General features: G+C 42.0%; 6 protein-coding genes and 7 long non-coding RNA genes across 15 annotated transcripts in view; 5 read left to right on the top strand and 8 right to left on the bottom strand.

Moving 5' to 3' along the window:
- Positions 1–500, top strand: part of tamalin (trafficking regulator and scaffold protein tamalin) — a 10,129-nt gene extending 9,629 nt beyond the window's left edge. The window contains exon 8 of the mRNA XM_077018720.1: positions 1–500. This exon is cut by the window's left edge and continues 678 nt beyond it. The gene's annotated coding sequence lies outside the window, so the exon portion shown is untranslated.
- Positions 501–16,302: 15,802 nt separating this feature from the next.
- On the top strand, positions 16,303–23,735 carry nr4a1 (nuclear receptor subfamily 4, group A, member 1). Its single transcript, XM_077018717.1, is given in 8 exon segments — positions 16,303–16,958; positions 19,173–19,389; positions 19,391–19,955; positions 20,202–20,331; positions 20,527–20,684; positions 20,974–21,176; positions 21,650–21,828; positions 22,060–23,735. Coding segments are annotated over 8 exon segments (1,713 nt in total). The 5' UTR covers positions 16,303–16,954; the 3' UTR covers positions 22,317–23,735.
- A 5,872-nt stretch (positions 23,736–29,607) lies between these two features.
- Positions 29,608–30,427, top strand: rprm3 (reprimo, TP53 dependent G2 arrest mediator homolog 3). The gene has a single exon (XM_077020881.1). It carries the CDS (start codon positions 29,863–29,865, stop codon positions 30,148–30,150), a length of 288 nt encoding a protein of 95 aa, XP_076876996.1. The 5' UTR covers positions 29,608–29,862; the 3' UTR covers positions 30,151–30,427.
- Positions 30,428–34,969: 4,542 nt separating this feature from the next.
- Positions 34,970–37,212, bottom strand: gtsf1 (gametocyte specific factor 1). Its single transcript, XM_077018715.1, has 8 exons — positions 37,067–37,212; positions 36,673–36,810; positions 36,411–36,520; positions 36,154–36,283; positions 35,933–36,013; positions 35,787–35,850; positions 35,554–35,663; positions 34,970–35,374 (listed from the first exon to the last, which is right to left on the bottom strand). The coding sequence occupies exons 2-7, from the start codon at positions 36,758–36,760 to the stop codon at positions 35,591–35,593; spliced, it is 546 nt and encodes a 181-aa protein (XP_076874830.1). The 5' UTR covers positions 36,761–36,810; positions 37,067–37,212; the 3' UTR covers positions 34,970–35,374; positions 35,554–35,590.
- On the top strand, positions 37,154–37,687 carry LOC143525142 (uncharacterized). Its single transcript, XR_013133579.1, has 2 exons — positions 37,154–37,438; positions 37,574–37,687. It is a non-coding gene; the product is annotated as an uncharacterized LOC143525142 (long non-coding RNA).
- Positions 37,688–38,347: 660 nt separating this feature from the next.
- Positions 38,348–40,278, bottom strand: LOC143525141 (uncharacterized). Its single transcript, XR_013133578.1, has 3 exons — positions 40,041–40,278; positions 39,741–39,866; positions 38,348–39,647 (listed from the first exon to the last, which is right to left on the bottom strand). It is a non-coding gene; the product is annotated as an uncharacterized LOC143525141 (long non-coding RNA).
- A 4,195-nt stretch (positions 40,279–44,473) lies between these two features.
- Positions 44,474–50,309, bottom strand: letmd1 (LETM1 domain containing 1). Its single transcript, XM_077018714.1, has 9 exons — positions 50,155–50,309; positions 49,455–49,609; positions 49,185–49,300; positions 46,958–47,040; positions 46,570–46,756; positions 46,349–46,450; positions 46,068–46,220; positions 45,689–45,785; positions 44,474–45,558 (listed from the first exon to the last, which is right to left on the bottom strand). The coding sequence occupies exons 1-9, from the start codon at positions 50,232–50,234 to the stop codon at positions 45,485–45,487; spliced, it is 1,047 nt and encodes a 348-aa protein (XP_076874829.1). The 5' UTR covers positions 50,235–50,309; the 3' UTR covers positions 44,474–45,484.
- Positions 50,310–76,427: 26,118 nt separating this feature from the next.
- Positions 76,428–83,093, bottom strand: LOC143525138 (uncharacterized). Of its 2 annotated transcripts, none has more exons than XR_013133576.1 (5): positions 82,008–83,093; positions 81,657–81,800; positions 80,395–80,532; positions 77,768–77,869; positions 76,428–76,940 (listed from the first exon to the last, which is right to left on the bottom strand). It is a non-coding gene; the product is annotated as an uncharacterized LOC143525138 (long non-coding RNA). The 2 variants fall into 2 exon arrangements; XR_013133577.1 differs by having other exon boundaries at positions 81,657–81,770.
- A 4,880-nt stretch (positions 83,094–87,973) lies between these two features.
- Positions 87,974–97,161, bottom strand: LOC143525136 (uncharacterized). 2 transcript variants are annotated; one of them, XR_013133573.1, is made up of 3 exons: positions 96,714–97,161; positions 89,933–90,052; positions 87,974–89,609 (listed from the first exon to the last, which is right to left on the bottom strand). It is a non-coding gene; the product is annotated as an uncharacterized LOC143525136 (long non-coding RNA). The 2 variants fall into 2 exon arrangements; XR_013133574.1 differs by having other exon boundaries at positions 87,974–89,606.
- On the top strand, positions 95,556–96,707 carry LOC143525137 (uncharacterized). Its single transcript, XR_013133575.1, has 2 exons — positions 95,556–95,702; positions 95,787–96,707. It is a non-coding gene; the product is annotated as an uncharacterized LOC143525137 (long non-coding RNA).
- A 5,954-nt stretch (positions 97,162–103,115) lies between the features above and the next one.
- LOC143526234 (urokinase plasminogen activator surface receptor-like) lies at positions 103,116–108,717 on the bottom strand. Its single transcript, XM_077020880.1, has 4 exons — positions 108,290–108,717; positions 106,829–106,975; positions 106,405–106,512; positions 103,116–103,367 (listed from the first exon to the last, which is right to left on the bottom strand). Exons 1-4 carry the CDS (start codon positions 108,348–108,350, stop codon positions 103,171–103,173), a joined length of 513 nt encoding a protein of 170 aa, XP_076876995.1. The 5' UTR covers positions 108,351–108,717; the 3' UTR covers positions 103,116–103,170.
- Positions 108,718–118,148: 9,431 nt separating this feature from the next.
- LOC143525135 (uncharacterized) lies at positions 118,149–121,042 on the bottom strand. The gene is made up of 3 exons (XR_013133572.1): positions 120,750–121,042; positions 119,273–119,419; positions 118,149–118,702 (listed from the first exon to the last, which is right to left on the bottom strand). It is a non-coding gene; the product is annotated as an uncharacterized LOC143525135 (long non-coding RNA).
- A 7,998-nt stretch (positions 121,043–129,040) lies between these two features.
- Positions 129,041–136,780, bottom strand: LOC143525134 (uncharacterized). The gene is made up of 5 exons (XR_013133571.1): positions 136,629–136,780; positions 136,246–136,350; positions 130,814–130,960; positions 130,388–130,498; positions 129,041–129,443 (listed from the first exon to the last, which is right to left on the bottom strand). It is a non-coding gene; the product is annotated as an uncharacterized LOC143525134 (long non-coding RNA).
- Between the last annotated feature and the right edge of the window lie 7,399 nt (positions 136,781–144,179).

Below are 144,179 nucleotides of genomic sequence, written 5' to 3'. Positions count from 1 at the left end.
GACCTGTTGAGGTTTTTACAATAGATTTTAAATTTGTGTTCAACATTTTCATTAGATTTTATTTAACTTTGCATCTCAATCTATTAACAAACTGTAAAAATATACTTATATTTTTTGGAAGTGTTTAAATATAATTCACTGCATTATCAAGTGCCCTCAAACTTCCATCTCTGGCTCCCTTGTGTTCCCGTGTTCTTGGTAAATAAGTGAACATTTTTGTATATATTTTTTGTTTCTACAATGTCATTTTTTAAGTTATTTATTTATTTTTGCTTTCTTTGTTTAAGATGTAAAAATGAAGGATATATTTTTTTCTCTTTTTTATCTTTTGTCTTACAAATGGAAGAATTCCAGGGACCATTTAGTGACCCGAGAACATTATACAACGGCCTCTTTGGACATGTGTTAGTCTTCATTAGTGTCTTTTCTACTTTGCAAATGGAGAGCTAAAACATCTGAAAATAAACATGTGGAATTGTCTGTTCCATCTGCTGACCTCACGTCACACTTCACTACTTCACACTCGCGTGTGTTCGCATGTATGCAAAAAACTTTAACCTTCTTTGGCTGATGCAAAAAAATACTTTTGTTATGCACATATTTCACAGGCATTCTCACCACAGTAGCTGTCCGTCTGCAACAGTGCATTTTTTGTGCTTTTATAATCTATTTATGTTCTCACAGTCAACTTGTATGTTCTCACTGTCTTGTATGTGTGTGTGAGGGAGAGAGACCTAAGGTAGCTGATTGTGATCCTTTGTTTTGGAGGTCAGGACTCAGAAGGCCTGTGGGTAGAGAGAGATGAGGTTGTTGAGGCAGACACTGCCCATTCTCCCTGTCTTATTGACAATCTGCTTGGTTGGAATGTGTGATCAACAGAGTGACCCCCAGATTCCAGGCCCTGACTCTGCTATTCTCTTGCTCCGGACCAGAGCTGAACCCCACTGGACTTGGTGCACACACAATGCTACATTTCCATGACACTTTGAGAGGATTCAGAAGGACTTTCACCTCAGTGTTGTGCCTGACACGGGAGGGCATCCACCCCCGACAACCACCCCCCCTTCTCAGGCTGCATGTCATTATGTCATTCCCATATTATGTTCACCCGTGGTGGGCTGTGCTTGCCCCAGAGGCTCTTGGGATGTCTACCGGAGGCCTTTCTTTGGCTATGGTGTGGAGGATCCCTTGTTTAACTGCTCCATTGTTTGTGCTAAGTGGCGGGGGGGACTGATGTGGGTGAGGACGATTATGCTGAGGTCTTTAGTAGAGCTCAGAATTCCACAGGTGCCAATGCATGACGAGCACTGTGCAGGCCTAAAGGAGGAGCGTCAATGGGACCTTTAAAAAGACGTCGATTAACAATGGGCAGGCAGTTGACGTAGGGTAATTAGCACTGTGTGTGTGTGTGTGTGTGTGTGTGTGTGGGGGGTGTTAAGAGTACACTGAGGGTGGGACCATTAATGATTCATATTTATAATTATAGTGTGGGTAGTTGTGTGTGTATACACACACACACTATTTTTACATCATGGTTGGCTCTAATTCTAGGTTCAGTATTGACATTTGTGGCATACTCGGCTAAGGGTATTTTTAATACTCCTAGTTAATGCTGTAAAATATATAAATATATACATATAAATTTACAGCATTTATATGCTCATGTGGTAAGTGGATAGTGCAGCTGGACAAATCGGAAGCATAATCAGAAGTCCATGGTGCGAGTGACGCTTTCTGGCTGAGCTGGTATAGGGTGGGGACGGGTGGAGAAGCCGGGGGCTGCAGTGAGCTTCCTGCTCCATCCACCCACTGACTCTGCAACGGCACATCCCTAGACACACACCTCCGCACCTGTTTCCACCATGGCTGCACCTCACCACCGTCACCATGACGCGTCCTGCGTCCTGCGTCCTGCTCGTTTTCGGCGCAGGCTGCGCAGTACGTTTGACGCTTATGGCCGTAGTGCTGTGGTTGTGGAGGAGAGATGCGTGCTGTGTGCTCGCACTACTTCCACCGGAAAACACTGCTGCCTGTGTGACACGCCAACGACAACGTTGGGCTCAGACCTGCACAATGTTTTGCATTTTGTCTTTGCCCAGGACACGTTTGTTCTGTGTACAAACGTTGAGAATTAAGTACACTTTCGTTTCTGCGTCACTGCTGCCGCTTTGTCGTGAAAACTCTCACTTCTCTAAACAGTGACGTGCTTGAAACCAGCACGGCTCAGCTGTGTCACGTCATCCTGATATCCTGATGTCACCGTGGTTCAACGGCTTTCTTCCTCTCGGACCTTGAAGGAGTAAATGTGTTATCCAGCCGCGGTGAGATGCCCGTGTCGGATTCCAAAGCAAGTGATGAGGTCTCCCCAGACCACCACGAGCAAGTCTGTGACTGAGGACAGATCACCAGTCACTAGTTAGACATGTCATTCTGTACAGTCCTTTAGATTAGTTATCTCTTGTATAGTAAAACCAATGCTCTGTCTAGACATAGAGAAGCCACCAGAACACACATATTGCTCCATTCCTCTGAACATTGCAACAGACCTTCATGTGCACTTCTTCTTTAGTACTGATCTGAGATCAGCTTTTTGGTGTCTTTTGTCTTGGGGCAGAGGGGTTTTCTTAATCCCAGACCTTTGTGAATGGGACACACACCCTCAGATGTCTGGGGCAGCTCTATGGTGCTTTTGTGCTGAATAAAACCCAGTTCATTCAAAAGTATCAATCTAACATACAAGAAGTCTCATACATACTAATACGCATGTCTTCACATAGGACTTCTGTTTTGTTAGAAGCGGGTGGTGTCTTGGTGGGTGCAGTTTGAGCATGTGTGTTGTAGGGAAAGAGAAAACGGTTAGAGATATGTGGGCCACATCTACTGACAGGATGTGGTGGAGAGATTGAACAGGAAATGCATCACAATGGCAATTTCTATGAGTTAAAAAAAGACAAAGCATGCAAACAGATCTTTCCAGAACCACAAACATGGCATGGTGATCCTGAAGAGGGTATACCCAGGGACAGCCAAGACTAAGCATGGGCTAAATTTGGACTTTTAGGCTAAAATAAGTCACAAATAGCGATTTTCTGTAAATAAGGCCATATTGATCTAGAGTTTTGCTGTTGTTGTAATCCATACAGGTAGAACCCCACAGATTGAGAAGAAGCATGTTTGTGGTTTGTAATCACTTGTGCATTATGAGGCCACTACTGATCACACAGCCCATCAGACATCTGCTAAAAAAGGGCCTTGTGACCCTCAAACCACCAGCTGGGTGAATCAGTGCTTCCTGAGGCAGGGCGGTGGTAGTCTAGGGGACAGGTCTTTGAGCTATCAATCGGAAGGTTGCGGGGTTTGAATCCTGGCTTTACAATACAGCCACTGCTGGGTCCTTGATCGGTCTACTCAGCTCCAGGGGTCCTGTACAATGACTGTGCCTGTGTGCCCTGACCCCAGCGCTCACAGAAGCTGGGTTATACAAAGAGAAGCTTTTCAGTGTACTGCATATGGTTATTTGACACAGTAAGGTCATTCCATCTGACCTCTGTCTCCTTCCTGAATTGCTCTGCCTGTTCCATGCCCTGTTAAAACAGGTATAACTAAGAGCGTAGCTTAGCAGTGGAAACAAACACTGATTTTTCTTACTTACCAGCACTCTTAGTTTAAATTCCCCCTAAACCCACCCTTCAGAACTCCACGTCTGCAGTAATTCCCCAATAATTCGGAGATTGACTTCTGGGGGTTTTGATGAGTACCTCCACATGCTTCAGGCCCAGTCCTGACATTACCAGGCGAGCTGCAGTGGTTCCTGCAGAAGCCGTGGACCATCTGCTGATGGTAATTAGTCCCGGTGCCTACTGTGGGAAACAAAGAGAAACTCAAAGCTAATAGAACCACAAGATACATTAAGAGACCGTGCTAGACACATAACAGACATGTTGTTTCAGCACCAGGGGTGGTCTTTGTAGAAGCACATGGAGCATTCAGCTGGCACTAGAAGTTCTGCTCCAGCAGGTTGGAGATCTAATGCTTTAAGGGATTTTAGTAATAATTTGCCATTCAAACACTGACTGAATTTGAAGCCTTAGTATACTGCCCAGTTACATGAAAATTTGGAATCAGTCAGTATTTATTGCTAAACAAACCAAAACTCAGGATATTGGGTGTGTCTGCCCAAATGCTGTCCACAAAGCTGTCTATCTCAAATGACCTGATATTTTGAAACAAACAAACAAAGACACTAAATGTTCTAAATAATTTAAACAGACAAATTTAACAAGATTTGACCATTTGCCCACTGAAAAAACACAGGGTCAGACTTTCTCAGTTAAACAGGTGTTCACAATTCAGAGTCAATGTTAGACGTCTCTGTTTTACTAGGCAAGATGTGAGATCCCAGCCAGCCAAAGAAACTACAGTTACCACTGTAAATAGATGAGAACAGGTAAGGGTGAACATCAGCATGATAAAGCAAACACACTAAACCCCATCTGTGTGAGCTCGTACACAGTTGCATGCCTCTTTCTCTCTCTTACACACACACACAAACACACACACACACAATGGAACAATATTGATTTTGTGTAAGCACAGTTTCAGTTTTTAATCCATCATGCAGCAGGTGAGCAAACAGTGATTTCTAAACAGCAGCGTGTATGTACATCCCCTCTCTGTGGTCAGCCCTTCCTTCAGGGGCATTAGAGCTGGGGTATTAGAGCTGGGGTATTAGAGCTGGGGTATTAGAGCTGGGGCATTAGAGCTGGGGTATTAGAGCTGGGGCATTAAAGCTGGGGCATTAGAGCTGGGGCATTAGAGCTGGGGCATTAGAGCTGGGGTATTAGAGCTGGGGCATTAGAGCTGGGGTATTAGAGCTGGGGTATTAGAGCTGGGGCATTAGAGCTGGGGTATTAGAGCTGGGCATTAGAGCTGGGGTATTAGAGCTGGGGCATTAGAGCTGGGGCATTAGAGCTGGGGTATTAGAGCTGGGGTATTAGAGCTGGGGTATTAGAGCACACTTGCCCCAGCGACCCCTCCCCAAAGTGCTGCAGCACCAGGACTTCCACCTCTGCTCACGTAGCTCACCAGGACACCAGCTTTCACATCACATCCTCGTTTCTGGGCGGGTTTCTGAGCATCCATTGAAGGATCATCAGTAGGTTGCTCAATCCACTCATTCAGTGTTCAGAAAAAAAAAAACTTAATTGAAAATCCCAAACAGCCTGTGAGCAAAGCTGGGTTTGTTTAAGCAAAACACGAACCATTTTCACCACAGCAGACTGGACATTGGTCCCAGTCTCCCCATGAGACTGCTGGCTGCATATCAAAGTGCTTCTGTGCGAAACAGGTTCAGTCTGGATTTAGCCCAGGGATGGCCACCTGACGTGAGCACTACCACTCTGGCCGCGTGAGACTGAGTCCAAACAGAAGCAGCTGCGTGTGCTGCGTTGTTAGGGAGACATGAAACGTGAGGAGCGGACACCTCTTCACGTTTACTCTAGTGCGGATATGTTTAGACTTGAGCTCTTAAAGTTTCTATTTATAAATAGAATAGAATACAATAAAGATTCAATGTAATAAATAGACATTTAATGAAACTTCTTTTGTGCTTTGTTTGCCCCTTGTTGAACTCTTTGCATTTATAGTTACTGTTTATATGCCGCAACTTTAATGTGATACTGATAATAAACCATCAGCCATCACAGATGAAAAAGATCAAATTTATTGTTTTTTTTTTCTCTGGCCAAAACATAGAACTAAAAATGTAGCAGCAGTTGTTACAAACTATAATTCCCACACACACACACACACACACACACACACACACACACACACACACATTTCCGTGCGTCAGTGTGAAACAGGTGCTGTGCAGTGGTGCTGGGTTCAGTGTGTGTGGAGGTTGGGATCAGGCATCCAGAGGACAGTTGGTCAACTCAGGCCTGGTTTTAAGGAAAAGCCTCAGGCACGCCTCCACCTGCTGACCAAATGAGCAGAACAGGCCTTAAGGGGGGGGGAAGCAAGGCCAAGGCGTTGTGGCTTCACATGGACTCGGCACACACGTCCCCCAGCCAGCACACTTCCACATGCGCACAGTGGATCGCAGTGTCGGGAACCGCGTCGGGCAGCTGCGGGTCATGTGAACAGCAGGCTATCGAAGTGGCCTTCCGCCCTAAAGTTTCGGTTAGAGCTTGTTCCTCTTTCTCTGTGGTTTATGATGTTTGCTACCAGATATGTACTCTGATAAAGTGTCTCTGCAGACGTCACCCGTTACATGGACACCATCTGCCTACCCTTCTAGTCTTTGTGTGTGCTTCCCATCCTAGGACTAATACTCTTTAATTTCTCATTTTTAAGTTACAGGGCATCTGCCTAAAAGATTGCAGTGATTACTAATAACCATTCAAAAATTAGGTTCCACGGTATAAATCCATTATTACCACCACTGTGAGTTACATAAGCTCTCTGGCCTGTGGTCAGGAAAATGTGACAGTGTGTGCAAGAGTGATGTTTGTGTATGAGTTATGTTACCATGTAGTCTTACACAAGAAGAAGGACAAGATGAAACCAGAGTAAGACCTCCCTCAGACTACCTCGATCACACTACCTCCAAGACCAGAACATTCACACTAATGTAGACATGTGGCTGAATAAAGAGCTGGTGGGAGAGAGAGAGAGAGAGAGAGAGAGAGAGAGAGAGAGAGAGAGAGAGAGAGAGAGAGAGAGAGAGAGAGAGAGAGAGAGAGAGAGACACCTTGACTCATTGCAAAGAAACCATTTACAAGTGGTGTACAGAAAAACCTCAAGTCAGTGTGCTCTGCTACCCTTGAGCTACTGTGGTGTTGTATCTTTCAGACTGAGATCATGTTTTGGTGTTATATTTGATATGCACACTATGTCAAGCCAAGGGAAATGTGTTACTTTATGGTATGTCACTGCATCTACATTTAAAGTAAAACATAACCTCATGAATTTCCACAGCCCAGCTTGAATGACAACTTTGAACTTTTATGGTTATGGCTTGTGTCAGGTTTCACATTCATACCTATTCTCACAACTTCATTTTAGAGAATTAAATAACACTCCAAACACTTGAGATCACACCAAACATTCAAGAACACACTAAGCATTCAATATCACACCAATCGTTCAAGATCATACCAAACACTCGAGATCACACCAAGAATTCAACATCACTCCAAAAATCCATTTCATAGTCTAAATACCCTAAATCTGCCCATGTACTGGATGCAAATGGGCCCTATAGAGAACTAACTGAGAATTGAGAACACACACACATTTATTTTATGTGTACTACTTTTGTTACTGGTTTGAGTGGTATTTTCCAAAAACATCAGAGACCAGGTAGAACACACTGTTCTGCCAGGATTGGCTGTGTGCGTGTGTGTGTGTGTGTGTGTGTGCGTGTGTGTGTGTGTGTGTGTGTGTGTGTTTAAACAGCTTGGCACTCCAAGTCTGCAAGTCCATGCTCCTTGATGTGTTTTTCAGCAGAGGTCAGGATGTTGACTCATCAGATTTTCCAGGACTCCTATCACAGCGTTCCAAGACTGCGAAGACAGCGTCACAGGATGGAGCTCCAAGATACTGTACAGTGTTCTCGCATTTTTCCTGTGCCTGGAATGCTATGGCATCCAGCTGTGAAAATTCCTGCCACTGGCAGGTCATATTTCCCTGCTCGGGCTGCATGGGAGTACCTGACACTCCTTCACTAAGCACAAACCCCGTCAATTACCACACCATTACTACACCCCTGCCTGGTGACCGACCTTTAAACAGGAGTGAGTTTACCAAGGTATTTCTAGTGCATATGATAAGCAACATATTCCCCTGACAAAATCAGTCATTCCTCTGGAAAGAACGATGATGCTTCTCCAAAAAACATTCAGTCATGTGTACTGGGAACCAACAGTGACAAATGTGCTTAAATAAATTGAATACATCAGTCATATTTGTGAGGGGAGCAGCCCCACTCATCTATGAATGGATATTCTGAGTAGGTTTTTCCCAAGTGCAAACTGTATGTTGTTAGATATCTGTGAAGATGCTGAAAGGTCTGTAGTGAAGGAACAGTGTTGCACTGATGCAATCGCTCTGGTGTCTTGGCTCTGGGGCGGTGGGTACTGTGGGGAGAAGGAGGAAGCTGCGTGGTTAACAGTCTCTCTCCTGCCAGTTTTTCCGTTAGCTTCAGACTCTCGTGATTGTCTGAAGCACTGAGTGACACGCATGTGTGTACGCACTTCAACATGCACACTTGTGCAAGCACCACACCCACAATTCCTTTAGTAGATCGCTGAGCTTACCATTGTCTCTGTAGACCACTGGGTCGTGTGGAGCATGTAGCATCCAGGTTTACTGTCCTGGTGCAGCCCATGGTTGTGTTCCAGGTTCAGTGTTTAACACTTACTAATAGTGTGTTACTGGAATCTTAACACACTATGGTGTGGTGCCACAGGCATCATGTATTCTTGTGCTTTTCATTCTGAAATTGGGAGAAAAAAAAAAGGTTTTATGAAACGAGTACAATCACATTCAGAATGATTGTGGTTTACCTAGGTGGTGATTTCTATTCCTGCTTTCACCACAGTCCTTGAGCCATCAAACACATCACTACTGATTCTTTACCAATGTTTGTGTTTGTGAAAGAAATCTAGAGACAGATGATCTAGATGATAACATACCTAGGAGTCTAGAGACAATCTAGACTATTATATGTTTAAGAGCCTAGAGGTGATCTAGACTTTCTTATGCTTAAGAGTCTTTAGGTGATCTAGATTGTTAGATGCCCCAGGTTATACACTTTCACGTAGTTTGTTCACACTTATACATTGACCTCAAGATCATTTAAGTTACAGTTAAGAAGTCTACGTTCATATGAGAAGTTTCATATGAAAATTCATATGAAAGTGAAATGGACTAGCCAAATACAAAATCAAAGATTTTCATTACCAAATATATATATAATCTCCAAATAAATCTGTATTTAAACTCACTGGCTGCTTCAGCGCACCGTGGACAAACTAGCACAAACCTTTGCAACTTTTGCATACAATGCTGAAAATTTTGGATATTTCAAATGTGGTCGCTTATGCGTTGTGAGGCCTGAATTTAATGAGGTCTAGCATACTTCCAGTCCGTTCTGCAGGGATTTCAAAAATCCTTCAACAATACTGCGGTTTCAGCATCAACTCCACCGTGTGTCAAATACGAGATCTATATTATGCGCCGCTCTGCACCACAACGCCACTTGATCTAAAGTAAGCAATAAAACAGTATGTTTGTGAGCGGTATTTTGTTGCGTTCAGGGTGGGCACGTGTTCCAACAAATGTGCAGAATGAGGGAAATGCCTTGCTCAGGCCAGCGTGCTCAAGAGCGAGACTGCATTATCAGACTGCAAGGCCTCGCGTGCGTCCGGGCCCGTGTGGAACGCGGAGCTGCGCCTCTTTTCCTGACTGGGCCCGGAGCTGCGTGTTTCCTGCCCGCTTTCCTGTGCAGTTCGGGGAAAGCAGACAACAGCTCCCCACCCAGCCCTGCCGAATACGGCCTCACGTGCTGGGCACGCGGGGCTTCGGTGCATTACACTTATAAAGCCCAAGCACAAACTTAATTAGATGAATCATAGATGAAGTCATACGTGGCAGTGGACTCATTAATGCATACATACAGCCGACAAAGTGGATCGTGCTTCTGGAAAAACGTCTTACATAAGACCAAACGCAATGAAGCACATTTTATGTGTTTTATGTGGTGGAAAACAGTCTGCCAAAGTGGAACACGAGCAAAAAGGGGGGGGGGGGGCGCACAATGAGAAACAGTGCATCTGCGCATTTGTGTGTGTGTGTGTGTGTGTGTGTGTTGGGGGGGGGTATGAGTGGGTAATTTACTAGGCAAGAGAATGCGAGTGTGGGCACACTCAATAAGGTCTTCTCAGAGCAGAGCAACGAGACAAGGCTCTCTGTGCTCTAACACAGCATTGTCCTACTGTATGAAATTGTACTAATTTGTGCAAACAACATAACTGATTGTTTAATAATTAGTGGAAAATTAGCACTGATATGCACTATAGAATATGAATATAATTCCGATTTGAAATGGAGGGTAGCCTATATGAACGGCTATGAATTTGGGTTTGTTATACAAGAGTCTTGTGCATATAGGCTGTAGGCCTATCACATGGTCGAAGAGCGCCCTCTTGTGGGGGGAAATTGTAGTCATTAAAGTTGACGAGTGGCAATTTAGGACCAAGACATCCACGCGAGGATGTTCATCGCCACTGTGCGTATTCCAGAAAGTTATACTTCGGCCACGACTAGTGAATAAACGCACGTGTCCAATTACAAAGTAAAATATATTTACGCTGACGTATGTTAGTGTAGTTTAAAACATGAATCCAAAATCACTTTAGGAAGGTTAGGCGTAAATTGCGTGTAAATTTACACCTTTATCACAAGTGAAATACAGCTCACAACTGAAATTCAGCATGCTAACGTTTTGGCGTTTAATAAGTAACCTTGGGATTACCCGAATGTGTATCATGAACCACACGAAACTGGGCATTCTGCAGTACTTTTATCGCAACACGTGCATTGCACGTGTAGCAAAATGTCTGGCTACAAATGGTCATTGTTAGTTTCCAGTTCATGCTTCATGAATGTGTTTAATAATGAAGGTTTTCTTCCCCGCACGTCTTGTTTGTTTTTAACTGAGTTCTGCTGTGAATTTAGCTTTATGTTCGACGCGCTCAACGCAATGTTTCGCAACATGAGCAGGGTTGACGCTGATGCTGAAGTCATAGGGTCTGTTTAATCAAACTAGACATACATCCTGCCAGTGTACGTTTTAAAGGTTTCGGCAAAACAGGTGAATCTTAACTTGTTTCTATATTCAAGAAGGGCTCTTTTTGGCATATACAATAGACCAAAACGGTAGGCTACATTGCAAAACAGTTTGAATTACTGGTTTAACTCAGCCTATTTCACGAGTCACCAGTAGGTGGGATATGTGAGTATAAATTGCGTACATTCCTAACGTTTACTGGCTTGGCACCATGCCGCTAATTCAACGGTGGACTGTCGAATGAATGTAACATTAACAACACAAAATAATCTTCATTACAGTACAAGTTTCTTAAGCATGTATTTCCACAGATTAGAATGGGTCACAATGTACCTGTGCTGCAGTTAATTTCATTACAAACCAATATCTACATGTACGAACAATCCTTTTACAACTAATATCAGTATGTTCTAACGGACAGCTGCATTCATACAACACAAATGTGAATAACAAAATTATCCATTTCAGGCGGCATAAAAAATTGCCAGTGGGTTTATATAAACACTCATCTAGTAGCACGTTAGACCTCCTTTAGCCTTCAGAACCACAGCACTTCATCGTGGCATAGATTCCAGTAGGTGTTGAAATCGTTTGGCAGGAATCTTGGCCCATGCGGACAGGATATCTTCTCGCAGTTACAGCAAACTAGATGAAGGCACCGATATGCACTGAACAGCCCGTTCAACCTCGTCTCAGAGATGACCTATATGATTAAGATTTGGGGACTGTGAAGTCCAGCAAAGCAAGGAAACTCAGTCTTATTCCTAGAACCAATCCATGACTATACGACCGCATTGTGCATTGTCTTGTTGAAGGTGTTCTTCTTCTATAGTGTAAAAAACTGTGATGAAGTGACGAACTTGGTCAGCTAAGGTGAGCCCTACCAGACATGGACCAGACATCCATTCTCAGATATCCAAGGACCCACGGTGTGCCAAGAACACATTCCCCACACCATTACTTCATCTGCACCAGTCTGAACTGTTGACACCTGACACGAATAGCTCATTGATTCATGCTTCTTCCGCCAGATTGTCACCCTCCTGTGAGCATGGCACACCACAAATCGGAACTGTTAGATTTTAAAATTCTTATTTGGCACCAGCTTGAACATGTCTTGTTCCAAGATCAACCAAATCTGCCATTGTAATTTGGAATTGCACTGAAACTGATCACCTGATGTTTTGCTTCAGGGATCAGGGAAGCTCCATCATGCACCACCCTCTCCCCGCCCCCGTCCCCGTCCCCGCCCTCCTGCCCTCCTGCCCCCCTGCAAACCCTCCCCCTGCCCCACCAACTGCTCCACGTGGCACTGCCCGTGTTGTGCTTCTGGGTCAACACACCCACATGTTATGTTTCATTTTGTAACCACACCCCTCTTGGTTAGTCACTGACAAGTGACACCTGCACCCTGTTATCTCATCGTATTTTATGTAGGTATTTAAACACTAGTGTTTGCAGCATGTCTTTATCGGTTATTGTATTCATGGTGTCATGGTTTGTTTTGTAATAGATGTCTTCTATGTGCGCTATGCTCACTGGCTGGGCCACCTCCCCTGTGATGCGCTCTGAATGGCATAAAGAACTTGCAGTATAATCCTAACATAATCCCTGTTGTCATACCAGATGTACGCTAGCTCTGGGTTTAGAACGCTATGCAACAGATTCAGTGAAAATACGACCACTCACCCCTTAAACTGCAGACATCTGAATGACGGTGCAAGTTACTGCCATGCCCAATGGGTCGGGGGGTGGGGGGGGCAGAAATTCCTGCACGCTGCTCACCACAATTAACCCTGTAAAGCCTAACCATCCAAGAAATTGCCAGAAAATTCTAAATTTTTGAAACTGGAGTGTTTATTTGACCATTTATCAAATACATATAAAAAAAAAGTAAATAACCCATTGCATATATGAGTTTTGTTTTGTATCATATTTGATACATCCGGACCTTTCTTGCTAATTATTGCTCACAGCGTTATGAACAAAAACAAACATAACATCATTCTGTTTTACCCTTTACACTCTGAGTTTCCTTTAAAGTTTTACTCAGCTAATTTCAAACTTAGAAAATAACAATTAGTATCTCCAAAAGACCCTAAAAAACATTGGGATCGCCACAAAATCCTGAAATAACTTGTGGGTTTGAGCCAAGTTCAGCAAAGACAAAAACATAAATGGAACTGGTAGGCTGGAGGAGTAATCTTTCAGTTAGTTTGGTTCACAGCATCTTTATTTTGCATTGTGGTAAGCGAGAAAACAGTTTCTGTCCTTGTTCAAGCAAAGATGGACCATACATTTACAACAGTAGACATGGGAGAAGTGATTGCCTGTGCAGTGCTTGCATCTCTGTCGGGTTTCCCATGTTGGGAAATGGCCAATGCCATCCTTTCTCACATCAGGGGGCACACTTGAGGTTGGCCTTTTGCGAGGTGGTGGTGTTCCTCCAATCACCATCATACAGCAGGTTGCATATATATATATATATTATATATCAATATATATATATTATATATAAATACAGCAGGTTGCATATATATATATATATATATATATATATATATATATATATATATATATATATATATATATATATATATATATATATATATATATATATATATTTCATTGGTTATATTTAGAGTAGAAACTGAAATATTTACAGCCTATAATATATATATATATATATATATATATATATATATATATATATATATATATATATATATATAATAGGCTGTAAATATTTCAGTTTCTACTCTAAATATAACCAATGAAATCATTTAAACCCTTAGTTAGTTTACTAAAATAATCAAGAATGTATGCTGCTTTATTCAATGCATAATGCATGAAATGCAATAAAATAATGATTTACAGATAAATTACCTTTTATAACGGATGTATCTAATTTGATACACACAATTTCAACACGATTTTACAATAAAATAAATTATGAAATATTAAATAATTATAAGTTGTATAAATCCACTAAATATTCATATTGAAGTAAAAGCAACTGTTTGAATGTTTTTCTTACCTTAACCTTTCCAAAATTGGTAAAAATGTCGAGTCAAAATCACAGGTGAGTCAGTTTTTGAAAACGGCCATTTTGGATGTCGGAAATTAAGGTCCGCCGGTGCTTGCAGTACACAGATTAGCCACCAGAGGGCAAAAGACAAGTATCAAATTATATACATCAGGTTTTAAAGGAAAAAAGTTATCACGCTAATGATATAGGGCTCTCAAAAACTCATGTATCAAATATGATACGTATGGCGTTATAGGGTTAATGTCGGCTATATTTAAATATGGCATCCTGTCTATTTACTGTCTATTTACTCTGCAGTAAGAAGTGAAACAGGATAAGGTGAACTGGCCCATAAGGCTTTTGAAGCCCTAGAATCTACTGCAACACTGCCTCACAGGCCTGTGACAGGTCAGTCAATGCTTAGTGACACTACACACACACACACACACACACACACACACACACACACACACACACACACACACACACACACACACACACTACACACACAGACACTACACACACACACACACACACACACACACACACAAAAGTGTATAGTAGGCTCTAAATTAGTCTCAGCTATTCTCTGTATGTGCCAATGTGCAGGCTAAAGTGGCTACAGGTATCTTTACAGTAGATGTGTTCAGTATTAGAAAATTCACAATACCCATTTGTGTGCACGATCCATGTCACATGCATGTACCAGCGCTGTAGTGGGGGGAGGGGGTGACAGCGATGGATCTTTTTCAACATGTGTGATGTCTTGAACGAGAGGTCATCAGCAGTGTGCACTCTGAGGAGTCTGAAGCTGGTCACTCTTGAAGCAGGGGTCTCCTCTGTCTTCAGTGAGGTGAGATTCAGTATCTCTGTGCTAAGGGGAAAATGTCCAGTTTGGTCACGTAGTCAGTGACCTAAAAGCAGCAGTGAAAGTTAAACCTGATCCCATTTCTCCCAGTGTACAGATACTGACTCGGGTCTTTTTGAAACTTTGGAATGAAAATGAAAACTGCACACCAGAACACATTTCTATGTGGCCTTCTAACAAAGTATCTGAAAATCTCATGCTTTGCACCTTGGCTGAGAAGATTTCAGTTTCACAAAAATGAGATGTTGACTCAGAGGCCACATCCTCCTCCTGTGATACCATAACATGATCTGTGGAAGTGAATCTAGTCCTTCTGAAGAGACATGTGCCTTCAGACCAGACTTTGAACAATGAAACTTTAGCTGGGTAGAAGACAGACATCAATCTTAACCCTGGCCTGATCTAAAATCATAATCTTTAACTACAGTTATCTTGTGTTTTCTCTAGAAGTACCATAAAATGATTTCATGATTGTGCTTTTTACAAGTCTGCTTATGCCAAACTGATGCTCAGCAATTCAACCATAGCAACAGACAGCATGCATGGCAGTGCCGAGCGCAGGAGCATGCTTGATGCACAGACTCAGGGCTGGTCCAGGGTCTGCCAACATGCTGCAGGTCAGCAGAACCGGGCAGAAAGAGCATGAGATGCAAAAGAAACCAGCACACTAGTGCTGTTGGGACACCAGACAGGTGCCAAATTATTCTGTCTCAGTTACAGGTGACTAGCAGACTTGGCCTAGCTACTCTCTCTCTCTCTCTCTCTGTGTGTGTGTGTGTGTGTGTGTGTTTGAAAGAGATAACTAGTGCACAGTGAATGTTCATCCTGCTCACGTGCTTGCAGAGGAACAGTCCTTTGAGACCACACTCATCTAGTCTTATTTTAACTGTGATTATCTGTGCTGAGTTTATAAAGTAACACTGACCTTAAACACTATACTTAAACAGTGTGCCAAAGATAATGTTGCATAGCCTATATGTAGGCTACATGCAGAATACTTAAGTAACCATAAACGTTTGGGAAAATCGGTATAACACCGTTAGCGTTTGTATAACCTCAGAGTTAAGCTCAAAATTCATTATTCAGAGACTACAACTGTACGTTAGTATAGGCATCTCACGTGACTTTCTTTACATCAATTGACGGGATTGTTCGCTGTCAATAAAAAAAACGATCGTTGTACAAACACCATTAAGTGACAAATAACACAAACGTCAAACCTAAAGCCTGCAAGATGATGGTCTTATTTTAGTGGTATAAAATACGTCTTGAATGTAACGTTTGGGTATTATAGCTTACTAGTAACTATAAGTAACTAATGCCCTGAGTGCTTAAACATTCAAAGTTAATTTGTAGCATTTACCGACATCGTTAGATATGTAACCAACGAAGACTAGCGCGTCATTTACCAGCGACAGACCTCTAGTAAGGAGAGTCTTCTTTTCACCGTAATCTGCTGGGCTTCCCCATTTGAAGGATTCCTTCTACGTCACCCAGAACCCTGGTCGACGTCATCGGGTAAACAACCGCTTGTTGATCGGTCGGAGAAAGCTTCCTTTCATCTTTCAAACCGCACCACTTTTAAAGAGGAACAGGATGCTGGAGCGACTTAGGGGGCTGGCATCGTAAATGGAACGAACAAGGGAAACTCGTGAAAATTCGTGACCACAGCGAAGATGAAGGACTCAAAGATGTGTAGGAGTAAGGTCCACGAGGACAGAAATCAGTTTACTATTGGCGCAACGGAGAAATGTCGAAGGGGTGTTTTTGTTAAGTGTCTGGGATATCTACCATCTCAACCATTCAACCAAGACGATTGTTGACAAAAAAAATCTACGTATATACTCTGCTTTTTTCAACAAAGGACACAAAAGTTGTAACGGCAGTTAAACTACATTTAACTGCTGACAAAATGATTTACAAACACTTCTCGGACTAAAAAGATAACATGCAACGTCAGCCAAAGTTTAACATTGAAGTCTACAGGCGCGTGGAGCGACATGCGACATCGGACACTTATTTGGCTTCCTTTGACTGGAACTCTGACCTTGTTTTAAGTCAAATCCCCAGTAAGGTCATGAAGCAGCGATTTATAAAACTAAAATCGAAGGACTGATTTTGACAGCATTAAGTACATTATTTGCTATGATGTGGAAACCCAAACTACGGTCCGACTGAGCTATCCGGTGCAGAAGAGACGCCTATGTGTAGGTTTAAACAAGGGGTGGGGGGCTTTTCATCATCTGACAGGTTGTCTGTTGAGCACTTCCATTCTTGTAATATTAAAATATTAATTTAAATGGATGAATCACTGTTGAGGGAGGGGCGTGATGCTGTGAATTGATATTGGTTTGTTGGTAATAATTAGTGTCTCACGGTTATGTTGGCTCGATGGAATACCATTGTCCAGTGTGTTTAAAGTGTCCTTAGGTAGTGAGAGGCGCTAGGTGTAACTTTATATTATAACAGATATAGCCTATTCTTACTTTAGTTTAGCAGCACCTCACAGCAGATTAGCAGAACGAAACGTCTTAGATCTCTGTTAAGTATTTAATGTTTTTCATAGCACTGATAATTTTCTTTAAGTATCTTGAAAAGATGTGACGCCAGTTACAGTAACAGCCCTAAAATATGTTAATATGTTTAATAAAATTAAGTGGTCATTAAATTTAAATATGTTCTGGATAATGTTGGAAATGAATTATCCTGATCTATTTTAATTGGTCACTTGGTCAAGTTACATCGCCAAAGTAAACGCTTTACATGGTCCATAAAGGGATTTTACGCTATTCTTTCCTTATCACTTAGTTATTTGTATCTTCCCCTTAACTATTTTTAACCAAATTCAGTGAGTTACCCAGTGGTTGCGCGACTATATTTAGAACAATAAACGTGCGGATTGTTTGCGTCAATGGAATCCCGCGTGTGCGTCACACAGTGTGACTTAAAGTTGTCTGATTGGTTAGCGTCCGGAAATATTCGCAAAAGTTCTCCGCCCCTGCATGGCCATATTTGCGAGTGGAACGCCTTGAGAGGATGCACCTCTTACGTCACGGCAAAACTGCGCTAGTAATATAAAGTGCCTGGAGAAATTTGAGAAAACGTCTTGTTGCGACTGAAGAGAGTATAGATGGTGTGATCTACTATTTGGAATACGGGCATTCCAAAAAAAAAAACCCCACAGAAGAATTAATAATCAGGTAGGTTGATATTTAATTTGACTGTAGGTTTAACTTTTCTGTTTACTTCTTGCGTACATTTCTATCGCTTAAGACAGAAATCAGTTCGAATCAGTGAACAACACTAGTTACTTGAGAGTAAATCACAGTATGACTCAATGTAATGAACCATATGTGGTTTTGATAGTTGTCTAAGTTGTATTTTAGTGCTATACTATAGTGAAGAAAACGAAGTCGATCCGTATTTTTAACACGATTGCAGACAGACATATAAGCTGCTCAATCGCTTCAGTCGTGATAAAACGAAGGGTTGCATTTATAAAGGATAAACTAGTATTTTATTAGCTGAGGCAACTGCGAAAAGGAAATTGACATATTCTGTGTCTCTTAGCGGTTCGTAGTCCAGTAGTAGCCGTAAGGCTGGTGAAGCGCTAGGCTGCAACAGGTGCCGCACGCTCAGAATTGGTCACTGGTTCCTTCAACCTGCAGGCCGTCGGCGACCACAACCCGCCGTCTGTGTGAATTCGGGAAATGGCTTGGGCAGTGTTATGTGATTTGTTCGTCCGTGCATATTTGTAGCTCGTCGCGCTGGTAACTTGAGTTTAACGGAGCGCGTTACGTCCGTTACGTAGTTTTTACGTCGTTTAGGTTGGGATACTTGGTGTCTTCCATTTGTAGTTTTCGCTAAAGTAAGTGATTGTAAAAACCCGAGGTAAGGAACAGAAGTCGGATGGATGTCGATGATTCTAACTCGATCATTCCTTAACCCAAATAAAACATCCTAATAATAAACGTTCTTTATTATAACCTTCTTAATCTTAATTCAAAATTTAAAACATTTAAAATGTGAGAGATGGGATTAGCCAACTTGAGAGTGATACATTTTCTTTTGCTTTTCATCATCTCTTAGGTGGTATTAGTCCATTTTGTCTACGTTATGCCTCTTTAGCGCAGGCACACATGTGAAAGCCTGGAGTCTAGAGTCTTAACCCTGAGTTATGCTGACCCATATGGGGAGTATAAATAAGTATTGCTCGGCAAAACTGCTCTTCAGGCTTTCAGAGAATGTGCTCTGCTCTAGCCAGAAGTACACAAGGAATAAGTATTGAAGGTGTTTGAGGGTCACAAAACCTCCTGTATGCTGTACGTTGCCCTAGCTCTGAGATGGGGTTTCCTGACCAACCAGGCATAAGTCTCAGCTTCGGGTTACTGAGAAACAGCTGCTGTGCTTGTGTTCCACAGATATGACCTGTGTTCAAAGTCAACATGGAATCCAGTCCTATGAGAGCGCCCTCTTCAGCCCTGAGTTTCTGAACCCCGACTTCACCTCCAGGTTGGATATGGACGTGACCGATCAGCGAGAGCAGTTCTCCACCCCCTCCCTTCCAAGCATCACCTCACTGGTCGAAGGTTATGGGGGAGAGTTTGATACCTACACCTGTCAGATCTCCACCGCCACCCGCCTCCCCCGGCGCAGGTGTCCACCAAGAAAGTTCAGCCTTCAGTCCAGAAGACCTACACGGTTATGGGTACTACCCTGGTACATTCACCCTGAGCTACGTGGATGAGGCTCAGGCCAGCTCGGGCGGCCCCGACTGCTACAGCAGCCCTCACTCCGCACCGTCGCCCTCAACGCCCAGCTTCCAGCCCATGCCCACCTGGGACGGGACCTTCGGGTCCTGTTCACCAGAGCCCAGCTGCTGGGCAGCAGAGAAAACGCCCCTCGCCCAGTCCTCTTCCTTCTTCACATTCGGCCCAGTGACTGGGGAGGAGTTGTCCCAACTGCGACACCCGCCGGCCCCAATCCCAGACCAGGACCCTTTCTCTCTGAATCACTCGGGCAGCTTCGCGCCGCTCTGCTTGGAGCACAGTGGCGCGGACGCCTCGGTCCAGGGGGACGCTCAGGCGTCTCCCAAAGCCAGGAGCCCCACAGGAAGTGAAGGCTGTTGTGCGGTGTGTGGTGACAGCGCCTCCTGCCAACACTATGGTGTGCGCACATGCGAGGGTTGCAAGGGCTTCTTTAAGGTGAGTGTAGAATCTTCTCTCTATTGTACTCAATACTGTCACCCCCCCCCCCCCCCCCCCCAAAAAAAAGGAGAAAGTTCTAGAAAGTTCTTCATTTCATAGTTGAAGCACCTTTGCAGTATGGCATAGTGTAGCGTGGAGTGTATGAGAAGGTCTCATTATTAACATTTGGTCTGCTTAGTTCAAGGATTCATTTGGGGTACCCATTGTAGCCCAAGGTTTAAATCTCCTATTTGCATTTTTCAGAGAACGGTACAGAAGAATGCCAAGTACGTGTGCCTGGCCAACAGAGACTGTCCGGTGGACAAGCGGCGGAGGAACAGGTGTCAGTTCTGTCGCTTTCAGAAGTGCCTGGCAGTGGGGATGGTGAAAGAGGGTGAGCAATTATCTCACGCACACATCACACGCCTGTTGCATTGTTACAAATACATTTGAGAAAAACATGGACTACTTCAATAATAAGACACTTGCATACCTTAACATGCGATTCTAAAACTCATAAAAACATGATCAGTGTGTATTACTGTAGACAGTTAATATTTTATTTACGTTGTTTCCTTTTGTGTTCCAGTTGTCCGAACTGACAGTTTGAAGGGCCGAAGGGGCCGTCTCCCTTCCAAACCCAAACCGGTTCAAGAGTCTGGATCCTCTCCCACAAACATAATTGGTTCTCTTATCACAGCACATATTGACTCAAACCCATCTACTGGAAGCCTTGACTATTCAAAGGTGAGTCCAGCACTTTTGATTGGCTCAAACAGACTCATGGAGCCTACAGCATGCTAGCACAGCTGATCCTAATTCCTTAATTTTATTTTATTGTATTTTGTTCGGCTGCTCGAATTATTGTTGTTGTTCTCTTGTGTAAAGCCTTTGTGATTGCTGTCTAGGATAAGCGCTATATAAATAAATTTTACGTACTTAATGCTTTGCTTCGTTATTTTCGTGACTGCCTATTTTCATGTTAAAGTTCCACATCTCAAATGCCTTGTTTTCTTCCGCCTCTGTCCTCTCTCAGTATCAGGAAACGGTGGCTAGCTTGTCTGAAAAAGAGGATGCCAGTGACATCCAGCAATTTTATGACTTGCTGACAGGATCAATGAGTGTGATCAGAAAGTGGGCGGAGAACATCCCAGGATTCACGGCCTTCTGTAAGGAGGATCAAGACCTACTATTCGAGTCGGCCTTTGTCGAGCTCTTTATTCTGCGTCTAGCACACAGGTAGGCTGCAGCAGACATATTCCTCATCTCACTCACCAACCCTCGGCCCCTCGGGTTAGGAACACCTTACAGCATTCTGCAGGTGTACTGTTGCAGACTGTAGCCCATCTAATAGCATCTGCTATTCACTAGCCATCCTGTGCTCTACTCAGCACTGGCCACACATCCTCTGCTGACTTGCCGATAAAGGGCTAGAACATGGCTAACATACTCTTTAGGCCTGCAGGTGGGCTACAGTGTACACTGTATAACAATAGCATATGGGCTACAGTCTTCAAATGTACAGCAGTAGCAGGTGGGCTACAGTGTCCAACTGTACTGCTTGCAAGGTGTTCCTAGTCAAGTGGCTGGTGGGATAAATGTATTGCAGATATCATTGCCTTCCACTTCAAAGCTGGTGAATCAAGCATAGTGTCTAATGTATCTCTGCCTTAAGAGTTTTTAGCAAACGTATTTCTTCATGTTTAATTAAGATCAAACCCAGAGACGGGCAAACTCATCTTCTGCAACGGGACGGTCCTGCACCATAAGCAGTGTGCGCGGGGCTTCGGTGACTGGATTGACTCCATCATGCAGTTCTCCCAGAATTTGCATCGCCTGAACCTTGATGTGGCGTCTTTCTGCTGCCTGGCCAGTCTCGTCATCATAACAGGTACTTCATAGTGGAAGCATGTGGGGGGGGGGGGGGGGATTTATTTTTAAATCCTATAGTCATTGCAAGTTAAGAAAAAGAAGCATCTGGTATCAGACTTAAAACTACATTTCTACTAAGATTGAATTTGTCTGATAACATAATATCTATTGACGTCCGCATACAGTATACTTCATGGTATGCGATAAGAGTCCTAAAATTCAGATTCAGACTGACTTGTGTTTCCTGCAGATCGGCACGGCCTGAAGGAGCCCAAACGAGTGGAGGAGTTCCAGAGCTGCCTGATCTCCTGCCTGAAGGAGCACGTGTCAGCCGGCGCCCTGGAGGGCGTACGTCCCAGCTGCCTGTCACGTCTGCTGGGAAAGCTCCCCGAACTCAGGACACTGTGCACCCAGGGGCTGCAGCGCATCTTCTACCTGAAGCTGGAGGACCTGGTCCCGCCTCCACCGATCGTGGACAAGATCTTCATGGACACGCTGCCTTTCTGAAGGGTGGGAGGAGAGGGGAGGGGGGGGGACACCCAGGGGTTTGGGTGGTGTGGGTGTTGTGTGGGGGCAGCATGTCACATGCGCTAAAGACGTCTGATTATGTGAGCTTGACTAAAGACTCTGAGTAGATGTGTACAAACACGGAGCACCTGAGGCTTCCTGTTAAAGGATTCTAACGTCTACTCCTCTCCACTTTCTTGGAATGACTTTAATGAATGATAATGGTGTACCACTACCATCTTCCTGCCAGAAGGCCCAGATCTCTTTCTCACAACGTTACACACTTGGAAGAAGTTAAATGGTCTTGCTGGAACAGTCTGGAAGATCCTACAGGATTGCCAATATTTGTCCCTGTGCTTTGGCAACTGTACTTTCTCTGCCTTTTTTATGGAGTTGAGACATTTTGCTTCCTGACTTCTCTACCATACTCATCACGATACGTGGGTGACCACACTCACAGCACGTGGTGTCAGGACAGCTTAAACAGAGCAAACATACACAGATCCTATTTAAACAGTATTACAACTTTGTATATTCCAGGCATACGTGTCGATGACATCGACAGAACTCAATGGTGCTTAAAACACACACCGGTGGTTTATTAGAAGCTCAAGAGGCCATGGACCAAACCAATAATGTTTACTAATGATTTACAAATCCAGCCTTAACCATCCTTAACTTAAAACAATGCCTGAGTGGGAAAAAAAGCTACGATCACTTCAATAATTCACATTTATTGGCAATAACGCATTAGGCTGCAGATTGAAAGCTGAATGCGATTGAGTACTGTATTCCACATCGCCGTGGGAGACAGATTTACAGGTGAGATATGCTACCTGGAGAGGACAGTAGGAGCCCTTTGACCTTTCGTTGCTTAGCAATACTCCAGCTGTACAGGCTTTAATACCAGGAGCATAAGGAGGTACACGGAATGGGGCCTCCAGGTGTTTCCCCATAAACGTTGTGCTTACATCACATAAATAAGTGGCTTTGGTACACAGGCTCACATCTCCATGATGAAGCGGTACATGTTGAGAGGGCAGGAATGGAGCAGGTTACATTAGTGACTATACATTTCCTTCTAGTAGTTGTGAGTTAAATGTTTGATATACTTTTTGAAAGCCAGTGCAGGTACTTTACAGACGACCTCTGTATTCAAGCATTCGTTTCTCTGAGTATTAGCACTGATTCATTTATTTAGTGTGACAGATTTTGGGGTATGCACTTTTGTATGTACTGTATTATGGAGATGGCTGCATATTTTGTCCGCATATTGGAATAGCGAGAAAGTTTGGGCATTATAGATTTCTTTTTTTTTTTTTCCTTTTTTGATATAATATTTTTGATATTCTTAGATATTGTTTATCTTTCATTACTATTGTTGTCAAGCACTATATATAAAAGATGATGAAGAATCAGTGTGATGCATTTCATCATCTTTACTCCACCCACAAATAACCCCACGATGCCCTTCACACTTCCAGACTCACTTCTAGAACAGTCTAGAACACTTTCTGGCCATCAGGTGCAGATGAGAGGAGAAGCAAGCGTTCTACCAGGCTCTCCAGAACCAAACGCATGTCCCGATCTAGCTTGTGTGGTGAATATTCAGCTAGTTTCATGCGGTGCCTTCCAGTGTGTGCGTAGCTGCCACACTGGCTGCATGCAGGTGGTTTTTCTGGAGGAGTCTTGTCTGTCTCCCTCACGAAAGAAACCAGCTTGAAGCTGGATTCATCTGAGTCAAGGCTGGCAGTATTACACTCAACACACTCCAAACCCCAGATGTGTTCGGGGAAAAACCAGTGCCCTCTTGTTGCTTACACGAATACGTGTTAGGATGATTGAGCATCTTACAGTCCCTGTGTGCATGTTACATTTTATTCACATGATATAATGTATCTTTTTGCCCACTGGAATCATGATTAGCAGTGAATATCAAAGAGACATGGGTGATAATATATGCCTTGACAAGCCTTACTCATTTGACATGTTTTAGCAATTCACACAAAAATGAGCTCTCTTCATGTCATAAGAAGTGACTCAGTGAGAGAAGTGAGTTTGCTGCAGTTGCTGGGAAGAGGCTGAGCAACCCCCCTCCACACACACACACACCCCACACACACACACACACACCCCACATGGCTGTAAGGGAAGGACGTTCCTCTTCTCAGGTTTCATCCACAGCATTTCGTCACCGTGTCACAGGCATCGATTTTGGGCAGGGAGGGCTGGTCCATGGGACCCAACTAAGACAGAGAAACATACAGATCTGGAGTGACGGGCCCCCATACTCACAGGCCGGGTGTCACCTTACACAAGCCTGTTGCTGTGTTTGTGCATTAGAAAAAAAAAACAAAACTTCAAAACTCACACAGGTGATTTCAATCCAGACCCCTCTGGTGTCTGACCTAGTCACGCTATGCAGCATAAGCTGACTGGTGTCACATATCCCCTCTGGAACACAAAATTCTGTGGCCTAATTTTGGGCCACTGTAATTTGCACCCATGACACCACACCTGATGAGGGGGGTGTGCCTGTCCTTGTATGCCGTGAATGTCATCTATAAAGGAACTACAGCAGAGTCTCGGGGGTATGGGTGGGGGGTGTGGATCCACATGGCAGGGGCATTTAAAGGACCCCTCGGTGTTACAGGGGATGCTGGGAGGTGTATGAGCTTATGTAAATCACGATGCCGGCCTGGGTTTCATTTTCTGCAAAAGTGTTGGTTAAAAGTACACGGAGGAAACAAATACAGTCTTAGGCCACTTAAATTTGTTGTTGTACAAAGTTTCCAGAGAAGCATGACGTTTCAGACTTTCATCAGCTGTTCAAGCAAAGTGTGTTATATATTTATACACACACACACATACTGAATGGCCACTTTATTAACAAGACCCAGTAGGACGTTAGACCTCCTTTAGCCTTCAGAACCACAGCACTTCATCGTGGCATAGATTCCAGTAGGTGTTGAAATCATTTGGCAGGAATCTTGGCCCATGCGGACAGGATATCTTCTCGCAGTTACAGCAAACTAGATGAAGGCACCGATATGCACTGAACAGCCCGTTCAACCTCGTCTCAGAGATGCTCTATATGATTAAGATCTGGGGACTGTGAAGTCCAGCAAAGCAAGAATAACTGGTGTGGTATATGGTCTAATTCAAAATAGATGTTTGATACATATACAATAATTAATTTACATGAATTGCAACTGAAGTTTATCTACGGAGTTCACGAACAATATGTGTATAAACATATTTTTCCTTCCTGTCCGGTTCATGGGTTTTAAATGCTTGTGTCAATTGGCGTTTTGTTGTTTTCAGTTCATGAATACGGTGTTTAAGGTGTGGGATCAATATTCACATCAGCGTACTTCCGCTCTTGCTGAAATCTCCTCTCACTTCTCTTTGCATTACTTTTCCTCGTTCAGAAGCTGTTCCCATCCAAAGCAACTCACATATTTGTCAGTATATTAGTGTGTGTGTGTCCTGGGAACCAAACCCATGATGGTGGTGTTGAAGACGTCACACTCCACCAGCTACACCGGCTGAACTGCAGGTCAGAATTGTTCACACTGGAAGCTTCTGAGATAAAGTACAGAATCAAACGACAAAACAAAACAAACCATCCTATAACACACTCTGGCTTTATATCCACCAAAAATACTCCACCATCTGAGAATGTATGTCTATTATAACTATAAACACAAGAATTGGAACTGCCTCTGTACCCCCCCTAACACAGACCATATTGTTTATATTGAAATTGTATGATAAAATCGCATTTAGAAAAATAAAAAAATCATTATTGGTATTTGTCACTGCAACTGCTTGAGCCTATTTTACAGTATAAGTGGATATAATTATGTAAGAGGCAAAAGCATCCAGGCTCACAGAAACGCTGTCGTTTGGCTCAGAGCTGTTGTCCTTTTGTGAATAAGAATCAGTGAGAGTTGTACCCTCTGCTCCAAGACAGGGGCGTGACGGAGGAAGTCCTGTGGTGTGTATTTATAGCTCATCTTTGTGATTCAGTAACTCGATCAGCTGTTCTTTCAAAGCAGCGGAGAGCAACTTTGACAACGAAAGGTGTTCATGGCCATACTGAAAGCTGTGGTTCCAAGAAGCACAATTCCTCTCAAATGATCATCAAAACTTGTACTTGCTCAAAATCCAGAAAGCTACTCTTCAAGAAGTCATGCAGCAGTAGTGATTCCTCAGCAAAATAAAATCGCTTCAAGACTCAGATGTTTGCAAAGACAAAGAGTAAAGCCGATAATAAACGAATAAATAAATTTGCTCCTTACGGTTTTGCTATTAAATGCAAACCAAGAAAACAGCACACAATAGATTCACTGTATGTCTATGCAAATTTTATACTTGAAGGAAACACAAAGGCTCACAGTTCTTATGTTCTATGTCGTTGATCTATATTTGCACGCTAAACTTGCAGATTGCTGAACATTGCAGCGACCTAATAAGAACGTCTGAAGAACATCTGAAGGTCACGACTGCATTCATTTAAAAAAAAAATACTACAGCTCTTCCAGAAGGATGTAACTGGATAAAGTCACTATCACTCCAAGAATAAACCTGTGGCTTGCACGTCTGGTTCGCACTGTGCCGGGCAGGCGTGTTGAAAGTAAAAGCACACACGTTGCATGCGGGCCACAAACAGGACTTGTCCTCTGAAAAGGGATGAAATTACAGTGGAAGCCTCTTCTCACACACACCCAGGGGAACTTCCCGCACACCCTCTGGGGACATGGGGGGTGGGCATGGAGGGATCAAATCTGAGCGCTCTGAGATGGGCCTGGAGTTTTGCCCTGGGCCTGAAATGAGCTCAGGGCTTAAACCCCATGGGTCATTCAAGGCGCCATGAGCCGAAGCCAGACATCTCGCCAGTCACACTCAAGCAGGATCTACCTACACACCAGGTGCCGCCCATGTGATTATCTTTATAGCTGAGCGACTGCACCAAAGCAAAATTGACTTTCTACATTTCAGTTTAGTTGCTTCATCTGAGATTTATTACGTGACAATTATCACACACACACAAAGAGAAAACCTATTCAGGTTGACCCCATACAAAGCTACATTATCTAATCTTTAGATAATATTAAATACATTTAAACCTATTTGAATCTCATTAATGCAAAGCCATTTATGCAAATAGCTGAGGATTTCCATCTCGGTGGCAAAGACTGCAGGGCAAAGACATAAAAGCAATCAATCATTTTTTTCTTGACACAAACACCTGGTCATATTTCGTGCACTGACCTGTAAGATTATGTATAGGCAGCTAATGCAGTATATACATGGAGAGTGACAGGGGGAAATGATAGTAGAAAGACAATAGGAACAGATGATGGTTGTCTTGCTACAGAGCTGAAAGGAGGTGTTCCTCTCTGAGGAGAGCCTCTCCAGCTAGGAGGGTTATGACTGCTCCCTGTTCCCCCCATCAGTTCCCTCTCAAACAATTACACCATTCACACTAGAGCAGATGATAAAGAATCATAGTGCAGCTTCTGGGCATGAGAACACCACAAGACAGAAGCAGCCTTCAGCTCAGCTACAGTCACAAGAATGAGAAAAGTCTTGATGCATGGCTACAGAATCTGGCAGTGACGTTTGCAATTACGCAGAGAAGTGGCTCAATACCCCCCCACATACCCTCCTCAAACACACAAACTACAGACAAAACACACCCCCTTCCTTTAGCTAAGAAGGGACCTCTTAACATTTGGGAAATTATCCAGCCATTTCTGGGAAAACACCTTTTGAAACACTGGAATCATGGAGACCAGTGGCAGAGCAGCTTGTACCCGATGTGATTTCACCTAAGAACCATGCATCCTATGAAGGGACTAAAGCTTTGAACCAAGGTTAAAAGTGACTGTTCCTATGTGGAGACATGTTGATGTCCAACATGCTATCAAATCTACAAGACAAATCTGCATCTGAGAAACCAGCTCTGTATCAGTCCCTCACTCTAAATGTGTCCTGAAGGAAACACAATCACCACATTTAAAGTGTAGTTGCTTAAAAATAAGGATGAAAATATGACCATAGCTTTCAGTGATCCCAATGCCAGAAATTGATCATTTTCTGTTTTGTGAACTGATGGTGAAGGACACAGAACAAACTATTGTAAAACAAATTCACTTTTATTTCAGTTTTAAGGAAGTTGACAGACCATAGAACAGGTCATTGATAAACCCACAAGAATGGCACACAAATAATGGTCTTTGAATTTAATGACAAAAATATATTAATTTTTAATATATTAATATAGCTATTAATATGATACTCCTGCTATTTCGACAAAACCCCTACTCCTAAATTAAAATGCTATGTAAATATATAGGATGTTCTATATAGTGTAGTTATTCTAAAAGTTCAAAACAATAATACCAGTCATCTCATATCTTGCTGTTACTGTGGAAACAGTCAAATGAGTCACACACACACACACACACACACACACACACACACACTTATAGTATAGCACCAAGGAAGCCGTTGTAGACTGTGTTGTGGGACTTGTCACTTTAGGCTATAAAACTGCAGAAATGGGCGGTGCTTGCAGCCCGGCCCTAAATGCCACGCCTTCCACATCAGCTTCTGGCTTTAAAAATTGGCCCCGCCGAACGAATTCACTAATGCCACTTAGACATGATGGAGAGCGCGCTGGCAAACTCAGTGTTCGCTGGGATTATCACTCATGGCGACTGCAGCTGACACAGTGTTTCTCGCCTTGCCGTGGTAATTCACAGTGACACTCAGAACAAGCCAGGCAGAGACACAGCGCCACCCCCTGAGGCAAAATACAGAATGATGAATTCGGAATGTAAATGTTAAATCTTTTTAGCTGTGTAAAGTGTGTAAAGTGTAATCTTACACTCCAACACTCTTTAAATCTAAAAAGATGAAAAATCAAGGCATAGCCTAAATATTAAGACTATTAATTATTAAAGCAAAATCCAAGTTATTGTCAAAAGCTTTCTGAATTACAAAATTAACCCCCCCCCCCCCCCCCCCCCCACACACACACACACACACACACACACTATACATTATATATATATATAATAGCAGTTGTAAAATCAAGTGGACCTTAACTAAAATAATTATGGCTCATTTGGTCAGACAAATTCAAGCATCAGTTGTGTAATGCACATACTTCCATAAATAGCACCACAGCGCCATCGGGCGGTCATAAGCAGGATCACACCCGCCCCAAATACGGCTCCAGATTTTTTCTTCCTCTGGCTGTCAGTGGTCCATCATTTGCCTCAATCTCTCTGTGCTGTTCAAGACGCGCTGAAACCCCGGCGACCGCGTTTCTCAGCATCCATTCATTATATACTATGGACTCACCGACTGCTGAAGAGATATCTGAACATCAAAACTTATGAAAGGACAAATGTTAGAAGATTTTTACTGACCGTTATAAGTAAATGGCCCGTTTCGTTTAAAAGGTGCTGCGGCCACTTTGGCAAACTAACAATCTTCACCGGCTTGTTTGGTCGCAAGGAGCCGAGCCGGAATGAACGCCTCTCACGGACTCCTTAACCGGACTCTGACTTGGCCAGGATGCTGCAACGTCTCTGCTGCGCCTTCCACAAACGACGCGTTTGGAGCGCCTTTTATGGACGACCGACAACAATTTATCATGTGCGTGGTACAAATTGCCGTGCTTTGTGTCTTGTCGCTGACTGTTGTGTTTGGCATTTTTTTCCTTGCTTGTAATCTTCTAATTAAGTCGCAAAGTATGATACATTTATTAGTGGAGGACCGCAGACCGTCGAAAGAAGCGGAAATCATGACCGCGTAACATTGCTGAGCAGTCCGTATCTTGCAATCAAATCATACATGATTTTTATTCGGATTAGTAGCAAGTTGTAGACTATTCTTGAATGTTAATTATTATACTCGGAGGAGGAAACTTGTATATTTTCTTCCAAAATCTAAAGAGAACATGTACACGTCTCCCAACAAGCACGTTGAAGTAAGAATGTCATTGAAACCGTTTTTACACCCTATATTGTTTTATTTCAAATGTGAGCAGATGTGAGCAAAGTGGTTTTTAGGTTAGTCACCGCAAACGAAACAGCGCCGTCGAAAAGTTTTCTAAACGCTTAAACATTTAAACAATTTTTCCACTAAAATATTTTGTTTATTGTAAAATAAACAAACCCTTTCCAATTAAAATAGTTATTCAGTATCATTATTAAGATGAGTCTTGACCATTAGTCCTAAGCCTGCTTTGTGTCCGTAGATTAACTGCATTGTAAAATACTAAACAAGCGTCGACGATGTCATTTCCGTTATGTCGCTTCCAATCGCATAATAAACGTTCTGTTCACCTTGCACATCGTTTGCTGAATCTAATCTAAATTAGCTTTAATTTCATCAGCTCTTCCGATCCTGACAGAGTAGAGAATGTAGACGCTGACCAGAGAAGTTATGCCAGGATGCTGAGATTTTTTCATTTTCCAGTCATTCATTTTTACACACAGTTCAGAAAGAAAAACTTTGCAGGTTTTTAAATTTGATGTAACATTCTAATATGAAAGTTGATCATCTAGATTTTTTTAATTAATATAACATTTATAGTAAAATAAACAAAAACTGTGTGAAAAAAGTATATGTAAAATATATTTATATTTGTGTGAGACTTTTCCATCCTCCCAAAACAAACAAAAACAAAATCATACAAATACCAAAATGTAATGTAAATGATTGGTGGTGTCCACAGCTCAGTCATACTTCAAACATACAGTGGATGAACTGACCAGGGTGTGAAGGAGGTGAAGATAAAGGCAGCAGATCCCACGCTCTCATAACCCAGTGAAGTGAACTTCAACAACATAGCTAATCTAGCAAAGGAATCTCCCAATCCTAATCCCAGTAGGGGGTATAGACCTGCGGTCCCCAACCTTTTTTGCGCCACGGACCGGTTACATGTCAGACAATATTTTCACGGACCGGCCTTTAAAGTGTGAGGGGTAAATATGACAAAATAAAACTATAAGGTCCACTAAGGTCTGGCATAAAAACAAATATAAATAAAAACAAGTCACCAGGTGCACCGACGGATGTCGGGAAGAGAATCCCAAATATTTTCATTTTTCAAAATAAAACATCACTCGGACTCTGATCGCCGATAAAATGTATATTTTTTCTGTGTGGCCTGGTACCAAATGACCAAATGCCTGGTGTTTGGTGACCGCTGGTATAGATCACTACAGTACTTCTCTGTATTTCACGTACACTCCATTTTTGTTGCAGAAGCCACAGGTTTTGCGACCCTGTGCAATATCTTCCTGTGTATGTCCTTACATAACTCTCCCTGCACTTATTTTGAATTATCAGCATCAGTATATACTGTTATCAGTATTTTCTCATTGCTGTCTCAAATATGCATTAAATGATTTTATGCAGTAGCTGGTAATATTTCACAAACATTTTCACTAGCACCAGCCAGATGACATGTATGACTTGGTAAGCAACTAATGGAAAGTGTCAGAGGTCTTACTTTTAAGCAGACTAAAACAGATGGTAGTGGAGATATATGTAACAGACACCAAAGGGCAATAATCCAAATTAGGGATTACAGCCCTATTCAAAATTACTGACCTCAATCCAGGGACAACCACACTGTAGTAGCCCCAGAAGCATGTGCATATGAATATCCCCAACATTATCATGATTACAATATAGCGGCTTAGTTTCAGAAACACTGTAAACTTCACACTGTACATTCATATGTCCTCAAGATTGTAGTACATCACACTATTGTAGTCACCTTTGATTACAATCACCTTAAATGACATGACTCCCATGTAAATTAGATGGTCTCACCATATCAATATCTAATGTCAACCGAGATAAAAAATTATGCCTTGGAATCAGGAAGAAGGGATAATTTTGAGTGGGAACAACAGATGTGGGCTTCAGAGTGCACCTGCGTGGCCACTCCCCCAGAGTGCACCTGCACCTGTGTGGCCACCCCCCCAGAGTGCACCTGCACCTGTGTGGCCACCACCCCAGAGTGCACCTGCACCTGTGTGGACACTACCCCAGAGTGCACCTGCACCTGTGTGGACACTCCCCCAGAGAAAGAGAGAAAATGTTGAACGTAGGAATAGGTCCTTCCCGACGGCAGAGGCTGTCATGGAGCAGAGCAGCCTGAGCGGTGAAGGGTTTGGAGCGGACAGAACCACTGCTCCACCAGGACAAGGGGAATGTTAGGCCAGGAGATCATTGGCAACAACAAACCTGAAAGGAGTTCAGATAGTAATTAGTATGTAGTTCACCATAAACATTATGGTCTATTGTCCTTATTGTGTTGAGAAAACAATCAGATCCTATTTTTACAGCTTTTCTCTAGGCCTGTGAAGGCCTAATGGATCCCAAATAACAAGGCTCACCACTGCAGCTACGGGCCAGCACTAAGCCACTACCTACAGCAGCCATTTCTCCTGAAATCAGCCTCTTCTGTCAACATCACCCTCTATGTCAACAGCAGCCTCTTCTGTATACATCAGCTTGCCCACCCTGGGCCAGCAACCACCTGCCTAACAAGCTCTGAATTGGCCAGAGGAGGATGGGTTCCCCCTTGAGTCTTGGTTCCTCTCAAGGTTTCTTCCTCATGCTCTTATAGAGTTTTTCCTTACCACTCTCGCCATTGGCTTGCTCACTGGGGGCTTGGACTCGGACACTTGTAAAGCTGCTTTGTGACAACAACTGTTGTAAAAAGCGCTATATAAATAAATTTGTATTAAATTGTTCAAGTTTCAGAATGATTCAATGACATTCACTTGACCAACAGCAGTCACTAGTGTTTTGCCTTCAGAGATAGGTTCATACAGATTCACGCTTTGCCCACAAGTTAGTCAAAATGTTCAGAGACGGCAAGACCACCGCCCATTCAGGCCAGCAGCTGCTCATGTTCCATTATTCTTGCCCCAGTTAACTCACGTGTGTGTGTGTGTGTGTGTGTGTTACTTACGCTCCCCTCCTCCCTCCTCTTGGGCTTTTCCCAAGAGCCTCCATCTTAAGCTCTGTGTTCGGGAGCAACAGCTGCAAATGCCCCATTAGAAATTACCCTCCATGTCTGTCTGTGCAGCGGTTTGAAAGAAACAGGAAGTGACAGGCCACTTTTCCCGCCATCTCCCCCCTTTTTTTACACTGTCCAGCAATTCTAAAACGTGATTGACAGTAAAAGACATTCTAAGTGCAGCCAACCACACTAGACTTCAGTGGGACTGGACAACCTGAGCTGAGGGCTCACTACTGCAATAACACATCACTTCCCCCCATGGGCAGGGGCAATAGGTTAGTGGCTACAGAGTGAATGTTATTGGTGATTAAAGCTGTCTTTTTTTGGCACAAAGCCAAAATATGCACGTACAATGCTTATAGACATAAGACCTCCTCAGGTTTATGCTGGCAAATGTGAATGTGACTTCTTTTTAAGCTTAAAAATACCAAAACAAAAACTGACCAGCATACCAAAACCCAAACATAAGGTATTCCTTACCCCTCCCAGTCTGAGCCATAAACAGAACATGGAGAGCAGAGAGCAGGACATACTTGGAATCAAATAACTCATTAACCTTGACTAACTTTTAATGAGTCTTGAATAAGCATTTTAGGACTGTCAGCGACTGTCATTTTTTTAAGTGGACCTGGAAGAGCCTGAGGGTTGTATCATTGAATACACCCATCTTACTTGCTTAAGCCCTAAACCTTAAGGCTTGTTTCTGCTCAAAACCCCATCACATGGCTGCATGCTGTAAAACATCAATGTGCTCTTTTAAACAGGTATCACTGCATGAGAGCTTACTAAAATGCAGTCTCTGACTGGGAAGACCCGTGTAATTAAGACCTTTTGCATTCAAATTTGGAAATCCACATATGGAATCTACACAGGACCAGCATTACAAGAGCGATTTAGAATACTGCATTTGTTTTTAACTATTATTTTGACTTTGTTGTTGTATTGTATTATGTTTTATAGATACTGTTAAATTTTTCATTCAGAGATAAAATTCAGTAAGGCACTTATGTGCTGAATGCCTTAAACCTATGTTTAATATATGCTAAAGCGGTGTACCAATTCTTAATGCTTTGAAACCTTATATACTTGCACATCATTTAAACCTTGTACACAATGTGGAATTCAAGTGTACATAATCAGCGAGCATGCTGAGGTCATTGCACAACAGCACAACCTAGAAATCATTATGCAACTACGAGTGCAGCATAAACTCTCCTACCAAAACGTCAGTAGAAGTGCATGTAGAGATGGTAGGCACCAATGCTTAAGCATTTACACCTTCTACACAAGTGGCCTAATTCCCAAAGAAGGGATGTGTGAGGATTTAATAATGGCAGCAGTGACCGGAAGGAACGTACAACAGCAGAGCAGCCAGCTGTCCACACGGGTCACACCAAGCGCAGGAAATAAGGTGAAGGGGGGGGGGCGGGCGCTGGCAGCACCGTCGTGCCTACACACCCTCACAAACCGTGATGAGCGCAGTACAAGGACCACAGGGGCTGGAATGCAGCATGGACGAGTCCAGCAGAGAAAGTGCCCCCATGATGACCACGGCAGCAGAAAGACTGAACTGAACACAGCACCCCAGGCAGGAACCACACAATGTGTTTTATTGAAATAAAAAGGATTCCAGCTCATTCAAACAAAAGACTTGCACATTTGTCCATAAGCATGTTACACTAGAGCTTAACTGTTGGGATTAGACATTTTAGAGAACCATGATGCTCCAATACAAAATGCAGGCAGTGCAATAAAGTCTCTAGAAGAATGTTTCAGAGGACGTTTCAGAGCTTACAAAACATACCCATAATGTTAAGAACGTTAAGAAATTTGTTATCAAGACAAAAATGGTCACACTTTTAAAAGAAATTTCAAACTCAAGTGGCTAGAAAGCATGCAATATTAAAACTTAACTTTAAGAATAAGAATGTGTCACATCGAAGAGCAGTAAAGATGCAGTCCACTAATGCAAATGAGCATTTTCCCCCTTTTCCTGTCAAAACACCCAAATTAAAATACTTATCACTTCAGACATTTACCTAAAATTAAAATCAACAAATAGTTCATCAGCCCATTGCTGCCACCTAGTGGAACAGGACAGTAGTTCTTAAATTCAAAACAAGCTAAAGGTGGAAGCTTCAAAAAAGCAAAACCAAACACTTAAAGCCTCACCTCCATTAACCAGACTGGGAATGCTTGACTTCAGAACTCAGAGTTTCCAAGGGAGTGTTTGAGGTGCACGGAGTCCAGGTGTCAAATGGTTAATAGTGGAAGGCACAGGCCTAAGGAAAAGGAAACAAACATTACTGCAATTCTGCAATTACAAATCTTTGAACTGTGAAGAACATTAAAAATGAAAATTTTCAAATCCAAAGTATACCCACACAACACTTCTGCCAACTCACTTATTTTGGGAAAGCTTATTGGTAGACACGCCCCACACAAACGTATCGGCCTGGTCATCAACCTCTGAAACAACAAAATGAGCATTCAGCACCTGCAAATGGGTTTGGCAGCGACACAGAGGCCAATGGGTAGTGGAATTACTAACCTTTATCCCAGTCCTCACTTACGGGTTGCCTCCATGTGCTGACAGGGACTTGAAACTTCCGGAGCATCTCTTTGCTGGGCTCTATAACCCAACATTGTACACGCAGACGTAATCAACAGGACGAAGAGACAGGACCACATACACGTTCGTAGTCCCAGTTTATCAAGACAAACAAAACAGAACAGAAACAGGGGAGAGGTGCATTAGGATCTAAACCTTACCCTCCTCAGCACTGACGGGTCGTGGTTTGTCCTCACAGTTTTCAACGTGATGAGACAGCTCGTGCTTTGGCATTAGGTGCTTGGCATTGAATGGGCAGGTCTTAAGTTCACTTGCTAGCTTGGGATGATTCTGAAAGCAGGAAAAAAAGGTCAACCAATTACACTCGCTTACAAAATACATTCAGAAGTCTTAACGCGTAGTAATTTGACTTGTTACCAATTACTCAACTCAGGTACGCTGGCAAACTAGTACTAACCTTCCGGCATTTTAGAAGATGAAATGGGAAACGACAGGCTCGAATCTGATGATTTTTGTCGTAAGGGCATTGCAGCAATTTGTTAGGGTCAATGGCATCATCGGATTTTCCTGCAAGTGTTTGAGGACACGTGCAGCAAATCTTTCATGCAACTTGCTCATAACATCACTACTGAGCGCACATTGGCTCGCAACTCACGAAAAAAGAGGAAAACTCTACAAATACGTTGTTACATGTTTAATATAGTTGAATATTCACGTACCTGCGTCGTCCTCCCAGCCCGACTGATGATTACCTGTAGAGTTGATATTTGAAGCGCCAAGGCTAGATCCAAATTTTATTGTAGACATTTTTTATGGACTACAGCGTGGAGGGCCTCCTGAACTACCCTTGATGAAACCTACAACACAAGATTAAATAGTGACACCAAAATGTTAAATCCCCCTTTTAAAAAATATTAAATATGTGTGCGAAAAACTAATTTAACTACTGCCAAGCACTTAGCTACTTTAGCCAGCTAGCGTAAACATACACCAGTTAACTTTATAATCAAGTGTAAGATCCTTATAATTGTTAGACTTTTTTCTTAATTCTAAAAATATTTTTTACATTCCGTTTTGCGCACGAAATGAAACCGTTGGTACGCGAATACTTACAACTTGGCTTCGTTCAAATACGTAAAGACGCCGACCAGCTTTCAGTGTGATTTATTAAACGGCTGGTGTGTCACGTGATCACCGAAACCTAAGCGGGTTCGTTGAGTGGCAGGAAATTTTCGCAAAAAGGTCGTAAAAGAAAAAGTATGGCGGAAGTCGATTTTGCTAGGTTAGTTAGCTTTAACAAATTCTACAAAACGGTCTCGACGCTATCCAGGGGGGTGGTTTTTTTTTATGGTGATTATTATGTGCCGAAATGTTTGAGATGAGATAAAAAGGAATTTCGAGAGTAGTTTTAAAAAGTAATATTGAAACGGTGCTCTGAGCGTACAGCTAACAAACTTGAAATCGCGTGTCAGCAATAAATCACAGGTAAATTCATCAGGTGTTACACAGAATTCAATGACCGTCGAGTTTTGTGACCACAAAAGATGACAGATGCTTGCATTTACATTTAATCTTCTCTTAATTACATAAATGTACTTAAAGAAGAATGTTTCGTTACAGCATTTTACACGTACCAACATTTGACTAAAGGCTTACCATCCCTTCACTTTTGCAAAAAAAAAAAAAAAAAACATGAATGGGATGGACATGTGTGCTTTTTGGGTCACAACTCGATGTTCTTCAACTGGGAGGAAACCCAGAAACCCACGCACACACGGGGTGAACACGGAAACTCCAACCAGACTTGAATCCAAGACCCTTGGGTGACACTGAAGAGTGTTTTACTACCCCGTGATGAACCTGTTGCTGCCCAGTTGCCTTCTACAAAAGTCATAATTAGCCGACAGGACATGGAGCTGGCTGAAGAACGGCGTTGACGTGAAGATGTTCATCCATCACTGGACGGCAGGGAGCAAAGCCAAGCAGGACGTGCTTCACTGATAGATTAACTTTAGCTTCAGGAAAGCCAGAATGTTTAGCATAAAATAATAAATAAAAAATAATAATACTGAGATTATGTTTACGATTGTGACAAGCATTCATACACACAGAGGGACACGTGCAGAAACAGGGACAGAGAGGGGCTCAAATTAAAATAAAGAGGTCAGCTGGTCAGGTAACTGGAAGAGCGGTTGACACACATGGGAAACACTTGTCACCCTACTGACCGGATGAGAAGGCGTATCCAACGGGGCTGAGATTTGGGACTGGAACAGCTTGATTTAACCTCTTGGGTTTGCTGCTCATCTCCGTGTAGGACTGGGGCTCTGGGGGTTTCACCATGGCCACGATCTTCTTGGCTGAGCGGAAGCCTGAAATGAGCCAGCACTGACCTTTGCTCCTAAGCAGGGTCGGTGAACTCTGGATGAAGTCACCGATCTTCTGTAGGGTTCCGTCCTCCCTTGTCTTAGACTGACAAATCAAAAATATTTTCATAATACCCTGCAGTTTTATTATTTTCATAATACCCTGTCTAACTGCAGTTGTAATTACAGCCCTGGTAGAAGCGATCAGCATTCATTACTGCCGTGATCACGACCTTGGAGCCACAGGTATAAGAGCAGCTCTGCCGTGCAGACACACACCTCCACAGGTGTCACATTGACTCTGGAGGTCCTCGGCAGCCGCAGGTTCTTCCCGTTCTTGGACGGCACAGAGTTCTAGACAACACCTCGACAGGTTCAGGCCAGGTTACGAGAATACTATTCAACCAGCTAATTGTGAGTGACTTCTAAAAAAAATTCAAACATTTATTATTATTTTTAAAAGGCAGGTTCTGTCGGGAGCCCTCTGGGAGCCACACACCTCCCCCTCAGTGCTTTTACTCTTCTGAGCTGTTTTGGACTTTGACCTTGATGGACTTTTTGCCTCCGGTCCTGCGGACATTGATGTGGTTGGGCTTGAGGCTGATCTCCACCTCCCGTTTGGGGAAGCGGTTATCCTTCTCATTCTCAGTGGAGGAGACTAAGGAGTCCTGCCAAGGGCAACCAGAGAGAGGGCTGGTGATGACAAGACGACGCGAGCTTGCATGTGCTGGAAAGCCCTGAGCCTGTAGTGTTGATCTGGGATCAGGTCTGTATGTTGATTAGGAGATGACTTACGGACACTGACTGCTGTCTGAATTTCTCTTAACTGTTGTGTCTGCATCCCTCTTAAATGTTTTATATGTTTATATAAAAACATGGCTTATATAAAAATTATGGCTTTGTGACCATAAGCAGTGAGACTAAAATAATGCTGCTAGATTTTAATAGCCAAAACAAGCAAGTGTGTCTGTGTGTGTGAGACAGAGAACATTGAGAACCACATTGAGCTGCACTCTGCCACAGGTCTCTTGCTGTGGTTGCTTAGTCTTCTGGTTTTTCTCCTCTGGTCTCTCGGGACACAAACCTTCCTCCCGACATTCCCTCCAACTTTTTGTCTCTCTGGAACATCAGAAGGACTCACTTCCACCCACTCTGAAAACGTTCATCTGTTTCCTCTGAGAACAGCAGCAGGATGAGAAATGCGTATGAAGCAACGCTTACTGTCCAGTGTCCTGAGGTGTCCCGCTGGTTATCCCCCCTGGGATGTGCGGGATCAGGACCACAGGTAGTCCCACTCTCTCTGGTCCCCCTGTCCAACTTCCCCAGCTCTGTGAGAAATGGTTGCATAGCGTTACCAACATCAGCTACTATCAAAGACGAGTTCCTTAACAATCCGTGTGTTCAAGAAATGGAATTGTTACCTTCACTTAGGGAGCCGATCTCCTTTAGCCGAGTGTCCAGACATCGCTCCTGCTCCGTGCGGGCCCTCTCTTTGTCTGCTAGGGTGAGCCGCAACTCCTGAATCAACTTGTCCTTGATCAGAAGCACTACAGGCAAAAGATCCAGCTGAGGTTTTCTCCCCATATTTCACACACAAGAGCACAGCATGACAGCACCGGTTTAAGTCTGAAGCAGAAGGCGTCACCGCAACCGTCGACTCCTTCTCACGGTCTCAGCACTAGTACTGCGGCACTGTGGGATGTTTGTGTTAAAGTACTTACACTGGCATGTCTCCTGGCATGAACGGCGCTCACAGTCCTCAGCTGCGCAACGGTCTGCTCTTGACTCCACAGGGCGCTGAAAGCTCTGTTCTTCTCCTCCTCATGTAACTTCCCTCTCAGCTCTCCGACGGCTTCAGTCAGGGCCGTGACCTTAAGGGGGACGACACGGTGATCCTCTGCCTGCCGCATTGATTTTTTTTACCCTGTGGTTTGGTTACTAACCTCTATCTGCAGCTGGTCAGCTTGGATGCTGCCCTGAAACATCTCTGCGTGGAGATATGAGATATGGTTCTCCTTCTACAGCAGATCAGTACGCAAGCTCTTCATTTTATCCCGGTCTTCAGACAACTGCGTCTTAAGCCTGTAACCATACAATACAAACTGCTGTGTTGATACTGTGTACAGCCAACTGTTAGCATGTTTTCAGTTAGGATCAGACCTATGTATTATCAGATATATAAGGCGAACTGCATTTTATTAACAGACAAGGGAACCGTCTGAGCATTGCTAAGTAAGATTGAATAATAAGGGTCTTACCTTAAAACCTCCTGAGCTTTGGTTTTGAGTATAAGATCTTTACATGCCAGCTTCTCCTCCATGTCTCTCTGTCTCCTCTGTGCCTCCTGCACGCTCCTCCTCTTCACCTTTTTTGTGGCAACACGCTCCTCCACCCGGGCCTGTTCACTCTGGCACTGCGGCTCAGCTCTGTCTCCAGGGCCTCGATCCTCCGGCTCTTCTCCTGCAAAGTTGACACAATCACCTCGCAATCTTTCTGCGTTGCAATTTTTCTGTCCCTTACACATCACTTCAGAATGAGGTAACAAAGGTTCTACAAGATCTTAAGCACTTCAACCAACAACAGAGATGCTTATCTGCTATTCTGCAGCCACTCAGTATGGAGGTGGTGGGAGATGATGTGAGTGAGATGACCCGAGTGTGGAGTGGTGGAGGATGCTGTAGCCGGACTGACCTGTTGAGACACTGCATAAAATCTGAGGAGGCTTAGGGTTTCATTGTACATAGAAGCACACTGGTTGATGTTAACCATCATGTAGGCTCTTCCATGGCCACAGAAACACCTCTGAAAATAGTGAGTAGAATCCCCCCATCAGCTTCTAGGCCTTAAAAATCAAGAGGGTAAAACATGTAATAATTGCAAATATAATTATATATTATATATATTTCCCGCCAAGGGGAAAATGTAATATATAGTTTTATATAAATATGTTAGAAAGCAACTGCACACTTGTATTGCTCAGTTTTAAAATGAGAAAATCCACTAACTGACAGCCAGCTAATAATCTGTGAAACATTTGATTAATAAAAAGTGTTTTCTTAGTGTTTTACAGTAATCTGACAATTGCTTATTGGTAGGGACAGACCATATTACAGAGGCACATAGTCTGGCGAGCCTCTATTGATACTGGGAGTTAGTTTAAGCTTGAGAAAACATTATTAGTTTGCTAGATTAAAAGGTCAGATAGCCACACTCCTACCTCCCAATAACAACATAACGAGTGATCAGAGGTTCAGTGCAACAAAAAGAGGACTGCTGTTAAAAGTAATATGTTGGTGCACAACAATAAACAAATCGTCTGCGTTTCCATTACTTTGAACTGGACTGAATTAGTAAAGCTCGATAACAATAACTATGGCTTAAAAACTTTTGAGGCTTAATTACCTTAATTAATTAATAAGGGAATTTGTGATTTACTGTCTGTGACCCTCAGACAGAACACTCTGACATTCAGTTCACTCCCTTACCTGTGTGTCTGCTCCTCAGTTAGAACCTCTCTCTCTCTGTACTTTTCCATTACTCCTAGATCCAGTCTACTGTGCCTCCTCTCCTGATAAAGAGAACACCAATCATACATGTTTTATTATTCTTACCCAATTGTGTTGACACATCATCTTCATTCTGTATTTAACTACATGTATTATCATTAAACTTTGGAACTCTTTCCTGACGCCTGTGTGTTGTGTATCTGCTGTCCTGGTACCAGCTACAGAACTCTGAGGGCTGTACAAATGTATAATCTAAACTATGAACCCTGATGGTTTTGGTCTATGACTGAAAGATGACTCCAAGAGAAATAATCATAACACTTACTTCATTACTTGCTTCATTACTTACTTCATTACTTGCTTCATTACTTACTTCATTACTAGCTTCATTACTTACTTCATTACTTGCTTAATTACCCACACACTGAATGTGGTACTTGTGCCTTCACATGATTTTATGAGATTAATAACTGAATAACTGATACATCTGCAAAACTTCCCCCTTATTACACCCATATATAATCATATAAACAAACTTGAAACTGTCACTTGATCAGATTTAAAAATGCAACATAATGGACACTTTGCGTTTGACTGAACAAGGAAGGAAAACAGTGAGTAAACAAAGTACTTTTGCAAGATCTTGTCATGGAAATTCTCCATCACATCTAGGGTCTCTCTGTAAGAAGAGTTACGAGCTCAGAGAGCGTCAGTCAGTGAAAGCAACACATGCACACAGAATGGTTACTTCACCAAAATCACTGTAGTTTATTGCTCACAATGCCAGTTCCTATATACCTTGAGCGCTGGTCATGTGTTGCAAAGTTATACGATTTACAGACATAGATGAGATATATGTTAGTACCAGTAAAGTCTTTAGGCACATAAATTCTGCACTCCTAGGGAAACTTGCTCTTGCTGGGCACAGGTCTTCTGTCTGGAACAGGTCTTCTGTCTGGAACAGGCCTCCAATCCCGTCTTCTCCCTGTCTAGTTCCTTGACATCAAGGGTGACCTTAAACTTCCTCATTTGGTTGCACGCTATGTTTAAAAATACAGTCTGAGAAAGTAGAAATTCAGCATTTTCTATAACAACTAGATCATTGAACTTCTGGGTTTGATAACAAACTACACCAATAGAACACACCTGTGAAAGGGGTTCATAAAGTTGACAATTAGACTAAAGCTGTGATGTTTAAGCAGTAAAATATGGCAAGGAGTGTGTTATCGTGAATAACGTCATGACAAAAAAAAAAAAAGTTCAAGTGTTATGTTTTAAAGTTGGCAATTCCTACCACCAGATAGTAGTTCCACAACAAATTCATAGAAATTATCAGATTCATACAGTCCAAATGGAGAACGTTTGGAACAGTAATCAGTATTCTCACAAGTGAATGCCCTAACAGATGTAATATGATCCAGGAACCAGTCAATCAAAATTCATACAGAATTGAATGTTATAAGAACTACATGACAGTCGGAGAGCAAATGTGGAAAAATAATGCATGATATGAAATTAACTATAAGCAGGTATGTTTTAAGTCTATATTTAAAGCTGAAACTAAGGCCAGTACTATATTCCAGAGAAGGATTTCCTTATTTAAATTGTTAGGTGCAGGAATTCTTCGCTAAGGTTGGGTGTGTGTGGTGTGTGACCAGCTGTTAAAAGGAAGAGGGCAATACTTTTCAAACGTGAAAAGTTAATATTTACATTAATAAAATGTAAATTATAATTCATTTGCATATTTTATAGAGATCTTAGATCTCTATAAAACCATTTTGATTCATTATTAGGTTCTGGTACCAGATGTAATATTCACTTTATGTTTGTTTATGTGTCACTGAAATGTGCAAAAATTCAACTCTTTCACAGCACTGTATACCCATGAAGTATCTACAATGTTTACAACACATACCTCCATTTTGATTTTCTTCAGGTGGTGCACCACTGGTGGATTTGCAATTGAAGTCTTGCGCTGCCCCTGCTAAGTGTATCAATGGGAGTTTAAACCTGGGACTTCTGAGAAGAGTTAGTAAATGCTGCAACACTGATCTCTGCAACACCCAAACAATACCAGGTAAAACCAAGAACATTATTAACAATATTAACCAAACAGTGCTAGGTTAAACCTTTCAGAGAAGAAGGAAGACTGGCCATGTAATTTAGTCTTTAAAATATTTGCAAAACGGATCTCTGCAACAGCCAAACAGTGTCAGGTAAAACATTTCAAAGAAGAAGGAAGATTGACCTTAGATTGAATTAAAAGATTATTTAGTCTTTAGAATTTCCAAACTGAATATATAGTGAAAGACATTTTAGTCACTGACGAGATGCCCTGTAGACATCATAGGCATATAAAACTAAAGTCAGTGGTAAATTGTTAATGTGGTTACATGTTCTGACACATTTACTTTGATAGCAGTTTGAAGTTTTGAAATTCTTTACTGCAAATTGTGTGAAGGTAATTAGGTATTAAAAATCATAATTTTGTAAATTTTATGGTCAAAAAAGTGTTGACCCAAATGTTGAACTTGTGTTAAGCTCTACCAGATCAACCTCCCAATGGGAAACGCTGCTACACCTGTGATGGTCACACCTGCTCAGGAACCATCACATGTCAGGGAGATGAAAATCAATGTATCAGCACATCAGGTGAAAATGTCTTTATGTTCTTAATCTCCAAATGTATAATGACCTGTTACTGTATTGACACGGGCATGGTGCAATCAGATATTGAGTAGATCGGTCTTTATAAAAAGGGCTCATAAAATTAACATTAACAGCTTCACGTAATAACACAGATGACATAAGGACAACGCGAGAATGACAAGGCATGACAACAAAGCTAAGGAAAGTAAAGAAAAACTAGATATTTGCTTTAAACAAATATAAAAAAAAAACAAATATAAAAAAAATTAAACAGAAAACCACAAAATCACAGCTTTCTAGGCCTAGCTTTCTATGTCTGAATCAAGAAATAAAACTTCACAAGTTAATAAATCCACATGCATAAACAAGTTATTTATCATACAAATAAAAATAATCACATTAATGTCTAAGGACAACGAGAAGACAAAGAGAAACTTTTCTCGAAAAATGTGTTTTTACATACATTTATTTATTTATTATAGTATTTAACGGTAAGTCCAGCTCCAATCATCTTGTGTGATCTTGTATATGTATTGCGGCCAACGCCCTTCTGAGCTGGCATTCAAACATACCGATAGCTCAATATAAATCAAATACAACAAAGCAATCTTGAGTGGCCAATTTAATGCATGACCATAGCAGCATGTTTGCCTGTGAGCCACGTTCACTGGAGCACAATGATGCAGTTTTCCATATAATCATGTCCACAGAAAGGTCATGCATGTGTTCATACACAGTCAAACACACCTGTGGTAAGATTTATGTCCATCACTTTTGTGTAATATAAATGAGGTCATGTTGTGGTGGTTTGCATTGGTGAGTGTCCCACAATCCTCTATGTTAATGGGCAGCAGATCTGTTTGTGCCACTGAGTGAAGCCTGACAGCAGAAGCTAATGGAAGGACAGTGGGTGTCTGGGTCATACTGACAGTGGTCACCCATCCGGTCACTGTTTTTAGTGCTTCTCTTGATCCTGATTCTCATTGTGGCAGAATGAGAGGAGGGTTTGGTCAGCTACATGGGGGCTTTGGGTAGTTCACCGTCAGAAGCATCATGCTGTGCAAATACAAGGAAGTCTCTGATTCTAGGTGGGGTGGATTAAGGACGTAAAAGAGAAATAGTATAAATCAACATGTTTAAAATGCCCAAGAGCAGATGTTGGAAAAGCAGTCAGCCTGAAGTTTGAACACTGGCCGATGTCCTGCCTGGCTGACCTTTAAGGTGTGTTGAGAACTGCAGCCACTGGGAGAGCCACTGGTGGCACTGAGCAGGACTCACAAACTGCACATTCAGGCCTCTCACGTGACACGCCTGGGAACAGAGACCACGTGATCAAACTCACAGTCTACACAGACAACAAACCTGAAGTCAACCTCCACTGTAGCACTAAAGATGCTAAATGATGAAGATGATTTCACCACTTCTGACAAAGAGTTTGCTCACTAAAACATGCAATAAATATTCATATTTGATTTTTTTAATTTGTTAATATTTGTATAGCACAGCTAGTGTAATGACAGTTTGTGTTTTTGCCATCTGTATTTATGAAATATCTTCTTGTTTAAAGGCCTGAAACATTTTAGAGTACTACACCTCTCTGAGCTCCATTTCACTCAGTTGATGGATCCCCAGGTGGACAATGGCACGATCCAACTGCATGAGCTCTAAAGCATGCCTATTCAAGCGCTGACCAATCCAGAAGACAGGGAGGCGGGACGTCAGGAAAAGCAGTGGGCAGAGATGTCTCTGAGAAAGAATCCAAAGAAGCACACATCAGCAGTACTGCAATGAATACCTGCTAGAGGTTGGAACCTGTCACTCTCTGGAGTTCTACAATGCTCTGGTTAAGCTGGGCTACGCTAGTATGAACGAACCATCTGCTCTGTGCTCAGTCTCTTCATACTGAGTGGAGGGCCAGAGAATAAAGTTCTTACGGCATGAACATCAGACACCACAGGCTGAGCCCCACTGTGCACCTGGACACAGGCAAATATTAAATTCTTTGGTTAATCAAGCACAGTTCACTCAGCTAAATGGTAAAGACAGTGGTGAGGCAGACGGAGGCAGCAGGCCGAGGCAGAGTAGAGAAGCTCACCTTGCTGCACAGCTCCAGAAGGCGGCTCTTCATTCTGCCATCTTTGATGTCCTCTGCTGCCCTCTGCAGGCCACTGAGCAGCTCCTGATGGTGGCGGGCCCTCTGCTCATGGTACACCGCCCGAAAATCCACCAGTTGCTGTGGTGTCCAGAAGTGGCGAATCAGGAGCTGCCGGGGGAAAAGGTACCTGGTAAATGGAGGGAAGGGGAGGAGCATGATGAGTGCAGGAAGATGGAAGGATGAATGGATGGATGGATGAACGGATGGATGAATGTGTGAGGAAGTTATTGAGAATAACAGATAGATGGGCGATGAAGGACCAGAAGAGAAGTCCCCTTTAATTGTATCTTGTTTGTGTAAATTAAGAAAAAAAGCATTCCGTACTCACATAAGAACAAACACTATATAGTTTGCAAAGGGAGGTACTGAGATGATCACAAGAGGAATGGCTTTGATCATGTCTCTGCGAAACTGTTGAGCACAAGTAAGCATGCGTTATTGAGATACAGGTAAAAATGTCTTCAAATGCATCTCTGAAAAGCACTGTGTTCATACGGAAAGGTCATGGGCTTTGCTTCACACTCTTGGAAACTAAAGGTGGCTCTACATTCAGCAATTCCACCAGACTTCTACATTTCGTGCATTTCAAATTGTGTATGATTCTATAGGTGTAAATTCCTGACCAAATTTCATGACACTGTGTGATTTCACTTGCATTGGTTACACATATAAAGTATTACACAAATAAATGCAAACAGGAGCTGCTGTGTGGGGAACCTGTGGAACCCTGACCCTAACCCTTACCCTACCCCGACCTCTGACCCTAATCCTAACAGTGGAAACATGGTTAATCTGAGCTTCTTCCTCCTGCTGGAAGCTCATTTTGATAAATGATCAAAAATATGTTTAAAAAATAAATAAATAAATAAAAAACCTTACATTTCTAAGTTCCACTTCAATAGGCTGATCTCTTATATTGACGAATTCCAGCTTATCTGGCAAAAAAAATCTACTACATTTCCATAGTTCAATAGTGGACTACATTTACAGTATTTGGCAGACCCAACATCACATGAGCATTTAACGCCCTATGTCTGAATCAACAAATAAAAACTTCACAAGTTAAAAGATTTATCTCATATATATATATATATATATATATATATATATATATATATATATATATATATATATATATATATATATATATAAATAAAAGATTATATATATATATTATTTCATCCCTGCATAGTTTCAAGAAGAGTCTCAAAACATTCCTGTTTAGATCTGCATTTAGTTAAGAAACTCTCAATCTTATTTACTTATATATATATATATATATATATATATATATATATATATATATATATATAAGTAAATAAGATTGAGAGTTTCTTAACTAAATGCAGATCTAAACAGGAATGTTTTGAGACTCTTCTTGAAACTATGCAGGGATGAAATGCCTCTGAGCTCTTGTGATGTATCAAGAGCCACGGTATCCAGGGTAATGTCAGCACACCACCAAGAAGGACGAACAACATCCAACATGATTAACTGTGTTTGCAAGAGGAAGCTGTCTGAAAGGGATATTCAGGTGCTAACCCGGATTGTATCCAAAAAACATAAAACCACAGCTGGCCAAATCACAGCACAATTAAATGTGCACCTCAACTCTCCTGTTTCCACCAGAACTGTCCGTTGGGAGCTCCACAGGTTCAATATACATGGCTGGACTGCTATAGCCATGTCATGGTGGGGAGGCCGGGTCGCTGTCAGAGGGTGCATGTCTCCACTCACGCTGATTCTCAACACACTCCCCCGAGCACTAAACCACTCCTTCCGTCCCGTTCACCTGAGTATTAGCACCTGTTCCCCATTAGTTTGTGGATCAGTGATGGTTTGGGCTGCCATATCATGGCATCCCCTTGGCCCAATACTTGTGCTAGATGGGCGTGTCACTGCCAAGGACTACCGAACCATTCTGGAGGACCATGTGCAATGATTCAAACGTTGTATCCTGAAGGTGGTGCCGTGTATCAACAATGCACCAATACACACAGCAAGACTGGTGAAAGATTGGTTTGATGAACATGAAAGTGAAGTTGAACATCTCCCATGGCCTGCACAGTCACCAGATCTAAATATTATTGAGCCACTTTGGGGTGTTTTGAAGGAACGAGTAAAAAGAAGAAAAAGAAAAAGAAGGGCTTAAAATCCCTCTGACCACTGTGCAGGATTTATATGTCATTCCCAAGACGAACTGATGCTGTATTGGCAGCATATGGAGGCCCTACACCATACTAATAAATGATTGTGGTCTAAAACCAGGTGTTTCAGTTTCATTGTCCAAACCCTGTCATATATTTAGTGTATCCTGACAGCAATAGCTAATGGAAGGACGATGGCTTCATGCTTTCTTCCCATTATTGTAATCTCTATGGGTGAAGTGTGGATGTGCCAACACAATGCACATTACTGCATTTTGGTCAGGAATAGGAGGCTATTCATGGCACAGTGAAATGCAGTCATCACACCACCCTACTGAACCTGTGTGTGTGTGGTCCTACATCATGGACCACTTTAGCTTTAAATTCATTCCAGAGACTCCAGCTCACCTGTCTCTGTTTCTCCATTTCACGATAAGACAGCTTTTGGTAATCTAAGTTATTACTGAGCATCCGTCTTTTGATTCTATGTACTTCTCTGGCATCTTCAAAGAGAAGACGAAATCCTGCAAAACACAAATATAAAACGTATGTAGAGTGCTTCCTGTAGCTTTAACAGGAAGCATGACACAATGTATGAGACCTATTGTGCACCTTCTTTAGGGATGCCAAACATTTGTAAGGCAAAATATCATTCATTGTGCTGTGCTGAATTCTCACCTCTTGTAAATGTATGATACAGAACATAGAATTTAGGGAAGTGGTGTTGAAGAAACCTCTCATACTTTTCATTGGTCCGTTTCAGTGTTGACACAATGCTTTGGCCAATGTTGTGTCTTGTTCGGGACGTGGAATACTGGTTCACACAATTCAATCTGGAGAGAAGGATAAGAAGTGATTAATAAAATTGTGTCGATGTTTTGAGCATTAGAAAAAGAGGTTAACTGTTGCTGAACATCATCTCATGGTCATCTCACAACCACTCAACCATCACAATGAGCAGATTTGTATAGTTCACTTAGAAGTAACTACCTAGCTACGTATCCTCATCAATAAATTGCAATAAAATGCTTACCATACATTATATGAATTATATAAACGAATTCATTGTAATTTATAACTTGCTACCTACTGCACGATTTTATAAATCGCAGCATAATGACAAGAAACTAAACTAGCTAGCTAGCATTACAAGGCGAATCGATATGCATGAAGTGACATTTCTCGTGTCGTATTTTAACGATTGTAGCCAGTTAGGTTAACTGTATCGTGTCGAGACAAATCTGAGCTACAGGAACACATGTTGCAGGAAGGTTAATAAAAGTTAGCCTGTAGCGTAATTACGCCTTCCAGCTCTGTAACGAGGTCAACTTTATAATGTCGACAACGTGCAAATTGTTTTTGAGATTAAACAATTTACCTTACTTGCATCTTAGGCGTATAAAAGCCTGCCATGCCCGCAGTAACTCTGTGGCACAACAATATACAGGACTGCGCCATTTTGCTAACGACTCCTGCCAAACCGTGCGTGTGGAGAACGGAACACGGAGGGGCGCATATTATGGTGTTAATTTTGGGACAAATGTTTTGTTCATTTGAAAATGAGATCTGAAACTGAAAGTTACAGTGTTGAGCCTGAACATCGAAAAATACCACAATCGATTCAAAATAAAAATAAGTGAAGCAAATGTTTTTTCAGTTTAAATACATCAAACACAACCCTCAATGGGTCCGTGGGGTGCAATCTGCACCCCACGGCAGTTTCTATGGCCACTAACATGTTTTTAATAAAACTGCAACATTGATCCTCTGTGACATTGTTAAGGAACCATTTTTAAATATTGTTGCATATAAAATATTTTAATAACTGTTGACATAAATTTTTACCGGCACATTTTCATCGGGGGTGCGATATGCACCCCCAAAAACGTTATTTATTTACTACCTTGTTATTACATTGATATTAACATATATTAATTCTAATTATTAATATAAATTTTGATGTACATATATTTTGGCACATGTTGGGTTTTAGTTGGACCTTTTTAAAAGTCAATCATTTAGTTTTTTTTTTTTACCTTTCAACTGTTACATAATAAATAACAAAATGGCTAGGTGTCCGACAACTCAAGCTCTTAGACTGATTATGCAAGCAGATACACACAGTGATGAAGATAGTGTTATTGAAGAAGATGCCAATAGTGAAGATGGCGATTATTTGCCTGGAGCTGGTCCTGACTCAGATACAGAAGTTCATGTGTCTGAGGAATCTGATGAGTCAGAAGATGCCACATGGTCTGAGGAACACCAGGTAAATGAACCTACTACTACACTGACTGAAAGAAGAAGAGGTATCTCAAGAGGAGTTAGAAGAGGTAGGACCAGATCACGCCGTGGTTTTTGCCCGGGATGGGGCACACACAATACACCTAATGCAGCACAACCCACGGCTGTAGAGCTACCCTTTGGTGATACCAGTACGCTTACTAGTACCAGTACACCTCAGAAGACCAATGATGCATCCAATCCAACTTCTAGAGCTGGAGAAACAGGAAGCAAGAGACCAGCTAAAGTGAAGAGGACACAAGAACGTTGTTACCTGTGCCTGCGCGAGTGTGACAGGAAGACACGCAAGTTCTGTGATAAGTGCTCTAGGCCTGCTTGTCCAGCACACTCAGTCAACACTTCAAATGTACTGTGTGAAAAATGCTTTTAATTTGGATATGTAATTTGATGAATCATTGAACAACATGTGCATTTGATTCGTTTTGCAATTTAATTTCGATAATGGAATTAAAATTACACTTACTTGGACTTTGTGCAGAGCAGTGGGGATCTCTTCCCACTATCCTGACCCCTTTAAGTGCACTTTCTCAATGCATAGACTGTGCATGTTTCACACAGTTAGTTAATAAACATTGTTTTTCCTTCATTTTAATAAACTTTTGCTTGTTACCATTGATTTATATATGCCAACTAAAAGGGGTGCAATTTGCACCCCAAGGACCGGGAATGCAACTTTCTCACAAGGACCTATTGAGGGTTAAATACATTGAATTTTGATTCAATTCTGTATTTATTTTGAATAAATTATTTTTTTTCAAGTTTCAGGTTGCTGTATATTTTGATATTTGAGGTTTAATGTATTTCAGATTTCAGACTAGTTAAACGTTAATTCTGAGACAACACCAAACTCTTCAGAAGATGAGATGAGATTATATTATATAATGTAATGATATACACATCATACAGTGGGATGATTTTAAGAAGTATAGCATACACAACACCATCTTCCCTCAACAGTACAGTTTTATTCTGGTACTCTGGTGCTGAGCAAGTTATGTTTTGGTCAATGTCTTTCACGTTTACCCATTTTGCATATATAATAAGTGATAACTTAGCTTGTTGCTTCTATTGTGTTTGATATGTTTTGTTTCAAACCAGTACAGTAATGTACAATTCTGTTTTTGTTGTAGATGCAGTTGAAAAGGGACTTTTTTCAGAGACTACTGACTAATGTTTCCCATGTCATGCAAAGACTGCCCCTAGATTTGGATTATTTACAGTTTGTCATCAACCAGGAGATGATTACTTTTAGATCGTTGTTGGGCCAGGTTGAGATGCCAGAGGATATTGTAAGTTCTTTGACTGAGCTGTCAATGCTTCTCAGTGTAATGGACAATGGTAATCATGTCCCTCAAGTGCCAGTGTTGCAAGGACATATGGGTCTGCCAAAATATTGTTTACCTCCTCAGCAACTAAAACACCTAGTACAGATATCCCTCCCAGTGTCGCACATCGCAGAAATTCTGGGTGTATCTAAAAAGACACTGAAACGGCGGATGGATGAGAATGGCCTTTCCGTAAAGCAAACGTACAGTGATCTTACCGATGAACAACTAGACAGTTTGGTGAGGTCAGTCAAGGCCAGGTCACCACATGTTGGTTACAGAATGATGAAGGGTATCTTGCAGGCCATGGGTCACCGTGTCCAGTGGAAAAGGGTGTTTTCATGCATGCATCGTGTAGACCCTGTTGGTGTACTATCAAGAATGACTAGGATGGGATGTGTTGCAAGAAGGACATATTCTGTTCAGGGTCCACTGCACTTGGTGCATATCGACACAAATCATAAACTGATCAGGTAATGTACACAGTTGATGTTTAGATTCTGTTTACATGTGTAAAATGTTGGTTAAATACAGGACGTCAATACATTTCACATTTTCTCAACATTCTTGTTTTGCATCAGAAACAAAATTACACAGATTTTTTTTATGGTTCAACAGATATGGTCTTGTCATTTTTGGAGGGATTGATGGCTTCTCAAGAAAAATAAATATATACATATAAAATTAACCTATCAAATTTATCAACCATTACTAGTAGATCCACCAATCAAGATATTATGGAAACATATATCACATTCTGCTCACATTGTGTACCATGAGTTACACTTATTTATTTTAATTTAAAATTAGCTTATCTGTCTCACTGGATTTTGGATTTTAAACACTACATTTATTATAGTCAAATTTCAGTGTGAAACAAATGTGTTTAAATTTTTTAATCCAAATCCAGTGACACAGATATGCTTCCAGTTGATTAAGCAAGTCTTGTTACAAAATTATGCTCTCATAAATTGTGATAATTTTGCTTTCAGTATTTACTGACATTTCAAGACTTTTTTATTTTTAAAATATAATGGGTTAAATAATGCTCTATGCGGTAATCAAGTCTTTGTTATAAGGTTCATTGAACATAACTAAATCTAGCGACAGCTAGTTACTCAAATTCGGTCTCGGTCTCATTTTGAATTGGTTTTAATGTGAGGTGAACCTTGAAATAGTTGAGCTTTTTCTGAGGTAACGTTAAGTCTAATTTGCTAGGAATGTCGCCGACTATTCTATCGCTAATGATTAATAGTCACATTAAATGATGTACAAATCAATGTGCTTAACAGTTCAGCTTTCTCCATATGCCACTGATACCGCATGTTGTAGTTGACTCATTTCTACATTTTTAGCACTCTGGATCTGGACTTTGGGTGACAGACATTAATGGGGTTTAAAAAATCCGCCTCCATCACGTTCTGCGTGGCTGAATATTGTACCGTCCGCCAATGGGCAGTGTCGAGGGGTGGAGTCTTCAGGCCTCCCAGCAGGCCCCGCGGTGAGTTCCCTGTTTCCCTGAATGTGTGTTGTATGCGCGTTAGTGTTCCCCCTCCCTTTTCCCCTTGGAATCAGTGTATTTGGCATTTGTTTATGCTTTTAGCGTGTTACTTATAAAATAACAGTTCGTTAACATTGGTGTCATGACTCATTCTGGTCCTTCTGACTTGACACCGTTACAATATGTAATGAATATGAATATACTTAAAACTGCAGCATTTTTTTGTCAAAACCTTTCCAGATTAATGGAGAAAATCCTATGCAATTAAAATTCATGTTGCTGCTGGACCACTTCTCAGTTAAGCTAATGCAGATCTGCACTGACGAAAGAAAGGGTGAAGGAGACCAGGTATGGTTTGTGTAAAAAATTAAAACACTATTATTGGAATCATTGTGAAGATTTTGTCCATTGCATTTTAACCCTTAGGGAATAAATATGCTTTCTCATATGTTAAATATGTAAAGCAAAAAAATAATATGCACCAAGTTTGGCCTACATTTTGTTTACTGTACAGAGCTAGAGCGCAACACAGCCCAGAGCAGGAGCGCAACACAGCCCAGAGCAGGAGCGCAACACAGCCCAGAGCAGGAGCACTAGCTCACAGTACAAATCAATCTGGCCATTATGTTGAGGTGAGTGACTCTCCCTGCTGCACCACTACACTGGATCTTCAGGATCTGCCACCTCCTGAATCCCTCTTCACTGTTTATGTGTTTTCCAAGATTAAGTGCTAATTCACAGATATCATTGTCATGATTCAACAACAGAGAAGTCTGATCCCTTTTTGAAATGGCTTTGCAGTTTTCATTCTTGGATGAAAACTGATGTCCAGATGTTAAAGCTTAACAAAGCTCTGTAGGTTTTCAAAGGGACTCCGATAAGGTGAACGTATCACATTTTTGTCTCTTTGAAAAATAGCTTTGTTAACCTGCACACTTGTACCCCTAGACATCAACTGTTTTCCAAGGATGAACTTTGAGTAGTAATTTCAATATCAATAAATTTTCTACCTGCAAAGATTCAGAATCTAACCAAGTAAATGATGATTCAAAGACTTATCATTTATACCAAATCATGGTAAATATTTCAGCTCATAAGAACTATAATATTTGTAATGTTATTGGCACAAAATTAACAGCAGCTAACTTTGGATTTTGTCTGCAACTTTTTAACAGGCAGACTTCAGCTTTTCACTTCTGAGAGGCCAATGACCAGATCCTGCAGATTTCTTCTCTGCAACATACGGAGAATACAACCCTTTCTACCCTTTCTGGGAAGCTACCCAGGTGCTTGTACAGTCTCTCATCATCTCAAAGCTGGACTACTGCAACTGCTTACTTATGGATCTTTCTCTATGGGTCATCAGACCTCTACAAACTGATCCAGAATGCAGCAGCACGACTGGTCTTCAATCTCCCCAAGTTCACATGTCACTCCAGTGCTGCATTCTCTTTACTGCCTTCCAGTAGCTGCATACATCAGATCTAAAACCTCGATGCTTGCTTGCAAAGCCAAAAATGGACCAACCCCTCCCTACATGATGGCCATGGTCAAAGCCCCATCCAAACCTTGAGTACTTTGAACCTCAAGTACGGCTTGGCTTAAAATGCCATGCTTAAAGTCTCACGGAAAACAAACTTCAAGACCTGTCCTGGCGCCGAGATAGTGGAATGAGCTTCCATTGACTGTCCAGACTGCAGAGTCCTTAGCAGTCTTCAAATGACTGAAGACTCATCTGTAGAACATACTAAATCTCTAGCACTTGTCATAGTTGTTTCCGTTGTGTGATATAGTACCCATGTGAGTTTGCATTTCTTGTAGGTATCCATTTTAATTTCTGTAGTTTAGCAATATTCAGCCTATGTTTTTGTGTACTTCTAGGTATTTGCATTGATTTCTGTAGTTTAGTAGTATTCTGGTTCGAGGGTATCTTGAATTCTGACCTATCTATGTACTATTTAGAATTAATTCTGTGAACAGAAGCACTTTGTAAGGCACTCTGGATAAGAGCGTCTGCTAAATGCTCTACATGTAAATGAGAAGGAGTGTATCTTTCATGTCACATTATTGTTATGTGTTTGTAGTTGTGTTCAGGCTACTGATATTGGTGATAGAGAAAGACACTGAGTACAGTCCTGGGGATTTAAATGATTAAAAGTGAGGATAGAGGACATTGAGGTGCTCAACACTGGTATAATATACTTTTTCATTTGTATAAAATAACTTTGCAGTTTGCATTCCACATTTGAGTTTGTCCTGGAAGTCACGATGAATATGGACAGGAAAAATCTGTAAAATTATGGTACTTCTCTGCCGAACTTTTTGTGCTGTCACTTTATTGTAAGTGCTTAATTGTACTAATTCAGGGAAAAGTTGTAAAATAAAGGTATTTCTCTGCAAAACTATTAGTGCTGTCACTTTATTGAAAGTGCTTAATTGTAATAATTCAGGGAAAAGTTGTAAAATAACGATATTTCTCTGCAAAAATATTAGTGCTGTCACTTTATTAAAAGTGCTAAATCATAATCATCCAGGAAAAATCTGTAAAATAACGGTATTTCTCTGCAAAAATATTAGTGCTGTCCCTGTATTAAAAGTGCTAAATCATAATAATCCAGGAAAAATCTGTAAAATAATGGTATTTCTCTGCAGAATGTTTAATGAATTTTTCTGTAAATTTATTGTTTTTCCACTTAATTTAAATCAGGGTTTTTTACCTTAAAATTTAAGTTTTTGTTTGGCAGCCGCTGCTGCCAGTCGTTTATCGTTTTTTTACGATTTTTTTTTACAGTGTAGGCCTTGTGGATAAAAGAGGACGAAGATGCCAAGATGGGGGAGAGAGATTGAGAGGAGATAGAGAGGCTTTGTGTGTGATACTGCTGTTTGGATATATTGTGTGCTAGCTCTTGTGTAGTTGTATAACTTTGTGTCTTGGTGTGTGTTGTCTTTGATAAGAATTTTGTCTCGTGTGAGCCCTGTGGGAGAATATTTGTGCTTAGACACTGGTTGTAGGGAGTGGTGCCTTTTTGTTTTGTGGGTTTGTGGTTGTTTGCTGTCAGTGTAGGTAAGCATTGTACTTTTGTTTTAGGATTAGTTATATTATTTTTCTTGGGGGGGGATTGTTTGTTATTTTGGCCTTGCCACTCCTGACGATTGCCGGTAAAACTTCTTGTTACAAACATCAGACAACTTTGTCCTGGATTTACATTTCTTCCATCATCCATATTAGTACAGATTATATACATACATACATACCGTTGCGGCCTTTACCTAGACAAGGGACGTAACAGCTGTGATGGCCTAAAATGGACACTTGCAGCTCATCCAGTGATCACAGTGGCAGATGCAGCCGGCAGTTTTTTTTTTTTTGGGGGGGGGGGGGGGGGGGGTGGCGAACGAAAGTTGTTCGGGGTGGAGGGGGTGTATGGTCATTAAATGACTCGTGCGCTAGGTGCCATCCTGCAGCAATTATAGTTTATTTTCATTAATTTTCCATACGGAAAACTGTGATATGAGCTTGTGGGCCCAGCTGTCAATCAGGGTGGGCCTGGCCCACCCAGGCCCGCCCGTAGATCCGCCCCTGCTTGATCATTTGCTATTTTATCAGAATAAGGGCGCGTGGCTCCCCGATTTTGGGAAGTATGAAAATACCATTTAATACTGATACTAATCAATCGCCATTGCTCATCATTCTCATGTAATAAAGTCCCTGTGTTATCCTAACGTTACTACCTGCTTACATACTACACTTTCCTGCTCAGTCTGTCCCGCGGTTTCTCTTTCACTAGACTGCATCTCTGGCTGCTGCTCTCCCTGTCTGCTGCTGCTGCTGTCTTCACCTACAGAGGACGCGGAGGCTACAGCAGCGAACATGTCTGTGATTTATACACATTTATACACATACATTTTGTAGCATCTACATTGAGCATCTACATCCTCATACTGAGTAGAGGGCTGGAGAAGAAAGTTCTTACAGCATGAACGTCAGACACCACAGGCTGAGCCCAGGGCTGGACTGGGACAAAAAATCTGCCCTGGCATTTTTGGTTTAGACCGGCCCCTCATAATTATCGGAGCACAACCGACTTGTAATTTATGTATGTGGGGTACGACGTGGAAAAAAACAATAAAAAATTACTGGTTAAAGTCATTGGATTCAGTCTTAGCATTATTTTATCACAATCACTTATGATTTTATTGAAATCATCTCTAATATGTATTTTCTGAATTTCACCGATATAACAGCTCAATTCTAATTCTTCAGGTTAAAGGTGGCCCCTCCTTTAAATAGCTATAACATGTATTTGTATCTGGCTACAAAGCTGCTTTATGAATTTATGCAACGCAAACATGTCTTAAAAGCATTTGACACCGTTTTACTCTTATTTAGTGTGGGCATATCTGTTGCCAATATAACTTTTATATATTTTTACACTTACTGTAGTCATGCTTAAATTGCAAAGCTTTATAAGTTTTAAAATCTGTAATTTTACTTGTTTGAGTGCTTTTTAAAACATGTTGAACCACAGCAGAGGCTTCAATGATTCAAGCTACTATGCAGTCTTTCAACGCACCTTTAACCTAAATATCTAAAATGCTATGACAGCCTAAAATGGACACTTGCAGCTCATCCAACACTTTCAGTCTTGACCATTTGCTATTTTATCTGAATAAGCACGCTCTCACGCCACACATCCGATTTCTCACACTGAAAAAAATATATAGTTTATTTACCTCTGATCCATATCTATGATTCAATGAGTTACTAGTTCGCTCTGGCGCCAACCACTGGTGATCGCGATATAATACTTTATTTGTGTCCATTTCACACAGGCCGCTTTCGTCCTATATCCTCATTGGTTCAAGCCACTGTCTATATTGAAGATGGGCCAATGGGCCGCCCCCTCTAAATTGTGGGCCGGTCTCAGAAAAAAAGAGAAGGAAAAAAAATCCATCAGCCCCTGAGGACTGTCGGCCCACCGGGCAAATGCCCGGTACGCCAGATTACCAGTCCAGCCCTGGCTGAGCCTCACTGTGCACCTGGACACAGGCAAATATTCATATGTAGCAAAGGACCAGTAAAGTGAATGTAGGCAACACACATCCACATACCTGGATTTTAATTGAATGCTACAACTGTGCTTAGAGACAGTATGGTGCTTGGTGACTACACATAGCTCACACAACCAGACAGTCAGTAAAGACGATGGTGTCATCTGTGGTGTCCAGTTGTGGGGAAAGGTGCCCAGTAGAAGGAGAGGAGTCAGCCAAGGTCACAGAGAGGACGTCAGGGTCCACTGGTCCTCTCTGTTATTATGGTATCACAATAGCAGAATCAGAAAAAATAACTTGTACAGAGTGCTTTATAATACTGTTCAACAAGTCCAGATTCATTATTTGTTGGTTACTTTGTAGTTTCAGTTCAGACAAAGAATGCATCACAAAAGATTCTTAGAGATTTGTCACACTGATGTTCATATTAGTCCTATTGTTACCACTGGACAGCAAACACAAAATAATCTTCAACATTTCAGTGGTCTTGAATTCCATGGAAAAAAGGCTAGGCTAGATTCCAGCTCTCTGTGGTATTGAGCTGGAGGACCTGACTGGTCTAGAGACCAGGCAGGGAACACCATTCTGGACATTACTAGCCTCCCATCCAGTGTCTATTTATTGTACTGCAAGGATGTATATAAGTACAATAAATGTACATGTAAGGATGCATCTTCACCACTAAGGTAGATTTGATACACATCTCGATGCACTGTCACCGAAACGATATAACTGTGATAGCCTACTCTGAAACCCCTTGTCGATACGATGCGATACAAATAACTCCTGTTCACGATATGATGCGATTCAAAATGATTTGGTAACGATATGACTTATTATATGAGGATTCGGGTTTGATAAGTGATCATTCGATACAGTTAGTTGAGGTTTGAGGATGTATTGGCCTAACCCATCAGTTTTCTTAACTCAATAGCACAATTCTACTTAACTCTCTAACAATTTAAGGGATGTATGCATCTGGGTTGGGTTTCCCAAAACGTTTGTACTTCGTTCGACGCTAAATACTTCCCAAGTCTCCCGGAAGCTGCGGGAGTCTCTCGCATTTCGGTAGTGTTTCCCTGATACCCGCGAGTCACATATAATCTCCCGGAACTCAGAACGAGTGACCCACACAAACGCGCAAACAGGCGACAGATTTTCTTTCTCTAATCGCGATTGGGAAGGAGAGAGAGAGGGAGGGGGTAATGTAACTTACTTACATTCGCCCCCCCCCACAACTTAACCTCCCGGAAATCAACTTTTGCAACTTGGGATGCCTGCATAACCTCGTATGAAACGTATGAGGTTAAGAAGTACTTAGCACTAAGAACGTTTCGGGAAACTCACCCCAGGTTGTTTTCAATGGAGCAAAACCAATACATAATATAAAAAAAATGCATAATTCAGTATATTCAGACAGAGCATTAATTTATTCAAGTGAATTATTCAGTTATTTTCTCCATCTATATTTATACAAAACGTTTAAAACATAAGATGAACAGTTTTTAAAAGTACTGTAACATAGAGAAAATTATGATCTGCAACACTACATCTCTGCTAGACTTACGAGGGGGTAGCGGCCGCAGAGATGTCCACACCGTGCCGTCTTTTTGTGTCGCCAGGTTCGTTGTGCTACTAACGTATTTGATAGCCCTATTGTTTGCAGATTGCGTGCGTCTTGTTAAGTTGACCACCTCGCTTAAAAAATCCGAAATATTGCCACACGTTTGATTTGTGTGTCTTTTTTGGTGCACTAAATATCTTTGTCGTTGCTAATGCTCTCGTTTCCCTCCATCTTTGTTGTGTACGTCTGCGTGTTTGCGTCAGTACCTGAGGACACGATGGTGCATTTATGTTGCCTCGAAAAAAAAAAGAAATCAATAAAAATAAAAAGTATGTTGTGTTGGAAATTGTATTTAAAATACATTAGCATTACAGTATTAATCATACTGCTTAAAATCAATATTCAGGGTTCCCACACCTTGGTTAACATCAAATTCAAGGACCTTTAAATTACTTTTCAGGACCAAATTCGTCAAATTCAAGGACTGCACCTGGCAGCATTTACCTACTGTTATCCCTGAATGTTATCAAAAACCATGTTAATACAATGCAAATTCAAAAGACTGAATGTCATTTCAAGACATGCATCCTGAAATTTTCTGTGCATGACATTAAGCGCTGATTCAACGAAAACTTCTCACACTCAGCCTGACTGGCAATTTAGCAATGCTCCTGTGAGAAGGTGACATTCATGTAAAGCGGCTACACAAGTTTTTTAATCTACTTAATGAAATATGAATTTAATTCATTCATAAAGAGAAAAGAATGCTTTTAACCACTCCACTTATTGAATGTGGTATTTTGCAAAAAGTATGACTACATTTATGGCATCAGAAATCTGAACTTAAGTTTTCTGCATAAAGTAAAATGGTATCAAAAGAAAGAATGTTAAGTTTGAGATTAATCCAGTTTCTAGTGTCCGTGCAAAAACTTTGTGAATATTGACATGAAAAAACAAATGCTCCTGGAATTCATCTTCTGACTTACAAAAGGCACATGAATCCACATCAAGTTTAAATCTTCTTTCAAGAAACATGGCTTATATATTCTTCTTTCAAGAATATATATCTTATATATATATATCTATATATAGATATATATATCTTCTTTCAAGAAACATGGCTTATATTCAAGAAACATGGCTTATATTTATTATTTTGAAATTAGTCTCTTTTACTTTAGAATATATGGGCCATTTGACAAGCTATTGTGGTTTTATAATTTGTATTAGGATGTTTCTTGAAAGAATATCTATTATATCTATTGTCTCATACCATCAGTGATGATCTTATTACACTTGAAGTCAAGTAAGTTACAGTCATTCACCTTTCACACGGGCATCGAAACTCGAAATAAAATGACATTTTTGATTAATTAATGCTAAAGGAATCACTTTGCAGACTTTCTTAAAATCTTTATAACAACTATCATATCAGATCATATTTTTCAACAAAAGGATGAGAAATTTAAAACATCATGACAATCTTTTTCATAGCAATCTTTTCTAAATATTGACTTCCTTATCAACTATGCCCTATTATTCCTTGATTGCGGTCTTCATCCATGTGAAATTTCAAACCCCCTAAAATATTCAAGGACGGCTGTCTTTTATGCCTGTTTTCAAAAACTTTCCAGGGCCTTGAACATATTTTTTTCAGATTCACAAACTTTCAAGGATTTCAAGGACCCGTGGGAACCCTGAATATTGCAATATCTTTATATTTTGTTTACATTACAGTGTTAATCAAATTACTTATTATCAAAAGTATCTGAGAATATGCTTGTCTGCCCTTTTTAAGTATGTGCAGGAGAAAGTTCAAAGCTTCAAAATAGCCTCTGTAGGTCCACTTGACATTTGCAAACCAAGAAGTGAAAACATTGCTTTCACTTCTAGAGAAGAAATGTATGTGTGTTTGACGTCTGTAACTTAGGTGCAACCCCAAGTAGTGAAAGTTAAGTGGATTACAACCCCAAGACGTGGGGCCTCTTTCACCTTTGTGATCGCTAAGTTGTCAAAACATGTAGGATTTAGGGAACTAAGATGGGCTCATCTAATTCTGAAAGTGTTAGACAAACAACTTTTGGAGAACATGCAAAAACAGTTTTTGAGCAATAGGCAGACAAGTTATCAGACATAGGGTGATTCCATCACTGAGTAGCAAAGGTGGGGGCTTATACCCAGACCACACTATAGGACAGGAGGAAAAGTAGAGTAGATAGGGTTTTGCATACTCTCTCTCCAGAGATCTCTGTATTTTTACTTGCTTATAATAAAAGGTTAAAGACAAGACTGGTAATGTTTTCTCTTGCATCAACGAACATGCTGCGCTAAGGTGAAAGTGGAACCAAGCGCAACAGTTGCCTCTGTAAATACGTTAGAATAAAGATTAGATACTGGAAAACAAAACACCCGATTTAACCATGGTATTTGCCGATGCAAAAAGGCTAGAGTCGATGCACCGTAAATTCGCCCGCAAATTAAACCCAATGCACATTGAATCTACCGGTGCAGTCGAATCGCAGACATGTGTACCGTTGAATCTCCCCATCCCTTGTTGACAGATTTGTTAGGGAATAACATTAAGTTTGTAATGTTATCCCTTTCCTGCTTTTTTCAGAATGGAAGTGATATTCACTTTAATTGTTTGTGATGTGGTGACCAGCGTACCCCATCACCAACTTGTAAGGTGGTCCTAAGGGACTATAGAGAGACAATAATGTGCAATTTAGAAATGTACAAATGAATATACGGACCGGAGATCTGGTGGGGTCGACGGGTAGTGGAAGAGTGCCGGCTGGAGCAGGGGTCCCTTTTCTCTGGGCCAGGAGGATCCACTGGTTCGAGAGGGAAGGGGGGTTCATGCTTTGTGTGTTGCAGGTCCTGTAAGAAATGGATGTATTAAAGTGTTGCTGGGGATGTACACCCCTAGGACGGTACAATGGTTTGGCCTGGGCGGGGCCTAGGGTATAAGACATGGGAGAGTAGATTCAGGGCCCGGACGGACGGGATATAACGACTAGCAGACTGGGTCGTAGAAGTAATAGCCTTGCGGCTGACTTCATTTTTTCGGTTTTGAGTATAGTGAAAACCAACAAATGTGAATAGTGTACACATTTATACCTTCGTTTAATTTTGTGTTGTGTTGTACAGTGTTTTGTTTACCTTTTTCACGTCGCACAATAAATCACCTTCTGGGAATATATACATTGGAGTCCTTCCTGAGGTTCGCCAACCCACACTCTTAGGCCAACCGCTCAGACACGCGTAAAACCGAAAACCTCAACAAAAGAGGTAGCAACAACGTCACATATGGTGGCAGCGACGGCCCGACATACGACCGTGGAAGTGGTCTGACTCGAGAAGGCGGTCGACTCACGGCAGCGGCGTGTGCAGGCGACAGCAATGGCTCCAAAGAAACAAGCACAAGTTCCGTTCCAAGAGGAGACCAGCGACGGAGAAAGAACAGAAACACAACCCACCTCGTCCGGCGAAGCGGTGGCCGCTACCGAAACAAACATAGAGAGAGTATGTGACATGCTGCAGACTCTAATGCAGGATCAGAGGAATAAAGATGAGCAGTGGAAACGAGAAGCTGCAAAACAAGAACAGCGATGGCGTTCGATGCAGCATCAGTTCAACCTACTCCAAGAACAAATGCAAAGAAGTCGGACTGCGAGCCAACAGGCAGAGCGCGAGGAGGAGGAGGAGGACGACGAAAGAACGGCGCAGAGGCGAACGCGGATATTGAGGCCCACACCGACGGAATACACAACAAACAGACAGGTAGTACAAACGCCTGTACTGCCTAGCTGGCCAACACCGCGAATGCCAATGCTTAAAGACTCAGACGATATTGAAAATTTTTTAATCATGTTTGAGAGACTCGCACAGGCGGCGTCATGGCCACAAGAGAACTGGGCACTACACTTGGTGCCGCTGCTAGACGGAAAAGCCCGCGCCGCTTACGTAGCGATGGACGCCGAAGAGGCGTTAGACTATGAAAACGTAAAAGAGGCGATACTGCGAAAATATGAAATAAACAAAGAAACTTACCGACAAAGATTCAGATGCCAAGACGTACGCGATGACGAAACACCAAAAGAGCTGTACACTCGCCTCAAAGGTCTCTATGAAAAGTGGATGACACCGAGCGAAAAGTCCAAAGAGCAGATCGGAGACGAAATCATCATGGAGCAGTACTTACGGATGATCAATCCTGATCTACGGAGTTGGATTATAGAACGCAGCCCGAGTTCAACTCTTCAAGCAGTCAAGCTGGCGGAGGCCTACGTTTCAGCAAGACGAGCCGAGGGGACATTCAAGCTGGGCAAGTTCACCAAAGAACGACGCCAATTCAGAGAGTCCGGTGAGTCAGGGGGTGGAGCTCGAGGTGGTTCAATGCCGCAGTACGTTAAATCTACCACAAGAGGGCAGTTTTACTCCAGATTTGGCAGGGACACAGATAGAGATGGGGGCAACACTAAGATTAAATCAGAGAGAGTCCTTAGGTGTTTCAACTGTAACGAAGTAGGACACAGAGTGAGTGTATGCCCAAAACTTAACAGCAGTACTAACCGGCTATGTTATAGCCCTACTAAGAGCAATTTATATCCCAAAGATGCCAAAGACATGCTTTTAAATGTAAAAGTAGAGGGGAGGAAGCTAAAAGCTTTCATTGATACGGGGGCGAGCCAAACTATGATCTTGGCCTCCTGTGTACCCGAATACCAGCTTAACCGTACTGGTCAGCTCAAAGTCAAGTGCATACACGGGGATGAACAGACATACCCCACTGCCGAAGTAAAGGTGGAAATAAAGGAGCAGGTTTACTCATTAATGGTGGGACTGATGAATAGTTCACCATATTCGGTCATTTTAGGCAGAGATGTCCCAGTGCTTATAGATCTGTTGAGAGAGCAGCAAAGTGAAGCTGAAGTGATGGTTGCTACTAGATCAAGTGCCAAAAGAGCAGAACAGGAAAACATTAAGACCCTCAATGAGCTCCCCTACAGTGAAACTTATAAACCCAAAAAGACAAGGCAGCAGAAAAGGCAGGCTAAAATACATGGCACAGAAATAAAAGAACAAGTGATAATACCTGAGCCAGATTTTAAATTGCCAGAAATAAATATAGCAGAACTACAGGAAAGGGACCCTACATTGAAGTCTCTTTTTACCAAAGCAGGACAGCACAAAGAGGGAACGGAAAACCAGTTCTTTGTGAGGGACAAAATATTATATAGGAGGAAAAGAGAGATGGAAAAGCTAGTTGTTCCAAAAAGTCTGAGAACTGAGGTTTTAAAACTTGGGCACTCAGAGCCATGGGCGGGCCATATGGGAAATGCAAAGACGTTAAGTCGCATCTCTAGCAGATTTTACTGGCCAGGACAGCACTTAGACATTTTAAGTTACTGTAAGTCATGTCCAGAGTGTCAGTTAACTACCCCAGTCAAAAAGTCAGACAGAGCACCCCTCATAAATTTACCCATAATAGAGGAACCATTCTCGCGTATAGCGATGGACATAGTGGGTCCCCTCCCGCGCAGTAGGACGGGCAATAGATATATCTTGGTCATCTGTGATTATGCAACTAGGTACCCAGAAGCCTTCGCCCTCAAAAAGGTTAAAACACGACAGTTGGTAAATGCCTTGACTCAGTTTATCTCCAGGGTAGGCATTCCTAGAGAAATTTTAACAGATCAGGGCACTAATTTTACCTCAAAACAGATGAAAGATGTTTTTAACCTGCTAGGCATAAAAGGCATCAGAACCACCCCGTACCACCCTCAGACAGATGGCCTGGTAGAGCGCTTTAACAAGAGCCTGAAAGCGCTACTACGCCGGTTTGTGTCTGACACAGGGTCAGATTGGGACATATGGCTACCCTACATCCTGTTCGCTTACCGTGAAGTGCCCCAAGCATCCACAGGATTTTCACCATTCCAGATGATATTCGGGAGAGAGGTGAGAGGCCCATTAGATGTATTGAAAGAAGCATGGGAAGGCCAGGACACTACAAGTCAACTAAATGCTCTTTCACATGTGATGAAGATGAGGGAAAAGATGGCGAGTGTGACAGAGATGGTCAGAGAGAACCTGGAGCAAGCACAGCAGCACCAGAAGTGCTGGTACGACAAAGCGTCTAGGCCCAGAACATTGAAGCCGGGAGAGAAGGTGTTGGTGTTACTACCGACATCAGAAACGAGCCTGCTTGCAAAATGGCATGGCCCATATGAGGTGTTACGACAAGTGAACCAGACCACATATGAACTGTCACGCCCAGACTGCAGGAAAACAAAGCAGTCTTTCCACATCAACATGCTCCGGCAGTGGAGAGAACGGGAACAAGAGACTGCAGAGCATTTATGGGTAAGGGCAACAGGAGAAGAGGAGGAGTGTGTGGAGCAATACTTTCCATCAGGCACCAAACACTCGGGAACAACACTGGACTTAAACCACTTGACACCAATGCAGTGCAAAGAATTACAGGCCATCATTCCCAAAGACATCTTCAGGGAGGAGCCTGGGAGAACAAAGGCAATACAGCACAACATTAAGTTGTTGAAGGGAGACCCAATCAGGCAAAGCAACTGCAGGGTCCCAGCACGGTTGATACCCAATTTCAAGGAGGAGGTGGAGAAAATGCTGGAGATGGGCATCATAGAACCCTCCAAAAGCCAGTGGTGCAGCCCAGTCGTCCTTGTACCAAAGAAAGATGGGGAATTAAGATTTTGTGTAGACTTTTCAAAACTCAACTCTGTATCAGCATTCGACCCATACCCAATGCCTAGAGCAGATGAGCTCATAGAGAGGCTTGGGAAAGCTAAGTTTCTGTCTACGTTGGACTTGTGTAAAGGCTACTGGCAGGTCCCATTGACAACAGCAGCTAAAGAGCTCACAGCGTTCCGTGCCCCTAACGGCTTATACCACTTCATAACAATGCCGTTCGGTTTGCATGGGGCCGCCGCAACCTTCCAGCGCCTAATGGATGAAGTATTGAAAGGAACAGAGGAGTTCGCAGCAGCTTACCTGGATGACGTGGTGGTCTACAGTGAGACTTGGCAAGATCACCTAAAGCATGTAGAAGCTGTGTTGAAGAGGATCCATGATGCAGGATTGACAGCTAATCCATCAAAGTGTCACCTAGCAAAAGAGACTGTGTCTTACCTCGGTTACGTACTTGGAGGTGGAGTCATCAGGCCACAGGTCGATAAAGTCGACGCCATAAAAACATGCCCAGCACCGACAACTAAGAGGAGGGTCAGGTCCTTCTTGGGACTTGTAGGATGGTATCGACGGTTCATTCCTGACTTTGCAGAACGTGCGGCACCACTTACAGAATTGACCAAAAAGGACAAACCACAGAGAGTGAAATGGACAGAGGAGTGTGAAAAGGCTTTCAGAGGTTTGAGAGACTGTTTATGTTCAGAACCGGTCCTGCAGAGCCCAGATTTCAGCAGACCCTTTACAGTCCAGACGGATGCATCAGACAATGGACTGGGGGCGGTGTTGCTCCAGGGTAAGGAGGGCGAGCTGATGCCAGTTCTGTACATCAGCCGAAAGCTGTTTCCTCGGGAGCGGAACTACTCCACCGTGGAAAAAGAGGCACTAGCGGTGAAATGGGCCCTGGACTCTTTAAAATATTACCTGATGGGCAATGACTTTGTGTTGGAGACAGACCATCGTGCGCTGCAATGGATGCGCCAGATGAAAGACTCTAATGCTCGCATCACAAGGTGGTACCTGTCACTCCAACCATTCAAGTTTCAGGTCCGGTACAAAAAAGGGACACAGAATGTCACAGCAGACTTTTTATCCCGTCACAACGACTTGTGACTGCGATAAGGAGGGGGATGTGTGATGTGGTGACCAGCGTACCCCATCACCAACTTGTAAGGTGGTCCTAAGGGACTATAGAGAGACAATAATGTGCAATTTAGAAATGTACAAATGAATATACGGACCGGAGATCTGGTGGGGTCGACGGGTAGTGGAAGAGTGCCGGCTGGAGCAGGGGTCCCTTTTCTCTGGGCCAGGAGGATCCACTGGTTCGAGAGGGAAGGGGGGTTCATGCTTTGTGTGTTGCAGGTCCTGTAAGAAATGGATGTATTAAAGTGTTGCTGGGGATGTACACCCCTAGGACGGTACAATGGTTTGGCCTGGGCGGGGCCTAGGGTATAAGACATGGGAGAGTAGATTCAGGGCCCGGACGGACGGGATATAACGACTAGCAGACTGGGTCGTAGAAGTAATAGCCTTGCGGCTGACTTCATTTTTTCGGTTTTGAGTATAGTGAAAACCAACAAATGTGAATAGTGTACACATTTATACCTTCGTTTAATTTTGTGTTGTGTTGTACAGTGTTTTGTTTACCTTTTTCACGTCGCACAATAAATCACCTTCTGGGAATATATACATTGGAGTCCTTCCTGAGGTTCGCCAACCCACACTCTTAGGCCAACCGCTCAGACACGCGTAAAACCGAAAACCTCAACAAAAGAGGTAGCAACAACGTCACATTGTTAATTTAAGTTAACTTAAAACCTCAGTTCTGGGTGTGTCATTCAGGTGTATGTTGGCAGCAAAAATCTGCAACAAAAGTTTTTCATTTCTTCACCCTTATATAGTAAGGGTCTATAGAAAACGAAACAACCAAGTAACCAACAAATAATGAATCTGGACTTGTTGAACAGTATTATAAAGCACGCTGTACACATTATTTTTCTGGTTCTGCTATTGTGATACCATAATAACAGAGAGGACCAGTGGACCCTCACGTCTTCTCTGTGACCTTGGCTGACTCCTCTCCTTCTACTGGGCACCTTTCCCCACATCTGGACACCACAAGTGATGGAGTCACCATTTTTACTGGCCAGCAGTGGAGATCCATCAGCTCTCCACAGGGAGCTCAGAGAGAGCTCAGACACACTTCAATTTTAGGGCTGTAACACTTGTGATCAGGGGTGGATCTACGGGCGGGCCTGGGTGGGCCAGGCCCACCCTGATTGGCAGCTGGGCCCGCCTAATCACAAGCTCAAAATACAGTTTTCCGTATGAAAATTAATGAAAATAAACTATAATTGCTGCAGGATGGCGCCTAGCGCACGAGTCATTTAATGACCATACACCCCGCCTACCCCCCGAACAACTTTCGTTCGCCACCCCCCCCCCCCCCCCCCCCCCCCCTCAACAAATTACATTCGCCAAACCACCCCCCCCACCCCCCGTCAACAACTTTCGTTCGTGCTTGTCCACCCCAATTACACTTTGGCCCGCCCAAAAACTGCCAGCTGCATCCGCCACTGCTTGTGATTAATTAATGAATATAAACAGCACCATTAGATTGGCTTGGCTGTGCTATATATTCATTTACAAATCAAGTGCTCTTATCGCTTTAGTGTACTTATTCAGTGTATCCTTTGTAAGCATGGAGGACAATCTCTTTACATTCTAGCACTTTTATTATTATATACAATATATATATATATATATATATATATATATATATATATATATATATACACACATTATCATGCGGAAATATCCAAGTCCCAAACGTTTGTAATATAAACATTGGCTGTGAGGCCAGGGGGGTATTCCAAGAAGCGGGTTAAGCGAGAAAACCGGGTAAGTTAACTCAGAATTCATGGAAACTCGAGGTTTTCCGTTCCAGAAACCAAGCTTAAAGAGAACCTGAGTCAGTTACTATAGCAACTTATGCTCTGAAGCTAACCTGCTCGCTGGCAGGTTAACTTGGACCTGAACCAGTTACAAACAGGGGCGGACTGGCATACATTGCTACCGGGGATTTCCCCGGTGGGCCGGTGGGCCGCCGGTGGTTTAACCCAGCCCGTGGAGGAGCCACTGCCGCGCACTGCGGCCCCCGGCCCGTAGTCACGCTGCTGTTTAATGGTGCCTATTACCTTCCCCGCTCCAGTCAGACTAACCTGCTCAGCGCGGCCGCGGACTGAGCCTGTAAACACATGAACGAGTTGGACAGCGGCCGCGGACTGGGCCAGCTGATGCGGGCTGACGGTATGCAGCGGAGATCAGAAAAAAATCCAACTTGTCCCAGAAAATCCAGGCCGGACTACGAAAACATACAGCAGTTTAAATGGTAGATAACATGCTATTGAAATTCTTAGATTAAAACTAACCACCACAAATAGGTAAGAGGAAGAAATACCCACGTTAGAGTTGTAGGTTGTTCTTTAGGATGCACTTTGTGTAAAACAACTTGTTTGGTGGTCTTATGATGGACTATTTAAAAGCCACTATGTGGCTTTGTAATCATAATATTGCTGGAATTAATATTGTCCATATGACAATAAACGCCATCATATACACTATGTGCCATGTATAGATTCATATACAGTATATATACACACACTACATTCATATACAGTATATATATACATACACACACACACACATATATATATATATATATATATATATATATATATATATATATATATATATATATATATATATATATATATATACATATACATACATATATATACATATACATATATATATATATATATACATATATATATACATATACATATATACATATACATATATACATATACATATATTATGTGTGTGTGTATATATATATATATATAGTGGGCCAGTCTGTCAGGAACTCCCGGGCCACTTTTTCTCCCCAGTCCGCCCCTGGTTACCCAGTCCGCCCCTGGTTACAAACATGTCATCATGACGTGTCCTTTCCTCGAGGATCATATGGATATTGAAGCTCAGTTTATTCGCCGAGCTCTTCGTCGGGAACGCCTTAAAAAACCCGAATAGACATAGGCCTACTATCATTTTCGGATTATTTTTTAATGAACGTTATCGTTTCTGTCACCATACTTTCTTGCTACCGGTTGAGAAAGTTTGCGTATGTGATCACGTGACTGACCGGCTTCCTTTGATTGGTCACTCACAGTGTTGCCAGGTTCGCGGTTTTCACGCCAAATTGGGCTTGTTTGAAACTCCTTCCGCAGGTAAAAATTCTGGGGTCACGGGGTGCGGTTTTTTGGGCTACTTTTGAGTTGGGCCACCGCGGGAGTTACAAGTCAACACTAAGAATCGATGGCGATATAATACTTAATTTGTCTCCATTTTAACACTGCTTCCCCGGTCGTCAATTTACACCCCCCCCCCCCTCAACAACTTACACTCGCCCGCCCCCCCCCCCCCCCCCCCCCCCCGTTCATATTAAAACTACTCTTACAAGTACATTTTGTCTTGAGTAAATGTAACGGCGTAAATGTAACGCGTTCCTACCATTGACTGTATATATAATGGATGGTACGTCACCGTTGACTCCCATTGTGAGTTTTTGAAGCCACCAAGATGGCCGCACGGACGCTGCCATCTTGAAAATTGGAGACAGAGCATGCGCATTAGAACCGGTAGGCAGGACAGTATCTCCGCTAGAGACCGTATCTCCGCCCCGACATTCGTTAGGATACGCCTACCAGTATAGACGCTTTTGACGTTTTACAAAATAAACAAAGGTAAAAGGTTTTAATATTGCTGTCGAGAGTTTTGCTGTCGAGAGTTTCGCGTTCACGTTTGAGCGTCTGGTATTAGATGTCAACCAACGCAGCTATTAACTGTCAATCACCTTATCGCCACACCCCTTTAAGTAACACTTAATAACTTCTATAAAATCTGTTTATCGTATAGAAAAACACCGGGAGAGCTACTAACGCAATGGGGTCTTATAGAATTGACAAAATATAATTGCTCAAAAAACTTATTTTACGTGTAATAAAAATTCAAAGTTTCTCGTCCGGCCCGTTCACTAACATGGGAATGGGCGGGGTTAAAAGTTGTACTGCAGCCAGCCACTAGAGGGCAGCTGACACACGGAGGCTTCACTTTTCACTCGCGTCGTCCAGTCCACTTATATTCACCGTATTTCGCCACGCCCACTTTCAAGTGTATGTTTCTTCCGCCTTTGTGTTAGAACTTCCGGTCAGCTATTTTTGCATTAGTGTACACTACTACATTTTAATGATTTTTTTCATAAAATATGCATTCTTGTCTATTTACTTCTTTACTTCCTAAAATTACAAAATGAATGCAAGGAAAAGATGTGGCCACTGATTATAAAATAGTTACTTATCTGATCACAAGCACGCGACACCGTTTGCTTCATCGGAGCTTCATAACCGAGCCATGTCTCGGCATAAGGATGATCTGGTGTTGGTTTCCCCTCCACAAAATGATAAGAGCAGACGTATGGACGTTTGGGTGGATATTTTTAATTTAGCGCCTTCAGCCTTATACGCAGGTCCTCTTCTTTGGAAGCCCGGTTACCTCATCAGCTCTGAGGGAGACACACTGCTACACCTTCGTGGTGCGCGGTGTGTTTACAAGCAGCGAGCCGCTAACACTTTTAAAACCGGCGTAGTGGAAAACGGGAGACTAGCGGCATGAAGTGTCTGTGCTGTTGTGATTGTACTTTGAGTCTCGTTGGTGAGACGCTTCTGTCACACGTTTTGGAATAAACCACATACGAGGTGCAGCAAAGGCACCGCAGACGACTAAGGGAGCTTCAAAACTACTGACACTGTCTGTTCTCTTCTTCCTAAAGATGAGCGCAGGTCAGTGGCGTTGTAACGAGTGTTAATAACGAAGTTTATACACTTTTCACATAGAAAACAACAGTTGCGTACATAACAGAGCTCGTAGTGTGCTCCAAACGTGACAAAGTCCTGAAGCATATCACGCCATATGTTTATATCAAAGTTAAGTTTGTGCTTGTTTTTTTTTTACTTAATTTGTGTCCATTTTACATCCGCCCCGCTAATAATTTACACTCCCCCCCCCTACACTTGGCCACCTCTGCTCTAACTGAACATATTATGCTAGTCATATTGTGTTTGTTGTCGTTTTGCTTGTAATCGGTATCAGCGTATACGTAGCACCGGAAGTTCGAACACAGTCAACCAATATGGCCCCGCCCGGCGTTGTCAGGAAAATAGCGTGAATATACACATGGGCGCAGATGGAAACTCTGAAGTGAGGGGGACCAATATTAATCTGGGGGGGACACGAAATCTAGATGCTAGATTCCGGATGGGGTCAATATAAATCTGGGGGGGACATGTCCCCCCCGTCCCCAGTGCCATCTGCGCCCCTGTATATACAGTCAATGGTTCCTACCCACCTCTGCTGATAAAGTCAAAGAGTGGTTCCTTGCCTTCAGCTCCCTCTCGTACACCAAGCACTCGAAGGTTCTTTCTCCTTCCTCGATTTTCCAGATCTTCAGTTTTAAGCTCGAGAGATGCAATTTGTTTAACCGCCGCATTTAATTTAGTATTCGCGTTTTCGAGCGCGTCTTCGACTTCACTCACTCGGTGCTCTACCTCGTTAATACGTGCAGTAACAGTAACATCTTCCTTTATTTCAGTTATGGACTCTCCAGTATGGACATCGAGTTTGTTATGTCGGTTAGTCGGCTAGTTATGTTGTCCAATTTTACCCCGAGGTCAGCACGGAGTAGTTTCAGTTCGTTTAGAACTTCGGTGTCATGCGCCATGTGGTCTTTGCTAACATCAGCTTCCTTGCCAGCTGAGAGGTTCGTCGAGGTCGTTTTCGGCGTATTTCCGAGAGTTCGCGTAAAAATATCACAATGTTTATTTACAGGGGCCTTTGACATACCTATGTCTAAATAGTTAGTTATGGTTATTCTGTGTTTTTCTCTATAAATGTGCACGGTTTTACGGAGTTCCCTCACTAAGCCGCTCCTTCCGCCCTCTTCCGGTCCCCTCGAATACTAATATATATATAAATAAGGAAGATAGAAGTGAAAAGTTTCTCTTTATCTTCTTTTTTACTTGTATGATAAATAACCTGTTTTTGCATGTGGATTTATTAACTTGAGAAGGGACTTCTACAGGGTTGCCAACTCTCACGCATTAAGCGTGAGACACACGCATTTGACCGTTTTCACACGCTCTCACGCCACACTTCCGATATCTCACGCCGAAAAAAATATACAGTTTATTTACCTCAGATCCACATATATCAGTCCCCCCAGGATTTCGCGGGCCTTTTTTGTGATTGTTGCGGGCTAAAATGTTTGATGTTGCGGGTGTTTTTCAAAAAAATTGCGATGGAAGTTGCGGTGTGTTTTTGCTTTTTTGTGAGTACGCGATGGAAGTTGCGGTGTGTTTTTGCTTTTTTGTGAGTACATTACAATAGGGAGTAAATGTTGTATGGTTTCCTCTATTTAGTAGTCCATTTTAATTATCTATTTACCTATTTATTCAGGGTTGCCAACTTTTCAAGATCGCTTGAAGTGAGATTTGAAACTTTTGGGGGGGGGGGGGGGCGAACGTAAGTTGTTACCCGGGCGGCCTGTAAAATGGACACAAATTAAGTATTATATCGACATCGATCGCCAGTGGTTGGCGCCAGAGCGAACTAGTAACTCATAGATATGGATCAGAGATAAATAAATTTTATCTCTGACTTTAAACTTTATCTCAGTTCAAAGTTTAAACTTATAAACTTTATCTCAGACCCTCGCCGCTTGCGTGCGCTGCAGTGACTTCGCGGGCTACCGTTGCATTGTGGGGAATGTAGTGTTTGTGGGTGCAAAACACCATCGGGCGCCTGTGGCCTGCGGGCCGGTTCTAATAGTAATTAAATATCATCCAGGGGGCCATAGATAATCAATTCGCGGGTCGGATCTGGACAGGTTATCCCCGTTTTCATGTAGTGTACCGGGATACTGCTTTTCCCGATCTTTTTGCCGTTATTTTCGTCGCTCATGCTGCTTTCAGTCTGCTCCTCTTGAACGTATATACGGAGGTAAGGCGGGAGTTTGTCGACGTCACATCAAGACGACATCAGTGATTGGTCAAATTTGCGGGAAAGTTGCGGTGATTGGCTGAAGTTGCAACACCGCCCTGAATTCGCGGGGTTTGCTTGAAGTTGCGTTGAAGTTGCAAATCGCAACATCGCAACTTTCTGGAGGGTCTGATATACGATTCAATACGTTACTAGTTCGCTAGCTCTGGCGCCATCCACCGGTGTTCTGTCGATTTTTCCTACCCATCGAAAATTCATACCAAGGCTTACTGCGCATGCGCAAGTCGCTTTTACGTCACTATTTTGGTGGCCGCCTACTACACCCATCGATTTTTCCTGCCTGCTAGCGAATTTCAACAGTGCAGTACTATTTAGTCCTTTCAATAGTGCAGTAAGTTAATTTCTTGTTTATAATTTCTTCTTTGTTTGTAGTTGCAATGTTTTCAACTGTGCATTAAGTTAACTAGTTGATTAAAATGTTTTAAACAGCGCCGTTTTACTATCTGTTATTACCTATAGGGACTTGGATATTTCCGCATGATAATGATTGAGCCGTGTAGTGTATTATTATTAATAATACACTAATACGCAAAATAAAACTTTTATTTTAAAGCTCATCCTACTTTTTAAACGTTGATTTGCACTACATTACAACGTTTCCATAAGGTAAACAAACTACAGAGATACGTCTACAATGCTACTTTTTAAACGCTGATTTGCGCTACATTACAACGTTTCCATAAGGTAAACAAACTACAGAGATACGTCTACAAATACGCGATGCCAACGGACACGGTATGAAAATTCGACAAGGTAGGAAAATTCGACAGACTAGTCTATAAATACTCGCTGCCAGCTGATACGGTAGGAAAATTCGACAAAGTAGGAAAATCCGACAGAACACCGGCGATATAACACTGAATCTGTGTCCATTTTACGTTCGCCACCCCCCCCCCCCCCCCCCCCCCCCGCTCAACAACCCTGCTTCTAATTAATTAAGCAAGAGGCTAAGTGTGACTAATGCTGTCATTCTGAATGGTGATAATACTGTATTATACATCTGTATTACTAGATGTTTGAGGTCCATTCAAGAAAAGGAAGAAAACACAGTGCACAACAGTATGAAATTCAGTTCTTCAGTTTCTCCCACATATATGAAAAGAGGAACTTTGGAAAGAGCATGTAGATGGGAGAGACCCCGTTTATTCACTGGATGTTCCAAACAACTGAAGGAAATACAACACATTAACATGAAATGAAAGGAACACGATGAAATGGAGAGATTATACCACATTGTAAGATTGTACCATTGTATGCCTGTTCAATATTTAATCTTTCCTGGATTAAACACCAGTTTCTGCAGAACAACCATTTATCAAAATGAGCTCAGTGGAAGAAGAAGGAGGGCAGTAGAGGTCCCAGCATGAGGAGGAAGCTCAGATTAACCATGTTTCCACTGTTACACAGGTTCCCCACACAGCAGCTCACATTTAAAGTGCTCATGGACTGCTGAGGAAATGTAATCCCATCACAGAAGCTTTTGGTTGCACATCCCTTCATAGTAATGTTTGGAGCTTCTACATAAATTGGGGGGGGGGGGGGGGGGGGGGGGGATGGGGGGAGTGAAAAATGACTGTGGGATTATAACAAATACAACATAAGATTGTGCAGGTAGAATGGATTTCTACTCAGAATTGTCCACATACCCTTATTTCTAAGTGGTTTTTTTTGTGGGGTGGGTAATGTACAGTACAGTATTGTAATTTTCTCACCTAGGTTCTAATGTTGGTTTACAGTTGACCCCTCATTTATAGGATCATTACATGATTTACTATATTCTGTTCTTTTGGAAAATATAAATTAATTTTATGCTGACAAATCAACACAACACAGATTAATCACTAAAGACCAGAAAAGACCATTAGTAGGAGCACAATAGTACTTCAATAGATGGTTTACTGTTCATTCATAAATTAATTATCATATGACCTGGGTGTTTTCTGATCTGTTTCATAGTCATTAACTGTGTCTAACTTGCCTACTCTGTTTCATATTCATTTGCTATTCTGTAAAATCTGTTTACTGTGTTTGAGTTATTTACCGTACTGTGTCTAATGTGTCTACTCTGTGTTTCATAGTAATTTCAGAGAGAAATAAATATTTGCACCAGGCATTATTCAGACACACAAAAAAGGCCAAAAGTGTCATCGCAGGCAAAACCGTGTTCTCCCGATTGGCTTTTGAACGAGAGATGTAATGTCAACAATCTCTGATCTACTGTAACATCTCAATTCTTAGAACTGATCAGATTTGCTTAAAGAAGCTTTCTGTGTGTTAGAATGTTCTTGATCTAAAGGTCTAACGTAGCATTAAATATTTGGAGAACATAAAAATACGTTTTCACCTGATATGCTGATACATTGATTTTCATCCCCCTCACATGTGATAGTTCCTGAGCAGGTGTCACCATCACAGGTGTAGCAGTATTTCCCATTGGGAGGTTGATCTGCAACACAAGTTCAACATTTAGGTCAACACATTTTGACAAGTCATAATTTACAAAATCATATTTATTAAATCCATAATCAAAATGCTTTTATAAAATTAGCAGCAAATGATTTTGAAACTTTTAAAAACTTTTCAAAGTAAAAGCACATTAAGAATTTATTACTGACTTTAGTTTTATATACCTAGGTTGTCTACAGCACACATCATCAATGACAATTTTTCACTATAGATTCAATTTGGAAATGTCACGGTCACAGCCCCGGACCCTTCCCTGTGGGCGTGTCATTATGTCGTCTGCGTGCTGTTATGTCCATATTAGTAGTTCCGTGGGTGTGGGTTGTTTGTGAGCGTGTTCGTAGTCTCACCTGTGCCTTGTCTCGAGATCACGAGGGTCTGTGTTAATCACCTATTTAATGTGCGCTCGCGCAGTGTCTTGTGCTCGTCTTTGTCTAAAGTTCCGTGCCAGTGTGAGTGTATGTTGTGCTCGCTCTACGCTCGGCGCTTACACGTCTGTTTCGTCCAATAAAACGTTCTATGTTGCACCTTGCGACGCTCGTCGTGCCTCCTTCCTACGAGCGTCACAGAAAGACGAGCCTACAAGATGCCGGGATACGCTCCCCGGGCAAAGAAGGGAAAGAAGAAAAGCAAGCGTCGCCATTCATCTCACCCTGCATATGCCCGAGAGGAGTTGCTGGTGGAAGGGACCTTCCCCCCGGCAGACCTGGAGGAGACTGGGCCGTTCTATGTGAGCACAGCTGCGTGGACATTTGCCCCCCCCGAGGTTGAGTTTGGGAGCGAGGAGTCCGAGGAGGAGGAGAGTCCTCTTCCTTCCGAAGATTCCGAGGAGGAGACGGAGAGAGGTGCCAGCTCTGCTCCGTTCAAGCACTCCGCTCCCCTCGTGACCGAGGAAGCCAGCCCTCTGCCCTCTGTAAGTGCCGAATCAGGCACGCACTACGGAGAGGGCGAGGGTGAAGACGTCAGTCCCCCTCCCTCCGTTTACTCGGCGCCCACCGTGTATTACGGAGGAGAGGATCCAGACGTCAGTCCCCCCTCCCTCCGTTTACTCGGCGCCCACCGTGTATTACGGGAGGAGAGGATCCAGACGTCAGTCCTCCCCCGTCCGTCTACTCGGAGTCCACCAGAGAGGACAGCGAGGGAGAACAAGACGTCAGCCCTCCGCCGTCCGTGTGTGCGCCACTCGCCGAATCCAACAGCGAGGGCGAGGAGGTGTCTAGCTCTTCCCCCTCTGTGCGGTCAGAAATGACCGTGCGTACAGGGAAGGGGAGGAGACCGGAGGGCGAGGCGCGTTCGGGCTCTGAGGCGAGCTGGATGGACTGCTCGCCTTACGTCTCCGTGGAAGAGGCAATGTCAAGGAGCCCAGGAGCCTCGGAGGAGGAGGAGGGGATGGAGACGTCAGAGGGCGAAGAGGTGCTACCCCGGCGAGCGCAAGAGACACGAGGCCCGGGGGTGTGTTTCGGGTTGCCCCCCGAGACACCTCGTACCCCGGCCAGTGAGCGGCGTCAGGCAAAAACCCCGCCAGCGCCCAGGAAGAAGCCTGAAGCGCCCAAAGCCAAGCCAGCGGGTGCGCGGTTGCCTGGAGCGCCAAGCAGCGCTGCGCGCGCGGGAGGACCGGTCCCGCAGAAGGAAGGGAACCCGCCTCTGGTTCCGCCTGCAGCCCTGGGAGGGTTCGCGCCGCTGGCCGCGCTCTTGCAAGCGGGGAGCGCGATCTCCTGGCTGCCCATGCCTGTGTGTTTGTCAGTCCCCTTGTTTATCCCTAATTTCCTTTTCCCTCTTGTGCCCCTTGTGTTTCATGTTCCTGTATGTGTGTTCGTCCACGTGCCCGTGTTTAATGTATTTTCCCCTGTCTTCCCAGGGAGGGTGTTCTAGAGCTGTTCGTGGCGGTTCCCACCATCGGGGGAGACGGCTCTCGGAGGCTCGTGAACCCGGCGGCACCGGACCTGCCCGTTGGTGTTGGTTCGGGGCTTTCCAGCTGCGCGGGACGCTCCGGGAGTAGCGAGCCCCTGGTGGAGGGTTCTGTCACGGTCACAGCCCCGGACCCTTCCCTGTGGGCGTGTCATTATGTCGTCTTCGTGCTGTTATGTCCATATTAGTAGTTCCGTGGGTGTGGGTTGTTTGTGAGCGTGTTCGTAGTCTCACCTGTGCCTTGTCTCGAGATCACGAGGGTCTGTGTTAATCACCTATTTAATGTGCGCTCGCGCAGTGTCTTGTGCTCGTCTTTGTCTAAAGTTCCGTGCCAGTGTGAGTGTGTGTTGTGCTCGCTCTACGCTCGGCGCTTACACGTCTGTTTCGTCCAATAAAACGTTCTATGTTGCACCTTGCGACGCTCGTCGTGCCTCCTTCCTACGAGCGTCACAGGAAATGATAAATACTAAATTACATGGTCAATCTTCCTGCTTCTTCAAAATGTTTTACCAGGCACTGTTTGGTTAATACTGTTAATAATTTTCTTGGTTTTACCTGCCACTGTTTGATTAATACTGTTAATAATGTTCTTGGTTTTACCTGGAACTGTTTGGTTGTTGCAGAAATCAGTGTTGCAGCATTTAGAAGTTATTTTCAGATGTCCCAGGTTAAAACTCCCACACTCAGCAGAAGAGTTTGCACAAAGCTTAATTTGCAAACCCTCCGGTGGTGTATCACCTAGAGAAAACCAAAATGCAGATGTGTATTGTGAATATTATGAATACTTTTCATATATACAGTGCTGTGAGAAATTGTTTCTGAATTAGTTTCAAACGCTAAAGGACATTACATCTTGTTAATACCAGGCAGGGTCATAACAAGATGTAATGTAATTTAGTGTGTGAAATGTACAAATGCAGGGTCATAACAATCTGAAATCCAGACCTAATATGCATAAAAGGGGCTCTGTGTTAAATATTTTATAAATATATTAAGAAACGTTATTAAACATCCAATGACCCTGTGTGAAAAAGCATGAATAGCTGGTTAATGCTGGTTTAATATTGTTTTTGGAGTTTCTTTGTTTTGTTTTATCTGTGATGTTGTTCACACTCTGTCCTGGGTGTTGTACTCTATCCCCTCCCTGCTTGAGAATATACTGTGTGCAGTAGACTGGATGTAAAAGGTTTTGTCTATGTTAATTGTAGTGCTATCTTGGGTATATTTAAAAGTACTATATAAATTTGACCATTCGTTAACTCTTACTGAAAGTTCAGAAGTACACTGACTTAAAAATCTCGCAAAAGTACTTTTTTGTTTGTTTGTTTATCCATTTATTTTTCCCATCCATGTTCCCTTTGTGGCAAAGTGAAAAGCTAAAGCGTCCCATATGTTATAGCTTAATATCTGAATAAGTCTGTCCTGTCACGGTACGGCTGGCCCCCTACTGATCGCCCCCATATACAGCGGCAGTTGTCTTGTTGTTGCGTTGTGTTCGTCCCCCTGTGTTCGAATGATCCGCCTCACCTGACGGTTGGTTGTTTGTCTATATATGTCTTGTCTTTGTACCAGTTGACTGTTGGTCATTGTATCCTTAATTTGGATCTTGTCACAGGTTTTTGGTTTGCACACTTTCTACATTAAAACCTCCTTTTTCCCCTGAGACTTGGCGAGATCGCTTCCATTTTATTTCACACTCCCTGCCAGTCACATGTCCAAAGTGACATGAAGGCATGAGTTGGTGTAGTCCTGAATTGGTGTAGCTACAAACAGTTCTTCCTTAGCTAGACTGGTCATAGATATACAATTAGTACTATAATGTGGTGCCTTAGACAATAGACTCCTCTTGATATGTTACTTACCTCCTTTCATAGTAAATATCATGTGGACACTGGCACAGTCACCAACACAGTCTGTTTGTGGGCATGTTTCCAGTGTTTGCTCTGATATACACTGATAACATTTCAGTGCCAATGCTTGTTGAAAAGAGTGCACTGTTAAAAGTTCTGTAAGGTTTTATTTATTTATTTAGTACAGAAGCATGTAAATTACAATCAATTAAAAAATCAATTAATTTGTTCAGCAGCAGTTCTTTAATGGCAAATTCAGAAAAGAGAATTAGAATTAAATTACTATTACTAATTAAATTATAATTAAATACTAAATGCACTGCAATTCCAGTTAAGTCCATATTTTAAAACATTACACATTACCTTTGTAGCAAAACAAGCAGGTGAGTATCAGTGTGAGCTGCAGACCCATCGTTGGTCATCTGGTTACTGGTCTTGAGACAGAGGGAGTAGACTGGTTTAATATGAACATGATCAATGTGGGCGTGGCCTCCAGGGGGCTGGGATGGTACAGTTTCATTTTGACAAAATCACCTTCAACACTCCCTTCCTTTCTTTTGAAATGAATCAAAAATTGTCATCAGGTTCATTTTAATCTAGTTATTATTTCTTGAGTCTTTCAAGAAATCATTTTTGTAAAAAAAAATACATTACACATGGTCACTGATCAGATCAGATGTTTTTGTTCAAACAGAAGACCAATTTTATGCCGGAATAATTTTCACATCTTAATGCAATCTTTAAAAATCCCAAAAACTGAATCAGGTGTATTGGACCAATTAGGGTGTCACATCTGGCTCTACCCCCCAACTGTTAGTTTTGCTTCAACGTTTCATAGCTCCACCTTTGCCTGTCTTTGTTTTGGTTTCGGTCTGTTCACACCCTGATCATTGGTTGCAGCTGTCCCATTTCTTTGGTTCATTAAGTTTAGTATATAGATCCTGTTTCACTAGTCTTCTGTTGCTTAGTGCAACATAGTGGTGTTTGCTCTTATTCTTTGCTCTTGTGATTTTATGCTCTATTTCCTGTTCTGTTGATCTGTTAAAACTCCTCAGAGGCACTAGCGCACACACTTGCTCTGATGTAAAATGGAAAACTATCCAATATTTATACTTGTTGCATCAATCAGACTAATGTTACCCACACCCTGGCTACAAATCAGACTAATGCTGTCCACAGACTAGCTACAAATGAGACTAATGTTGCTGTTGCCGGATGACCGCTGGAGGAACTGAGACAGAAGCCATCATGGAAATTTACACACCATAGTTGTTTATTTGTCTCCCAGGTTTCCAAAGTCTGGGGTTTACTGCCCCCCCATATCATATCAAATCCAAATAAACTATATAAACTTATTTACTAAATAAACAATCCAACATAAAGCAAACATACCAGAACTTCTTTCATGAAAATCTTCATTACTCCCTGAATCAGCACACAAATATATTAAAATATAAACTCAATCTCCAAAGAACCCCCCCCCCCCCCCCCCCCCCCCACTGGTCTGTTCCAATTAGTAATTACAAACAAATCAGTGTCAGTACAGTGAAACACAAATGAAGTATGCAGGAATATTTTGTGGGATTGTATCTCAATAATGCATGCTTTAATTATGCCCGACAGTTTCGCAGAGACATGATCAAAGCCGTTCCTCTGGTGAGACTGGTTTACAAGGTTTTTGTTTCCATCATAATTTTTGGTGTGCCGTATAGGTGTTGCAATGCTGATTACAGAAATGGCATTGAAATCGTCCCATCACGTAGGGTTTTTGAGAAATGGCATGGGACTGTCTGATCATGGGACTGTCTGATCATGGGTCTGTCTGATGTTTGGGCATGCTCCAGCACACATGACCTCAGCTATAGTAGTTGCCATGACAGCATAGCCTAATTCCAGCACTAATAAGTCCTACATCATAGTATCAATGTTTTTCATTCAACAATATATTAAAACTAATTAATTTAAAGTAATGAATTAATTAATACTACTAATCCATACCTGATGGACATGCAGTTCACATAAAAGCAACATGACAATTTGCAAATTCTAGTGATTCACGTTCAATACTAGTATAACTGGAATATACTTTGTGTGATGATTTCAAAATAGTTACACTTTTACTGGGTCTACAGTGGTTTACATCAAATACTGTGTCGAGCCAGAGACACATTATATGAGAACAAACTGGCTATCCTGCAAGAAATTGGTTCTAGAACAGAAGACAATGCGACCCATTGGTGTATCCAAAGAAGATATTTCTCCCGCCACTGCACATCAAACTTGACTTAATGAGAAAACTTAGTAAAGGCAATGAACAAGGAAGGCATTTGCCTACTTACACTAAATCAGTGGTTCCCAAAGTGGGGGGCGCGGAGCTATTGCAGGGGGGCGCGGAGCTTGAAAGTAAAACGTGCACATGTGTCAATATTAGGGATGCACCGTTTTCGGAGTTAGTTCAACCTTAATACTCGTGCTGGTGGTATTCCAATTTGCTGGTTGACCAAAATAAACCTGGGCTCCAGCAATACTTCACTGTTCATACATGAACTGGTGAGTTGTCCAACGCTCATTTAATGCGTTACTTACAGAAATAAATTAAAGAGTAGTGGTCTGACTCAGTCTACGGCAGAAAGCTAAAAAAACAATATTCCATACGCGCGCTCAACTCGCTCCCTTAAAGAGACAGTACACATATTTCTGGCCGTTACATGCTTTGTGCTCTGCGTGATGTCTGCGCTTGCAAACTAGCCGCATATGTATTGCTGTTTCTCTTATTTCATCTCCTTATTTATTTTAAATTATATTTAGAATTCTTGAACCATTTAAAAGGTTTCTTGCAGTTTATTTTTTTCATGTTTGACCAAAGTTGTGAACCTACTGTTTTTGTAAGTTTTCAACACATCCCTAGTCAATATGAAGGGGGGGGGGGGGGGTTGTAGGGGGGGGGGGGCGCAAAAATATTCTCATCTACTAAAGGGGGGCACGGCAGAAAAAGTTTGGGAACCACTGCACTAAATGTTTCCAGGCACAAGTTATACGAAGATTAAAGAAGGTATTTTCATTGGACCATAAATCTGAGACATGATTTTGAGAGTCTTCTGGAGGGTGCAGAACATGTTGCATGGGCAGCCTTCAGGAACATAGTCTGTAACTTTCTACACAACTACAAACTATGTTGAACACATTTAATGTCTAACTAACATGGCGAAAGGTTCCACCAAGACATTGGCCAGAGAAGTACCAGGGGAAGAGGAGTTTATCTATCCTGTTGTTGTACTCTAGTACATGAAGCATCACACATTGACTACAAGCGAAAATCTGCAGCAAAACATTTTTAATTTTGCTTCCTGTTGGTTGTACTTGAAAGCAATTAGTCCTAATGTGCAACAATAGATAATGCATAACTGCCTGTTTCTCAAAAACCCTACATGATACAGAAATTTTGAATATATTGTGCTGTTAGTGCATGCTGTTAGTGTATCTTTAGCACCCACTATTGGTGATTTTGCAATTTGTCAAACAGTGACATCACAGGAAGCAGGAAGTTTATGGATGTTTTACATGATGTTTGATGAGTAATCCACAGTTACAGTTAAATGTATCTGCCTCCATATTTTTGGTATCGTCTGTATGTATATATTTTTATTCTTTACTTAACTCTGTCATTGCTTACTTAGTTTTATCATTATATTTTGCAATATCAGAAGTTATTGAAGCCACGTGTTTAGAGTTCAGTAAAATAATGTCAGTGTAAGTTAAGCTACACTGTAGGGACAGTGTGTATGAAGATTCCAATATATATATAATATATACAGTAGTATATTTTATTTCAGTTTCACACTTTCTTCACCATTAAACATGTGGACAAAGAGCAATGGTCTTCAGTGTTAATGGAAGACAAGTGTTGAACCTTGCTGCCAGTTCTACTTCTGCATAGTGTGAAGTTGGAAAGACCATACATACATATTTGTGTTCATATCTATATGAAACACCAAAAATTACTGAGGAAACAAAAGTTTTACCAAAATTTGTATACCAGTGTGATGATACAATTAAAGGGGACTTCTCTTTTGGTCCTTCATCGCCCATCTATCTGTTACTCTCAATAACTTCCTCACACATTCATCCATCCGTTCATCCATCCATCCATTCATCCTTCCATCTTCCTGCACTCATCATGCTCCTCCCCTTCCCTCCATTTACCAGGTACCTTTTCCCCCGGCAGCTCCTGATTGGCCACTTCTGGACACCACAGCAGCTGGTGGAGTTTCGGGCGGTGTACCATGAGCAGAGGGCCCGCCACCATCAGGAGCTGCTTAGTGGCCTGCAGAGGGCAGCAGAGGACATCAAAGATGGCAGAATGAAGAGCCGCCTTCTGGAGCTGTGCAGCAAGGTGAGCTTCTCTACTCCACCATCAACTGAGTGAAATAGAGTTCAGAGAGATTTAGGATACTAAATGTTTGAGCCAATAACCTTTAAACAAAAGATATTTCATAAATACAGATGGCAAAAGCACAAACTGACATTATATTAGTTGTGCTATACAAATATTAACAAATTAAATATCATAAATATGAATATTTATTGTGTTTTAGTGAACACACCCTTTGTCAGTAGGGGTAAAATGATCTTCATAAATACAGATGGCAAAAGCACAAACTGACATTATATTAGTTGTGCTATACAAATATTAACAAATTAAATATCATAAATATGAATATGTATTGTGTTTTAGTGAACACACCCTTTGTCAGTAGGGGTGAAATGATCTTCATAATGCAGCACTTTTAGTGCTACAGTGGAGGTTGACTTTAGATTTGTAGTCAGTGTAGACCGTGGGTTTGATCACTTGGTCTCTGTTCCCAGGCATGTCACCAGAGAGGCCTGAATGTGCAATATGTGAGTCCTGCTCTGTGCCACCAGTGGCTCTCCCAGAGTAATCCCACTAATTAATTTCTGGTAATTGTGTCCGAGCTTGGTAAGTTTCTGGGTGGTTCCATTTAAGATTAGAAATAGGTAGGGTATGGTTACCTGAGTGTGCTTCCTGATTAGCTTTTTTTAATTTTTGTGTGCCAAGCTGTTTTGGGTTGTGTTATATGTTTTTTATTGTTTGGGTTTTTTTTTTTTTGTGGCCCACCTCCACCCCCCCATCTTTGGAGGACAACTTTGTTTTTATGTACAGATCAGATGATAACAATTCAGTATAATATAGTGCAATATTGATAACAATAATTGGGGTTAGGTGGGCCATAAGAAGATAAAAGAAAAGAGGGAAAAAGAAAAGAGGGGGAGAGAAAATAAAAAGGGAAAAGACAGAAGGGCAGGGGAAAAAAAACAAGCAGCTCAAATGACCACTGCAAAGAAGAGCAGAAAGTACCCAAGACATACAGCATAAATGACTGTTATGTATGTGTGTGTGTGTTTATGTGCAACATAAAAGTGCAACATAGGATAAATGTACAGAATGTACTTACCAGCAGGGGTAGAAAGCTGCGACAACATTCCCCAGAGGGCAGAGGCAGGCAGAGAAAGACCCGGGAATCCCACCCGCCCACGGCCCCCCCAGGAGCAGTGGAGTCCCAGGGCCGCATTTCCCAGTGACTCCCGCATGCCCACCCCAGCGGGCGGGAGAGGGAGACCCCGAACAGCGCCCCCCACACCAAGAAGCGCAGGTCCAGGGGAACCAGAGGTAACAGAGCCCCCCCCCAGGATGCCCCCCCCCCCCCCCCATGGGCCAGCAGCCAGGCCCCAGCGCCACGCACCCCCGAGAGCTACCCACCACCCGGCAGAGCCCCCCCTCCCACCGAGGAGCCCTGAGCCGCCCTGGACCACAACCACCCAGGGGAGCGGGCCAACCCCCACGCCGGAGCACTAAGCCGCGCTCCAAAACACCAAAGCGCCCCCCCCCCCCCCTGGAGGGGAGCAGTAACCACAGGGGAGCAGCCGGGAGAGGACCGGGCACGACCGGGCACGACTAGCCCTCAGCCTAGAACCAGCTATCCTCACACATACACTCAATCTCATATATACATTCACCCCCATACACCCCTACATACAAACACGCAACCTGTTATATACACCCTAATCATGTATACACCTACACACCTCCCTATAGACATACACACACACACACCCAAACTCATCCTCATATACAGACCCTCACACATATACACCTACACGCACATGTACATCCACCCCAACATACATTCACACACACATTCACCCACACTCATATACACTCTTATGGACATATATACACCCCCCAATGTACTTGCACATTCACCCCAATATATACACCCCCCCCCCCCCCCACAACAAGTACTTATTCATCCACCTATACAAAAAGAGACAAGGACAAAGACACACATTCATCCAAACTAACACACCCTCCGCGGCGGGGGCAAATGGCTGGACCAGCAAGGATCGGCAGCAGCCCCAGGATGCCACCAGCCCAGTTCTTTAGTGTTTGTAATGTGAGGAGGCTTTCGGCCTTTGTTTGATTGTGGACATGTAAGTGAGAAGTGTCCCCTCTTTACTTATTGGCCTTTCCCGCCATTCTTCTTGTTGTATTTATTTTTTTGTGTGTTTGTGAGCAGGGCAGGAGCTGCAGGCGGGATAGAGGCAGATGTTCCCCGGTGGTGGAAACTTTTGCACTGGTGTGGTAGCCTAGAGTATTCTGGGTGTGAGACGAGTGGTGTGGTCATGGTGCGAGTATAGTATAGGAGATTTACGATCCCCTAGCTCTCCTCTTGTTGGTAAGCCACAAGCCTGATACTTCCTGGGGTTTTTATTAGTTACTTGTTGTGAGTCAGTGAATTTTTTATATTGTCAGTGAAAATATTATTGGAACTACATCTCTGGTCAAAGTGGTGTTGAACCAGTGTGCCTTTCTTTAGTGTCCTTTTTGTTTATTTTCTGTTTTGGGGCCTCTTTGCCCAGTGTAATTTCCTGGGGGTGAAATTCCCTTAGGTGGCGTAGTCATGCACTCATTTTTTTTTTCTCTTCTCCAGCCACACAGGCAGGACATCGGCCAGTGTTTAAACGTCAGTCTGCCAGATTTTCAAAAGTCTGCTCTTAGGCATTTCAAGCATGTTTGTGGCCTGCAGCATGACCAGGTGGACTACGATACCTAGAACCCCTTGCGACAACTTCCTCGTTCTGTCTCCTCTCCTTATTAAAATGCACCTGTTTCCACTTTACGCACTATTATTTAAACTACTGCATTACTGCATTCTATTGTTTCATTGCAAAGTATTGCCGAATCCTTGGTGTAGTAAGCATACCATTATTCTGTTTCATGGTTCGACCTGGTTTCTATCACTCTACTCTCTTCTGGATTGCTGGTTAATTACAAGTTTTGCATGCTGATTTTTTTGCATGTTTCTTTTTCCATGTACATGCTTCTGCTGCGCAGTATCGTGTTCCAATCCTCACAGGTTTATACTCTCACATATTGTAATTTGTACAAATACCGTGTATCTGCTCTCTTACAGTAAACCTACTGCAGGCAAGACACTGTCATGGAATTTTTAACCTTAATGGTGAACAAGAACAGTCAACAGCAGTTGGGTATGGTATCAAAGTAAAATACAAAGTGTTATAAAGACAAAAGATAGAAAAATAGAAAGATGGATCGATCCAGAGATCTCTGTTACATACTCAAGAGCATCTGCAAGAGAGAGCTGTCCCCCCTCTCACAGACCATAGTTTTATACTATTTTCTGCTACATGATTACATCATACTTCCATCACATGTGTTAAGCATGAAGCTCACATGAGGTGCGGTGATGGGGTAAGGTATCACCCCATCACCCCATGCCAGGGTACCCGGGATAAGGTCTCCTTGTTCCTCCGGTTCGCCAGGCATCAGACACGTCAGATATACTACCATTCTGACATCTGAAGCCCTTATCTACAGGCCCGAGACCTTCAGGACTGTCTGTCTTCAACTCACAAGGAGTACTACTAGTAAGAGTAGAGAGAAAGAGTAGAGAGCGAGAGAGAGAGAGAGAGAGAGAGTACAGGTCTGCTGAGCATACACTGATCAACATGTCCTAGGCCTAACGTGTTTAATATACCCTAATAAAGTGATTTCCTTTTCATTTATTACTAATAGTGGTCAATACATATATGAATACTGATGAATATGATTACAGAAAGACCAAATATAAATTTTGCCCCGACACTCCCTCCTTTTTGTTCTTTATGGACAAATTACATCAAATACTGACCACATCCATTCAGGGTTTCAGTCATAACATCATTACAGAGGGTACATGAAAACTCACATGACACAGTATCGTCCAGATGTTGAAACATGACTGAACTTCGTGCCCATCATCGTCTGGTCCAGTAGATCTTCGTCACAGTCCTCCGTCGTGTTGGTCACCATCTGGAACTCCTTAGTCCTGTACAGAGAACTGACAGCTCATGCTGCACCAACTCTCAGAAGAGTCAGGAGACAAGGCACGCAAACAAATAAGATCAAGCCTATAAGTATAGGGGTGCATATTGTGACCAGCCAAGTTCCCCAGTTCTTACAAATACCATATCGCCCAGAGACCTGACCCTGTCTCAGGTGGGGCAGAGACTGCCTGTTTCATGTGCTCTATAATGCTGGAGATTTTGTTGTGAAAATTTTGTTTGTTTGTTGCAGACTACACCCCTGTTGCTACTGTGCGTGCATGAATTTAGGAGGAACTAAAGGGATGAAACCAGCATCTGGGCTACAGAGCAATGTGGCAGGTCTTGCAACAGAAGTATTCCCTCACTGTTAAAAGACATGATGTGATGCATTTGATGGCAGAATTGGATCCAGCTGGAGTTCAAAAGCGTTCACATAGGTTTGTCCAAAGAGGATGTTACTCCATGGGACCAAACCAAGTCTGGCATGTTGATGACTATGACAAACTGAAACCATATGGTGTGGCTATCAGTGGCTGTATCGACGGTTAAACCATATGGTGTGGCTATCAGTGGCTGTATCGATGGTTAAACCATATGGTGTGGCTATCAGTGGCTGTATCGATGGTTAAACCATATGGTGTGGCTATCAGTGGCTGTATCGATGGTTAAACCATATGGTGTGGCTATCAGTGGCTGTATCGATGGTTAAACCATATGGTGTGGCTATCAGTGGCTGTATCGATGGTTTTTCAAGGAAAGTTAAGCCTGGTTTATACTTTCGCGAGCGACCGTAGCGCGCGACTCCGCCCACCCTGCGCGAGCGGTGCGTTTATACTTTCGCGAGCGTTCCTGCAATGTAAATATGGCTTTGCAGTGTTGTCCGAAACGATACGTTAACAAATACGAGCCTCTTGTAATTCCAGGACGAAACATGAGAGAACGTGAAGACGTTAAGATTGGGCGTTTTGAAAATAAACCACCATTAAATAATGTGATAAAAAGCGAATTATTTCGATTCATTTCGAGTATATGTATAAATATTTAACTTAATTAAGTTTAACGTGCTGGGAAATATTGAAATGGACCTTTAAAGTGACGTACAAGTGCTTAATTCCACCTTGTAAAGGTGTATGAACCCGGCAAACATGACTTTGTCCATGGCGCTGAAGCGCGGCGCGCGCGCGAAGTTACAAAAATCGAGAGGTGCACGACCTCGCGCCGCGATAGCGCGCGAGGCCCTCGCGCACGGGCGGAGCCACAGCGATTGCGTCACTTTCGCCGCGCGAACCCTCGCGCCGCTCGCGGCGCGTCAATATAGAGCTATTATAGTGTCACCAGAACCTGAACCTGAAATCATTATCACTTGAAAAAACAGTCTCTAAAATCCTCGCAGGTATGCAAAAATTCGAGTTAAAATTCAGGTTCAGGTCGAAATTCAGGTTCGGGTCAAAATTCAGGTTCGGGTCGTAATTCAGGTTCGGGTCGAAATTCAGGTTCGGGTCGAAATTCAGGTTCGGGTCGAAATTCAGGTTCGGGTTGAAATTCAGGTTCAGGTTGAAATGCGGTTCATCCGGGATACGTAGGATGAGCAAACAAACTCAGAGCTAATCGAACTGCATCTGGCCAATCACAAAACATATCAGAGGTCATTAAGAGGCGCGTCTTTCTGCTAAATTTCCTGTAAGAGTGCGGTCCCTGTTTGGCGTGTAAGTAGTATGTAAGCAGCACGAAAGTGACCACTGTGCCACCCAGAAATGGCACCTTGTGGCAGCTGCCACATAATCGTGGCACTTAGTGTGACCAGTGCTGCGTGACTGTGGTCTCCGTTGTCCAGAAACGCCGCCTGCCTCTGCTGACAGACATCTAAAGACTCTTGGGTGACTCTGCGTATCGGCCACTCGCTTAAAATCATCCCGACGAGCTCCGAATCGCCATTTGTTGAAATGAAGATGGTTCATAACTTTTGTTTAAAAATTATGTTGAGTGAAATACTAGCCGACATCCAGCTAGACAGCTCTATATTACTAGTTCAGAATACTGTTTAGCGATAACGTCGAATTAAGATTATAGGAGGGTACGTGAATCTACAGTGGTAGACCGTTAACGACAGCACTAAATTTAAAGGGTTTATTATTATAGATGTATGGTTATCAGTGAATGTTCCTACACGCTATCAGCGTCATTTAAACCTCTGCGAGCGAATGGCATCGCATTTAGTATTTGTGCAATTTGTAGTATATTTCGCTTTGTATTGGTTTATATTGTTAGTCTAGATTGTCAGCCGAGCGGCTCCCGACATAATCGTTAACACTAGAAGTCCCTGAAATTTCAACCACCCCCCTGAAGTCCCAAAAGAGGGTCCAAAGAACCTTAGTCCAAACTGACACCTCTGGTGGCTCCAATTAACATCCATTCATTTGCAAAAGTGCCCATTGCCTGAGGAATCAGCAGGGGGGAGAAGAGCTGAACTTGCCTCCAGTGTTATGTAAATGAGGCGTGTGTCAGGTATGGGTGGTTCCTGCTGAAAGCTTGCACCTCCTTGGCTGCCATATGAGACTGTGCAAGATCTCTTGCAAGAAGTCTCCTCATCTACAGAACCATATGTTTGAGATTTGATTTGTGAAAGGTTGAAATAATGTGAAATTGACACAAACATAATATTTGAATTAAAATGGCATATAGGTGGCATATTGATTAGTCAAAATGGCTCTGATATTTTTAACCTTATTTTAAGTAGTTTTGTCTTTTGAAAAACTGCTAATAGGTAAAAATGTTTTTACATAAATGTATACAAAAAAACCCTCAGCTACTTGAAATAGAATAATATTATTGAGCAATTTTAACTTATCAAGATCAAGATTTTGCAGTGTGTCTCTTCCAAATACAGCTATAACCAGCAAACAAAAATAGGAAATTTAGGGGTTAGGTGAACCATACAGGACAGGAGAGAAAAGAGGGGGAGAGAAAGTAAAAAGGGAAAAGACAGAAGAGCAGAAAAAACAGCTCAAATGATTCACCAACTGCTGCTACTAAATGAAGAGCAGAAAGTAAGACATACAGCACAAATGACTGATGTATGTGTGTGTGAGTGTGTGTGTTTATGTAAGTGCAACATAGGATAAATGTACAGAATGTACTTATTAGCAAGGCCCCAGAGGCCAGAGGCAGGCAGAGAAAGACCAGGGAACCCCACCCGCCCACGGCCCCTCCAGGATCATGTCCAAAGCCTGCTGTGTACTGGAAACCTTTGCTATCCTTGCTTCTCAGTCAACAGAGTAAGTGAAATGTGTGGTGACATGAATTTTCATCCACATGTAGGTGGCTACAGTCATCTTTCTCTTTATTATAAAACTGACACAGACATTATTTGAACTATAATTCCAAAACATCTCAAGCCTGCCTCCTTTGTACTAATTTTGGATTTTTTTCTCACTGCAAAAGGTGACATGATTATTGGTCAAAATAGCTAAAGTTCAGATTTCTCTGAAAGGGTATTTTCTTCTCCGTCTGAGTCAATGGATCAACATAGCTCACACTATCACCCATCCCCCCGTCTACCTAGAAGTGGCTGCATGACAAAGGATGGCCTCATGATCCAAAATACCTCAGCACTGGCTTTTGGCAGGCTCAGGTAGAAATGTAGTAATGTTAGTAATGTTTTTCTTCTAAAAAAGATAAGTGGGTTCAAAATAACAATTTTTGAAAAAAATTACCAAATTAATTGTGTTGATCCACCTCAAAAAAGGTCATGCAAAAGTGTGTAAGCTGGTCCTGAGTGTGTCTGCCCATCCCCCAGCTGCATTGTTGTGCAGGGGACATGCATAAGGTGAGAGAGGCAGTCAGAGGGCCTGGCTGTGAGCAGCAGCTACAGAGGACATGATGTAAGTTTAGAAATATATACAATAAAGTTGAAATGTTCTCAACAGAGCACTCACATACAATTATCCACTCAGTCTGCCACTCCCTCATTTGGGGAGAAAGCTACACTATTGTGGCTATGCCCCAGACAATTTTTTAATCATGGAGGGGTCTGAAATTTTTGTCTTAGGTGCATGTCCTCACTGTATTGGAATATTTTATTGTCTGAGTGAAAGAGAAACAAAATGGGGTCACTAAAGTGTGAATAGCCACAGTACTGTAGCTTTCTCCCCAAATGAGGGACTGGCAGACTGGGTAGATAGTTGTATGTGAATGCTCTGATGAGAACACTCATGAACAATTGTGCAAATGTGAGATGTGTCGACTGCTACAGATACACGTGTGGCAAATGTACCAGGGAGATACCCTGGCAGTGCCAGGCATGTTCTGACAGACTGCTGAAGTGCTAGTCACACAAGAAGGACATACCACTCACACACACACACACACACACACACACACACACACACAGCCCTGCACTGCAGCCTATTGTAAATATGTGTGGAATTGTTTTATTCCTTGTATTTTTTGTATAATTTTATGGCAATAATAAAAAGCATGGAACATAAAAAAGCATGGAAACATAACAGTTGTTCTTTTGTATGTTTCTCATGCTGAAATTTCAGTCCTCCTGACTTAGACACAAATGCTTCTGGTCATTACTCACATGTACCTGGCTATAAAATTTCTAATTTTCTATTTAAAATATTAAAAAATAATTTATTGTTTGTGCTTTGTTGCTCAGATAAAACTAAACTATATACAATATATATAACCTTTATATTATAAAATACAATAAACTGAATAGAACTAACTAAATGGCTAAACTCAATGAAAAACAACAATTAGTTGTGAGCTGAAGCATGCCCCCTCCTGTGGTGCGCCAGTAATGGCCTTATTTACAGAACAAAAGTGCCTGCTCGCAGCTGATAATAGGGTGTTATCTAAAATCCTTCAGTTCTCTCGACCCTTCTCTGGGTTCCGATGGTAGAAGTGTTGAAAGACCCTTCTCTGGGACTTCTAGTGCGTTAAACAGCATCCTGAACTCGTAGTTTGGAGCTGTCGGTCAGCTCCGAATCGTTCACCCAACATAAATTAACAAACAAAAAATATAAACCATCTTCATTTCCACGAATCCTACAAATGCGATGCCACTCGCTCGCAGTGGTTTAAATGACGCTGATGGCGTGATGAACGTTCACTGATGAACAATCTGTAATAAATCTGTTTTATGTTGTGACGTGGGGGTGAAGTGTTATAAGTGGGAGGACACTTGCTGAGAAGAGCATTTTATATAAGGGGTTTCACATTTAACATTAACTTAACTACGTTAATATAATAGAAGACACACGGACAGCACGATCATGATGAGGCATGACTAAACTAGACGACACCACAAACCACTACAGCGACACAACACGGATTGTAAGTGACAGCCTTATATTTATTTGTTTATTATTGAATATTTGATTATTCTGCTACCTCCTGTTATCGCTGAACTAAACTTTCGGCACGAGATTTTCAGCACGAGATCTTCAGCGCGAGTTCTTCTGTGCGCGTTCGATGTACGTTGCTCCAGAGTTTGAAAAAACACAAGAACAAACGAATTACTTGTTATATTCCTTGTTGACACTTGTGGAAGATATTTTACTGTAGTTGGCTTCGTTTTTTTGTGTTGTTGTATGTCAAATGTAAAACAAAGTTCAAACTTAGCGCCCTTGGAAGCAGAAGGAGGTAGGAAGAAAAATTGTATTAATCCAAAAGAGTGATTTATTTAATTTAAAACGAAGGGATATGTGATTGTTTTTTTGTTTTCAGTAAGAGCTGCGGCTCATAACATAAAGTTGAGTTCATGTGCAAGTTTGCTAGGAGTGACGCATTTAAAGTTTGGACCCTGTTCTACACATTATCTGTGAGGTATGGTGTTAGGGCATTTGTGTTTATTTTTTGCCACATTTTGTAGTTTTCACGGTGTCAAATGTCGGTGGCGAAAGGAGGAGAGAATAAAGATACACCAGTCGAAGCTCCGAGCATTGTTTGTGTGATTAATCCAAGTGGTCCGCTACACGGATGACTAAAGCGAACATACCAGAGAACGAGTACAGATAAACACGAAAACACTCAAACTTACCCATGCACAGTGGCGTGCACAATTAGACCCCAACTTTGCCCTTATCAACGAAAGTGCCCTTTTGAAACTTCGTTTTTTATTATTATCATTTTACTGAGGTCGGTTTGAAATGATCTTTTGAAAACCTGAGCTATTAAAAACAATGCCCTGAAATGCGCCACCACCTCGCACACACCCGACCTCTCTATTCCTTTGTCACACCAGATGCGCTGCAGCAGCAGTTCAGTTCAGCGAGTGGAAGGAAGCGTCTTCAGCACAGCACACACGCTCACAGATAGACTTCTTCTCCCGTCCCCACCAGCCAGGTCACATACACATCAAGTCAAATCGTACCGTTTGCCCCCTAAGCCCAACGTGAAATCATTTTGTTGTGCAGTAAAATGTCTCATACAGCACCAAACTACTAAGCATTTTTAGCCGATGGTCACCTGATAAACTAGTCGCACTAGCCCAAATCAGTGATAGATAACGTGAGGACGACCACATACAAATAATTACGGTAGAGTTTGCAAATCTATGTGTTAAGCTGAACGTTTTCAGTTGTATACGTTTTGTTAGGCAACATAAATTAACACATTCGTTTGTGAAAGAAGAAACGGGAAGTTCCCCATTACCTGTGAAAAATGTCCATCTGCATTCGTGTAATGACAACAGTCAGTTGTAACGTTGCAGAAGCAACGGAGCGAGGAGACGGACACAATCGCTGAGAGGAGCGAGATTTATTAAAGGGAATACCATACTCGTCGTCAGAAAGCCAGGCAGGGTCGATCACAGGAGGGCAGTCCGAATAACAGAGGTACACAGGCATAATGGGACAGGGAACTAAACACGACGGGGAGACACGGAGCAGGCAAAACAACACGGAAAACAGAAACACAGCGTAAACTCACGAATGCACGTACTGACGGGATGAACAAACCAACTGATAGACAAAATCACGGATGACACGACTGGGGAATGACGGGACTTATATACATAGAAACAAACTAGGGACAGGTGATGACAATGACACAGGGGCGTGGTAACAAACGAGGAATCATCAAAATAAACGAGCAGGGCGGGACAAACAGGCAGGGAACATGGACATGAGGGAACCCAGAGTGACAGCTACGAGAGGGGGCGTTGCCCTACGTGACATCAGTAGCCTATAACTCGTACTTTTTGGTCTTTTTACTGTCTTAATTGTAGGCCTATATTAATTTACTAATTGCAAAATATATGCAACAATGCCTGCAGACAGTGGAGGGTAAACAGAAGTTAACTGAAGACAATGACCAGGGGCGAGGCTAGGGTATTTTTAGTGGTGCTAGAGCACCACCGTGAAGTTGCTCAGCACCCCCTGGCTCAACACATTTTTTAAATATTATATTATGCAAAAACCTTGCTCTGCACCTGCGCAATACTTTGGTATTGTGCCTCTGTGAGCACTGGGGGCTGGGCACCCCTAAAGATCCTAAAATCGCCCCTGACAATGACTATAGTTAATATTGGATATGGATTTTATCAGTTTGCGGTATGACTTTTTCCATTGAAAACTCACGTTTAGAGAATGTTACTAATAAAAGTCAAATTTCATTCAACATGCGCTTGTAATTTTTTTTATAATGAATTGTTCCACGTGCGCTAAAAAGTGCCCCCCCTTCCCCCCAGCACTTGCCCCCCAAAATGTCTGTGCACGCCACTGCCCATGCACATACCACATACTCTCATACAGAACACATACTCTTTAACGATAATGTCGAATTTAGATTAGTGGTAGACAATGAGTGGCAGTAGCCGCTCGGTGGTTGATGGCTGATGCTGCGGTGTTACGTGAACTGTGGATTTTGGGGAGGTTGTTTTCTCTTTCGGTTAATTTTGGTTTAACAGGTGGATTGCCTCGGTACGGGTGGATTCTGTCGGCCAATCGAAGATCGTGATTTGGATGAGGGGGAGGATATTCGGCTTCATAATCTGCATGACGGAGTTGCTGGAAGTTGCCGGGAGGCGACGCGAGCATTTATTGCCTTTACGGTTATGTGTGTGACTTTTGAGAAACTGTAGCTCATGATTCTCATGTGAGAGGTGAGGGTTTGTGCGATAGCTTTTGTCATGAATTGTCATGAATAGCGTTGTGAAAATCGCCACCATGGAGTAAGAACGTAGTAGCATGTGCACAATTATATAGACACCCATGCAAGGATGTTTTATAAGAAACACCAGTATAGAGGCGGGCACCGTGTATGTATATTTGTTTGAGATTATCGTCGTAGATATATTTTCTTTATTTATGTTAGTAAGGTGTGAGTCTTGCTTTGTTAACTTAGTGTAGTATATTTTGTTTGTTTCTTTTCTTTGGTGCCGTCTACTGCTCCTTTCCTTGGTTGGTTTATGGTCAATCATGTATTTTTGTACGTACGTGTCTGTTCAGTGTTTTGCTGCGTAGAAAAGGCTCTTCTACCCATTACTCTGCAGTAAAGAGTTTTCTTACGTATCCGTCTGGTTTTCGCGTTCTTCTTTAATTTCATCTTGTCCACTACGCACATGCTACTACCCCACACCCCAAACCTAGACCCATGACATCGTGGGGTCGTAACAGACGTAATCTAGACTAACAATAGAAACCAATACAAAGCGAAATATACTACAAATTGCATAAATACTAAATGTGATGCCATTCGCTCGCAGAGGTTTAAATGACGCTGATGGCGTGTAGGAACATTCACTGATAACCATACATCTATAATAATAAACCCTTTAAATTTAGTGCTGTCGTTAACGGTCTACCACTGTAGATTCACGTACCCTCCTATAATCTTAATTCGACGTTATCGCTAAACAGTATTCTGAACTAGTAATATAGAGCTGTCTAGCTGGATGTCGGCTAGTATTTCACTCAACATAATTTTTAAACAAAAGTTATGAACCATCTTCATTTCAACAAATGGCGATTCGGAGCTCGTCGGGATGATTTTAAGCGAGTGGCCGATACGCAGAGTCACCCAAGAGTCTTTAGATGTCTGTCAGCAGAGGCAGGCGGCGTTTCTGGACAACGGAGACCACAGTCACGCAGCACTGGTCACACTAAGTGCCACGATTATGTGGCAGCTGCCACAAGGTGCCATTTCTGGGTGGCACAGTGGTCACTTTCGTGCTGCTTATGTAGCCGGGTGGTTTTGTTTTAATAAGAACTAATTTACGATCAATTCCATTGGTAGTAATGTAATTACTACATGTAGTTTATTGGTTCTTTTAATTGCGAGGCTCCTATAAAAAGGGGCTCGATTGAGGCCATCAGGACTGCTCTGGGTTCCCCCTCTACTTCCGGGTCGCTGCTTTGCTCCGAGAGTCTGTCGTTACTGTGCTCTGAGGTATGTGTATGTGTATGTGTGTATGTGTGTGTGTGTATGTGTGTATGTGTGTGTGTGTGTGTGTGTGTGTGTGTGTGTGTGTGTGTGTGTGTGTGTGTGTGTGTGTGTGTGTGTGTGTGTGTGTGTGTGTGTGTGTGTGTGTGTGTGTGTGCGCGCGGTCGGGGCGCAGGTGGTAGTTGGCGTTCAGAATGTTTATTTTATTTTTTTCTATTTAGAAAGTCTGTCGTCACCGCACTATACCGTGTTTGCCACTATCTGAGCCTGGTTGGCTTAGGCGTTGAGGTAAAGACACACTATGAGAATACCTCCTTTTACCACTGTTGTGCCTTGTTTTTAATTCATGATTTTTCGTGCGAATTATAGTGGGACTGCCGGCGTTTGGACCCATCGAAAACCTGCCTGCGTTTTGTGCCTCCGCGGAACTAGTTGTCGCTGTGAGCGATTACTAGTGGCTGTTTCAGCCCAGCCATATCCAGCCTTGGGGGAATAAGCTGCCGTTTTGCCTCAGAGAAAAGTGTTTTTAACAGAGTGTCTGTCTACAGTTGATCCGAGGCAGATTATCACTGTAGCGTTATTGTTTGTCTTCTAGATGTTGTATATTTCTTTTGGTTTGGCTGTAAAGAGCAGGAACCTCGAGTACAGCCGCTATCCACGACTGTGAAGCAACTTCGAGTCACGCTAGTGGCGTATCTGAATATCTGTGTGGTTGCTATTGACTTATCTTACTTATTTTATTTCTTTTATTATGAAGGGAGGTGCGGAGGCCGTCAGGAGGTGAGGTCAGCCGTTTGATTCTGTTCACTGTGCTGTGGGGAGTTTGTGATCGTTTTCTTTTTATGTACACGAGTGAGTGGGTGTGATTTTCATTTATTTGATTTAAGCTGCCTCACCGAGTGTGCGCCTCTGCTTTGCTGTTCTCTTTCTTTTTATGATTCTTGTCAATTAGCAGCCAGGAGTTTCTGCTGGAAGTTGAGCCAAGTCGTCTGTGTCTTTTATTTTATTTGTCATTGTCCATTTCATGGTTAAAAATAAAATTGTTATTTTTAAATCTCTCTCTTTGTCCCGTGGTACCCATGGACCTGTGTTAATTCTCTGGGTGTAATTCCCAGGGTGGCGTAGTTGGTCTTGGTTTATTAAAACTCTAAATATAAAGTATTAGATAATTCTACATTCCTCCTCCTCTCCCGTGCGTCACGTCACACTTACATGCTACTTACACGCCAAACAGAGACCGCACTCTTACAGGAAATTTAGCAGAAAGACGCGCCTCTTAATGACCTCTGATATGTTTTGTGATTGGCCAGATGCAGTTCGATTAGCTCTGAGTTTGTTTGCTCATCCTACGTATCCCGGATGAACCGCATTGCGACCCGAACCTGAATTGCGACCCGAACCTGAATTTTAACTCGAATTTTTGCATACCTGCGAGGATTTTACAGACTGTTTTTTCAAGTGATAATGATTTCAGGTTTAGGTTCTGGTGACACTATAATAGCTCCATAAAAACCACTTGCTGTTTCATCATCTGTCACCAAACCAAAATTGTGCTACTCAGTAAAATTAGCTTGCAGTTCTGTTGTATGAAAAAGCACTTTTCCTTTCATGCATTCCTTCAGAACTAGTGACCACTGGTCTCTTTACTGTTTATTAAAGGGGAAACATGAAACTAGTCAAATGGCTTGTTGTTTTCACATAAGTGAAATCACACCCTTGGCCAAATTCACTCAATTTAATCGGAGTCAAAGATAGCATTCATCAGACAAATTGCTTGTCTTAAATTTAAATAATTGCAAAATTGCTAAATTAATTTGTGTCTCTGCACCTTAAGAGAAATTGAACATAATTTTGAAGCAATACAAATTCAGAAACATTAAGTAAGGGCCTGAATTTGTAGGTCCCTAGAAAGTCAAGGAGCCATGGTAAACTACTTCTATGGAAGTCAAGGGCCCCATAGCAGGGGCCCTCGTGATCAAGGGCCCTCTAATGGTATGCCCTGCTCTTCTCTAGGGCCCCCTGGTAGGGGCTCTCATAACCAGGGCCCTCTAAAAATATGCTCCCTTCTTTCCTAGGACCCCTAATAGCCAGAAGTCGAAGTCAGAGCAGTGCCACAACGCCTCATCCATTTTCCTAAGGGGCCCAAAAGCATGGCTAGGGCCCCCAAGAGGCCCTGGTGTCAAAGTCCCTAATAGTCAGAGGATCCTTAAAATGGAGGGCCCTCGGAAATAAAAATATATTGTACCATAAATGTTGATAGGCATCGCAAAAAGTTTTCGGCCAGGTCCTCCTCGGGGCCCCCTGACCTCAAGGGCCCCTGGGCACTGGCCCGGTCAGTAATCCAGCCATGCCCCTACCCACTGCCCCTCCGGCCTGCACTCACACTGGCTTCATCAACCCGGCCCGAGCACGCTTACGTCATCACAACGCCGCTTTATTTGGAAAAAAAGCGCGCTCGCACAAAACTATGGAGTTCACGATTCTCTTTTTATTGTATATTTGGAGTCGTTTTGGGAGTGCAGAAACACAGTGCAAGCACAGATTTATCTATAATTTAACACGATTGTCTGCTAATCGCTTTGCCGCTATGACTGTTTAACGTGAGCATCGCATCACTGACGTCATGTTTGAGTTCCAGCTAAATGAACCAATCAGATGAGGCACCAAGCGGGCCCGGGCACGGATAGCGCTCACACTAGCCAAACGAACCGTGCTTCGGCAGGGAACCGTGCCCGGGCCCGGATCACAGAGCCTAGTGTGAGTACGCCCTAAGGCGTTGGCCCCAGCACATAGACAAAATCACACAAGATGATTGAAGCTGGATTTATCGTAGAATACTAATATAAATAAATAAATAGATGTAAAAACACATTTTTCGAGAAGTTTCTCGTTGTCTTCTCCTTGTCTTCTCTTTATCTTCTCATTGTCCTTAAAAATTTATTTGATTATTTTGAATTTCTGCATGTGGATTTATTCATCTGCATGAAGTTTTTATTTCTTGATTCAGACATAGAAAGTTAAATGCTCATGTGAACTATACCAAATACTCTAAATGTAAATGTAGTCAGCTATAGAACTATGAAAATGTGCTAGAAAAAATTTATTGGTTTTTAAAAACTGATACGCTGTAATTGGTCAACATAAAGGACCAGCCTGTAGAAGTGTAGTTGGTGTGAAACTTAGAAATGTAAGCTTGTTCAGTTTGGTATTGGTTCTCACAGGAAAAGACAGGTTGTTGCCCCATTGTCACTTGTATACTGTCATTTAACTACACAGTGTGAAACAAATGTTCAGTGATACACTTAGGTTAGGAACTTCTAATTAATTAACCTTGAAAATCTGAGGAGCCTAAGTGACTAATGATGTCATTCTGAAAGGTGATAATACTGTATTATACATCTGTAATACTAGATGTTTGAGGTCCATTCAAGGAAAAGGAAGAAAACACAGTACACAATAGTATGAAATTCAGTTCTTCAGTTTCTCCCACATATATGAAAAGATGAGCTTTGGAAAGAGCATGTAGATGGGAGAGACCCCGTTTATTCACTGGATGTTCCATACAACTGAAGGAAATACAACACATTAACATGAAATTAAAGGAACATATTGAAATGGAGAGATTAGACTACATTGTAAGATAATACCATTGTTTGCCTGTTTAATATTTAATCCTTCCTGGAAGTAAGCATCAGTTTCTGCAGAACAACCATTTATCAAAATGAGCTCAGTGGAAGAAGGAGGGCAGTAGAGGTCCCAGCATGAGGAAGAATCTCAGATTAACCATGTTTCCACTGTTACACAGGTTCCCCACACAGCAGCTCATTTTCGTCATGCTAATGGTTTGCTGGACAGATGAAATCCCATCGCAAAAACTTTTGGTTGCACATCCCTTCAGAGCCACCTCCATACCTCCTACATTAGCTACAGTGGGTAAAAAATGAGAGTGAGATTGTGGTATTTGTCACATGTATGCTTTGAAATAATCAGCAGACATATTTCTAGGCCTTCCCATCATATCATTTATTCATCACTGACTCCTCATTGCACACGTGCAAACTGCATTATTCATCAACGCGATAACAATGTAAATTTCATCAATTTTTTCCATATTTATACAAGCCCTAACACATTTTTATTCATATTTTTAAAAATAAGATGGGGGTGGTGTAATCTGTACAGTATTATAATTTGCCCTCCTAGGTACTGCTGAAAATAATCTTGGCCTACTGATGACCAGTGATTTATAGAAATTCTTGTAGATACTTAATAAGATTTAATGTATTTAAATGTTTTAGACTACATGTGAATCAACACAATAGTGAATCAATACACTAAACCACTAAGACCATAAAATCACTAAACCGGACCTTGTAATTACTGAAGACCAGAAAAGACCATTAGCAGGAGCACAAGATTACTCCAGTAGATGGTTTACTGTTCATTCATGAATTAATTGTCAGGTGACCTGTGTATTTTCTCATCTGTTTCAGAGTAATTTGCTGCATCTAATCTGTCTACTCTGAGTTTCATAATCATTTACTGTACTGTGTCTAGCTTGTCTATGTTATATAGGCCAGTCCCAGGTATCAGGAAAGACATCCACTCCCAGACCCTCCACCACACTGACACTGCTCACCTACTGACACACCTTCCTTTTACTTGTGCACCTTTTACTCATTTATCTCGCCCTATAAATGTCTACAGGTCTCTCCATTCAGTGCTGTGTAATCCTTGAGCCTGTCCTGAGAGAGCCAGCCAATAATCGTTAATGAAAACAAACGAAAACTTATATAGAAAAAAGATTTTCGTTAACTGAAATAAATAATAACGGTAATTAAAAGAAAAAACGATAACTAACTGTAATGATGTTACATGTTTAGAAAATTAACTGAAGTTTTAGATAGGATACCCTTTGTTTTTGTGTTTGTCAATTTATTTATGTCTTGTGGACTGATATGAAATCGATTTTTTTTCACACTAGAGGTTTTACATTAGCTGGCAAAACCGTACGGCACCTCATGGTCCGTCACATTGTATCTAGTTTGCAGCTCCTGCTCGCCATGCTAGCCTGCAAAATTACGACAACAAAAGTTGGGAGAACATGGCAGAGTCCTGTATTATTATTTTTTTATTTGACTACGAGAAAGACTACATGTCTTGTAGTGGAAACAGATGATAAAATATATGGAGCAGTTTCCAAGAGGAAAAACCCCACGAATCTCATAGCTTACACAAGAGGCCTAACTGCCAGTACTTTGACAAGCTAGCCTCTCTGAGTAGCTCAGCCGAAAGAGAAGCAACATCCCGGCTAGGTAGCACAAGGAAGGAGACAATCATAATGGACCGTTTTCAGTGATCAAACTGCTGTTTAGTTAATATGCAGGAAAACCGCAAGCAGGAGGATGCACTGGTTAATATGTTGAGACTGGATGTCAACATGACTGTGTGACTCGATTGCTTTCAAAATGTTTAGCTTTTCACTCAAAAACCAAAATAGGGTTATGTTCCTATGTTCGTGTCTGTCCTTAGGCAATTTTCAGCAGCAATACTTAAGGCTGCTATCTTGTTCACCGTTTTTGTGGACAGTTGGTTGTTCAACAGTAGCCTAATTGAATGCATTTTTTAATGGTATCTTTTGATGAGTTATTATTACACAATATTTACTTTGAACTTTGAGTCCTGCACCTGACAAATAACCCAAAGTATGAAAAAAAACCTAATACAAGAACTAATGAAAACTAAATTAAAACTAAGCTTTAAAAATATTAAAACTAATAAAAACTAGCAAGCATACTCTAAAAACTAATTAAAACTGAGTTAGAAAAAAAGTCACAATTAAATAAAAACTAAACTATATGTGACGTTCGTGGGTCGGCGAAGGACGAGACACAGAATCCTTCCTTTATGACTGACGTCACTTTTAATTTAGACAAAGATTGTGCAATCAGCGCACGACAAACACTCACACACAGCACACAACGTGCAGACTGTAGACAACGACGAGCACAGGACACTGCGCGAGCGCACATTAAATAGACAAACCACATTAGCCCCACGTGATTACGAGACGATTCACAGGTGAGACACATTATTCACACGACATAGCCATCACCACAGAGTTCCACTGACGCAGACAAGGCACGTGGACTACGAATACACACGCCCAAAAGGGAGGGGCCGGGGTCCTCAACGTGACACTATAATGAAAAATCCAAAACTATTATAACCTTGCAGCCTACTTCACATCCTGAACATGTCGTCTTCGCTCCACTTGTATACCGAGTATAGTATTTAGTGCTTTGAGACTTTTTTTTAATGTTATCTCTCTTTTCACCTCCTACCTATGATTGGCTATGCCTTTCTGACGCTGCGGGCCGCTCTGGGTTCATCGTGCTTTACACAGAGACCTCAGGGGAACGTTAATTTCCTTCAGGATCAATAAAGTATATTCTATTCTATGTGCATTCATGTGATTGTGTGGTTTTCTGTTTAGTTCCAGCAAATATCTAGTTTGTCTTTGTCACGTCCAGCCCCTCCCTCCTCCCTGGTCCCGCCTAGCTCCCGCTCCCATTCGTCCCTTCGTCTGTCTGTCATGCCCTCGTCGTTAGTCTCGCACACCTGAGTCTTGTTTCACCGTCTCGTCTCTGTGTATAAAGAACCCCGAGTGTTTCATTCCCTTGTCGGTCATTCCCTGCACGGTAATCCCTCGCTCCTCCTCTGTCTCGTCATGCCTGCCCGTCGCAAACGTTACAGTCTTTAGTTTCTTTAGCTTTGTCATTCTCGCATTGTCCGTATGTCATCTGTGTTGTTACGTGAAGCTGTAAATGTTAATTGTATGAGCCCTTTTTATAAAGACCGAACTACTCAGCATGTGTCCGCGCACTCTGATTGTGCAACGCCTGTTTTGTTACACTAACAGGGCAATATACATTTGGAGATTAAGAACAGACATTTTCACCTGATGCGCTGATGCATAGATTTTCATCTCCCTCACATTTAAGGGTTCTTGAGCAGGTGTGACCATCACAGGTGTAGCAGCGTTTCCCATTGGGAGGTTCTGGTAGAGCTTAACACAAGTTCAACATTTGGGTCAAGTTACTTTTGACAAGTCATAATTTAAAAAATCAGGAATCTTAATCCCTAATTTCACACACTTTACAGTAAAGAATTTATAAAGTTTTCAAACTGATATCAAAGTAAATGTGTTAGAACAAGTAAGCACATTAACAATTTACCACTGACTTTAGTTTTATATGCCTACGATATCTACAGGGCATATCATTAATGACAATTCACATTGTCTTTCACTATATATATTCAATTTGGAAAGTATAAAGACTAAATAACATGGTCAATCTTCCTTCTTCTTTGAAAGGTTTTACCTGACACAGTTTGGCTGTTGCAGAGATCCGTTTTGCAGCATTTAGTACCCAGAACTGTTCTCACAAGTCCCAGGTTTAAACTCCCATTGATGCACTCAGCAGGGGCAGCGCAAGACTTCAATTGCAAATCCACCAGTGGTGCACCACCTGGAGAAAATGGAGGCATGTATTGTAAGCAGTGTAGATACTTCATGGATATACAGTGCTGTGAAAAAGTTGAGTTTTTGAAACCCTGTGTATTTATAGTCCCTGTGTCTCCCATGTCGTTTGTCGGATATTTTGTACATTCTTGTTCCTTGTGATCGCTGCCGTTTGTAAGTTCGCACTTCTGTGTTATCCGTTGTCCGTGTGTTTTGCTTGTCCATTCTTAGTTAGCCTGCCTTGTTGTTTTCGTTCCCCTCATTAGTATGCCCGTTTATATTTCACGTTTGGACTGCCTGCCCGTTGTGACCCCTGCCTGTTATTACGACTCTGCCTATGGAATTCCCTTCAATAAATCTCGCTCTCCTCAGTGTTTGTGTCCGCCTCTATGCTCTGCATCGTGCAGATCATTACAGTCTCATTCACTGCGTTTTCTTTATTTTCATTACTATCTACACTGTAGATTCACTGAAGGCATCAAAACTATGATCACGTGGAGTTATGTACTTAACAAAAAAAGGTGAAATAATTGAAAACGTTTTATATTCTAGTTTTTCAAAATAGCCACCGTTTGCTCTGATTACAGCTTTGTACACTCTTGGAATTCTCTCAATGTGCTTCAAGAGGTAGTCACCTGAAATGGTTTTCAGGTGTGCCTTATCAGGGTTAATTAGTGGAAGCTCATAAATAATATAGTAAAAACAACCATAAAAAGTGAATATTACATCTGGTACCAGAACCTAATAATGAATCAAAAGGGTTTAATAGAGTTCTAAGATCCCAGTATGAATTTAAATAATATAAATAAATATAAATTTTTCCTGTTTGAAAAGTATTGCCCTCTTCCTTTTAACAGCTGGTCACACACTACATACACCCAAACTTAGCAAAGAATTCCTGCCCATTCCTCCACTTAACAATTTAAATAAGAACACTCTACTCTAGAATATACTACTTGCCTTAGTCTCAGCCTTAAATATAGATTCAAACCATACCTTCTTATAGTTCATTTCATGTCATGCATTATTTTTCCATATTTGCACTCCTACTGTCATGTTGTTCTCATAACATTCAATTTTGTATGAATTTTGATTCACTGGTTCCTGGATCATTTAAAGATACAGGTTGATGGTCTGCCTGCTAGGCATTGCTGCCTGATGCACCTCCACCAGTGCCTTGATCAAGTGTGCTTTCAATGCACCCCTGGGCATGAGCGGGTCATCAACTGGGGACCAGCAGTCATGGATGTTTCAATCCTTTAACCCCAGTACATCTCATTGGCAGAGCTGATGCCTTAGGTGTTAGTGCCCCACCCCCTACCTCTCCTCCTCAGCCACAGCCAGAAACTGCCCTTCTCTGCCTCCTCTGCCAGTTCCCTCATGGCTTTCCGATGTCCAGCCCCACTGCATCCAAGGTCACGGAGCAGGCGAGCTGCTGAGGACCCAACAAAACCCCTACACCCTACCTCAATGGGGCATGTGATGGTTTCTCAGCCAGCGTCTCTGCATTCGGCCATCGGCCATCAGCTCATTGGCAGCTTCAATGTAACACGGTGGGTGTGGTGATGTAACCACCGCATGAATAAACTGAAAGAAACGGACCCAAGTGCCGGCGCGAACTGGCACAATAAGCAGTGATGTAATTCGCGAGTGAGAGAGTAAATCACACACACACAGTGGCAAAAACACCAATACAAAACGATGCGGAAAACTCAATGCGCAAACTGAAACTCGACCATGAACACACGGGAGAAATATAAAAACAAAAAACAACATGGAAAAATCAACGCGTAAAATTAAACTCGACCGAGAACACTTGGGAGAAAACAGGACACAAAACCAGTGGGGAACTGTCAGGGCCCTCTACGCCCTCTCAGAGGGCCTAAAATATTCATAAACATAAATATATATAATATAATTTATCCAATTTTATTTTATCTACTTACAGTTTGACAATCGACATCTAAACAATTACAAAAATATAAGCAAATAAATTATTCACCCGTGTCTATTCAATCTGTGTTGGAAGGTGAGGGGTTAGGTTAAATGGAAGCCTGTGAGCCTGTCTCTCCCCCTATCAGGACTGTGATGCCCGCTGTTCGTTTACAGAGGGCCAGGCAGTTATAATTCAGCGCAATTCCAGTTTCAAATGACACTAAAATTGACCAATTATATCTACCCAATTTTTCGTGGTTACTACACATCTCCCATTTACTGTATAAAGCCTCGTTTGGACCTAAGTGGTCCTGCGTCGTAAACGGAACTTGGTGTTTGGTGTGCGCGGCGTCAGGATTAGTTAAACACAGCTATGGATAAAGGTATTTGCCAAAAGGCTAGCTTTAGGATAGGATAACTGCGTATAGTATGTTATTTACGTACAGTATGTACATATGTTCCGATTTACACTGAAAATTGATTTATGACGGATCAACGTCGTAACCCGGGGACCGCCTGTATTTCAGACATCGGAAGAGCTTCAGAGGTAGATACAAGATAAATTCAGTATTTTGTCTTTATTCTGATTAAGTTACATTTTTATCAGAAATATAAGAGTGTTTTTTTTTTGAGCCGGTACAGGTGGTCAGACGATCTGGTTCATCCTGGCCGCCTTACGGCGTAAGGTGTAATACATGAACAAAAGCACAAAATGTATGTCCTAATAAACCAAAACAAAATATTTATTAAATTTATTAAATTTTATATATAAAAACTAACTATAATCATAATACTTGTAATTCTTTTAAACTTTATTTGCATAATTTCTTTGAGTTGTCTGGTATCCTATAATTTACTAACAGTAATGAATAAATAATTAATCATGCCTGCTTTTAACATACTGTGTCTAATCTAAATCTTTAGGTTACAGCATTTTCTCAGAATATTAATAGAAATGAGTTTTTTATTTCACTATAATGATTACCTGACTTATTTATTATTAATTAATTTAAAGATTAATTATTAAATATTCTAAATATGGTACACTAACACTCCACCCCACACCCCCCCCCCCCCCCCCAGAAAAAGTTCAGGCTCAGGAATTTTTCCCACTATCACCCCTGATGATAGTTTCCGCCCGCTAGCTGCCGTTAGCGTACCACCGCTAGCTAGTTTCAATTCATTCCTTTGATGCCCTCGTGCGTGTTGTACATATTCCGCTCCCAAGGTACACGGATCTGTGGAACCTTATTTTGCTTTAGAAGTTATCGTTTATTGCGTTTCTAAAGCTGTACTGTCATCTCAATTTTTATTTTTATTCCAGTTAATTAGGGGGGGGGGGGGTATGGGAGCAGTCCCAGGTATAATGGTCATGGTTCGCTACTGCACAAAACTATGCGGAAAACTTAATTCATACAAAGCAAAACTCACCCGTAGAAAGAGGGGAAAACTCATTGCGTAAAAACTAAACCAAGGACGCCAGGGGAAGTATAGGATAGGAAGTTAAACAGATGGAGGAAAACTTGAGAGAGGCCAGTATGCGGCACAGATAGTTACTCAAATAAGTCGTAGAGAAGTAACAGAGAAGAGAAAGAGAAAGAATAAGGTGGCGAGACACCTTTAATTGGGAACGCAACGTACAGGCTTTAGAGAAAGCAGGGAAAGGGCTGAGAACGAGTCAGTGAGCCAAAACGAATAAGCAGTGATCACTGCTGATTGCGCAGATTCAGGACTGACTCGGGTGCCTCTTGTGGAGGTAGAAGGCGTGACATCCGAGCTAGCCCTAACATTCAATGCCCTGCTCCCACGGCACAGTGAGCTCCACCTATAGAATGGTCTTGCATGGCACCGGCCACATGATCAGGTCTGGGCGGAGTGAAGTTTACACAATCTCCCTGGGGAACTTAAGTTGCCTCCCCAGGTCGACCTTCATGGTCCACTCACTGCCAGGTGTGAGGAATCCTAATGCTGTTCTGCCTGTGGGGAGGCTTGGGGTTTTCTCCGGCTCTTGCGAAGCAGATGGGCAGGCTCACTGGTGTGGGGGGTCTGCTATTGGCCTCCTTTCTGCAAACCTCTGTCACCTCAGCCAGCTTCTTCAACACCAAGTCGTGCCTCCACCTGTACCGCCCCTAGGAAAGCGCAGTCCTGCAGCCAGACAGGATGTGCTGAAGGATTGATGGTTGATGGTACCGCATAGTGAGCAGGTCTCTTCTGCACCAAACCATTGGTGGAGGTTCCGTGGACAAGGCAAGGTGTCATAGGTCGCTCTGATCAAGAAGCTGAGCCTGGCTTGGGGGATCTTCCACAGATCGGACCATGACATGGGCCCGTCTGTGACTCCTTCCCATGACAACCAGCTTCCCTGCTTGCTAAGCACACAGCCTTAACCTGGAGATGATAACCCTGCTCGGCCCTCCTGGACTCTGCCCACCACCTCACGATGTTTCAGCCTGCTGCCTGCCAAGTCAACCTCCTCCAGCTGATCAGTGGACTCCCTCAGCTCAAGCACCAATCGAGCCTTCTCCTTCTTATATCCCTGGCTGATGGATTGCAGTGGCAACTGCAGCATGGTTCTGCCAAACAGCCCTACATTCGAGAGGCATCTCGGCAGGCCCAGCCACTTTTTGATGAACGAGTTAGCCAACTTGTCCATCTTGTCTGCCACTGAGGAGGGGACCTCACACATTTTCAGAGGCCACATCACCCTTGGGTAGAGTACCAATTGGTAACTTCATACTTTGTACTTCCCTGGGAGCTGGCTCTCATTGATCCTGCCCAAGCCATCCGCAAGCTGCTTCCACACTGTCTGCCCCATTTGCCTGTCTGAAAGGTCTGCTGTGTAGGTCTGTCCCAGGCTACAAACAGGTTGGATTGCCAGCAAAGGGTTCACCCCCTGTGACAAAGATGCCAGCCTTCTGTCGTTGCCAGCCTGTTGTGAAGTCCTGGTGGTTGCAGCACATCTGGAGGTCTGTGAAGTACCTGGCCACCAGGTACTTCACAGGGATAGAAGAACTCCAGAACATAAGCCAATGAGCTGATGGGGGACAGAGCCATATGCGTTGGCAAGATCCATCCACACCACATGCAGGTCCTTTCGCTCTCTCTTTGTTCTCTGGATCTGCTCCCATATATATCATATTAGTACTTGGAGAGATTCTGTTAGGGTGTTCATTCATGGGAAGACTGATAACTGTTCCAAACTTTCTCCATTTGGACTGTATGAATCTGATTATTTCAGTGAATTTGTTGTGAAATACTATCTGGTGGTAAGAATTGCCAACATTAAAACATAAAACTTGAGCTTTTTTTCTTTTTGTCGTTATGTTCATGATTAACACACTCCTTGTCATCGCCAGTATTGATTCTGATACTTTTTAATATCTAAGCTTCATAGATCCTAAGGATCCTAAAGATTTAGGATAGAATTTCTCCAAACATTGTATGTGACAACAAAATACTTTATTATCGCAATCAACATTTTTGTTTAGAAGCAATGGAACAGTAACAAAACAAAGTTTGCTTTAACTGTGACGATGGCGCCAGAGAGACGGACGAGACACGAGTCCGGTGGTTCACTCACAGTCACTTTATTTTAACAACAGATATTGCGCAATCAGCGCACGATAAACACTCACACACAGCACACAACGTGCAGACTGTAGACAACGACGAGCACAGGACACTGCGCGAGCGCACATTAAATAGACAAACCACATTAGTCCCACGTGATTACGAGACGATTCACAGGTGAGACACATTATTCACACGACATAGCCATCACCACGGAATTCCACTGACACAGACAAAGCACGTAGACTACGTATACACACGCCCAAAGGGGAGGGGCCGGGGTCCTCAACGTGATATTAACATTAGGAAAAGGTAGAAAATGTGAAACCACAAAACAAAAATGAAATAAAAATCACTAGATATATTTTCTAGTTCTTTCTTTCAAATCTATCTATCTATCTATCTATCTATCTATCTATCTATCTATCTATCTATCTATCTATCTATCTATCTATCTTTATAAACACACACACACACCCATTTTTTTAATGTGCTTATATAATCATATACTATATAAAAATTATTCTTGTTGATGTGCTCTCAAGTTTCTCAAGTAGATTGCTGTGTTGCATTACACAGCAGGCTACTGTTGATAGGCTATATTCTTTATTTTATGTCTTCTACACAGTAGACTTGTGATTATTCTTACCTCCTTGCATAGTGGAAGTCACACGGACACTGGCACATTCACCAAAACAGTCTGCTTGTGGGCATGTTTCCAGTGTTGGCTGTGATGTACAGTTATAACATTTCAGTGCTAATGCTAGAAGAAAATAAAGAGATTTTATATATTATACTGTATAGATATATTATACTCGTATAAAGACATGAACTTTTAAAAGCTTGCAGCATTAAAAGCATCCTATTCTTAATTGCAGTCTGCCGCATAAAATGCTGTGACTAACTTCTTCCCCAAAGTAAAAAAATGTAAACATTAAATAATAGTAATAAATATAATAAAATAATTTGTACAAATGTACAAAAACATTTACATTTTAATTTAACATTTAACAGATTAAGTATTGTTAATGCAGTTATTTTTACAGTCCATATTTAAAAACATTTACACTGTACCTTTGTAGAAAAACAAGCAGGTGAGTATCAGTGTGAGCTGCAGACCCATCGTTGGTCGTCTGGTTACTGGTCTTGAGATGGATGGAGTAGACTTGTTTGATATAAACATGATCAGTGTGGGCATGGCCTCCAGGGGCTGGGATTGGTTAGGTTTCATTTTGACATAAATTCACCTTCACTCCCATCCTTTTCTCTGAAACAAAAGTTGCATAATTTGAAAGCACTTTCATTCCAATTCAGTTAGTGATTCTTTTTTGAGTCTTTCAATATAAGTATAATAGATTTTTACATTGAACATCACTGATTTACACACAACCACTGATCAGATGTTTTTGTTCAAAAAGAAATACAAGCTTAATACAATACAACAACAATAATAAAACAACTAAAAACCGATTCAGATTTTGGGCCAGTTTAAAATTTTTAACATGGAAAATGTTTGGGTGACACGTTCATCATGTTGAGCGTTGAGGGGAAAGGATGAAGTGCAGACGTAAACTTGAGACAGGCAATAAATAATGTAAGACTCTTCTCTGTCCTGGCTCTGATATGGTGAAACCATCTTCCACCAGCTGCTTGCACTGCAAAGTCTCTTGCCATCTTCAAACGTAGACTGATTACTCACCTGTTGTTGAGTAATTAAATGACCACCAACACCGCAGATAGCAGTTATCCTTGTTAATTGTACGCATAACCGTCTATGGTTATTTGTGCTTCTAGGTATAAGATTTCTGTTTATTCCTGTTGAATAATTTGGAATTCTAGGTAATTGCATTGATTCCTGTAGTTTAGTACCCTCAAACCCTCAAAGTTTGAATGTGTTCTATTACTCCATGTCTCTTTTCTGAGGGTTGGGAGAAAAATTGTCTGGTTATTAAGTAATATTTCCAACCGAACAGCTCAGGACAGCATAAATAGCAGCAGATCTAACACTCTTTTTTCCCTCTCTCTACATGTGCACACGAGGGTCTCGCTCTCATGGTGTATCCCTTAATTCATAGGTGTCAAACCCAAGGCCAGCGGGCATCATTTTATGTGGCCCGCGAGAGCTTAAAAAGCCAAAAAAACTATTTATTTGCAGTGACCAAAAACTACATTTCTCACAATTATGTTACCCGCGACGTGACGTCATCTTGACACTGCAGTGTTTGCATATTGATGCGCTTTTCCCAATAATTGTCATTGAGAAATACAAATAATGATCCCAAAATGTCCAGGAAAAGAAAAATCAATGCAGCTGTAATAAGGTAACTCTTCCCCCTGCTGTTACCTTATTAATTGTTGGAACTAACAACTAACTAAGAGGCCAGCACCTTGTGATCTTAGTGGACGTGGAGGCAGGGGCGGACTGGGAAGAACAGACTGGCCCAATATAATATAATATAATATTATATATATATATATATATTAGTGCTGTCAATTCCAGGTGCCGTGTTACCAGGTGCCGCGATATATATATATATATATATATATATATATATATATATATATATATATATATATATATATATATATATATATATATATATCACTAATGTCACGTTGTGGGGGAGCCCCCTACCGGTCGCCCCCGGTTACAGTGGCAGCGGTCCTGTTTTTTGTCACGTGATGTTCGTCCTTCAGGTGGGCGGGACCCGTGATCCGTCTCACCTGAGGGTCGTTTGTTCGTCTATATATGTCTTGTCTTTGTACCAGTTGACTGCTGGTTATTATTTCCTTCATTTGGAACAATGCACGGGTTTTTGGTTTGCACACTTTCTATTAAACCATCCTCTTTCCCTGAGACTTGGCGTGATCGCTTCCTTTTTGAGTTGCTCACCCTGCCCGTCACAACTAATATATATATATATATGGGTCAGTCTACAAAAACATCCACTTTTGACAGGTGGAAATTTTTCCACCTTCCACAACTTTTTATAGGCTTTTAAATTATACTACATTATTACTGTACTAATTGGCTATAAGAACATACATAAGGTACACCTAAAAGGCTTTTTGCCTTTTTTGTATATTTATTTGAAGATTTCATGTACCGTTACCCATCAGGATTGTAACACCAGTGATGGTAACACCAGTGACAACTGTCATAACAAACCTATTTTACAAAATAGCTGCCACAGGGAATCAAACCACATGTTGACAGTCATGAACTACTCACTGAATTATGTATAAATTAATAAATTTTTATTATTCTATGTTCATTTTCCAAAGATTAAAGTAGGGCATACCAGTGACTTGCACTGAAGCTTCGAAGGAAATCTTAGGGTAGATGATCAAATTTATAAAAAATGAAAAATGACATTGAACTTACAATAGGTGTATCTCAATTCAGCCCACGAAGTGCGCATTTGTAGGCCGGTTACGTCACTGCGCCGCGACGAGGCTGTCCCAATTCGTGGACTTCTTCTTATGCGGCCGACGAATGTAGCCTTCAAAACCCCGAAAATGAAGGATGCTGTGAGATGCATCTGAGTATCCTTCGCGTCCCACCATATCCCAGGATTCATTGCTCTTTGAACAATAAACAGGCGGAGTCTAGTGTACGGGCCGAAGAATTCGTTTTTAAATGTCGGTATTTTTTAAATATGGACATTTATACTGCAATGAGATGCTAAATAACATGCCAGTTATTAATGATATTGCAGGTAAACCTGTGCTTTGAGTATTTACTAAAGAGTAACGTTTATAAAATACATTGAATTTTGTTATGAAGTTATACTTCCCACCAAACATGTGAATACATGTTCAACGCATTTTCTTTTAGGCATTTGTGGGTGATGTGATATTTGTCGGACAGCTCGCTAACACGTATGTAACGGGGCAGAGTGTGGTCACGCAAACATACGTCTTGCGAAGACTAGACTGTTTCATTTAACAGCCGTGAGATGCAGCCTACCCGGCCTTCGAAGTGTGTGGCCACCGTGGGCTGTGGTCTACGCGGTCTACGTAGGCTGCAGCCCCTGAATCATTAATCTTCAGAGCGGAAACAAAATGACTTCCTGTGATGTCATCAGCATGGCTTTGTATATTAAAATAATAGTCTTTTGTCATACGGTAACACCAGTGACATGAATATAGGGGACGCACACATTTATTATTAGGGATGCACCGAAATGAAAATTCTTAGCCGAAACCGAAAACGAGGAAACCGGCCGAAAACCGAAAACCGAAACACCGAAATACATTATGCCAATTATTAGTAATATTGGATTTATGGCTAACCTCATTAAAATCAAGGCATTGCTTTTCAAAGAATAAATCAACTATAAATTTTGATTTGAAAATATTTATTTAGCACTGACATTACAGTAATGCATATTATAAAATAAAATTAGTGGTGGGCCGTTAACGGCGATAAAGCTAACAATGGCCGACCACTAATTAAATTTAACTCGCTTGCAGACCGTTTTTATCTGAGAGGATAAATATATGTATTTTATACGAGTTAAATTTAATTATAACTGACTGGCCTGAAAGATAAATATAAATTCTCTCATAAAAACGTGACGTGAGTTGCAACAACATTAAACAGCTCAGGTAAACATAAATGTCGTCTGCTCGGCAAAACATAACGGGGCTCAAAGTGCTCTATTAGCTTACGAAATCCCTACGACAGAGAACGGCTGATCGTCTAAGGCAACAAGAGTTCCATAATTTTTGGTGTAATGTCCTTTTCCTCGGCGCCATCACTGGAAAACTTTTTTGCTAGCTTTATCCAAATAAGCGCGTGCAGGTGGCGATTTTTGCTTGCGTCATCACAGCACATTGTTTCGGCCGTGTTGTTTCGGTGATGAAAGTATTTCGGCCGAAAACCGAAAATGCAAATTTAAGCCATTTCGGCCGAAAATTTTCGGTGGCCGAATTTTCGGTGCATCCCTATTTATTATGTATTTTATTATATTTATTTGCAATATTGTATTTTTAAAGATTTTGTGTGATATATTAGACCTTTATGGACACATAACTGCAGTTGAGTTAATAAAGTATATGTTTTCCATTAAGAAATAAAGCCCTTCGTTTCCCAGCATGACAGCGAGGACAGGCATTTTTGGGCATACATATATATATATATATATATATATGGAACGGATTAAACTCTGGAACGGATTAAACTCGTATCTCGAGGTACCACTGTGTGTATATATATATATATATATATATAAAGTGGTACCTCGAGATACGAGTTTAATCCGTTCCAGACCCGTGCTCGTATCTCGAACTGCTCGGTTCTGGAAGCAATTTAACAATGTAAAGTATTAGTAATTGTATTAGTAATTGTATTAGTAAAGTCCCAGTCAACATGTCCATGCGGGCCCCACATGGGTTTGAAATGGGCTGGCACATGGGCCCTTTTTGGGCAACCCAGCTGGGGCCCACAAAGATTTGTCCATCGGCTCCACATGGGCCCCATGTGTGTTAGCCCATGTGGGCCAATATTGGGGTCAATGTGGGCCTCAGGTGGGCCCCGTATGAGCATTGATTCACTGGCCCTACATGGGCCCCATGTGTGTTAGCCCATGTGGGCCAATATTGGGGTCAATGTGGGCCTCAGGTGGGCCCCGTATGAGCAATGAATCGCTGGCCCTACATGGGCCCCTTGTTTGTGTGGGATAATGATGGGGCCAGTGTGGGCAACAAGTAGGGCCCTTATGGTTAACTGCAGACACCCGCTTCAGCCCCATTAGGGGCCCATGGGCAAATCTTTATAGGCCCCATATGGGTTATGCAAAGGGGGCCCAAATATCAGCCCATCACTCACTAGAATGTCAGCTTGCATCACACATTTGGAGCACAATTACTATAATGCTAACTTGTGTCATCCAATGTGGGTCCCTATGGAGTCATGGAGGGCTTCAGGTGAGGTCTCTGCTGTACATACCTAATGCAATATTCAGTTGCTTTTCTTACTTTGCAAAACTGTTGTATAAGAGCACAGCACTAAAGACTGTATTATCATAAGTAATTTCAATCAGAGATGAGCTGTTTATAATAATACTTACATTTAAATGACGACAAATGCTTGATCAATCCTAATAAAAATGTTTTATTGAAAACGACAACTCATTAACAATTTTAACCATAAATGTCCATAAAACATATGTTAAGAGTCTTTAGAATCCTTTACTGTGTGTTGCTGAGTTGTGTAGTTTCACATCTTGTAGAGAGAGAGAGAGAAGAGGGGAGGGAGAGACAGACAACAGTATTAATTAAAGCACACAACAGTAACACTGCAGATTATCTAAACCACTTTTAGCAATGATAAACATCCTTCTCTGTGAATCTAAAACATGGTAAAGCATAAAAATCCTGTTTGTACTATTGAATTAGCACACTAGGCCTGTTTAATGGGCATGCATTTTCTGCACCACCTGGGTCCTGACCATAATACACTGTACAGAACTCTATGAAGGCTCTTGCCAGCTTCTAGTTTGCACAGTATAATAAAATCCTGACCAGTACTCCTTCAAATATACTATACAATTCACTAATTTGAGCTGCTGCAGTTACTCAAAATTTCCAAAGACACTGATGTCTAACACTTTAATCACCTCTTGGGGGAGATTTTACAAAGGCCAAGTGATGTGTTTACAAGTTAGGTGTACATAAAACATTTAAAAACTCCAATATAGGAGCTGTCAGGGTTTTGGAAAGTAAAAATGACTGATTTTCACATGCCTTCATAGTCACATTATCACAAACGTGTAACTCACTATTGATTACTTACATCTGTTCTGCGTTCCTTTTTTGAAAGTCTCTCTGCGCTCTCAGTGCACGGTTTCCATCATGGTCACGAGCATTGGTAAACCACTTTGAGACAGCTCTCTCAACATCTTTAGTTAATTCTGAAGATAAGCATTTTGTTTTAGGGCACCTACAAAACAAAATTTAAAATTCAGATAGAATAAACTGAGGCAAAAACAACCACCACATGTTACTTTACAGAGCACCAAAACGAGAAAACCGCTATCTAACTTGGACCCATTACAAGAATGATTAGTAGCTGTTTATCCGTAAGACAATACTCTTTTCTGCTATACACAAGATTGTCTATGGTAGGTTAGGACTACGATCATTTGTTTTTCCCCTCATACTGGGATTAATACTACACAGCTCTACCTTAGAAATGCAGTCATTTGTACAGTGGTACCTCGAGATACGAGTTTAATCCGTTCCAGACCCGTGCTCGTATCTCGAACTGCTCGGTTCTGGAAGCAATTTAACAATGTAAAATATTGTAATTGGTTCCGGTCCTTAAAAAAGTCACAAAACTAGCGTAAATGTGGAAAAAAAGACATGTACTCCGGCCGAACAGACGAGCGAGTTCGGCTACACGAGTGCCTTTCTCATGCAGGTGAATAATCTCCTGCTTAGTTTCTATAGTTATCATTCTCTTCTCACTGGACTTTCCACTACTAGAGCCTTTTTTGGAGCCATAATGCAAAACAAACGTTTGTAGTATTGAAATACTGTACTGTATACACCGTACGTAGTGTTACTCGTTGCAAAGCACACATGCGAATGGCTGTGATGACCGGTTCATGCTCGTATCTCGAACGTGCACTCGGGTGTCGAACAAAAATTTTGCTCGTCTCGGTGCTCGTATCTTGGATCGCTCGTATATAGAGCAGCTCGTATCTCGAGGTACCACTGTATTTGGTATATTTAATGCCAGGACACGACTTACTATTAACTGTAAAGGTTTATCACTTAATTAATAACTAACAGGACAATTATCTTTTCTACCAAAACGTTAAGCAAACATTCTCTAAACATAACTAGCTAGCTAGTTAACCAAGGTGACCACTTAGTTCTAGTGTTTGCTAAGATAGGTTAACTCACTATCTTAGGTTAGCTAGCCTAGCAACATCGAAATTTGCACTTATGTCTTAGCTGATCTAGGAAAATTAATTAACTAAATCTAGGTGGGTTACGTCGAAAATGTGTAAACATAGACATTTAAACACTATATTTCCCCCCACAGATTATTCCTCTTAGCCATAACAAATGAACGCTTGCGTTCTACCTTTCAACGCTAACGGTTGTTTTAGCTATCAAGCTAGCAAATTAACATAGCTAGGTTTGAATTAAATATAACGTCAGGCATTATATCCTCAGATATTTTTCTTTCTTTCATTGTATATTTGTTCTTTTACACATTGATAACCAAATTAGAGAAACCGGATAAAAAGTTAATTTCTTACCTCAGTGAATGATATCTCCAACGGATATAAAAATTCACTTTCAGTCAGGCCAGGCGGGAGACCGTTTAGTCTTTCGTTGGGGGCGGGCGCGCACGAGAGGAGGCGAGGCAATGGCTTATTCCATACATCTGAAGCAGGTTCATTAACTTTCTTAATATTTTGAATGAATTTAGTTATTATAACTGCTTCACAAATTAAACTATATCAACATGCAATTTATTTGTTTGTGTGCCAGAGAAATATCCAGTTCTACCATCATTTGCTTGAGCTGAGGTATAAAATCGTGTACTATGTAAAAATGTCTGTTTTGTAAATGGTATTTAAAAGTCTGTTTTTAAAATATTAGGCTGTTTTAAAAATCAGGCCCACGTGGGTCCCAACTATAACCCAACTGGGGCCGGGATTTATAACCCCAATGGGGCCCACAAATGTAACTCAACTGGGGCCCGAATAGAACCCTTAAAAAAGCCCACTCTAAGCCCATGCCCAGATAAAACCCATACTGCCCAGTTAAATCCCATGTGGGGCCCATGTGGACATGTTGGCTGGGGTATTAGTAATTGTATAGTAATTGGTTCCGGTCCTTAAAAAAGTCTACTACTAGAGCCTTTCTTTGGAGCCATAATGCAAAAAAAAACGTTTGTAGTATTGAAATACTGTACTGTATACACCGTACGTAGGGGGCGCCTACTGTTACTCGTTGCAAAGCACACGTGCGAATGGCTGTGATGACCGGGTACAGGAGTCGACCTTACCAACGCCTCAAGAATTTAAAAAACGCTATTGGCTGCTAGAACGCGCTAAATGACGTCATCTCCGCACATACATGTATGTTTGTGTTTTTGAACCTAAGGTTGTGGGGGAGGGAGAGAAAGAAAAGCGTTTGAGTGTGTCTTTGAGCTGATTAATGATTTCTTTTTTTCCATATAGTACTGTACTGCCACCTAGTGGTTCATGCTCGTATCTCGAGCGTGTGTCCAGAAATTTTGCTCGTCTCGGTGCTCGTACCTTGGATCGCTCGTATATAGAGCAGCTCGTATCTCGAGATACCACTGTATATATCCAGTCTGTATATGTTACGGTGGGTCAGCCCAGACGCCGCCAGAGGGCGCTTTCAGTCACTCCTTCCTCCACACACAGCCCCACACCAGCATTGCGCACACCCTCTCACTCCCGGTCACTCCCTCACTCACAATCGGCCCGAGTACTGACACCTGCTACTAATCAGACTCGGGCTCTTTTAAGCAGTGGCACCAGTGACACGTACAGGAAGAAAGTGGAATTCCCAAGAGGCAACTCAGGCAGCAAAGAGGGCATTGGAGCATAGAGATGTTGTAGGGCAGGTGCAAAATGGGAGGGCAGGACTAGGGTCAGGTGATACATGGAGGGCATTCAGCAAGGTCACATCTCCTGAGAGAAGGCGAATGGTGACTGGTTTTATTCGAGAGCAGGAGGAGGAAGTAAGACGGGCAAAAGCTGCAAGACAGAGTAAGCAGGGACAGTGGATGAAATAGGAAAGAGTAGAGAAGAGGAGAATCACCTGGCGAGAGTTGTGGGCATTGGATGCAGGGCCAGCGCCAGAACATATACAGTGAGGGGGCGTCAGAAAATTTCGGGGGGGGCGAACGTAATTTGTTGAGCGGGGGGGGTTGGCGAACGTAAGTTGTTGAGCGGGGGATGCCGTGTAACGATTTATGAGCGGCCGAGGGGGCGCCATGTAGCGATTGTTGTAAAATAAATGGGTCTTATTATTTACATTGAGGGGGCGGGACACCTCAACTGAGGGGGCAACGCCCCCATTCGCCCCCCCGTGGCGCCGGCCCTGATTGGATGCAAGTCATATAAAGTTTCTCGTGGGAGCTACTTATGATGTGCTTCCAACTTCACAAAACCTTGGGCAGTGGTTAGGTGAGGATCCAACTTGTAAGCTATGTGCAGGAAGTGGTACATTGAAGCACATCCTGTCGGCATGTAAGGTGAGTTTGTCACAGGGACGTTACACATGGAGGCATAATCAGGTACTCAAATCATTGGCAGGTGCACTGGATAAGAAGCGGTTGGAAGTTAATGGCATGCCAGTTGCTAGTTCCAATAGAGTAATTAGGTTTGTGTGTGAGGGGCAGCATAGCAAGGAGCCAGCAATCTTCAAAAGTTGCCGGTAAGTGGGCTGATGCAAGAGATTGGAAGCTGTTGGTTGATGTAGGCTGTAAATTACAAGTCCCAGAGTGTCTTGTAATCACAACCTTGAGGCCAGATGTTGTGTTGTACTCTGAAAGTAAGCGGATAGTGTATTTCATAGAGTTAACTGTTCCATTTGAAGACAAAGTTGATGCAGCGTATGAAAGGAAAAGGTTGAAGTATACAGATTTAGTGGCTGAGGTAAGAGAGCGGGGCTGGCAAGTACATATTAGACCTGTAGAGGTAGGGGCCAGGGGTTTTGTGGCGAAGTCTGCCACAAGACTGCTGGCTGACTTTGGATTTAAAGGCTGTGTGATGAGAGCAGTGGTAAAGGAGTTGTCAGCTACTGCTGAGAGATCAAGTCAGTGGGTGTGGCTAAGAAGGGCGGAGGTTAGGTCAGGTAAGGACAGTATTTGAAGAGATAAATTGTTTGGTGTGTGTGATGTTGGGATATGGGTAGCAAGGTTGTTAGCAAGTGCCTTCCACAAGCATGCGGTAGCAAAATCTTGTGATGGGCTACATTGTGAGCTTGGAGGGGGGTGGGTCTGGGACGCCAGACTCCACTGATGAGCCTTCTGGTGGTGTTAGGGGATCAATTCATCGAAACACCAACAAAGGGAGGTGCCTTCCTGATGACCCCAATGAAAAGCTTGCAAGGCATTGTGTGTGTCCTTGTCACTTCGTTCTGAAGGTCAGTCCAGATTTGTGTGGTGGTCTGAGTATTGACACTATTTTTTCCACGAGGAGTCATGGTGCGGGAGAACCCACATGCCCGGACGGTACGTTCACATCATGGGGGACCTGGCGTTTGTGTCTTGCACCTCTCTTCCTGGAAGATGTTGAGGACGTGTTCTTATTTGGAACTTTGATTGCGGTGGCTCTGCTGATTGGATTAGGCATTGCCCTGGTGTATCGGAAAATTGATAAAGTGGAGTCAGTCATTGAACGTCCACGTCAAGTGCCCAACATGATTGATGCGGTGGGTAGAGCTGTTGGAACACAGACTGTGACTGTTGGTAAAAGCTTGGAGGTGATCGCGGATGGAATCAATGCTCTACGTGTGAAGATGGATCTGTTGGGAGACCGCTGCCCTAAAGAAGAGTTTGTGTGGTCAAATTCCCAAGGACGAGCTCCTTGCTAAATTCTTCATTCTTCTTATTTGCATTGGCGCCCAAACAAATCTCTCCTGGAAGGTTGTCGTATTGGTTACCTGCTCCTACCCCACACACGGAGACTGTCAGAGATAGCTCTCGCCTTTCACCGCAAACTTTGACACAAAAACTCTGTGCCAGGCCTCTGGCCCCCCCTCCCTATCTGAATGGATCACGCCTCTCACTGCCAGGGTATCTGCACATTTTTAAATCTCAAATTTAATTACTTTTAAGACCTTTTTAAGACTTCTCACAAGAAAAAATAATACCAGGGTTGCCAACTTTTCAAGATCGCTTGGAGTAAGATTTGAACCTGGAGGGGGTGGTGAGTGTAAATTGTTGAGGGGGGGGTGCACGACCTCGCAAAGCAACAGCACGCGGGGACCTCGCACAGGGGCGGAGCCACCGCGATTACGTCATTGTCGGCATTGTAATGGTCCTATGAAGGTAATTAAAAAACCAGGACATTTCTTCACTTTAAAAAAAACCCGGGACAGGACGTGAAATATGTCCCGGGAAATACGGATGTTTGGTCGCCCTACACAGTAGACAAATCATTTTTGGCACTTAAAGCTAAACTGCAGTTAGCAGCGAATGACTCGATATGCATATTACTATTACGAGTGCTATCATATCCCTTGTGTTTTTCAGATTTCATATGAGAATCCAGCGCTTTACAGCGCTTTACAGTTCACAACGCGCCTCATACAAAGCACTGGAAGATTTCAGCCAGCCACAATATTTTTCATCCTCCAGCCACTTCACTGAATGGACATTTACCCATGTCTGCATCGGAGCCTTGTATTGTTGTTCCCGCCGCAGCCCTCAAATAAGAAAAGCAGCTTGCTAGGCAGCTAAAGCATCTGCTGTTTCCACCTGTTAGGCAGGCGGAGTATACGGCCGTTGCGGAAATGATAATTATTGTGGAATATACATCGGTAAAATAAAACAGAAAAACTGAGCAACACACTTATTTAATGCCTCTCCTCCTAAAATTCCAGATATTTTAAGACATTTTAAGACCTTGAATATGTAAAACTAAATTTAAGACATTTTAAGACTTTTTAAGGACTTGCGGGTACCCTGCTCACTGCTTACTGTCTGTGTTATCAATGCTGTATGTGCTATGGGGATTTTTTGCATGCACACAGACTGTTGTCCCGTTTGCGAGAATAATCTGTGGTCATATTTTTTTGTCTCCTCCTGGTGTTATCTTTCTATGTTTCTCCCTCATTCTGTGAAGGTGGCGCGTCTACGTTTACGTCTGCCGCCGCTCTGGGTTTTCGGTGCTTTAACACTGGGCCCAGATTCTGATTCTGAGTACTTGGCAGTTGAGGCAATGGACCATGAACATAGTGCGCTTTGCTTCTGGATCCTTGTCGAGCCAGTATCAGACTGTAGCTGCTGCTGTGTTCTGTTCAAGCAACTAGTGTGTGCATAGGGTGTGTGAAATCTATCTCGTCATCGCAGTAGTTTCTTAGTAGTACTGGGTAGTTGAGACGATGGGTCATGAGCATAGTAGTAGGGTATTATTAGATCATAGTGGTTGGTTGGTTAATACATCCTAGCCAAACCTTTTGCATGACTCCAGATGTTAGGTGCAGGATTTTATCATCTTCCTGTATTATGTTACTACCATACCATACCATACCATCTTTATTTATAAAGCACTTTTAAACAACAACAGCTGACACAAAGTGCTGTACAAAATAGAAATAGTAAACAGATAAGTAAATAACAATTTAAAAACGATTAAGAAAGCAACACAGTAAGATAACAATAAATAACAATAGACAGACGTTAACAATTTACCACTAAGTTTCGCTAGGTTTGAAAGCCAAGGAAAACAGTTGGTTTTTAAGCCGGACTTTAAAAAAAATGGTAAGTGAAGGGGCTTCTCTAACCTGCAAAGGCAAGTCATTCCATAATCTAGGTGCAGCCACAGAAAAGGCCCTGTCCCCTTCCTTTTAGATCTCGGTACTTTCAGTAGCAGCTGGTCTGCTGATCTGAGAGACCGGCAAGGTAAGTAGAGGTGAAGAAGCTCAGAGAGGTAAGGCGGTGCAAGATTATGGAACGATTTCAAAACAAACATAAGAATTTTAAAATGAACTCTAAAATAAACAGGCAGCCAATGAAGTGACACCAGGACAGGAGTGATGTGCTCTCTCTTTTTTGTTCCTGTCAAAAATCAGGCAGCAGCATTTTGGACCAGCTGCAGACGTGAGAGAAGTGATTGGTTAACTCCCAAATACAGAGAATTACAGTAATCCAGACGGGTTGAAATAAAAGCATGGATCACTGTTTCAAGGTGGTGCCTAGGGAGAAAAGATTTCACTGGAGCCAATCGCCTCAAATAATAAAAACTGGACTTAACCACAGCTTTGACTTGGCTGTCCAATTTAAAATCACTGTCGAGTTTAAACCCAAGATCAGTGATAACACAGGTCAACAGCATTTTTGGGGCCAAAGATATTTCAACGAATTTAGGGTAACTTTGGGGTGCTGATTCTGAATATGTCATCAGTTTTTCCAGATTGGCTCAAGTTTTTGAGATTTTTCGTGAAATGTGTAAAAAAAAAAGACGTAATTTGCTACACGCGCATTAACTTTATTTTATTTTATCTAAAATAGGCCAAATACACTTTTTTTATGAAGTCTGTTATGTTTCTTCTATGTTTTTGCAGTGTATATTCACCACAAATGTAACAGAATGTGTCTGGATCGTTAAGACAACTTCTTCTTGATGAGTTCATGCTTTTCACTGGAAAACAGACAACAACATAAAGTTAGTGCAAAAATCAAGCTATGAACAAACTTTTAGAACACTAATTAACAAAAAACTATATTGAGAACTGCTCAGTTCAAGTACTAATCCCAAGAAATTAATGAGATGATGCGTCGCATTTACCAACAAGTGCTATAAATAAGATACCAAAAATCTCAAACACTTGAGCCAATCTGGCAAAACTGATAGCATATTCAGAATCAGCACCCCAAAAATACCCCAAATTCATTAAAATATTTTGGACACCAGTAAATTTTTTTGTTGTTGTTGACCTGTGTAATCGGTTTAAAATAAGCAACAGGGGCCACTGGGTCCAAACATCATTACTTCCGTCTTCTTTTCATTAAAATTTAAAAAATTCAATGCCAACCAGGCTCTAATATCACCTTGACATGCCAGAAGGTTTTTTATGGGACAGATATCCTTCTTTTTTAGGGGCAAGTAGATTTGGCAATCGTCAGCATAAAAAAGGAAAGCAATCCCATACCTATCCCTACCTAGAATCAGACACTTCTTTGATACTACTGACGGTGAACTACCCAAAGCCCCCACGTAGCTGACCAAACCCTCCTCTCATCCTGCCACAATGAGAATCAGGATCAAGAGAAGCACTAAAAACAGTGACCGGATGGGTGACCACTGTCAGTATGACCCAGACACCCACTGTCCTTCCATTAGCTTCTGCTGTCAGGCTTCACTTAGTGGCACAAACAGATCTGCTGCCCATTAACACAGAGGATTGTGGGACACCCACCAATGCAAACCACCACAACATGATCTCATTTATATTACACAAAAGTGATGGACATAAATCTTACCACAGGTGTGTTTGACTATGTATGAACACATGCATGACCTTTCTGTGGACATGATTATATGGAAGTGAATGTGGATCAGGGAGGGAGATCATGCTGCCATGGTCATGTATTACATCGGTCACACAACATGTCTTTGCTATATTTGTTTATATATTGTGCCATCAGTCTGTTTGATAGTAAGCTCCGATGGGTGGTGGCCCCATTACACATACTAGATCACACATGATGAGTGGAGCTGGACTGACCAATATTACTAAATTGTTATATAAATAAATATAAAAGCAAGTTTTTTTTCCAGAAATGTTTCTCTTTATCTTTATTTTATCTACTCGTATAGAACTATGGAAATGTACTAGAAAATTTGAAAAAACAGATAAGCTGTAATTGGTCAGAATAAGAGACCAGCCTGTAGGAGTGTGATTGATGTGGAACTTAAATGCAAGTTTGTTCAGTTTGGCCCTGGTTCTCACAGGAAAAAAATGGGTTGTCACCCCATTGTCACTTGTATATTTTCACAGTGCATAACAAATGTTTACTGATACACTTAGGTTAGGGAGTTTTAATTAATTAACCTAGAAACTCTGAGGAGCCTAAGTGACTAATGCCATCATTCTGAAGGGTGATAATACTGTACTATATATCTGTAATACTAGATGTTTGTGGTCCATTCAGGAAAAGGGAGAAAACACAACAGAATGAAATTCAGTTATTATTTCCTCCCACATATTTGAAAATGTGACACGGGGACTGAGGCTGCAGGAGGCAAAGGCTGCATGTCATACTCTATTATCCATACTTAAAATAATGAAGTAACAAAAGTAGCATGGGCTGCGAAGCAGCAAAACAGAGCTCAATATGAGACCAAGTACGTAGATCAGACGGCAGTAGAAGAGAGTAGATCCAGTGAGGCAAGGCGATATCTTCATACAATGTGCAGCACTGGACCGCACGACCTGTGGGCTTAAAAGGGGTGCAAACATAATAGGCCACAGGTGCTAGTACTGCTGTCATTGGGACCTGGGGAGTGGTTTGGTGCACGGGGGCGTGTGCTGTGTGGGTGTGTGTGTGGGTGCACGCACCCTCTGGTGGCGGCTCGGCCTCCCCACCGTGACAGAAAAGAGGAGCTTTGGAAAGAGCATGTAGATTGTAGAATGTACACTGTCACACTTAGGTTAGGAACCTCTAATTAATTAACCTAGAAACTCCGGGGAGCCTAAGTAACTAATGCTGTCATTCTGAATTATACATCTGTAATACTAGATGTGGTCCATTCAGGAAAAGGGAGAAAACACAACAGAATGAAATTCAGTTCTTCAGTTTCTTCCACATATATGAAAAGAGGAGCTTTGGAAGAGCATGTAGATGAGAAAGACCCCGTTTATTCACTGGATGTTCCAAACAACTGAAGGAAATACAACACATTAACATGAAATGAAAGGAACACGTTGAAATGGAGAGAATATACCACATTGTAAGATTGTACCATTGTATGCCTGTTCCATATTTAATCTTTCCTGGAATAAACACCAGTTTCTGCAGAACAACCATTTATCAAAATGAGCTCAGTGGAAGAAGAAGGAGGGCAGTAGAGGTCCCAGCATGAGGAGGAAGCTCAGATTAACCATGTTTCCACTGTTACACAGGTTCCCCACACAGCAGCTCATTTTCGTCATGCCCACGGACTGCTGGAGAGATGAAATCCCATCGCAAAAGCTTTTGGTTGCACATCCCTTCATAGCCGTCTTTGTACCTCCTACATCAACTACGGGGGGGGGGGGGGGGGGGGGGGGGGGTGTTAAAGGGTGAAAAATGAGAGTGAGATTGTGGTATTTGTCATATGTATATTAATGTTTTGAAATAATCAGCAGACATCTGATGAGCCTAGAAGTATCATTTATTCATCCATCACTGACTCCTCAGTGTACATGTGCAAACTGCATTATTCATCGATACGATAACAATGTAAATTGTAATCTATTTTTTCCATATTTATACAAACCCTACTACATTTTTATATATATATATATATATATATATATATATATATGTATATATATACATATATATATATATATATATGTATATATATATATATATATATATTTGTCGTCATGCCTTGTCATTCTCACGTTGTCCGTATGTGAAGGAATATTTTATCTTCTTATGTTTGCTGTAACTCTGAACATTGTGTCCTCTAATGTTCTCTGTGACCCCTGACACCCTATTTGACACCTTTCCCCCTTCTCCTGTATGTTCTCTGTGTGTGTACCAGAGACGGCTTATCATTTCCTCTCCAGGTGCTGTGCTTCCTGTCTGATATGCTGCATATGTATGAATTATGTTCTGTCTTCACAAAGCCCACTTGAGGAGAATGCATTTGTTTCCATATATGGTAGAATATATTACATATGTTAGACTAGCCTCATTGAGCCCACCCTGTTGCTTGCACGCATAGGGCTGGTCTGTGTATGTATAAGTAAGAGGAGCGCCCTCTTATCTTTGAACATTTGGGATACAGCCTGCCTGTGTGAATAAACTCCTCTTGCTGCTAGGAGTAGTTTGTTCCTCATTTGTGTTACGTGAAGCTGTAAATCTTAATTGCACAAGCCCTTTTTATAAAGATCGATCTACTCAACATCTCTGATTGCACCATGCTTGTGTCATTACACTAACATTTGGAGATTAAGAACATAAAGACATTTTCACCTGATGTGCTGATACATTGATTTTCATCTCCCTCACATGTGATGGTTCCTGAGCAGGTGTGACCATCACAGGTGTAGCAGTGTTTCCCATTGGGAGGTTTATCTGGTAGAGCTTAACACAAGTTCAACATTTGGGTCAGCAAATTTTTGACCATAAAATGTCAATTTACAAAATTGTTTCTTAATCCTAATTACTTTCACACAATTTGCAGTAAAGAATTTAGAAACTTTTCAAACTGCTATCAAAGTAAATGTGTTAGAACATGTAAGCACATTAACAATATACCACTGACCTTAGTTTTATATGTCTATAATGTCTACAGGGCATCTCGTCAGTGACTAAAATGTCTTTCACTATATATTCAGTTTGGAAAGTATAAAGACTAAATAACATGGTCAATCTTCCTTCTTCTTTGAAAGGTTTTACCTGATACTGTTTGGCTGTTGCAGAGATCCGTTTTGCAGCATTTAGTACCCAGAACTGTTTTCACAATTCCCAGGTTTAAACTCCCATTGATGCACTCAGCAGGGGCAGCGCAAGACTTCAATTGCAAATCCACCAGTGGTGCACCACCTGGAGAAAATCAAAATGGAGGTATGTGTTGTAAACATTGTAGATACTTCATGGATATACAGCAGTTGCGATTGCTCTAAGACTGCAAGGGAAGCTCAGCTTCCCCTAAAATGTCAAAAAATAAGTGATCAACCATATACTGTTGTGTGTACATGTCATTGACTAAATATGCGCTACAACGCGCTCAACGTTTGTTCAGAATCAGCTTCTTATCACTGGTAACAACACGGCTTTCCTAGTCCCGCAGCTTCACGGTGCTTTAAACGCTGTGGACGCTGAGCTACAGAACTCTACAGAGTTCAAAGAGTGCAGTGAAATGAGATGAGCCATTGGATAAATGCTGGGCTTTGTCCCGCCCATCGGACGCTCAGCGTCTCTGGGGGTCTATGGGCTGGCCCGGACGCTCAGCTTCTGCATGATGATTGGATGATCTGTCTGAGGCTGAATCCCTTTTTGATTGACAGCGAAATGAGCGAATCAGCGATCTTTTGGTGTAAACATCCGCGGGAGCGTTTAATTTTAATTTTTTAAATATTCATTCTGTTTTGAGTTGAACCGGAGATTTTCCTAATCCTCTTAGCGGCATTTTCTTCATTAAAAGAAACGAAGAAAGAAACGTTTCTTGTTGGTACAACAGGGTCACAGAACATTTTCTTGAAAATGAACGGGTAGAATTTACGTATAAATAAACCGACACATTTTATGATGTAGGCCGAAATTGAGCTTCCCCTCCTTGAAGGACCAGGATCCGCCACTGATATACAGTGTTGTGAAAAGAGTCGAATTTTTGCACATTTCAGTGACATATAAACAAACGTAAAAGAAATCGCTGGAGGACTTTGCTCCTACTTGGCCACAGCACTTCTGTAGGTACAGCACATCCCCGTGCTCCGAGCCCATCTCCTGCAAAAACATCTGGAACTGACGGTGATTCAGGCTACGCGCCCGGATGAAGGTCACCGTTTTCATGACCGTGGTCACGTCATCCATCCCCAGTACCTTCCCACACAAAGCTTCTTGGTGGATAATGCAATGATACGTTATCAGAGGCGTGTGACAGTTCATTTTGTCCATTTTCCCCTTCATTAGTTATGGTGTGGTTTTTGTTTCAATAGTTCCACAAAAGCAAAAGTAAATCCAAGAGCAGAAAGTATGAATGCAAAACAGAAAAAAATATATCAAAAGTATATATTTTTTATATAATTGGTTATTTGAAACTTATTTTCGTTTGCATTTTGACAAGTTTTTGCTTCTGCTTCATATTTTGCTTCTGACTTTTGGAACACATTTCACGTGTGGGAGGGTCTTAGATGAAGGCGTTCCTCTGCAATCTCCATTGGTCACTGATTCCGGACTGACACAGAGCTCTGAGACCGCCTCTGGGACCAAGCCACGCCCACCAGCTTCCCAGCGTTTTCAAACATGGCGGAACGCGGTGGTTCTGTTTCACAGCAGCATGTAAACTGAGTTTTACCATTAAAGTTTATACGAAGTTTATAATTAATTGCTAAATGGTCTGTAGATATTGCAGATGTACACTGTATAATCACTACATTAAGCATGCTCACCAGCACGAGCTTTTTAAAATTTTAGTGAACTGGATGGAGAGAACATTGATGTGTGGAAGAAATATGAGTATTTGCAATATCTGGTATGGCGACGGACGGGGGGTGGGGGGCAGCTGGTGTACGAGAGGTGATGCCAAATATAGTAAAATCCATAATAGTAAAAATACCAAAATTAAAGCCAAATACCAAAATTAAAGCAATACTGAAAAGTGGCCACCCTATATACAACCAGCTTTGTTCACTCACAGTTTTTCAGTGTTCTGCAGGTACCACACACATCACATGCATCTTGTGCTGTCCATATTTTATTAAGAAGTGAACAATATTCATTGAACCATTGAACATAGAGATACTAAACATAATACATGTCAGACATGACATTCAGACACTGTCCGACTCAGAGATAAAAACAAAAAGATTTTAACTTGGAGGAGTGGGAGTAAGAAGAGTAGTCCATTGAAACGCAGAGTGCGGATTAGTTTCCTTCTCACTTTAGACCCGCGGGGACGCTAGCGAATGATCCAGGAGGAGCGAGTAACTAGTCGCTACTATTGTGAATGTAGCAAAACGGTGACAGAAGCTACAGCAGCGATTAAATTAAAAATAATTTAAAGGCTAGCTTTAAACACGCTCTTCCCTGTTGACTTCTCTCACGGTAATGTCGCGCTGAAAAATATTGACCTGTCTTGTCAATATATGGAGCCAGATCCGTAAACGCGAGCCGCTTTCGCCATTTCAGATGGCTCAGTCAAAACCATTACATCTTAATGAACCAATAAATAACATCTGCGGCAAAAATGAGTGTAAAAAATACCAGGGTTCATCATTTAGAACTACAAAAAAATCTTGTTTCTTATTTTACTATCTACCTATTTTTCACAAGAGTTTGTTTTACCGCAAAATATGAAAACTTCAAAACGGCGAATTTCGCCGCAAGGTGACAGATTTTCATGCCTGCATCCAGTTCACTAAAATTTTTAAAAGCTCGCGCTGGTGAAGTGTGCTAAATATTAACTGCCATGCTTAATGTAGTTATTATATAGTGTACATTTGCAATATCTACAAACCATTTACCAATTAATTATAACCTTTGTATAAACTTTTATGGTAAAACTTAGTTTACATGCTACTGTGAAACAGAACCACCGCGTTCCGACTTGTTTGAAAACGCTGGGAAGCTGGTGGGGTGGGCGTGGCTTGGTCCCAGAGCTCTGTGTCAGTCCGGAATCAGTGACCAATGGAGATTGCAGAGGAACGCCTTCATCTAAGACCCTCCCACACGTGAAATGTGTTCCAAAAGTCAGAAGCAAAAAACGAAGCAGAAGCAAAGAGAGATTCCAGAAGCAAAAGACCTTACTGGGAAAATCCAAAAAAACAAAAACAATGGAACCAAAAACTTGTCAAAATGCAAACGAAAATAAGTTTCAAATAACCAATTATATAAAAAATATATACTTTTGATATATTTTTTTTCTGTTTTGCATTCATAACATATACTTTCTGTTCTTGGATTTACTTTTGCTTTTGAGGAACTATTGAAACAAAAATCACTCCATAATTAGTCCTACCAAGCCCACTTTTTCTCCACACATTGCCGGTGCACCGTCTGTAGTTAGTTTTCCCTGGGCAATGCATTTTTACTTACAGATTTCTCCACCGCATCAAAAATGTCCTGTCCCGTTGTAGTTCCATGCGTAACAGCTACATCGGTCCTCAGTGACAGAAAGATCCGAATTTACGCCGCTAATAAAAATCGCTAACTGCGCTTTATCCATGATATCTGTGCTTTCATCAACGGCTAATGAAAAAGCTATGTAGTTGTGTGAAAAGTCTGAATCTGGTCGGGACATACCTGTTCACAGACTTTTAGCATACACTTCTTCAAAAACGCTCCGTCCAAAAAAGATTTTGAAGCACGGGCGATTTCTTCAGCCACAATAAAACGTGCTTTCACTGCCGCATTGTTTTGGGCTGTGGCTTTCATGAACAGATTCTGCTGCGACTTCAGTTTGCCTTTTAATTCATGTGCAATCTGTTGCTTTTCTTGAAGGCTAGCTTTGCCATACTCCGAGTGGCTGACAGGTAGTCTATTTTTGAGAATTAGGCAGACAAGTTTTCAAACAGGGAGATTCCATCGCTGAGTAGCAAAGGTGGGGGGCTTATACCCAGATCATACTATAAAGCAGAGGCGTAGCGCAAAATTCTGGGGCCCCACCGCAAGGAGGCAATGAGGAGGCCCGTGCATGAGCTAAAATCTCGCGAGCGGTGTAGGCGTTTATACTTTCGCGAGCGTCACTGCAGTGTAAATATGGCTTTGCAGTGTTGTCCGAAACCATACGTTAACAAATACGAGCCTCTTGTAATTCCAGGACGAAACATGAGAGAACGTGAAGACGTTAAGATTGGGCGTTTTGAAAATAAACAACCATTAAATAATTTGATAAAAAGCGAATAATTTTGAGTATATGTATAAATATTTAACTAAGTTTAACGTGCTGGGAAATATTGAAATGGACCTTGAAAGTGATGTACGCTGTCGCGGCGCGAGGTCGTGCACCTCTTGAATTTTGTAACTTCGCGCGCGCGCCGCGCTTCAGCGCGATCGACAAAGTCATGTTTGCCGGGTTCATACACCTATACAAGGTGGAATTAAAGCACTTGTACGGCACTTGTACGGTACATATACTCGAAATAATTCGCTTTTTATCACATTATTTAATGGTTGTTTATTTTCAAAATGCTCAATCTTAACGTCTTCACGTTCTCTCATGTTTCGTCCTGGAATTACAAGAGGCTCGTATTTGTTAACGTAATTTCAACATTTTAATGTACTTTAGCCTAAATTCTAGCACTTTTCAAACCTGAAACACAAAGCAACATCAAAATGCGTCAAGTAAATGTTCATTCCCCTTTTTTTGAGGGGTGTTTCTTTATACTACCACATATCGTTTCGGACAACATTGCAAAGCCATATTTATGTTTGATGCCTGGTGTATATATACGGTCTCTGGTCAGGTAAAAATGTTCTTTCCCCGGTTTTGCAGAGGTTTTTTATTCTCCACTGCCACCTATTGCCACCTATCGTTTCGGAGAACACTGCAGCGACGCTCGCGACGTTCGCGAAAGTATAAACGCCTACACCGCTCGCGCAGGGTCGCGCGCTATGGTCGCTCGCGACAGTATACCAGGCTTTAGGCGGGGCCCACCTGTGTTCGGGGCCCCCCCGCAGTGCGTGCCTTGCGTGCCCCTCCCCTACGCCAGTGCTATAAAGTACAGGTGGAGAAGTGTTTGTCAGAGACCTGCGCACAATGCTACAGAGTAGAGTAGTTAGGGTTTTGTGTATTCTCTCCAGAGATCTCTGTATTTTTACTTGCTTTTAATAAAAGGTTAAAGACTGGTAATGTTTTCTCTTGCATCAACGAACATGCTGCGCTAAGGTGAAAGGATCAAAGCGCTTCAGCATACCGGTCTTTCAACGTTAAGCACGAACATGTATTCACCTTCCCATCTTTGTTGAAACAGTATGTAAATGAGAAAATTAGATGTTCATATATAATCATATAAACTATATATAAATAATTCTTGTTGACATGTGCTCTCAAGTTTAGAATAGACATTTCTATTGTAGAAGATTAATTTGTTACATTACACAATAGGCTACTGTTAATATATTCTTTATTTTATGTCTTCTAAATTGTGATGTTGAATTATTCTTACCTCCTTGCATAGTGGAAGTCACACGGACAGTGGCACATTCACCAACACAGTCTATTTGTGGGCATGTTCCCTGTGATGTACACTGATAACATTTCAGTGCTAATGCTAGAAGAAAGTTCAGTATAAAGAGATGACCTTTTAAAAGCTTGCAGCATTAAAATAATCCTTTTCTTAAATGCAGTCTGCCCCATAAAATGCTGTGAATAACTTCTTCCCCAAATACAAAAAATAAAAATGTAAACATTAAATAATAGTAATAAAATAATAATACTTTGTACAAATTTACAAAAAAATTTTACATTTTAATTTAAGTTTATCTGATAACAATTTAAGGATTGTAGCTACAGTTAATAAGTCCATATATAAAAACATTTACACTGTACCTTTGTAGCAAAACAAGCAGGTGAGTATCAGGGTGAGCTGCAGACCCATCGTTGGTCATCTAGTTACTGGTCTTGAGATGGAGGGAGTAGACTGGTTTGATATGAATATTATCAGTGTGGGCGTGGCTTCCAGGGGGCTTGGAGTGGTTAGGTTTCATTTTGACAGAAATTCGCTTTCACTCCCATCCTTTTCTCTGAAATGAAAGTTGCATAATTTGAAATCAGTTTCATTCCAAATCAGTTAGTGATTATTTTTTGAGTCTTTCAAAATAATAGATTTTTACATTGCACATCACTGATTTGCACACAACCACTGTTCAGATGTTTTTGTTCAAAAAGAAATGCAAGCTTAATACAATACAATAACAAAAAAACAGATTCAGATGTTGGGCCAGTTTAAAATGTTTAACATGGACAATGTTTGGGTGACAGGTTCATCATGTTGAGCATCGAGGGGGAAAGTGAAGTTCACATCTGAACTTGAGACACATGCCGATGACCACAGAAGCGGTTCTGAGAGAAACAGTCAGCTCACTCAGTGTAGGATGAAAGATAAGCAGTTTTAGTTTTCCATGACATAACAACAAGGATGGGGGCCACACTCAGCTTACCTATAAAGAAGAGGCAGAAGCAGTCTGTCTCTCAGAGCTACACACTGAGCGACATGGACAGCACAGAGTAGAGTAGCTTAGGGTTTTGCTGTGTACTCTCCAGAGATGCGTCAATAAAACGTCAAAAGACATTAGACTGGTGGTGTTTTCTTTTGCATCAACGAACACGCTGCACTAGATCAGAGGAGAACATAGCGCAACAGTTTAAGATTTTATTCCTGTTGTTTAAGTTTGAGCCCATGTTTTGATTCCTGTAGTTTAGTAATCTGGCTAAAGGGTATCTTGAATTCTGTGAACAGATGCAAAGCACTTTGTAAGTCGCTCTGGATAAGAACGTCTACTAAATGTCCTCAATGTAAATGTATTACAAAGATTCATATTTGTGGGTCAATCCACAAAACAAAACAACAACAAGCAGAAGTTGGAGAAAGGCCGTGTCAAAAGAGGGTGGCCTCAAACTTCCTCATTTGGTCGCACGCTATGTTATACTCTCTGAGAAAACAGAGTTTCTGTGTTTCAATCTTCCTTCCAAAAATGTGAGGGTGAAGTGTCTCACAGACCCACAGAAGAGCAAATACCTCTCTCTCTCTCTGTTGGAGAGAATTTTCTTTCAGTATCTTATCATTCTGCTGATTAAGAACACAGGAACCATCTCACCTTGGGAAAATCATGGAGGGGTCTGAAATTTTCATTTTAGGTGCATGTCCACTGTGAGAGACAAAAATAAATAAATCTGGAAATCACAATGCATGATTAAAAAAATTATTTATATTTGTGTCACTGCTGCAAATAAGTATTTGAACACCTGTGAAAATCAGTGTTAATATTCACTACAGTAGTCTTTGTTTGCAGTTACAGAGGTCAAACGTGTGTATAGTGCATCGTTTGTGCATACATGACATAATGTAACTTCATTGTTATTCTGGATGGCGGAGGATGTAATGTAGTAATGTAATATGACCACATTTGCGTTCATGCGATCACGGCGCTTTGGGTTCACCGCATGGGTTTAGCTAACTCATAAGTTAGTGGTTAGCATGTGGTTCCTAAGTTAGTTAATTTACAATGACTTGTTCCTTTACAATTTGTGTTATGTCTGGCCCTTATGGTTGTATGTGTTTGTTACCTTATAACTACAGTATTTGCATAGCGTATTATTTCGCTGTTACAAGTAGTTACATATTTCTTTGTACAGCTTTAAGTAATTAAGACTGTTTTGTTTGTGTTGCGGGTTCTTGAATAAAGACACCATACAGGATTCTTGAAGAGAATGACCTTTATCTAAGAATTACACTTAAGATTAATTTACCTCAGGAACTCTAGTTTTAACTGAACAGGTCCGTTGTATCTAATCCATGGAGAGGTAACTTAACTAAGAATGTCCAATCATATTGTTCATATCATTACATCTCCCTTTTCTTTAACTAAAAGTGTTATATGTAGACAGCTCATGCACATTTAAACGTTAACATCATGTTAACCTAACCGTTACTATAAATTATACTGTCTACATATACTCCATCACGCTCACGTCAGTCTGCAGATGCTCACCTTCTATTCGTACGCACTGCAAAACTCAATATGTATGGTAGAAGAGCATTTAGTGTTGTTGGTCCTAAGTTATGGAACTCCATCCCGCTGTACCTCCGCACATGTACATCCCTACCTACTTTTAAGAAGCTTTTAAAAACTTACCTTTTTAGTATTGCCTTCTTAAATATGTAGGTTCACTTATGTGTATGTGTTTATGTATATGTGTGTATGTGTGTGTCTCTTTTCTCATCTGCTGCTTCTTTCTAATATTTTATTTATTTTTTAATTTATTTTAAATTGTTGGTGATTTATTCTAATCCTTTTTAGTTTTATATAAACTCTTGTTGCTTATTCCCTTGTAAAGTGTCTTTGTGTGTCTTGAAAGGCGCTTATAAATAAAATTCTATTATTATTATTATGTTATTATAAATTAAATCCATTACACTTCAATGTTTAACTATATTCCAGAAAGATTACCAACTCCTAACTACAACTAGTTTATGCAAGTACCAATTTTAAATCTGTTCAATTAGCCTTTTTGGTGGTTTCACATTCCTAGAGGATCTCCCGAGAGGTTGTTCTTGCATAGGGACTGATTCCGCTGATGATGGATTTTCAAGGTGTTGAGGTTGCTCAGTAGCTTCACCAGTTCTCTGATCTGCTTTAGCTGGTCCCAGGATGTCGCGACGATTCCTCCTCAGTGCAGCACCATCTTCGGTCTGAATGTCGTATGATCTTGGTTGAACTTCACTGAGGACAGTTGCTTTCTGTGCCCATGTGTTGGATTTGTCTTTAAGTCTCACCTGATCACCAATATGCAGTTCTGGCAAATTCTGTGTTCCTTTATCATAGTAAAACTTCTGTTTTGCTTTTTGCTGTTCCTTATACCTCTTTACTTTCTCCCCCTCCTTTGTTTTCAGCAAATCTTCTTTAATAGGCAGGTTCGATCTTAATTGACGTCCCATGAGGAGTCTTGCAGGTGACATGCCACACTCCAATGGTGTTGTGCGGTATACCAGCAGACTTTGGTAGTAGTCATCTTTACTGTCTTTTGCTTTGTACAGCAGCCTCTTCACAGTCTGAACTGATTTTTCCACTAGCCCATTCGACTGTGGGTAATAAGGACTTGATGTTGTATGCACAAAGTTCCATTCCTCAGCAAAGCGTCTAAAGTTCTCATTGGAGAATTGTGGTCCATTATCTGTGAAGACTTCGCTTGGCACTCCATGTCTTGCAAAAATAGCTTTCATGGATGTTATTACATTCACTGCTGTTGTAGTGTGCAGTCTACTAACCTCTGGATAAAGTGAGTAGTAATCGGTCACGACTAGGTAGTCATTTTCATCACACACAACCAGGTCAGCTTCCACTTTCTGATATGGTCTGTCGGGCACTGAGTGCGGCTTAAGTGGCTCAGCCGGATTGCTTGATTGATATCTCAGACATATTGAGCAATCAGACAGATGTCAGATGTCTTGATTGATCCGCGGCCAATACAGCACCTCACGTGCTCTTTTCCTACATTTTTCAATTCCAAGATGCCCTGCATGTATCTTCTTGAGCATTTCTTTCCGTAGGTTCCTTGGGATAACTATCTTACTGCCTTTGTAGATTATGTCGCCCACTACAGAGAGTTCTGCCCTGCAGTTCCAGTATTCTGTGATATCAGGTAAACAACACTGCTTGGTGTTGGGCCATCTCTCTATGATGATTTGATGCAGTATTTTCAGAGTTTTATCTCTGTTTGTCTCTATCTTTATCAGCTCCATCTTTACATCAGCAACTGGCAATGCACTTGTGATAATGTCCACATAAGCATTTACATCATCATTTATTTTACTGCTCACTGGCTCCTTCGGGCCAACTGCCACGCCCACTTTCAAGTGTATGTTTCTTCCGCCTTTGTGTTAGAACTTCCGGTCAGCTATTTTTGCATTAGTGTACACTACTACATTTTAATGATTTTTTTAATAAAATATGCATTCTTGTCTATTTACTTCTTTACTTCCTAAAATTACAAAATGAATGCAAGGAAAAGATGTGGCCACTGATTATAAAATAGTTACTTATCTGATCACAAGCACCCGACACGTTTGCTTCATCGGAGCTTCATAACCGAGCCATGTCTCGGCATAAGGGTGATCTGGTGTTGGTTTCCCCTCCACAAAATGATAAGAGCAGACCCTTATTTTCTTATTAGAGGTTTTGGCCCATCCTAATCCTGAGTTCATTCTTAATACGAGCCAGTTTGGAGAATGAACACTCCCCTTCACAATTTGTGATAGGCACAGTCAAAAAAAGTCTAAGTGCTATGTAGACATTTGGAAAGGTTGACTGTAAATTCAAATTTATCATGGTTTTGAGCATTTTACTAGGATGTTTTTCTTTTTCTGTTATGAATGATTTGTATTGTATCAATTCATCAGCCAAGCTCATGTTCAGATCTGAAGGATATGCTGCAGCGAGTGAGTTAGCCTTTAAAGTGAGCTCACTGTTGGACATATTGTCAGGCATGAAAAGAACATCAAATAGCTCAGTTAAGTGTGTGCAGAGGCGGTCTTTGCATAGAGGCGTGGCAAGGCAACTGCCTTGGGCCCCTCCCACTGCAGGGGCCCCCTGATTAGCTGACTTATTTCTCGCATATTAATGTTAATGGGCCCCCTAGCTAAACTCGCCTTGAGCCCCCAAATTGCTAAGTCCGCCACTGAGTGTGTGTATGCATTCAAACGGTGGTTGAGACAGGACACAAGTTTGTCAATGACAACATTGAAAGTTTCAATCCGAAACTTGTCCTTTCCGTTAAATGCTACACCTGGCTCTGCACTATCATCAGACATAATTTTGTGCTTCTTTGTACGCTGGAGGTCATGCCTGTACTCTTGAGAGACAGCAGTGGTGACATTTAAAGCTGCCCCTTCAAACACCTCAAAGTTATCTCTCTGTGCTGCCACAAAGTCTCGTAAAGCATACCTGTCAAGTGTCCCGTTTTGGCCGGGACAGTCCCGTATTTTACTGCTCTGTCCCGGCGTCATCCCGTATTTTTATTTGTCCCGTATTTCCGATATCTCACGCCGAAAATAAATATCCAGTTTATTTACATCAGATCCCCATATATGATTCAATACGGTACAAGTTCGCTAGCTCTGGCGCCATCCACCGGCGATATAACACTTAATCTGTGTCCATTTTACGTTCCCCCCCCCCCCCGCTCAACAACTTTCGTTCGCCACCCCCCCCCCCGTAGTATTGTGGCCCAGAAGTATTCCATGAAGGCCATCTCCAACGTGTCTAATTTGTCACGGTGTGCAGAGGCTTCACTACGAGTTACACATTTCTCCTCCATATCTTTAGACATATCATTCAATGCCTCTCTCAGTTGTGCATAATATTTCCAAAGAGCCTTAGTTGACTCAGCTTGTGCGCTCCATCGAGTACATGACAGTGATTTCAGTGTGAGTTTGATATCAGTATCACGGAAAACCTTTCCCCACCTGTGTGTAGATGATGCACAAAATGTGTACATTGCCTGTACAAAGTCAAAAAAACGTCCAGCTCCTGGGCTACTGTCAACACCATTGACACCAACTAAATTCAGTGAATGTGCTGCACAGGGGACATAACAAATCAAAGGGTTTCTTTGTTTAAGATGAGCTTGGACTCCATTGTACTTTCCCGACATGCTACTTGCATTATCATATGACTGGCCCCTACAGTAGGCCCAGATTCTCCACCATAGCAACGACACACTCTGCCAAACTGTCCCCACTATGGTTTTCAATAGGCTCAAAAGCTAGAAAACGCTCAACTACATGTCCATCATTATTAACAAACCTGAAAATAAAAGTAAGTTGGTCCACATGAGCAAGGTCTGGAGTGGAGTCAACTATAACAGAGATGTATTTTGATTAACAATTGCCTGCTTTGTTCTCTGTCCCATCAAATGGATAAATTCTTCACACACTGTTGATGATAAGTAGGACACAGAACATTTTCCCTTACCTCCAAACCTTTGCAGGTGCTCAGCTAGGAATGGGTCAAATTTGGATAAGAGTTCTATGATGCCCAAAAAAATTACCATTGTGGGCTGATCCTAATAGCTCATCATCTCCCCTGAAAGCAAATCCCCTCTCCCCCAAAAACTGGATGACTGCAACAACTCTTTTCAAAACTTCCCGCCAGTATTGTCTTTCTGCATCAATTTCTTTGACAATATCAGAATCAATTGTTGCTGTCCCTCTGGAGCGATTATATAATGCTAGCCCTATGTTCCACACTCCCCTCGTGCTCACCAATCCGCTCTGAATGTTTCCAGTCAGAAAATCCATGAACAAAAGTATTGTGCTTACTGGAAAACAGTTTGCAAGCAAAACAATACACACAGCCAGTTGAAGGAGAGTAAAGTAGCCACTGCCTAGTCACAGTTTGCCCGTTGGGTAGAGAGCAACTGAGTAGAGCATTTGTAAAGCTCCTACTGGTACCCCCAATGCCTCGATCCCTGACTGAGGCTGGGTACTTAGCACTTCTGTTTTGAAATGTAGTTTCTCCTCTACTAACAAGAATCGACTTGGCTTGGTCGGTAATGGTGCAGGGCCATAAAGCAGGGTCGTTGACCGTTTCACACCAGGAGTTGGGGTCCTTGCCCTACTCATTTGAAAAACGACACTCACACGATGCAACTGGCTGGTCTGATTGTGGGTCTGACACACCTGCAACTTTCCTTTCATGGTCTTTCTGCGGCTGGTCTGTGGCATTCCTGGTGACACTAAGCCAGTGGTGATCACATCTTCATTGCTAGAACTCTGATCACTGCTAACATTAGCAATACTTGTCTCACTCATATCCAGTGGTTTCTCAAAGAAGTTTGAGATCAAAGGTACGCTTTTCAGGAAATCTGCCTGATTTGCTTCCTTAATCTTTTTTGCTTTTCTTTTTTGAGGCACCACTTTTTTGTTTGGGATCCATGTTATTAATGGCAAGTGTTTCTTAAGATGCAAATATAGAAGCTTGTCTTGCAAATTCCTATTCCTATCCAATACTTACTACGTTGTTTCTATTCAGGAAAAAAATACTGTAGGGGAGATAGCAGGTGGTTGGACTGTATTTTAATCTAAAAGGTTGCACTGTTCAGTTTGCATCAGACACAGTTAAGGAATGCCGGCCAGAGCACTACTTAAGGCATGAAGATGTTGAATGCTCGGAAAGGACGACGCCAGACGGGTGGAACTAAACGTGATTCGATTGTATTCACACTTTAGTTATACAGGTTACAGGGTGGGGATCCGCATTGGGATGTTTGCGTGATCCTGAGCAGAACAGAAATAAATACAATAAATTAAATGCTGTCCATGACGTTACTCTAACATACACACCACACTGTTACATACTAAAATCACTGCTACACACACCT

Source organism: Brachyhypopomus gauderio, chromosome 10 (genome assembly GCF_052324685.1).
Source record: "Brachyhypopomus gauderio isolate BG-103 chromosome 10, BGAUD_0.2, whole genome shotgun sequence".
Taxonomy (NCBI): domain Eukaryota; kingdom Metazoa; phylum Chordata; class Actinopteri; order Gymnotiformes; family Hypopomidae; genus Brachyhypopomus; species Brachyhypopomus gauderio.
Note: the sequence above shows the minus strand (reverse complement) of the source record. Positions and strands in the feature narration are given on the sequence as shown.

Bases quoted from the DNA above. Each gene is read 5' to 3' on its own strand.
- letmd1 (XM_077018714.1), bottom strand. From the start codon at position 50,234: ATGGCGCAGTCCTGTATATTGTTGTGCCACAGAGTTACTGCGGGCATG. The intron at 46,757-46,957 runs GTGAGTACGGAA...TCCATTTACCAG, and splicing joins TATATAGTGTTTGTTCTTAT to GTACCTTTTCCCCCGGCAGC. The intron at 46,451-46,569 runs GTGAGCTTCTCT...GCCTGTGTCCAG, and splicing joins TTCTGGAGCTGTGCAGCAAG to GTGCACAGTGGGGCTCAGCC.
- LOC143526234 (XM_077020880.1), bottom strand. From the start codon at position 108,350: ATGAGGGAACTGGCAGAGGAGGCAGAGAAGGGCAGTTTCTGGCTGTGG. The intron at 106,976-108,289 runs GTAGGGGGTGGG...CATTTTCTCCAG, and splicing joins GCTGTGGCTGAGGAGGAGAG to GTGGTGCACCACTGGTGGAT. The intron at 106,513-106,828 runs GTAAAACCTTTC...ACTTGTGTTAAG, and splicing joins CAACAGCCAAACTGTGTCAG to CTCTACCAGAACCTCCCAAT.
- rprm3 (XM_077020881.1), top strand. From the start codon at position 29,863: ATGAACGCCTCTCACGGACTCCTTAACCGGACTCTGACTTGGCCAGGA.
- gtsf1 (XM_077018715.1), bottom strand. From the start codon at position 36,760: ATGTCTACAATAAAATTTGGATCTAGCCTTGGCGCTTCAAATATCAAC. The intron at 36,521-36,672 runs GTACGTGAATAT...AAACACTTGCAG, and splicing joins GGGCTGGGAGGACGACGCAG to GAAAATCCGATGATGCCATT. The intron at 36,014-36,153 runs GTAAGGTTTAGA...GTTGGGTTATAG, and splicing joins ACCCGTCAGTGCTGAGGAGG to AGCCCAGCAAAGAGATGCTC.